This window comes from Phyllostomus hastatus, unplaced genomic scaffold (genome assembly GCF_019186645.2).
Source record: "Phyllostomus hastatus isolate PE091 unplaced genomic scaffold, TTU_PhHast_1.1 phas_contig_40, whole genome shotgun sequence".
NCBI lineage: Eukaryota > Metazoa > Chordata > Mammalia > Chiroptera > Phyllostomidae > Phyllostomus > Phyllostomus hastatus.
The window spans coordinates 54,119,605-54,223,858 of NW_025333872.1; the positions used below are offsets into that span (position 1 = coordinate 54,119,605).

Consider the following 104,254-nt stretch of genomic DNA (forward strand, 5'->3'; position numbering starts at 1 on the left):
AAAGCCATAATTTAATGTTTTAATAAATAGTAATACATGGAAATACATACAAAATATGAATTATTACATAAATCTAAATGGAAAAATAAACCTGTTTAAAGTGATTGGATAAAAATAAATAAAATCCACTTACAAGTTGCTTTAGAAAGAAGCCTGTGACATAATGACAACAAATAGTGAAATTACATGCATGAAAAACATATATACAGTGCAGGTAACCAAAAGAAAGCTAATGTTACTGTATTAATATAGACTTTAAGGCAAAAGGGACTGAGATAAGCTACATAATGAGAAAAGGTTAATTTGCCAGATATAAAAATTCTAAACTAAATTCTAAATAATATAGCTTAAAACTATATGAAGCAAATCTTTTAAAAGAATTACAAGAAGAAATACATACACATACCAGAGGAGATGAAGATTTTAACACACCGTAGTGGTTGATAGCTCCAAACTCAAGCAGAAAATTATCAGTAAGGATATAAAAGATTTGAACAGCACAGTTAATAAGCTTTACCTAGTGTATACACATATATAACATTGTACTCAAAGAGTGGGGAAGTATGTCAAGCAGAGACAGTAATTTACAAGAACTAAATACATTCTGGGCCATAAAACAAGATTCACCTGATTTTAAATGATTGATATCATACAGATTTTGTTCTTTGCCATATGTTCATTGAAGAATGAAGCACAAATGGCCAAAAATTATAAAAATGATGCCTGACTTTTTAGTAATAAAGAAAATGAAAGTCAGAATCACACTGAGATACAATTTCACACAAACCATATTGGTGAGATTTTTGAAATCTGACAGGCATAAGTGTTGACAAGAATCTAGAGTGACCACATTTCTTACAGTCCCACTGCCTGAGGGAATCCTAATCAGTATCTGCACTTTGGAAAACAATCAGGATCATCTAGCACAGTTGGAGGTGTGCATTCCCTGTGACCCAGCAATTGCACTGGAGAAATTTTGGCACATATGACGATGAATGAGAATATTCATAGCAGCACTGCTTTAATGAGAAAAACTGTAAACAATCCAAATGTCTACCCTAAACAAAGCCACAATAAACAAATAATAAAGTTCCCCTATGGACATGTGTCAAATTCCTCTGAGAAATATGAAGCATGGGCTGACTGAGTCATAGGTACACATTTAATTTTACTAAGGCTTTCCAGAATTATTTCCAGGATAACTCTACCAGTTAGAAGGGCTCAAGAGTTCTCACATCCTAACTAAAGTGTGGTATTTTCTGATTTTTAATATTTGCTATTCTGATGTGGACCAAATTTTTATTTTAATTTGTCTCTTTTGTTGTGTATATCTTCATATACTTTTTAGCCAGACAGACTAAACTAACCATATCCTTTGCCCATTTTTCTACTGGGATTCCTGTCTTTTTCTTGCTGAAATGCAGGCATTGTGTTGCATATTCTCTATGTCAATCCCTGGTTAGGCATTTTGGATAACTGTTCCTAATCTGTAACCTGTCTGTTAGTTTCCTCTATGCTGTCCTTCAAATCAAGAACTTCTTAATTTTGTAGTAAGCAATTTTTCACCTTAAAGTTTGTGCTTCTTGGGTCCTATTCAAGTTTTCCCTCACCTCACTCTCAGGCCATAAGTCCTTTAAAAAGTTTTAACATTTCATCTGAAAATGTTGTTTTACAGTCTTTTGAGAGATTATTTCTTAGATACTTTATAGCTTTAGCAGCTATCATAGATAGTACCTGATGTCCAATTAAATTTTTGCTTGGTTAATACCAATAAAGAAAAATGCTATCACTCTTATCTCCCAGTAGTTCTAATGGTTGTTCTGTTAAATCCACTCATTTCTTATTTACATAACCATAATATCTGAAAGGATTTGCAATTTTATTTCTTTCTCTCCAATCCCAGTTAAGTCTTCTTTTCTGTCCCACCCTTGGCCAAACCTTAAGTAGCGATGAATATTCTTGTCTTGGGGCAGACCTTACAGGGAATGCACATTTCCCCACAAACACGATATTTGCTGTAGAATTATTGGTGTATTATTTTTATCAAGTCAAGGAAGCTCTTTAAAATTTTGAATTTTCACTGGTGATCAGAAAGCTCACGGAATTGGTTGATTTTGGGTGCAATTTAGATGAAAGGATGCAGGTTACCATAAAAGAGATGCAGGAAGATACGCAGAGGAGAGCCAATAGTGAAAGGAAGGAATCTGAGTCTTAAAAGAATACAGTGGACCAGAAGGAAGATAGAATCAACCAAGCAAGAAAGCATGATGAAATAAGAATTCAAAAAATCGAGGAAAAGCTGAAGAGATCCAGGACACCTTTAAATGTTCCAACATCCGAATTATAGGGGTACCAGAATGGGAAGGGGGAAAGCAACAAATTGAGCACGTATTTGAACAAATAATAAAGGAGAACTTCCCCAATCTGGCAAAGGGAACAGTCTTCCAAGAAATCCAAGAAGCTCAGAGAGCCCCAAAGAAGTTGGACCCAAGAAGAAACACACCAAGGCACATCATAATTACATTAGCCAAGGTAAAAACGAAGGAGAGAATCCTAGAAGCAGCAAGAGATAAGGGGACAGTAACCAATAAAGGAGTTCCCATCAGACTGTCAGCTGATTTCTCCAAAAGAGACCTTACAGGCAAGAAGGGGCTGGAAAGAAATATTCCAAGTCATGAAAGACAAGGACCTACATCCCAGATTGCTCTATCCAGCAAAGCTCTCATTTAGAACGGAAGGGAAGATAAAGTGCTTTTCAGATAAGGTCAAGTTAAAGGAGTTCATCATCACCAAGCCCTTATTTTATGAAATGCTAAAGGGACTTATCTAAGAAAAGAAGATAAAGAAAAGACATGTATAGTAAAAGGACAGCAAACTCACAATTATTAACAACCACACCTAAAGCAAAACGAAAAGAAACTAAGTAAACAACTAGAACAGAAACAGAACCACAGAAATGGAGGGCACATGGAGGGCTAGCAGCAGGGGGGTGGGAGGAGGAGAGAGGGGGAAAAGTTATAGAGAATAAGTAGATAGAATGTAGGTTGAAAATAGATAGGGGGAGGGCAAGAATAGTACGGGAAATGTAGAAGCTAAAGAACTCATAAGTATGACACATGAACATGAACTAAAGGGGGGGAATGTGAGTGGGAGAGGGGGTACAGGGTGGAGGGGAGAGAAGGGGGGAAATGGGACAACTGTAATAGCATAATCAATAAAATATATTTTTAAAAATTTTTGAATTTTATGACAGTTTTTATCATCAATAGGAGTTGAATTTTATCAGGGTTTTATTTCTACCTTTACTGATATAATCATGATTTTTTCTTATTCCAATAATGTTCTGTCTACAATTGTTAAGGTAAAAAATGTGTGTAGTTTTAAGACATTAAGTTTGTGGTAATTTGTTACAGCAGCAAAAAAAAGAAACTAACAGAGTATGTAATAATTTTACATCTTCTTTATAAACTGTAACATGCAGAGGTTAAGAAACTTGTCCAACATCACGCAGCTGAGGAGTCTGGCTCCTAGCTACAAACCTGTGTGTGTGGTTTCCAGATCTCTTCATAGGCAATTGCAAAGGCTTTACCCCACCCACACACCCAAGGTGCCATACACACACAGGCAACACACTGCAGTCTCTAAAGCAGTTGCAATCAACAGTTCAGGCTTCCCTGGCCAGTTACGCTCTGAATATTTGCATTCCCAGCCCCGATGCTTTCATCCCTAGGTCTCTTTAGGTGAGGCTTTGGGCAGAGATCTTCAAGCATCTCTGCTGAGACCTCCTCATGAGGGGAAGATGGAGAAAACTTGAAAATAGTTTGTCTCACTCTGACTTTTTCTGTTGGGGACTGCCCTGCCTGGTTTCAGAAGCTGTAACCGCCCCCATGGCTAAGGCTGACTGGGCGACCTTTGGACCAGAAGCCACTAAGAAGACAAAGCTTATCTTCCTGGCAGGGGCGCCACTTCTGCTCCTTTTTCTTCACCCTGCCTGGCCCCCAATGCTTCATCGGTTAGCCAATGACAGGTAAGAGTCCCCAAGGGGGAACAACCTAAGACAGGCACAATCACATGGAGGCCCTCAGGGGAGCTATGGAGAAAGGGGGTGATGGGCCCTCACCCCTCGACTTTGACAAAGCCTGAGTCCTCATTCTGTCTGCAAGAAGTCTCCTAATCTCTTGGCTGCCTTACTTCCCCAGCCTGACTTAAGCCTGAAATAATGACAGAGGGCGGTGCAGCCCAGTGTTGGAAAGGGTGGGTTCCCTGGGCAATCAGGCCTAGGAAAGAATATGTAAAATCCTGTGAAACCTGTTTTGTTTAGAAAGCTCTCAATTAAATAAGGGTCTTAGCAATAAGTGAGTTTGTTCCTCAAAGTTTTATAGCTCTTTAGCTATCTGACCCTAACTCAAAATAGACCCTCAGAGTTCTGTTATCTATTGTTTGATCCTTACTACCTGACAATGATTAAAGAGCTTTACCTGTATTCCTGTGCAAACAAAGCCAATAAAAGCCCATTGAGGAAAAGGCTGTTGGCCCTTCTCCTTTGAGAGATCGGCCACCTTTCCTCCCCATGCAGATCATGTCTTGGTAGACTTATTCTCATCCATGGCGGCTGGGGCGGGGGGGGGGGAGACCTGCAGGCGGAGCCCCCCCCACATTTTTCCAGTTCATTTCCATTCCTAACCCAACTCCTTTACCCTTCCGCACAACTGTGGAGGTCCTAGAAACGCTGGAACCTTTAGTTGGCAGTTTCCTGAACACTGAGACAATCCCCACATCTCTGCTGATATACCTGATCCTGGATCAGTGCACCTTCCATGGGGAAATGGAACAGGGGCAGTCGGTACTCTCTCCTATTTCAGACTATTCACTTATAGCATCACCACAGGTGACTAAAGGCTTCTTTCATTTTTCGCTTGTTGCATTAGTCAACTTCTCCAACACCTGACACACCTGATAGCTCAACTTGTTTTCTCCCAGCTCAGCTGAGCTCCTGACAGCTAATAGTGGAAAAGCTGGAAATCAAACCCAGGCAGGCTAATTCTATATCTGCACTCCAACCACAATGCTTTCCTGCCTTTTTCTGTGGTACACCATGGCAGTCCAAGGACGGCAACCAGGTCAGACCAGATCAGGGCAGCAGAAGCAGACGAAGACGTATTAGACAAGTGAACTCGGCAGGAGCCTGGATGTAGAAGATGAGAGAATGGAAGTATAAAGGATGACTTCTGGTTTGCATCTTAGAACAACAAGGTAGATAGATGGTGGTCCTCACTTACTGAGATGGGAAATTGGGAAGGGTGACAGGTGGCAGGAAGACCATGGGGAAACAAGAGATCCTCTCTGGACATATGTATGGTTTGAGATTCTTAATAACCATCCAAACCACATAAAGAATTTTGGAATATGAGAATAGCCATTTTACTTTTTTCTGTATTCCTAGATATTAGAAAAAGAGAAATACTATATAATACTGTACAGATACAACTTAAGCACTTCTACCCACTCCTACAATAAACTTTTCAAAAAGAATCAGATATTGCCACTCTTCTGAGAAAATTGGAGAGCTTCCATCAAATATGGCTGGTATGTGAACAGTCTCCAAATGGAAACTATCAGAATTCTCAAGCAATGACCAGAACTAGGACTAAGCAAGCTAATAACTCAGTCATTTTTAACCTTTTCATTTATTTGTTCAATCAACAGGTTGGCCAACTTACTAGTTTTGAAATCTAGAGGACAATTTAATAATTCAATTAGGCCAAATATTGGAAGCAGCATTGGACACACAATTTCCATTAAAACTGTCTTCCTCATATCCTAATGCATTTCTATAGCTGGCTTTCATCCTTAATCATTTGCTACACTGCACAATTTTAAAACCCGCTTCAAATATGCCTTCCATTTAACTAACTGAATTTTCTTTCCTTTGCAGGTAGGGGCTGGGTCACAGTCCCTAAACCTGTGTTGAATACATAAAAGGTATTTAAGGGAATTTGTTGAATTGATTTGAAGACTTCTCCACTAACTGTATATCCAGCACCACATAGGACTACTTCCCCGCTGCACTTCATTCACGTGATTGAAGCTAGAAACTTGAGACTTGATCCACTCACAGAAGTATACGATAATAGTCATATTGTTTATGGTTTTAATGGTTTTGCAACTTTGATGCACAACATATTTCCAACCAAGCACCAAGCATGCTTAAAATTGAACATTTTTATAAAGACAATAAAAGTTAATGACTACCCATGATCTATGATCTGACAATGCATCTGTTCTTTTTCATTTTGAGATGATAAAATACCCACCCCAGCTTACTGTTGCACAGTGGGAAAGAGAAATCCAGTCCTATTAATCACGCTTAACTATCAGTTTATTAAGTTATAGTTTCCCAAAAGGCTTATCTTACATGACTGTTAATAGGCTGCAGGTGTTTTTCTGAGAGTCTTTTTATAATGCAGTTATGTCATAAAGAGACAGCATGGCGTAAAAGAAAACCTAGTGGACTAAGAATCAGAAAATCTAGGTTCTAAATTCTAGTTTAGTTAAGGAGCCCTGAACCTTAAGGAAGGTATTGCGCCTCACTGGTCTCCAGTTTTCTGATCTGTAAAATGAAAGGACGATCACAAATTAGATATATAAATATGTGCCATGCTGCAGCAGAACAATAGGCAGTTATCCATAGCCTAGGACCTAAGAATTTCACAAAGGACATTTTAAGAGAAATCTGGCCACATTAAATTAGCTTAAACCAAACTGTAAAATTGGGATTTCTGTTACTATTGTTAACCTTAAATGTAAATTCTGTTGACGAACAACTGTGGAAGTGCACAAGAGCAGAGCAGCACATTTCACATGAAAAAAAATCCTGACTACTGGTTTATACTGATACGCCTAAGTTGTGAAAATAACCAAAATTTCAGTATTAGCTAAACACTCGCTCACAGAGATAGCTGTTATACTTGCATTGTCCAAAGGACAAAAGGTTGCACTCCAAAAGCTTGTATGTCCATTTTGGGGAAACTTTATGGAGTCGGTGTGTTTCTAGTTTCACCATAAGCGCATAAGCAACCCTTGATGTAGCTAAACTATGTAACATACATGTTTCAGTTCTGGGTTCTGAGAAGGGGGCTTGTATCACATAACAAACCCCATTCTCCTCCCCCGTTCCTACCCCGTTCTTGGGAAAACTGGTTAATGAAAGTAACCAATTATTAAAACTAATTTACTCTTGCCACACCCTTCTACCTCCCCTTTCTAACCCTTCTCCACCTTAACAGTGCACACAGCCCTGGTGGTGCTGCTGGCACCAGCCTACGCAGCCCCACCTACCAAAAAGGGTCCCATGCTCCCACGGCCCTTTCTGAGCCGCCCAACAGCAGTCCCACAACCACAGGGCAGCTGGTGAACATTTGGACAAATACCCTGGAAAACGTAGCCACTCCTTGACTACAGTGTTAAAAGAGGCCACCTGTTGTTTACAAAAGCAAAAATATTAGAAATCTAAGTGTTAAAAAAGTTTTGGACAACAGTGTGCTGATTACTGGTGGGAGGTGGGTATAAGGGGACTAAATGGTAACGGAAAAAATACAATGCAGATTAAATTTTTTAAAAATTTTAGAGGCACAGTCAAGTAAATTATGATATATACACACAACAGACTATGCCACCATTTAAACAAATATTTACAAACAAGGTGTAATGATGTGGGAAATGTTTGAAAGATAACACTGAATAAGGAAGGTACCAAATGCTATGTTCTTTACAAACTCAACTATGGAGAAAATGCATTGAGAAAGACTAGAAGGAAAGGTATTGCTGGTGAGTAGAATTAGAACTTACTGCTTTTTTCTAGTTAGTACACAAATTCATGCTTACCACATTTTCCCATATTAAATAAGTACTTCTGTTATTTGGGGAGAAAAAGGAAAATTGGGAGAAAGTATAAATTCAAATAAATCTCTAATTAGAATTTTAGAGCCATAAACAGTGCTAAGTATCAGGCAATGTGGAAATGGACATTTGTGGGCAAGGGAGCATTCCTTTGTTCACTTTGTTTGCAACGAAATTTAACTGGGGACTGACTTTTCACCTCATTATAAAATAAGACCTGTAAGTATGAAAATATTCCTCATCAACACTGCTACTGCATTTTATAGATTCAATATTATTTATGGCTGATCCTTGTTTCCCTTGAGTAAAGATACTGGGTGTTCCTTTATACAATAGAGGATAACACAAACTTGTGATTTTGACGAACGGATACAGCTTATATAGTGAAAAAAACTTTATCCCATTTTATACTTTCTGAGATGCAGCAATGGTCTGTGGCCAAAAAATTTTTCTTGAATACAACCCTATGTATTTTGTATTTATACACTAATCACTCTACCACACCTTATTTCACCTAACACATCTCAGAAATATTTGCATATCAGCACATATAGATCCACACCATTCTTATAAATGCTAACTAATATTCGATTGCATGGATGTAACACAATTTATTGGTTACCCCTCACTGATAGACATTGAAATTATTTCCAGTTTTTCTCTATGACAAAGATGGCTGCAGTGACATTCTTGTACAGATGTCTCTATGTACATGAATTAAGTATGCCATTGGGTAAAGTCTTGGAAGTAGAATTGTTGAGTCAGAGCATACGTACATTTTTAAAATATGACACTGCCAAACTGCCTTCCAAAGTATTTGTACCAATTAACACTCCAAGGGAACATTTCTGATCAACAAAGATTTTAAAAAGCAAACTCCAATGCCATCAATGCCAGAAAGGTAACGTAAATTCGTGGGGCAGGCTAGGGTGAGAAGATGGCAAACTGAAGGGCGCAGTCCGTCATTGAAAGAAGCAGCTTCTACTCAAGCCCAGCCCACTGAAAACACCTTCTCAGAACACTATGCTCAGTGTTGTTAGATTGTTTGATTTCTCAAAAGCCAAACTCTGGACTTCTGCATAAAACCTCCAGATTTTTAAATTGACAGCTCATTAAAATTTCAGACTTGGCGTAACTTAACAAAAAAGCCATGTGTGGAAAGGGAGTGCTGGTACACAACCTTGGGCGCTGCCTGGTAAAATCTGAAAGCAGCCCATATACCCAAAGGGCCAGCCAGGGCAGACGAGAACAGGGGCAGACCCTCCAGACTAGACTGATAGGTGGCAATTTTAACCAGCACCTACTTATGAGGCTTGTCATGGGCAGCTGCGAGGTAAGTAGATCTTTGCATCCACCTGCCAAATCCTGCAAGTTTAGAGAGCCTGTAACCCAGCTCAATTACATATACCTTATAGATGCTCTTTACACAGTGCTCTCTCTCAAGGCTGTGTCCTTGCAAATGGCTCACAATGTGGGAATGGTGGGTAGAATGTGCATTCTAAGAACAGGGAAGGGGGTGAGGAGCCTCTGACTGCACAGGTCCAACTCTAAGGCCAACTGGTGGTGGAGCCCTCTTTTTTACCTCCTCCAACAGGGAATAATCTGTTGGACTCCACCTTGTAAACCTGTGCTTTAAAATTTCCTGCCCCCCCCCCCCCGCCACACTAATAAAGACTGCCATGGCAACAGGCTGGATTCAACACACTGTTTTAAAACTGGGATTTCCTTAGATTACATTTTATTTTGTTGAAGAACCAGAAAATGGACTTAATTAACTACGCGGTCATTATCCACTCAAACTATTTGGGTGACTTAATAACCTCTTGCCCCTCTTGCCCGGAGGTTTTCATTAATCAGTTTTCTACAATACGCTCCAGTGACTTATATTTTTATTCCTTTTAGAGCGTTATGTTTCTGTTTTCTTCCTTATGTGGAACTACCACGTATTTTAAGACTTAAGTCATTTTCCTCTTAGTATAATCTTCTTTTCCCCCGAAGGGAAAGTAAAGCTCTAATCATTTTTCTATGCTATCTTCCATTCAATATATCCATCTACTTATAGAAGAAATTGTGGAATAAATTAGAAAGACTTGCTACCTCTTGTTTAATTAGTACTCTTAATCCATGTAAAATCTTTTCATATTAACTACATTCCTATAGTTTAAAAAATAAATGCAATGTAAAAGAGTAACCCCTGAAATTACTACATCTGTATCAAAAAATATTCATATTCATGGATAAAGTACCATGAGATTTTTAATGTTTAATTATTTCTTACACATAAATACTTGCAAAAGGGCCAATCTGACAAAGCAAGTGGATTGTTATTTATAGACAGAAGTTAATGTTTGTAAACATGAAAATTATAAGCAATGTAATATTAAAGTCATTTATTAATACTTATTTAAAAAGACAGAAGTCAATGACCTCTACAATTAAATTTTGAAAACCAAAATTTAAAAATTATTAGTTTCATTTACTATAAATAAAACATACCACTCTTAATTTTAGAGCTAAAAATAATTTTTAAAGAATTCCCACTTTTTAAATGTAATCTGTTGAGATGTTTTCTTTTTTCTTTTTTTATTTATTTTTAATTGAATTTATTGGAGTGAGATTGGTTAATAAAATTCTATAGGTTTCAGGTATATAATTTTATAATACATCAACCCCCAGTCAAATCTCCTTTCATCAGCATTTATACCCCATACTATCTTTTACCTCTCCCCACCTGCCTTTCTCTCTGGAAATCACCATGCTGTTGTCTGTATCTAAGAACTTTTTTTCCCTTAATCCCTAATGAACACAATAAACTAACAAACAAAACAGAAACAGACTCACAGAGAGAGAACAGACTGACAGCTGTCAGAGGGGAGGGAGGTTGTGGGGCAGAATGAAAAAAGTGAAGGGATTAAGGAGATATCTTTGTAATATAAAAAAAACCCACAATAATAATAAGACCAAAAAAACACATATCAGAGAAGCTTTATAACTTAGCAAAGCTTTCAATATATATATATCTATATACATATATACAGTATATATTTGTCTGCACTGATGTATACATTGTCTGTATTTGTCAGTGACAAACTTACTGGCTGCTCAAGTGAAAAAATAAAGCACGGATATGCCATTAGATAGTCTACTTCTAGTCCCTGCCCCGCCCCCCCCCACCCATGCAAGGTCCTTAACATTACAAATTCCTCCTTTGGTATTTCCAAATATGTGCATATTCCTACTTCCCACCTAAAAGGTATGCTTGAACTACCCAAGTGAGTCTTTTCAAAATAAAAACTGATTAGATCACCCTAAATTTAAAAATTAATGCTCAGTTTTAGGCATATGTTACTGGAACTCAACCTCTTAATCATAAAAAGCAATTTAAGAAAAAATTACATATTTAAATTGTAATCTGCACATCAGATTACTTCTTTAAATGTGTCATCAAAACTCACAGATAAAATAAAAATATGATAAAATACATTTTACTTTTACCTAAAATATAAATTAAGGCATAAGAAAAACTTTGAGACTGTAATATATATGGAAAACTGAACATGAAGGAAGCAAATAATTCATAGTATAAGCTTTAATATATAAATTAGATATCATTTCATCAGCTGTGTTAGTCACATTAGTTTAAACTTTACATTATATATTAAAAAATAAAAAGCTAAAAAACATCATTGCAATATAGATTCAATATGGGAAAATACATATTTTGTAGCTTTATACACAATCTAAATCAATCCATTCTATTCAATAGTGTTCCAAAATATAAACAGCACTTTACATGCAAAAGAACATACCAGTTTGGAAGTCCTAATATATTTTAATATACATGAAAATAAAGAGAAAACATCCTTTCAACAAGACAGTAGTAACATAGCAGAGGTGGAATGTAAAATAAAATTTTGCCCTAACACAATCTTGGATAAGATTAAAGAAATATCAGTAAGGGCAGTTTCTACAACTTTCAATTAGCATTTTTAAAAACGAACACTACTGTGATTTTCTAATTGTATCACCAACTGAGAAAACATACAAGGGAAAAGGGGGGAGGACAAAACCTGATCCTTTATGAATTTTAAACATCAGCCCTGCCTACGGCTGCATTTAGGCTGCTTTTCCGCTGACAGTTCCCTAAATTACCCCTGCCACTCTGAATTGTCAGTAGTCAGATGAGCTTTCCAGACTTCGTTACGCCATTGTGTAACCATAGCTGCCACAATGCAGTGCCACCAGAAGTCTGTCCTTGAGTATTTCTTTACTTGGGTATTCAGGTAACTTGAGCATGTTGATGCTTTAAAAGAAAAATACACCACCATTAAATAGGAAATCTATGAAATTTCTAATTGTTTTGTCTAGCAGTGACAACTTCAAAAATTAACATAAAGTCATCCATTCAAATTTGCATTCAAATGGGAAAACCCTGAAGTAGTATTTAAAAAGAACAAAAACTAAAATTCTGCTGCACTGCAGTTTCCTTTAGCATGCAAATGCAGTAAAAGAAAGTAAGTTCCTTTTGGCCAAAAATATATAAGAGTGATTTAGTTTGAAATAATGGTGTAACTCAGTGATACTATAACAATTTAACTTTAGTGACAGTTGAGCTACATTCAATTAAACTATAGGTAGTTTCCTCAAACATATTCCCTACCAAAACAGGGGGAAGCAAGGAACTATGCAGCTGTTTATTCATCAGTGATTCTAAAATACTGACAGCGATCACTGTTGACATTTTCCTCTCCTTGCACCAATATAATCGTTAGACTTTTGATCATTCAAAATTAATCAAAATTTAAAATGCATTTAAATAAAAAAAATTAACATACCATGTGCTTGAAGTCGGTAGAAGATTTGAAGTATATGGAACAGCAGCGATTGTAAAATTTTGCAATCCACTTCCACCCATGATATTAGCAAATCCACCATGTGGGACCCTGGAACTAACAGTTCATGTCTTAGTAAGTTGTAATCAAGAGAGGTAAATCTTTGTCATAGATGTATTTTAAATTATAAGTTAGGGTAAGAATGTATTCAACTCTAGATCACTGACAAAATAACATTTTTGAATCTACAACACACTCTAACTCATTATTAAAAGTCACCCTGGGGCCAGTTACCAAGCTTCATGGAGCTTTCTATAAGCTATACCCCTCCACATCTCTATAAGCTATACTATGCTTTCAATTGGCCACAGAACATGGCTCTACTATTGCATTCACCATACTGAATATGCAATGATTTCGTGTCTCTCCCTTCTAAACTGGGACAGATTTGTGGGCCCAAGTATGTTATATTTGTATTTGCATCCCTGGGGTTAGCAAAACAACTAGCATCTAATAGACATTCATTAAATATTTGCTGAATAAATGAATGTTTGCTTGATTAAGGCAACAAAGGCCTTTACATGTAACCCAAATAATTTCCCTGTTTGAAAAGTATCTAGAGTCAAAGGGATTTTGTTTTGTTTTTCACATTGAAAAAACTAGAAAATTCTTTGCATTTCTCTTCCCTGAGATTCACAATATCAATATAAATTTTTTTAAATGTTACTCAACATAATGAAACCACAGAAAGGCCAACACAATAAATACATAAACACCACTAGGAAATTTAGTCTTGGGTACATGGCTGTGAAAGATGTAATTATAACTTCTGAAATTCTACTGTTTCAATTTGAAAAAAATTAGTATTTCAAATTAGCCTCTGCATATCCATCATGATTAAACAAACTGATCCTGGAATACATTTTTTTTGTTTTTAAAATGAGATGCTGTAGTGCTTTTTGGATAAATTAGAATGATGGTAAACATTTAACATACAGGTATTAAAGGCATCCTCAAAAGCAGTAGACTCTCTTAATAGTAAAACTGTCTTCCAACATGATTCATAGTACAAAGCATAATTCAGTTCATTTTAAAAAAACCACTGAAATCTGAATAACCAGACCAATCATGAAAAAGAACAAGCTCGTAGGGCTCATAGTTTCTGATTTCAAAACTTAAACTACAAAGCTACAATGATCAAAACTGTGGTACTAGCCCTGGCTGGTGTAGCTCAGTGGATTGAGCGCAGGCTGCGAACCAGAGTGTTGCAGGTTCGATTCCCAGTCAGGGTACATATCTGGGTTGCAGGCCATGACCCCCAGCAACCACACATTGATGTTTCTCTCTCTCTCTCTCTTTCCCCCTCCCTTCCCTCTCTAAAAAATAAATAAAATCTTAAAAAAAAAAAAAAAGACATCCTTTAAAAAAAAAAAACTGGTACTGGCATAAAGACATATAGACCAATGGAACAGAACAGAGAAACCAAAAATAAACTCACATATATGGTCAAATGATTTTCAAGGAGTATGCTAATAAGCACATTTAATGGGGGAAAGTCAGTCTTTCAATGAACTGCAGTGGGAAAACTCGATATCCACCACAAAAAAATAAATAAATAAACGTGGACCTTACCTAATAACACCATTTACAAAAATTAACTCAAAATAAATCAAAGACCTACACTTCAGAGACATAAATACAAAATTCTTTTAAGAAGATATAGGGCACAGGTGGCAAACACAAGGCCTGCAGGCCGATCCGACCCTCCACCTTGTTGTATCCAGCCTGGTACCTTGTTTCTACCCAGTGGCAGTGCCAAGCTCCTTGCCCCTAGTTAAGGAGTAGTTACATTTACACAGTCCTAAAATTACATTCAGCCCTTTGAAGGCAACCTCAAGGCTGATGTGGCCACCGATGAAAATGAGTTTGACACCCCTGATATAAGGGAAAAGCTTCATGACACTGGATTTAGCAATGATTTCTTGCATATGACACCAAAAGCACAAAAGACAGAATAGATAAACTGGACTTCATCAAAATTAAAAACTTATACACCAAAGGATACCAGGAACAGAGGGAAAAAGTAACACACAAAATGGGTAAAAATATTTTCAAATCCTAAATCATAAGGAATTGATATCCAAAAATATACAGAATTCCAGCTCAAACAACAACAACAAAATACAATAAAAACTAGGGAAAGGACTTGAATAGATACTTCTCAAAAAAAGATACACAATGGTCTATAAAGATGAAAAGATGCTAAATCAAATCATTTGTCATAGGGAAATGCAAATCAAAACCACAATGAGATAACCACTTCAGGCACATTAGGATTACTATTAATAAAACAAAAGACAAAAATCCACCAATCATCTCCCCAAAAAAGAAAGAAAACAACAATAGAAAGGAAATACAGAAAGTGGAACTCATGTGCATTGTTGGTCAGGATGTAAAGTGGTACAGCCACTGTGGAAAACCACCTGGCAGTCTCTCAAACAAACGGAACACAGAATTATAGTGTATGTCCCAAAGAACTAAAAGCAGAGAATCAAAGAGATATGTGAACATCCATGTTCATCACAGCACCACTCACAACAGCAAAAAGGTGGAAGCAACCCAAGTGACCATCCATGGATGGAGAGATAAGCAAAAGGTGGTGTATGCACACAATGGAATACTATTTAGCCTTTAAAAGGAAGACAATTCTGGCATTTGCAACAATATGCATGAACCTTGAGAACATCATGATAAGTGAAGTAAGCCCATCAGAAAATGACAAATAATTCCACTTACATGAAGTTCCTAGTCAAATTCATAGAGAGAGACAGAAGAATGGTGGTAGGCAGGGGCTGCAGGAGAAGGGATGGACAGCTAGTGTTTAATGGGGACTGTTTCAACTGAGGAAGATAACAACGTTTGGGAGTTGGATGGTGGTGATGGCTGCACAATGTAAATGCACTTACTGTCACAGAACTGTTTCCAAAGGTAAATGTTATGTATTTTACAGTTCATACTATAAAAGTTGTTGAAAATGAACCAAAACTTTCTACTTGAAATCACGGATATGTATACATTCACAGGAACAAACACAGCAATCTACTATAAATGAATCTCTAAAGATGGCAGGCAGTTTTCTCTTCTAGCTGGGAAACAGTTTGGTTGCTATTAAATGTTTTCTTGACTAAATGCCCAAGCTTACCTTAGAGTCTAAGTGAATACTGAAGGTATGTCTGAATCTTACTAATAAAATGCTAATGCATGAGCAATCCCTACTTAGGGCAAAATAATATCTAAAGATCTGAATATGTAAATTGAAATAAAATTCTACACTAGTTAATCTATGCATATTAACCTTTGCCTAAAAAAATCACAAAGGCACCCCAAAATGAAAAAGGACAAAAAAACCAAGGTGTTCTCAATTGCTTATAGAGGCAGCATTTAAAAACAAGGGCACCACTTTATCAGGACAGGCTGAGACGATGGGCCTTGACACTGCTTCTTACACAAATTATAACAAAGTATTTCAATATCAGGATAATCAGTCTAATGTCTTCATATAGCTAAATTTTGAAAAGCTTAAAAAAAAGATTTCCCAATTTTAATATCTGAATTGAAATTATTCTGTAAACTGACATTCACAAACTGTCCCTGAAACCATACTCCTCCTTTTCTAAACTACAAATATGACTGGGCTCCATACTTGAATAATCCATGATCCTTATGCTAAGACCATAGCTCATCAAACTTAACCATGTATGAGAAAAATAGTCTGGCTGAATATTATGAAACCTGGGTTATACAAGGTAAAATTACAGTTGATAAAAATAATACACAACTACACTGTTGGTGGGAAGGCAGACTGGTGCAGCCACTGTGGAAAACAGTATAGAATTTCCTCAAAAAACTAAAAATGGAACTGCCTTTTGACCTGGCAATTACACTGCTGGGATTATACCCTAAGAATCCTGAAACACCAATTCAAAAGAACCTATGCACCCCCAAGTTCATAGTAGAACCATTTACAATAGCCAAATGCTAGAAACAGCTTAAGTGCCCATCAGAGTGGATAAAAAAACTGTGGTACATTTACACGATTGAATACTGTGCAGCGGAAAGAAGGAAGGAGCTCCTACCCTTTGTGACAGCATGGATGGAACCGGAGAGCATTATGCTAAGTGAAGTAAGCCAGGCAGTGAAAAACAAATACTATGTGATCTCACCTATAAGTGGAACCTAATCGACAAAACAAAGAAGCAAGCAAAATAGAACCAGAGACATGGAAATAAAGAACAAATTGATAGTAACCAGAGGGGAGGGGTAAGGGGGATACTGGGGGAAAGAAGTGGAAGGGTCCAGTCAACAGACATGTATAAAGGACCCATGGACAAAGACAAGGAGGGGGGTGAGGGGCGGTGGCAGAGGATAGCATATGGGAGGTGGGGGGTGGGTAGGGCAGGGGAGAGTAATGGGGGAAAAATTGGGAAAACTGTACTTGAACAACAATAAAAAAACTTCTTTTTAAATAACGTACAATTGTCCCTTGATATCTGCAAGGGATTGGTTCCTGTATCCCCTGATGTTACCAAAATCCACTAATGCCCAAGTCCCTTATTTAAATTGATGTAGTATTTGTATATAAACTACACACATCTTCCCATATACTTTGAATCTCTAGATTGCTCATAACACCTAATACAATGTAAATGCTAAATAAAGTTATACTGTACTGTTGAGGAAATAATGACAAAAAAAAGTCCATACATCTTCAGTACAGACACAACCAGCAGCCACCGTAGCCTAATTACATAGAACATATCAGCAACAATGTAACATTTTTTCAAGAATTTTCCATCCAAAGAGGTTTGAATCTATAGATAAAATCAAGTAAAACTTTCATTATTCTTAAGGGAATATGAAACAAAAGAGTAACACATTTAAGACAGTCTTATAGACCACGAAAATATTGTCACTACCATAAAAATATTTAGAAATTATTTTTATACTTATTCTATAATTGAACACATTTAACTTTTTAGTAAGACTGCACTAACTTATACTAATACATGGAGAAAGAAATTTCAGTATCTAAATTTAAACCAATGGATAACCAGAGTTTTCCAAAAACTGCTAAAGAAAAGAAAAACACACACTTTAGGTTTAGAATGGCAAACGCTATACCTGGAGTAATGACTGCTGGGAGGTCTCATGTAGAAGGAAAGTTAAGGTTTTAAAGAACTTAAGACTACTGTTTGAATTCAAAACAAGGACTCAATGTACAGTAAGTACTGAAAGGTAGGTTCCTCAACATGAGCGAAAGCTCAGTTGCGTTGCTTCCCCTCAGATTCCTTGGCTCATACTCTGTACCCACATCCTTCCACCTCAGTTTAAATGGATTCACACTCTATACGTCCTAACCAGTCAAAGAAGCAGCAGCGTGTTTTTCAGCACTGTTAACAATGACTACAGTACTGACACAAGAGTGGCACTGTGTGTTACTAAGCCAAGTGATTTTTGATTCTACAAGAGTAGCAATTTTACAGACATTTCTGGTACCAAAGAACATGAATAATTTTTCCCCTGCATTTTAAAGACTCACACTAACTAAATCACAGGGTAAAGGGTGGGGAAATACAATGCACTAGATGGTGTTTAGGTATAAACCACTAGAAGAATAATGAAAGAGCACTACCTCAGACAATAAACCAAAGTAAGTCCAGTCAGTTTAAAATTGGAATGTAAAAACAGACCCTGTAAAAAGTTACAGAAAAAAAATGTAGGTAAACATATCTATAAAATCTTGAATACAGGAAAAGATTTATAAACACCATAAAGGAAAATATAATCAACTTGCAACATCATTTAGGACTTGTATTTTATAAATTTTATGAATTAAATTTATAATTTAAATTACATGAAACTGTAACTTAATGAAGTTAAAAGGCAAGTGATAAATTGGGAAAAAGTTCTTTATATATGTCCCTGTACTTAAAAAAAACATTTTAAACTGATTTTTTTTAAATGACAGCAGAATAATAAACAGAAAACAAAGACGGGCAATTCAAACCACTCAAAAATTTATATAAATAAAAAGTTATATGAAAATAAAAATGATTATATCTTGCATTGACAGAATAAAAGGAATAGGCCCTCTCATTCCCTGCTGATGTGAATACCAATATCTTTCTGAGGGGTAAATGAGCAATATGTGTTAAGGCTGTAAAAAATATATATAATTTTGTATCCAAAGATTTCTCTTCTATGAATTTAGCCTATGTAAATAATGTAGAATATTGACCTGACTGGTATGTAGCACAAAAATTCCTTATTTCTTCAGCATTATTCATAAATAGGAAAACTTAGCATAAAGACCAACATCAGTGAAAGAAAGTCATAAATTGAAGAGCTGGTAGCCTTTTAAAACATTAGATCTATAAATGGAATAAGTTTTAATGATATATTGCAAAATTCAAGTTATAAAACAGGGATAATGTTTTTAAAAAGTAAAAATTTAGTCTTGGCTGGGTAGTTCAGTGGGTTGGAGCATCGTCCCCTGAACCAAAAGCTTACAGGTCTGATACTCAAGCCAGGTACAGGAGGCAAACGAATTATATTTCGCTCTCATATGTCTCTCTCTCTCTCTCTCATATGTCTCTCTCTCTCTCTCTCCCCCCTCTCTCTCCCCCCTCTCTCTCTCCCCCCCTCTCTCCCCCCCTCCCTCTCTCCCCCCTCTCCCTCTCTCCCTCCTCTCTCTCTCTCTCTCTCTCTGTCTCTCTCTCTCTCCCCCTATTGAGTCAGGCAAAAAGTTCCTTAGTTTTTTTCCGTAAGATGTGTCTAGTAGCATTCAGTTGTCTTAAACTTCATTTGAAATAATTTCATTAGATTGTATTGTGACAGCTGTCATATCAGTGTGCATTTTTTAAAAAACTTATCAAAATTGATAAATTTTTGTATAGCTATCTTAATATTGAAAATGGAAGAAAATAAGCAACATTTCCGGCACATTATGCTTTATTTTTTCAAGAAGGGTAAAAACGCAACTGAAATGCAAAAAAAAAAGATTTGTGCAGTGTATGGAGAAGGTGTTGTGACTGATCAAACGTGTCAAAAGTGGTTTGCAAAATTTTGTGCTGGAGACTTCTCACTGGATGATGCTCCATGGTCAGGATGACCAGTTGAAGTTGATAGTGATCAAACTGAGACATTAACTAAGAACAATCAACACTATACCAAGCAGGAGACAGCCAACATACTCAAAATATCCACATCAATGAAGTTACTGGTGAAAATGAAAAATATGTCTTCTATTTTATGGAAAAAAGCATATGGACTTTTAGGCCAGTCCAATATCTCTTTCTCTATCTCTCCCCCCTCTTTCTCTAAAAATCAATGAACATATCTTTGGGTGAGGATTTTAAAAAAAATGTAAAACTGTATATATATGAGAAGCATTCTGGAAGAATAACCAAAATTTTAATAGTGATTATTTTCAGTGATTTTTAAAATTGGAATTGTCTAACCTTCCTACACAGAAAATACAATTTTTAATTATTTTTATTACTCAATTCTCTAGGTATTTCTTGGCATGTTGTGTGTGTGTGTGTTGTCATCTAGCAATATTAAAAATTTGGCTACTACCATTGACCAACCTTCAGAAAGATTACCAAATTATAAAATACAGTATATAGGCTAATAACCCGAGTTGCAACAGTTTATTTTTTTCATACATTAAATAAGCATTTATTTAGCATTATGTTTTATTTTAAATGCCTAAATAAATCTTTGCTTAGTATCAAAAAAGTGGGGCCCTGACCTGTGTGGCTCAGTTGGTTGGAGCTTCATCCCATACACCAAAAGGTCCCAGGTTCAATTTCCGGTCAGGGCACATGCCTAGGTGATGGATTCAGTCACTGGTGGGGTGCATACGGTAAGCACCTGATCAATGTTTCTCTCTCACATCGATGTTTCTCTACCTCTTTCTCCCTCCCTCTCTCTAAAAATCAATAAGCATATCCTTGGATAAGGATTAAAAAAAAGTAGAAAGGGAGGGAAGAAACTGACAATTCAGAGTAATAATTCATTTTGGTTGTTTATCTCTAAGCCACTAGGAATGGAATACATTAAATTCTTTTCATATTATCATAAAAACACTTCTTACCTGCCAGTAACAAACTGCAAGAGAAGAACTCTCTCCTCTGGAGTAATATCTTCTACAACTTCCCAGAACCACTAACAACAACAAAAAAGACTTAGCTCATATTTCAGAGCAATCATAGACTTAATACCAGAGAAATATGCAGCATTCATAAAGCATATTTTATTCTAAGAAACTCATTTATCAAAAATGATTTCATACAAAGCTTTCATAGGCAATTCCCATGAGAAGAATTTAGGGAAAAACTTTGTTAATTAATGTAAGTTTTCATCCAATAGTGCTGAAAAGCTTACAAAATTAAATGGCAAAACTTAACTTCATTCTAAGCTCTAGAGAAATTTTACCTGAATAACTGGATCTTCTCTTTCATAGCCACTTGTGTATTCTGTATTTTTTATCCAATCATTCACATCAATTTCTGGCATGCCAGAAAGCAGTAGCTCCTTTGGGGAAACAGAAAAATATTTCATTAATCATCTTTGGGGAAAAAAATAAACTATTACATTTAAAGAGTAAATGTGCCTTAATTAGAAACTAATTCCATGTAAAACTGATTTATTTTTGTGACAGTTTCTGCAAGTCATCAGTAACAAGTACTATTATACATGGGAGAGAATCCTTGGTAATGATAATCTCAAACACTGTAAGATGTGGAGGTGTGTCTACATTGATACAATTTAATTACAATATAAGACAATACTTTTTTTATATATAAACATTTATGCAACAACAGTCTACATGTACAATAATTTTATGAATATTATCTTTGTTTATTTTTATTTTATGAACTTGGTAAATTGTATAAAGGGACCATACTCTCAACAGGAGAGTGACAACACAGACCCAAATAAATCCTGGGTTAAGCAAAGGAAAGGATCATCAAGTAACCCTAATCATTAGGAAAAAGAAAGTAATATAATGAAAATAATTATATTTAAAAAACACACACATTCAGGCCTTTGAAGAACCATTCTGGAATAATTTAGATCCTCTAATGTCTACGTTTCCCAAGGTGAGAAAACCCCCCAAAATTTCCCTAATAACATTTAGCAGCCACCTTTTTCCCAGGAAGATCATCAAATAAACAAAATAGCAATCAGATAACTAAAAAATTAAATTAAGAATGGCAACAGTATTTAGCACTATGTTTTCCAAAAGAAAAGAAAACTTGCAAAAGAGCTTGTCCACATCTCTAAACCAGTCCATTTCTCACAGTCAGTTGAGGCAATAACTAGCTTGCACTTCACTAAAACACTGACAAGCTGGAATATCAGGATTTGTTACTATAGAGACAAATATAACATGGTTCAAAATCAGGTTCCCTACAGCAACTACTCACGATCTGTATCAGACTAGTATAGAGTGTACTTTGAAGGTTAACATCAGGTGGTGTCTGAAAACTCTTGGGTGTTGCTGAGACCTGATCGAGCAGTCTGCAAGGTATCTCTTTTCCAATTTATCTAAGGCTGGATTTTCTCCATATAGTTCAACCAAAAAGATATCACAACAGATAATGTGCAAAAGCAAATATAAGTTCCCAATTGTCTTTCATTAAGCTAGACATTAAAGAAACTTGCAAAAATGTAAAACAATGCCACTGTTCCATTATTTTTATTTCATTCTGGAAAAATGCAGTTTTCATTTTTAAAATGTTATTTATGTTAAAAGGTAATGAATTGTTTATTTGAATCAATATAGTATTTTATACTTGTATTTTAATTTCAAATACAGCAAATATCAATTAATATAACTCACATAAACAAAAAGGCTTTTGTTGTAGGGGGGTCCTAAGACCAAAAAGTTTGAGAACTGCTAGTATTTTGGTTCTTGCCATGCTACTACTACATAAAATAATTTTACTAGATAAGGCATGCTGGTTAGGGTCCATTTACCACCCACAAATACATTCTCCATTTTTCTTTGCACTGCTCTGTTCCTTGGGAGCTGATGCTGGCAAACTAGCTCTCTTGTCTGCTGGCTTGAGGTTGGGTTTCCCCACTGAGAACAGGCAAAAGTCTGGAGGTGAGAGTATTTTCTGCTCCCTCCCTGCTTTAGCACATCTCTTCAGCAGTCATGTCCCCTCATCACAGGGCTCCTCACAGTAATTCCTCCACTTGTCTCTTCGGTGCCAGAGGTGATAAAGCCTTTCCACTGTTACTAGTCTCTGGATGCCTCACCAAATCTTGTATATTCTCAACACTGCCCTCACCTCTGTAATAATTTCTGTGTCAAAATGTCTTTATTTGAACCATCTGGAGAATTCTGTTTTGTAGCTGGACCCTGATACAGACCTGTCAAAAGGGAATAAGAATGAATTTTACATGTTTCTTACAATCTGAGTTTAATCTTCTTCCCTTCTAAGCTAGAGTAAGCTTTTAATAATATTAAGATGCTCTCACTGTTAATAATTATGAATAAAAATGACTGAGGCTTTATTCTCAAGAAACTTGAACTATTTCATGAATATCATGTTATAACTTTTTATGAAGAGGATGAAAGATCTTTATTATCCTATTTAACACTTCTCTTCCCAAACAATCCTACCCTCTGAATCAGCTCAACTTAGTTTTAAAGCTAGAGTCTAAGACACACTAGGAGTCCGGACCTAACTTCTAATAAATGTGAAAGACAAAGAAATAAAGCTTTTAGAAGAAAACGAAAAATACCTTCATGACCTTGGAATAAGAAACAGTTTCTTAAACAGGACATAAAAAGCTACATCCATTACAAATAAATAAATAAACTGAACTGTGTTAAGACTGAAAAATTTTATTCCCCAGAACACTACAGTAAAAGATATTCGCAATATGTATATCTAACAAAGACCCCTATTGAATCCTACAAATCAGTAACAACCACCACAACAAAAACAGAGAACACAATAAAAAAACAAACAAATTACTTGAACAAGCACTTCAAAATCAGAGAACACAAATGGCTAATAAAACATATCAAATACACTCAACTTCATTAATCATAAGGGAAATGCAAATTAAAATCATGACGAAATACCACTACTGATCTATGAGAATGGTTAAAATGAAAAAAAGAAATTACTAAATGCTTATGAAGAATGGGAACACCCAGAGCTCTCACATCTGTTGGTGAGAGTGTAAGCTGACACACCACTTCAGAAAACTACTGGCCAGTTGTACACTAAGAGAATAAATGTACACCCTATCTGCCAGCAATTCTACTCCAAGATATATAACTGACAGAATGCATTCTTATTTCCCCCAAAGACTGTACTAGAATGTTTATAGCAGCACTATTTCAAATAGCCCAAAACTAAAAGGTACCTACCAAATGTTCATCAGGAGTAAAAACGACAAAAAGTACACTGACACAACGAACCACCATACAGCAATGAAAATGAACAAATTATACTGCATGCAACAACACTTATGATTCTCACAAACAAAACGCTGAGCTGAAGAAGTCAGATATATTCAAGGTGATTATTTCATTTATATTAAATTCAAAAACAGGCAACCTAATCTATGATATTGTAAGTTAGGAGAGTGGCTAGCCATGACTGGGAATAGTAAGTGAAAGGGGACATATGAGGGACATCTGGGGTGCTAGAATTTCAGTTTCTTGATTTAGATGCTCATTTCATGGGTGTAGGCAGCTTGTGAAAATTCATCAAACTATACATTTATGATGCATGTACTTCTCTATGTATATTGTAATTCAGTAAGTTTCACAAGACTTACCAGTGTCAGTAAATTATGAGGCAAAGTTTTTGTTAACTATTTATGTTACTATTGGTTTTTTACTCCACAGGTCCAAGAAATAAAGTAATGAATTTTCTGTTTAACAGTTCATAAGTACTCCTCCATTTTAAATGTTAAAAATAATTTTTACGGTTATGCAAAAACCAGACAAGTCTATGTTAAACAAAACCATTAATCCTAAACCTAAAAACAGAACCAAAAAACTCAAAACTAGTATTTAATGAAACTAAGTCATAAGGGACCACTAAATCAAAGAGCAAATTCCGTCCACTACTATACTAAGATACACTGTTAAGTAACAAAATGAAAAAACTGGTATATGTGTGAAAGTAAATGTACACACCATTGTACTTCTTCATATATTAAAATGAAAGGCATAGGGTAAAACTAATTTTATGAAACAGAATAAAAAACCAAAGGATACTTTCTATTAATCCAAACTTTACTATTCTAAATTATACTTTTTAAAAACTATATTTATTTTGGAGAGCAAACCCTTGTCTGAGGTATCATTGGCAAATAAGTTTTCCCATACAGTTGGTTCTTTTTATTTTAATACTGTTTTCTTTAGCTGTGCAGAAGCTTTTTATTTTGGTGAGATCCCATTTGTTTATTTTTTCCTTCATGTCCCTTACTTACTCTAGGGGACATATCAGTAAAAATGTTGCAGCATGAAATATCTGAGATTTTCCTGCCTATGTTATCTTCTAGGACTTTAATGGTGTCACGACTTATATTTAAATCTTTTATCCACCTTGAGTTTATTTTTGTGTATGGTTTAAGTTGGTGCTCGAGTTTCTTTTGTTTTGCACATAGCTGTCCAGTTCTCCCAACACCATTTGTTGAAGAGGCTATTTGTACTCCATTTTATGTTGCTGCCCCATTTGTCAAATATTAATTCACCATAGAAACTTGGGTTTATTTCTGGGCTCTCTGTTCTGTTCCACTGTCCATGTGCCTGTTTTTATGCCAGTACCAGGCTGTTTTGATTACAGTGACCTTGTTATACAGTTTGGTATCAGGTATTGTGATCCCTCCTACTTTGCTCTTCTTTCTCAAAATTGCAGCAATATTCGGGGGTCATTTATGGTTCCATATAAATTTTTGAAGTGTTTGTTCTATGTCTGTGAAATATGCCATTGGTACCTTAATAGGTATTGAACTGAATGTGTAAATTGCTTTGGGTAGTATGGACATTTTGATGATGTTAATTCTTCCAATCCATGAACACGGTATACGTTTCCATTTGTTTGTGTCTTCCTGGATTTCTTTCTTCAGTGTTGTGTAGTTTTTTTGCATACAGGTCTTTTACCTCCTTGGTTATGTTTATTCCTAGGTATTTTATTTTTCTTTTTGCTATATCAAATGGGATTTTTTTCTTGATTTCTGCTTCTGCTGTTTCATTGTTGGTATACAAAAATGCCTTTGACATGACTCCTCTCTAAGAAGACAAATAACCCAATTAAAAAATGGGCAAAGGACCTGAACAGATACTTCTCCAAGGAGGATACACAGAGGATCCAGAAACACATGAAAAGATATTCAATATCGCTAGCTATCAGAGAGATGCAAATTAAAACCACAATGAGATACCACTTCACACCAGTCAGAATGGCCATCATAAACACAGCACAAACAACAAGTGTTGGAGAGGTTGTGGAGACAAGGGGACCCCTGGGGCACTGTTGGTGGGATTGCAGACTGGTACAACCACTATGGAAAACAGTTTAGAACTTTCTAAGAAAACTCAAAATGGATCTGCCTTTTAACCCAGCAATTCCACTGCTGGGACTATATCCTAAGAACCCTGAAACACCAATCCAAAAGCACCTATGCACCCCAATATTCATAGCAGCACAATTTACAATAGCCAAGTATTGGAAGCAACCTAGGTGCCCATCAGTAAATGAATGGATCAAAAAACTGTGGTACTTTTACACAATGGAATTCTATGTAGCAGAAAGAAAGAAGGAGCTCCTACCCTTTGCAACAGCATGGATGGAACTGGAAAGCAATAAGCTAAGTGAAATAAGCCAGGTGGTAAAAGACAAACACCATACGATCTCACCTTTAACAGGAACCTAAACAACAAAACAAACAAGCAAAATATAACCAAAGACACTGAAATAGAGAACAGGCTAACAGTGACCAGAGCAGAGAGGGGAGAGAACTTCAAGGGAAAAGGGGAAGGGTTTGCAGGAACAAGTATAAAGGACACATGGAAAATAACAATGGTGGGGGTGGAAATGGGAGGGAGGTTGGGAGGACTGGGGAGGGTGAGCTGGGATGGGAGTAAAAGACAGAAAACTATACTTGAACGACAATTAAAATAAAATAAAAAATAAAAATTTTAAATTAAAAAATAAAAACTATACTGTATTTAAAATACTACTGTGTTTTATTAAGGAGTTAGAAACTCATAGGGTTTAAAAAAATTATTACCAAAAATAAAAGAGAAAAAGGAAATAAGGGAAAATGCAAACATAGATTATATAAAACTAGAAATCCCACCAGATCACAGTAAAAGGCAGGCAAATTAACGAAGTATAACAAAATATTCATTAGGGACCGGAGCCCAGCAAAACAGTGGACTCCACAGAGGTCTGAAATGAAAGATTATAAAATTATGTATGTGATGAAATAAGAAGCTGGAAAAGATGACCCAAATACAACAAGGAAAACCCTATTAATCAATTCTTCTTTTCAAAAGTCCAAGAAGTTTGTATCAATATCCTCTTTACCACAGATAGCCAAATAAAAAATTCAGAAATAATGGAAATTTTGCTTTTGGAAGACTGGCTTTCAGCATCTCCCATGTACAGTGCTTCAGAAGTAACACTCCACTTTTGTTTGTCACCACTGCACTCCCTTTCGCGTTAAGGAACTGCTAACCTGGTGACTAAGTTTAAAAGAGGAACAAACACAAGTGTTGCAACAAGTTTCTAAACATGAACACTAAACCATAAATCTTACACATTATCCCATTCATCATAGTATTCCAAAACTATTTCTGAATTACATCATCTGGAATTTTGTACTACTGTGTAACGACAAAGGAGCTGACGTTCTTCCTTACCAACTCAAATTCATCAAACAGTTGTATGAGGGAAGGTGGAATGAACATATGAAAGCCCTGTAAAAAGGCATTGATCTGAGGTTGAATGGCTCTTGTCATTCGAAGTTCAGTAACAAGCTGGACATACTCCGCCTATTAAAAAAAAAAAAACAGCTTCTGTGATGACTTTTAATTTCACGTACTTAAGATAATGTTGATATAATCATTTCTCACTTAAGAGGTGAAGTTTAGAATTAATTTGGCAAGAATATCCATTCCCTAAACTGTTTAGGCCAAACTCCTAATCGCCCATGATTTCTCTTACATCCTGTATCAGCAAGTGCTACCAGATCTACTTCCAAAAAATTATCCTCAGTCTGGCCTTACCTCATCACTTCCACTTTTAACACCCTGGTCCAAGTCATCATCATCTCACCTAAATCACTGCAACATCTGGTGTCCCTGTTTCCATTTTAACTCTGTACTGCTCTTTCTCCACACCACAGAGTGATTTTTTAAATATAATTTAGATCACATAACTTTCCCGCTCAAAACCCTACACTACCTTCCCATGACACTTAGAATAAAATCCGAATTCCCTTCCTAGCCTCTCTGCCTTGCTTTCTCACTCATTTCCTTCCATTCTCCCCTTGCTCACTAACTGTATTGCCCAAGCACAAGCTTGTTCAGGCCTCAGTGTCTTTATACATCCTGATGCCTCTGACTGAAAAGTCTCATTAGGATGTCATCTCTCTGCAGGGAGGGTCCCTGTCTGGTTTACCAGCATACATCCTCAGCTCCTAAAAACAGTGATGACCACTTTGTAAGTGTTCAAAAACTGTGTGGTAAATGCATACATTCAACAAGTTCATTTAATACATACTTAGAACTTGATAAAATGGCTCGTTTAACTGTAGCTGATTTGATTCTGAGTTAAGGTAAGCTACTTTTACTCTTTTTATTTTAAAATACATCATCATCGTCATAGGAAATAGTGTCACTGAAAAATTTGACTGGTAATAAAAAACACATTTTGGCTCAGACCAGAATAAATTATCATATATATTCTATCAATTATTATCATTTATCTACTTTAAATTACATCTAAGTGAAACTTTGTGACTTAAAAACAGTATGTCGTATGTAATTCTCACTTCCCAGGAACAAATGCTCTAAACATAAAGGGGACAAAGCCTGTTTTAGGACCTTCCCTTTACTTTTATTTACTTACTTATTTAATCATTGGCACTTACCTGATGCTATGTTCCCCACCTCCCAAAAACCCACAGGTGCTGAGCCAGCAAGTTAGATTTGACTTCTGGCTATGAATTCTCCTTATATCCCAGAGCTACAGAAGTGTCACAGTGAATTCCTCACAGCTCTCCCCAAACCCCATGTGGCTCCTTGTACAAGCTGGCACAGGGAAAGCTACTATCCCTGTCATTGAATCTATTCCTATCCCCAAATCCTACTCCCTACCACCCAAAGGCTTTTCTCCACCGTATAGGAATTAATCAGTGACTACAAGTTACATACAGACAGTTACTAGATGGGGACAGAAATGGGTGCCCAACAATCAAATAGAAACATAAAGCTAAAATTCCAGGGTCCAATGAGGAAATAATATATAATAACACACTTCTAAGTGATAACCAGCAGTGATTTCCACATTAGTACATGATTATACTGAAATTTATGTGTGCTCTGAAACTGCTTACTGAACACTACAATTCTTTTTGCCCCAATCAACCATTAATTATATGTTTAAGGTGCTATATAAGATATTATTTTTCCTTAACAAAAATAGCTTTTTCTCAAGAGGTTTTGCTTTTATAATCTTAAGGCACTATTCAATAGTCATTGCTCAAGACCTTAATAAATTATGAAGTATGAAAGTAAAAGATTTTAAATTGAAGAACACTTAACCTATTTTAATTTGCCATTGCAGTCTATCTTATTAGACTAGTACAAATTCTCTTTTTTGTCAGTTAATTACTATTTTTTACTCATACATTTGATTTTCAGAAATTAACTTTCACAAGTATACTAATCTTTGCTCACGTTCCCTTCTCTTCCATCGAACATTATTTTCCACATTTACTTCTGTAACTCTGGTTCACAGTTATTGGAAATCAGTTAGTAAAAATCAATTCTTTCAGATACCAGTGTCCATATTAAGTTAATTTAAATGTGAATGGATCTTGGTCTAAATTATTTCTCAGTAAAGCAATAAAACCCTAGCCATCATAAATAGCCCTGAGAGTAGTAAAATAAGAGTTTTCAGGTAGTGAAAAATAACTGTGTTTAACAGTTAAAATCTACAGAAAACAGAAAAAAATCTAAATCCAAAAGCTTCTAAAATAATGTTGCTCTGCCTCCTTATACAGTACATCCTCAAACAGAAAAACACACATGAACATTTTCTTGACAATACTGTATAATCAGTACTACGAAAGGCCACTATTATTATGCACTAACATTTTGACTGTTCACAAAGCGCTATGGAGATGCACTGGCTGCATTCCCTCTGCCTACGCAAGCAGTCAGTGTCTCACCTCCACACGTATGCCCTGCACATCTACATCAAAAATCTTACATGCCTTAAACAGTGGATATACAGATGATAATCAGTCTACAAAACACTGGCATAAAGAACTGTACAATCAAACATTAAATATGAACCAAACCTAAAATCTCACTCTTTTCTAAGGTATTAAAAGAGATGATATAGCCCTGGCTGGCGTAGCTCAGTGGATTGAGCGCAGGCTGAGAACCAAAGTGTCGCAGGTTCAATTCCCAGTCAGGGCACGGCCCTCAGCAACTGCACATTGTTGTTTCTCTCTCTCTCTCTCTTTCTCCCTCCCTTCCCTCTCTAAAAAAGTAAATAAATAAAATCTTTAAAAAAAGAGAGAGAGATGATATAACTTAAGGGAGGTGGGGTAGTATCTTTCATCCCCTAACACATGGATATTTGCTCCTACCTGAGTTTTGTTGTTAATTCTTTGAGGGCATAAAATAATACCAGATGCCACAGACTTAAGTTGAAGAATTAACTATATACAAAATTCTGAGTTAGTACTTGTACTGAATAGTTATGTCAACATATATAGTTTTCGACTTAGAAAGCCTCAGTGTGGAGATAAGAATAACAGCAAAAACCTAGCAACTCTTTTAGCTGAACTTCTGAGCCTCATAACTGATACAACAAAGGCAAAAAAAAAGTAACTAAGAAGGAAAAAATAACATTAAGATTAATGAGATGCAACTTCTGACACTATGCTCCAGATAAATTACAGGTTTAGTTATAGAAATGTTTTAAAATATTAAAACATTTTCTGAATGTGTATAATGACTAATATCACTACTCAGAAATGTTCCTTAAAATTCCAACTTATTTGGACCTAAATTATGTCTTTTGATGAAGGACAGTGGTGATGTTGAAAACTTGACACATCTTTTGAAGCTATTTTTCTTCTTTTTCATTCTTTGTAGAAAAATATCTAACTAAACCATATTTATATAAATAATAAATTCTTATAGTAAAAACAAGATGTCCCTTTCCCCTCCTCTAAGTATACCGATAAACTTGTCTATATTTATAAAACTGTCTGGAGTTTTTTTTAGCAATTTATAGTTTAAATAGCATTAATTTTGACATAATTCAGTGAACTGTTTGAATATAAATTTTTGGTAATAAAAGCTTCCTTCCTTGGTTTATCAACTTAATTGTTACTGCTCTGTTATGGAACAATTATCACTGAAAACTTCTGTCCCTAGAACTCAAAAGAATAACAGGTTTCTTTTGTAGGGATAAGTAGATAAAAAAAAAAGAAGACATGTTCTTACAATATAGTATTTTTCAATAATTTTTTCTTGATGAGTATATTCTTATTTTCAAGGTCACAGATTAGTTACAAACATTAATAGTCTGGTAAAAATCATATTACTTTAGTTTCCTTGAAGAAAATTTAGTTATTGAAAATAGTGATTCTTCAGATAACCATTTCATGGATTTGGTAAAATTTTAGAATATACTTACTAAAATGCAAAGAAAAGTATGTTCTCTTTTTAGACAGAGAGATATTAAAGATAATTTAAAAGCATAAATGCACATATCTCCATGAAAAAAAAAAGATAATTTAAAATCCAATATAATAATGCACACACTCAATATGGAGAAGCTCCGAGCTAAACTGTTTTAAAAGTTTTCCAAGTAATGAAAAGATTTCTTATAGTACACTTTTCTGTAGATAAAATAAGGAATCCACCACTATATATACAAACTTATATTTTGTGCCTCTATGTGCACCAGAAGTGTTTGTGTGTGAAATAAATCAAATGAATGTAGCAATAAAATACAAGGTATTAACCATATAAAAATGAAGTGGAGGAAAACATGCTAAATATTTATTTGCAACCTTGTTCATATTCATTGACTTAGTAAATAAGAGGCCTAGCAGTTACACAATCATACAGACCTTGATTTAAACTGAGGATCCACCACTTACTAATCTTGAGCCCTTAAGACAGTTATTTAACTTCTAAAGAAATACATAGTGTCACTCTAGTCAATGTGGCTCAGTTGGTTGGAGCGTAGACCCATTACTGAAGGGTTGAGTGTCGGACTCCCAGTCAGGGAATATGCCTAGGTTGCGGTTCGATCCCCAGTCCGGACGCATGCAGGAGGCAGCTGGTCAGTGTTTCTCTCTTACATCAATGTTTCTCTCCCTCCCTTCCTCTCTCCCTTCCTCTCTCTCTAAAAAGCAATGGAAAAATGTCCTCGGGTGAGGAAAAAAACAAGAAATATATAGTGTCATAGTTACAAACTCAGGCTTGAAATTTATAGTCTGCCTGTGTTCAAATACTAGCTCCAACACTTACTAATCATGTGATTTGGAGGAAAGCTACTTAAATTCTTTATGCTTCAGTTTCTTGACTTGTAGGAAAAAATATCTACACTTCACATAAAGTATCTTGAACAGTGCCTAACACATTATAAGCACTTAAATGTCAGATGCTTTTAATATTAAAGTTGTTTCCACAATCAATAAGTAGAAATAACTATCTCAAAAGCCTGTTATAATAAATGAGAAACACACAAAAAACACATCTTAAGTACATGAAATACATACATAGTACTCAATAGACAGTAGCGGTTATCATCACCAGAAACCAGACTGATGGTAATGAGACTGATGAAGAGCAGGATGGCAACACCAGCCATCGTTCTGGGGGCCAATCCACAGTCATCTTCGAGTTGTTCTTTTCACCTTCCCAAACAACCAATTACTAAGGTCTATAAATTCTGTATCCTTGAAAGCTATCTCACTTTCTCCATCCCCGCTGTCACTGTCTTATAAAATCCCCCCTGCTTGCTCCACAGACCAATGCCACAACATCCTATCAGCTGACCTGACTCCAGTATTGTCCCATTTCAATCCATTCCCCACACTCCGAGCTGAGTTTACGTTTTCCTTAAAAAACAGAAATTCAATCATGTCACTCCCCTCTATGGCATCTGCAATCACCCCAACAGCCTTCAATAATTTTCTAATTTCTAATTGTGAATTAAAGTCTTTCAGATTTGGCCATTTTCTACCTCCCTCACCTCATCTTTTTCCACTCACTCACCTTGCAATCTAAGCAGATCCACAAGAGAAGAGAAGAGATCCACAAGAGAAGAGAAGAGATCCACAAGTCTCTTCTCTCTGTGTTTCCCCAAACATATGCTCAATCACCCCTGTGACTTCCTGTAAGCACAGAACACTTCCTTCTACCCGTCCTTACTCCTAACTGACCACTTAGTGATTCTCCTCTGTTCAATTTCCATGCCACCTCCTCCATTCCCTGATATCCTGTCTCATCCCACCCCCATGTTTCCCCTCCCAGCCAGAATGAACTTGATGATTAGTATTGTAAAAGTGTTGCTAACACTTAAATGCAAGTAGTTTACTCTTCATTTCTAGCTGTTAGCTATAACTGAAGATTTAAGGGGGGAAAAAAGTCACTTTTAACTCCAGATTTCTACAATTTCAGTTTTTCATCAAGAATTTAAAAGTGAAATTAAAAGTAAAAAAGTGAAAGCAAAACAAAATAAAGATTAAAAAAATACTTAAATGTAAATATTTAGCTCCTGGTAATTCAGCCATTTTCAAAAATGAAGCCAAGGTTTTTTTGTCAGATTTTAAAACAAATCATTGACACATACAAAATTAAATTTAGAAAAGCAATATACTTCAAATGTAAAACCAATATATTGTCTTCTGCCTTACATCACTTATATTTTTTAATGTACTGCTTTTTAAACAAAGGTATTTTCATCTGTTTGGTTTCACTCTGTAATTACCAAAGCCTTTCAATAAAACTGAGGAATAAATGCCTCCCCCATGTGGAGATCAGCTTACATAGGCTTTCTCTTACTAACTAGCTTGGCAAGTAATTTAAGCTTCAAAATGCCTATAAATTTTGAAGTTGAACTCCAAACGTGACAATTATCATTTGATACCTATAAAGGTAAGTAGATAAAAGGCTGACCCTAAAGTAACAAAAGTTCATGACAAAAATGTATGTTAAAAAAAACACCTCTAAAGGACATGGTTTGAAACTTTTATTTGTAAATTAAATACTTTAACAATTTTAAAGTATTGTGAGTGATAAATTTAAGCTGTTGGTATGTTTCTAAAGATTTGAGTATTTAACAATCCGGATGTTTATTAAATGACATTAAATGTTTAAGCATCAACAATTAGATATAAAATCAAACTTGGCTCTTACTGATAATATTAGAAAATGAAGAAGTTCAATTTATTATGAAAAATGTTTATATCAGAAAAATGAAAGCTGAGAAGAATTAATATATTAGTGATTGAGATCCTGCTTTTACTTGTTACTAAAACTATTGAAAAAGATTAGCCTGTAATCAACCAAGCAATTAGTTAAGATAGCTAAATAAAAATGTATTAAACTTAGAAACTAAAGTTTCAAGCTCTTTAATATTACAAAAGTATTCTAGTTTCAGACTAGAATCAAGATGAAGTGTATGCCTTCAATGTGAGTATATTCTCATTTGTTATTATTTTTTCTGTATCTTCCTTCTTTCTAGATTTCAATAAAAGACTAACTGTAAAAGAATAAAATATGAATTTTTAAAAATCTAAACAAATATCACATCATAGTGGAAAGGAAGCTCTCCAGTAGGAGGAATAGGTATGAATACCTATCGTGCAATTGTTACTTGGGGCTTTCCACCGTGTTACCTAAAGCATATCTGAGAGGAGTGACAAAGCCACTCATCAGACACAGCGTTTCACAGACAGGAATCACGTTTGAGGTTTCCTCACGAAAAGCAATCCCTTGTTTATAAGGAAGGAGGAGTCTATGACTTCACTGCCCTTAATTGAGTATACATCTCCAGAGTAAAATAAAGTAACATATCACTATAAGGTTGGGCAATCTAAAAATTAGAAGAATTTGAAAATATTTTTATTCACTAGCAAGCTAATATAGATTTTAAAAATTAATTTAAGTACTTTACTGTTTTAATTTGTAGAGCATAATATGCTTCATTATATTAAAAGTCAAGTAAGGTCTTCCTCAACATGATCAATTTTATAAATAGTACACGGAACATTAGATTTGCAACGAGGAGACCTGGGTTTTGGTGCTTGCTTTAGGCTTCAGTATCCTCACGTGTAAAATGAGAGGGTAGACTAAAACATTTCCAAGTATAAATGTGGAAAAACTTGTTCCTGATTTTATGTGCCAAAGATAAACTTCATGCTTGTTTATATGTACAGTATCTAAGTTTCAAAAAGTAAAATATGTAGCTTAATCTAGGTCTCCAATACCCTGTAAACATCTGAAATTAAAAGCCTATTTTATCAAAAAAAACTATCCAATAACAAAATAATGTTTGTAATGTGCTTTTAGGTTTATATAATGTTAGTAAAAATTCTCTGTAGGAGGCATTATCATCTCAGTTTTACAGACTAGAAAACTGAGGCTCAGCGAGTTTAGCTAAAACAATGGCCAATTCTTTTGGCCTAAAAAAAAAAAAAAATCAGTATTTTACTAAATTGCTAGTCTAAAAAGGTTCCAGGAACATTATTTTTTATAGTTAGATGATTCTGAAGCTGTCTTGGAACTACAATCCAACTAAAGGAAAGAAAAAAGGTTTTAATTTTATTAACCATAAGTCTGATATGTGATGGTTTAGTTAATTTAAATATTTTATCTTTTATAAAATGTTATTAAACTCTAACAGTAAAAGCTTTTTTAGTTAGTGCCAGGAGACTTTAGAATATCAGAGTCAAATTACAAACAATGGCTAAGGTAAAAATTCAAATACTTACTTTGTTATTTTGTGTCACCAGAATACTTTCACCCCCAGGTTTCAAAGGCACCTCTTCCATTGCTCCAAAAACATCAGTCTCAACAGAAAAAGTTAGTTCTAGACCTAGATCACTAATATCATTATCTAAAATCCACTGTAAATTTTTGGCATATTCTGGATCAATAGATGCCACATCTTGGTAATTTACAGGAATACCTATAAATGTAAACATACAGCAGTCATATTTTAATGTTTTTGCCTTTCCTTATCTGTTTAATGGTAAAATACTGCCCTCTACAGATACTGTGCAAAACTGCAAAATATAATCAAATTCACAGCATGATTTAAATGGATGCTAATTCCTGAATCTGAAGGTCTGTCAATTTAAGATTACATTTCTTCCACATTTTTACAATGGAATCTTTCTTTGAAATAGCTACTCAAGAAATTATAAACTTCAAAAAGTACCAATTCTCTTATTATATTCGTATCAATATGCATTCTTAGCATAAATACACACACACTAAAATAAAAAAAAATTGTAGCAAAAGAGTAGATTTCCCACCCTCCTCAGGCCCCCATTTAAATGCCTTACATATACAGATAGTTTCTAATGAAAATAATAATGATCTTGTCCAAAATGCCATTACTTACCAAATTAGATTTCCCTAAAAACTTTAAGAAAAACACTTTAAGTAAATGTCTATGGAAATAATCTTACAGCCATACCAAGAATGTGCTTGTAGAATGATCTTGTGAAGTAAATGTTGACTAGCTGCCTGTGGTTCAATGCTAATCCCAAGATCTGTCCAGCAAACCGGAAATAGTTCAGGTGATCGGGATTTACATAGGAGTTGCTATTAGGCTGAAAAGTTGTTCCTATTAAAATACAAAATAATTTACTTAAAAAACCTATAAGCAGAAGAGAGATCATTTTAATGCAGATAAATCAGTTCATACAAAACTTCAGCAAAACTGAAGCTACCTATAAACTTCCACAGGAATGCTCTTTGTGGACTATATAATTGGCAGTGGAACTTGAGGTACAAAAGATGACCATTAACTCACACACGTGTCACAGCAAGTCTTTGTACAGAGAAAATTTTAGAATACTTTTAACTGTACTTTTAACTGTTGTAATTGGAAGATTTGTCAGAGAGGCCCCGGAAATAATATATTAAAAGATCTCTCTCTCTCTCTCACACACACACACACACACACACTCTCACACACACGCAGTGCTGTCATAAGCAGTATGGGGAAATAGCTACTGGGCTGTGAATTCAGGCATTCTACTGTCCTTCAGGCCCAGAACAGTAAATATTTACTACTTTTTGCTTCTTACAGAACAGAGCACTACAAGAGAATATCTAAAAATTTTAAATGTACAACTGTTCTTAAGTGACAGATCAAATCAATGAACTTGATACCGTTTAACAATTATCAGAAAATCACCAAAGTCCACAAGTCAACCAATTCATCCTCATGGCAAATAATCAATTAAGTACAATACCACTGAGGTGTAAAAGTAAAAATGGCAAGGGCAATAGTTATCAATTACTGTCACAATCTACAGCAATGGAGTATATGACTCCACTTATATGAAAAAAGTCTGGAAACAGATAGTGGTGATGGTTATACAACATTGTAAATGTAGTTACTGCCACTGAATTATAACACTTTAATATGGTTAAAATGGTCAATTTTACTTTATCACAATAAAAACATCTCAAAGAGCTCTGGCTGGTGTGGCTCAATGGATTGAGCACCCACCTGAAAACTAAAAGGTCACCAGTTCGATTCCCAGTCAGGGCACATGCCCAGGTTGCAAGACAGGTCCCCAGTTGGGGGCTTGCAAGAAGCAATCAATCAACATCTTTCACACTGATGTTCTATCTCTTTCTCCCTTCCCCTGTCTCTAAAAATAAGTAAAATCTTTAAAAAATTAAAAAATAACAAAGTCTCAAAGAAATCTAGTGCAATGGATAAATCTAATACCAAAATCTCAACTTTAAATAACCCTCCCTCCCTCCCTACTCTTTTGTGATAATCACTAACTTCTCTCATCATTCAACAAATATTTATTGAGTTCATGCTACTTACTACTCTTCTAGGCACCCGGGCTAAAAGAAAGAATAACTGATAAATCTAATGAAATGGCATCCAAGAAAAATAAAGGAAAAATAAAGAAGTACTGGAGAGTGAAATGTTTGGTCATTTAGTATATATATTTTGACAATAATTCCCTTTATTCTTCATTGGTCTTTGATTTATTAGAATCGGCACTGGACTAAATTGCCATGACAAATTTACTTAGATATAAGGTACAAATTTGGAAGCTTATGGATGAATGATTTAGAAGAGCCACATAAAGCTATTTATTCACCTTTTGAGAATCATTCCCAGTCATAATGTAAGACTGGATATTAAAAGTCAAAGCAAAGTTCTGTGAGATGAAGAAAAACTTCAAAGATAAACCTACCATAATTTCAAAAAATATAGTATTCTGAGAATAATCACAAATATCTTTTACCTATTAAAAATAGTGAGTGCTTAGGGTAACTGATGAACCAGCAAAGACTTTTGATAACTCAACTTTACCCCCAGGGCTGTGTATAATTCCTTCCCTAAGTACTTCTGGGAAGCCTGGGTTAGTAAAAAGAATAGATATGGAGACATAAAAAAAATGAAACAAATAGGAAAAATATTCAGGGAACAAATAATAGTTTTTAACTTGAAAACTAGTAAAAACAATATAAATTTTATGTTATGTTTTAAGTGCAAAATAAGAGTAACTGTAATATTCCCAGCTATTTTCATCACTTCAGAAAAACTGTATTTCACAGAACAGTAACAATAACATCTAATAGTTATGTCCGCTTTCTATGTGCCAGGTACTAGGCCAATCATTTTTTACACAACAGCCAATTGATTCTCACTCACTACATTATAAAACATTGGTCGTCACCATTTCAAATCAGCAAATTGAGATCCAGAAAGGTTACATTTACTGACCCAAGATCATAGCATGAGGAGAGGCAGAGCCATCATTCACATCAGTGTAACAACAAAGGCCAAACAGCCACTATACTACATCACTTCTCAAATGTATCTTAATTTAGAGAAATTATTATAGAAGTTAGATCTAATTAAACATTTCCCACATTTAGAAACTGTTAGTTCTTAAATGTAATTCTCTTCATGTCAACTACACATAAGAATGATTTCATGTAGATCAGGGGTGTCAAAGTCATTTGCACCAGGGGCCACATGAGCCTCAAGGTTGTCTTCAAAGAGCTGAACGTAATTTTAGGACTAAAATAAATGTAACAACTCCTTAACTAGGGGGCAAGGAGCTGGGCACTGCTGCCAGTGAGAAACAAGGCACCGGGCCAGATAAAACAAAGTGGAGGGCCGGACTCGGCCCTCAGGTCTTATGTTTGCCATCAGTGACCTAGATTTTAATGTGTTAATACTATGACCCTAAAGAAAATACTCACATAGCTTACACACAGGACAACTCACAATCTTTATAGTCTATGTGCTTCAGTATATGCTTTGCTATAAATTTGTAGCATAAGGAAGTACCTCATCTAATGACTTTACATCAAATCTGTTTTTCAGGTATGGAATTAACTAGACTCAGAATAAAGGGCTGTAAAGAAAAGAAAGAAATCTAAAATACAATGTTTTAATGCTAAATCTTACATCAAAAACTAGGCCTAACTAACTAAACTCAGTGTCCCATCAATCTTGTCAAATTCAACAAATCCATTTCATAGCAAAGAGTTAAAGGTAACAGGGTGTAAGCTGGCAGTCCCATATTCCTAAATAATTTCAAATATACCAGGCATATCTGAGGAGCCCGTCACACAGATAAACATCCACAGCTACCTAGCATCACTGCAGCCCACCCCTGCTTGCCTCTCCCAGAATCGTTCTTCTTATTCAAAGGAGATTTGCTGCTCATTTGGTTGGATGCAATCAGGAACTACAATTAATGAAGCACTCTTATTCTTATTTTAAAAATTTAAACACTGGGAAAGAAAACATTTTCAGGAAATAAAAGCAACGGTACACAGCATTTAGAAACTGAAATCCTACCTTCCCTTGGATGTCTCTATTAAGTTACAAAACTCTCCACTATACCTCACACCAATAAGGCAGTATTAACCAATTCCATTTAGCCTACAATATAAAATTACAATTCTGTAGGTCAACAGCACCATTTCAACAGAGGTTTTCATCTGTAATATATGGTTAAATTAGAGCTTTTAAAAAACAATGTAATCTTAATTGTATTTCTTTTCCATTACCATTTAGTCCCCTTATACTTCCCTCCCCCCAGCAGTAAGAGCTTTTTAGTTGTAAGGTCTTGATATTTCAAAAAGACTGAAAACTAAGTTACTATTCATAAACAGACTTTAAGTTAAGATTTGACACCATATCTCTAGACTGTCTTTTTATGAACAATAAATTTTGAGACCTGGAAGCTCAAATAGGCCTAGCAAATTTTAATTTCTCCAAATAAGGCTTTACATTATTTTTAAGTCCATCTACTATCACTATTTCACTAAAGGAAATTTTAATTCAAGAAAGGTAGACTAAAGGACAATCCTTAAAGTAAATAAATTTAGTTTTAGTTTACAAATGACTAATGAAAAGTTTCTTGGGTACCAGCACTAGTATCCAAGACAAGCATCTGAGAATCAAGTGTTTAAAGGAAAGTCTGGTAGACTGAGTCAGTCTCCACTCATAATTGTGTTAACGTAGACAAACATTCTGAATTTCAGTTGTCTCTTCTATCAAATGGGAATACTCCACCTATTTCATAGGGCTACTATGAGAATCAATGAATAAAATACACTGAAGTAGTATGAAAATGTGAGAAGCCACAGAAAAAGTCATCTAAACTGTACAACTTACCGTCAGCTGACTGGGTAAACAGTGCATAATCAGGATTGACTATCTCATTAGACAGAATATCAAACCACTCACGCACAACACCTTGACCCTGAGTTCAAGAAAATAAAATTAAGTATCAAAGGAAGTATATAAAATGGGGACATTTTTTATAAATAATAAAATTAAAATCATATTAAATTTCTTCCATTATTGATTAAATATCAAATTTTATTCAGGTGCATTCCAACCTTTTACATGCAGTGATATTCACAGCACTTATCTCATACCCACCATGCCTTCTTCTCCATGGAACCGCACAGCAATTCCCTGCTTTAGCTTTGCACAGTTTGCTTTTGACACAACTTCACAGCTACTCCTAAAAATAGAATCTAAATATGTAGCATTGATTAATTTCACATATTAAAACTTACAATAATTAGTATTTTGTGCCTCACATACACGTCCATTTTCTCTGTTACACATACCTCTGTGGACCAGCAGGATATCACTTTCATTCACTGGCCTGTGCACCATGTCTGAATCTGGTTGTCCTGAGTGCAAATGCTCGTAGAACCACTCACAGCGATCTTTAAATGGCTACCCCAACAAATAACGGTATAATATGTTAGCAGTATTCCAGTCACCTCTTAAATTTACTAACTAGCATGCTAAATGCCCCTTCTACAAATAATCACCCTCAGACATTTGTTTATAATAAGAGGTTCTAGATAATGTCCTGCCATTTCAGCAACTACTCACAAAAAGGCAGAGCTCAGCTGAAATACTTTGACTATCTAGGGAGTGTGTTTTTTAAAATTCCCTACATTTTCAACAGAGAAGACTTTATAAATTAAAAGGTTATATCCAAGAACTTAATGTCATATGTATAGTTAAACACACTTACTCTCAATTTCTTTTGACCCTAACAAGGCTTATAAAAATAAAACTTTTTTCAGAAAAATTATGTCACATGTTCCATTTAATTTTTCATGAAAATAACCTTTTCACCTAAATTTACTTAGTTTTATCTTTTGAATATATGCAGCAACCAAAACAGAATTTGTAAGCTTCTTCTTTCCTTCCTCCTTCCCTTCTTCCACCCTAAGAATTAAAGAATAAGATCTCTTAAGCAGAAATGTCTCTACATATTGTTAATTTGCCAGATATGCAAATGCAGGTGATTTGCAATTTTTTTATGATTATTCAGAAAGAACTGCTGAATACCCAGCATGTGCCAACACTGCAGGTAACCTAAGAGCTGTAAACATCTCAATTTGCTAAAAACTGTTTAATACAGTTAAAGAGATGAGACTAGCATGAGAATAATACCATACATAAACAATATTAAGTTCTACACAATGAAGTGCAAATTACAGTATATTAAGAATTTAGAGGAATTAAGAATACTCTCAGAACTTGAGTTTTTCCACCTGTAAAATAGGGAAAATACTTCTAGGGCTTTTGAGAATTAAGTAAAACAATGCAAATATAGAGCATAATAATTATAATAATAAATTAGCTAATGTTTATTAAAGCACCTATAAGCCAGGTACCATTCGAAGCACTTTATATGCATTTTCACATATCCTTACAACATTCTGAGGAAAGAGACTCTTATTACACCCATTTCACAGAAGAAAAAATGTAACACCACGGTTAACTTTTAGAAATACTCAACACCCAGAATGCTCAATAAAGAGGTATTGCTCTTATTATCACTCATAACGATGTTAAAATTATTGTGAATACATATTTAAAATGACAGTAAACATCCTTGCCATTATCAGATATTAAATATTAAACTACTGATATATCCTTTATCTGTAAAATGTGAACCAAGAAATAAAAGTGGCAATTTTTAAAAGTAATTCAAAAGGAACATTAAACGGTACAAAATGCTAGTAAAAGCTAGTAAGATGTGTGTAAGATCAAAACATCCACATACATATACACACACCTGAAGCCAAAAGGCAGATTTTTATGTGTAAACTTTCTGAGCACCTGCACTTCCATAAAATAATTCACAAAACAAGACTGTTACAGCAATACAAAATGTTTCTCCCTTTAACTAGAGGCCACCTGAAAACCACCAACAGAACAAGAAGTCAATCCCTAAGAAGATACTCTAATTGGTATTTTTGTTTTTAATTGGTATTTTTTTCCTTTGGAACAGCCTCCGAGTTACAAAAAAATTTTCTTCTTTCCCTTTCTTTCTTTTTCTTTCTTTCTCTCTCTCTCTCTCTCTCTCTCTCTCTCTCTCTCTCTCTCTCTCTCTTTATTTATTTATTTATTTATTTATTTTGAGAGAGAGGGGGAGGGAGGGAGAAAGAAGAGAAATATCAATGTGTGGTTGCCAGTCACTTGGCCCCCACTGGGAACCTGTCCCACAACCCAGGCATGTGCCCTGGCTGGGAGTCGAACTGGCGACCCTTTGGTTTGCAGCCCACACTCAATCCACTGAACTACACCAGCCAGGGTGTAGATTTCTAAATATAGTAGAATACAAAGTATTTCTTCTCCCTGGCGTTAATGTAAGTTGCCAACAAGATGTCCAGTTATCCCTAAACCTTCAGTGTGTAGTTCCTACAAATAAGAGAATTCTTCTACATAACCAGAAAACAACCATCAAAGTCAGAAAATTAACACGGATGCATTACTATACCTAATCCTTAGACCCAATGCAAGTTTTGCCAGTTTCCTAACAATGTCCTTTATTTATAGCACAATGACTCGTGAATTGTATTTAGTTGTCTGTCTCATTTTGGTACGAGTTCTTCAGTGTTTTCTTAATTTTCATGACCTCAATATTTTTAAAGATTGCAGGTCAGTGTTTTGTTAGAATGTCCCAATTGGAGTTAAGTCTGATGTTTTCTCCTGATTAAATTTAGTGTGTGCATCTTTGGCAGGAATATTAAAGAAGCGATACCATATTCTTTCTCCATGCATCTTATCAGCTGGCATGCCGATATTGTCTGCTTTGATCACTGCCAAATGTATCCACTTTAAAGTTCTTTTGCTTCTAAATCTTTGTAATCAGTAAGTATTCCACACAGAGATAGTTTGAAATAATAAATATATAACACACATCATCAAACTTTCCATTTATTCATTATTTTCAATATAGACTCATAATTTAATTTCATTTATAGTATTTTATCATTATTATTTATTTTGAGGTGAGATTGTTTCAGATTTGTCTAGTGGACTCATTCAAACTGGTTCTGGGTCATTTTTAGTATAACATAATTATTTAAACAACTTTCCTGCACAATAAGAAGGCCAGGCTCATCTGTACTTTCCCTGACCTGGCCCTACAGTTAGCCATTTCTCCAGTGAGTCGGGTTTTTTGAGAATGCTATTTAAAGACCAAGAACTGAGTGCCAAGATTGCTATACCTATCTACATTAAAAAGTAAGTTCACACTGCTATCTCCAATTACAATCCAACAATGCATGGTTCATTCTATGTTCCTCTGTCTTATAACTCCTTTCTCCAACAATGAGAAACAGCTTCCGTAATCTTTACTTATTTGATCAACCTGTATATAACCATTGTATATACCTGTATATATCCCATGAGTGCTAGCATGAATGCTTCATTGCATGGATACCCTCCACCATACTTGGGCTTTGTCAACCTACTCTGAGCAACTGTCACTACCCGCCTCATGGGACATCCTCCACATGCCACCTCAACTCACACTGTCTGTGCTGAGCCCCTCTTCTACAGACACCCTCCTTTCCACGCCCAAGCTCCAAACCCCACAATGGAACAACATAATGCTTGTGGATACTTCCCTCACCCTGGTCAAAAAGGTACATATGGTGGAGAGCTGATGCAGATGCTTTTGGACTGAATTTTTTGGGAAGGGAAGAGAAAAAGGAAGTGAAAAGCAGAGCCAGTATTAAAAAAAAGCAAACTATCCCTTTCAAAAACTGAGCTTCTTTCACCCATAATCTCATTTGCACTAGAATGAAGTCACAATGTAGGTTAAAAAAATAAACTTGAGAACCAGACAAACTTTTAAATTCTGGTTCTCCCACTTAGTAGCTGAATGACTTAACTTACTTAACCTCTTCAGCTTCAGTAACAGTATCCAGTTCACATGATTTCTGTGGCAATAAAATAATCCACATAAAGCATTCAATAAATGTAACTTATTATTAGTATGTTCTCTTTTACATTATAATGATGAAATAGATGTCAAAGGGTACCTATGTACTTGTGTATAGTTTTATAAGATTAGTTCTTAGCTTTCTTTAACTGCTGAAAGAATCAGTGTCCCTAAAGACATTTTAAAGCTTACATTTTAAATACTTACAGTATTTATCCTATGACTACTATCCAAACCATAGCCTACAGTCTATCCTACACTTCTGACAACAGTTTCCTAGAATTTTGCCAGGATCATGTCATTCTCCTAAAGCAGAGTGAGCAGTGGCTCCTGTCACCCTGGCAAACAAAGATTCTTTAATCTGGCAATCAAGGCTTAAGGCACAATGACCCAAATCTGCCTTTCCAGAATTATATCACATTCTTCACTTACTCAAAATTTCTGCTTCAACCACTGTAGTTTTATACACTTTTCTACCTACATGTTCATATCTTGGCTAGAATGTTCATCTTCCCCATTTACTCTCATCAACATTTTGCATGTTTTTCAAGGTCCAGTGTAAAATCTACCTCCTCTTTGAAATTTCCCTTGACTATAGCACCCAGAAACAAGTGCTTTATCCTATAAACTTCTACAGAGCTAGGTAATATTATAATTACTATCTTATAGGTACATTAATCATCTCCCCTGCTAGACTGAATTAAGATCCTGTTGGAAAAAGGATATATTTCTTCTACCTCTAAAACAACTGCCATAAATTGAACAGATAATGCCAGTCACTGCTTAAAACTTACTCTTTACAAGAGTTTTACAAGGTTTATCTCTATTTTACAAAAGAAACCAAAACTCAAGGATGCTGGAAATATGCTCAAAGTCACATAGTTGTTAAGTAGAAAGTTTTTCCTAACATGTTTCATGCAAAATGAAATATGTGGAATGAACCCTGGCAGGGGGAAGGTTCTCAGGTCAAAGTTTAGAGGGCTAACAAAGTTTAATCACTGTATTTAGAAAAGGGCTTCTCAAAATCTTTAACAAGGTACTGATAAACTTTATAAATCTCCAACAGGGCATATTTCCCAAGTGTATTTAGGGGTAAAATCCTTGTCTCAAGGACCACTCATTCCAGGAGATGTGGCAACGTGTTCTGTTGTCCTTGAACAGCCTTTGTACATAGCAGGACCTCAATACACACTTCTTGAAGAAAAAAATTACTCCTCATACTAAAGTAACATGCTAACATAACTCTATATTCTAAAAGAATAAAGTAATTTCACTCTTATTATAGCAGGAAGTGTTGTGTATAATAATTACTTCATTAAACAGTACTCAAATTTAGAAAGTTTTCCTTAGACAGACTAGAAATAAGATTAAGAGAAATTTCTACCTGTGCTTTTATGATGTGCATGAATCTTGACATCAACTCAGGACATTCAAGGAGGAAGTGAAAGTGATCAAATATAATTTTGGGATTTCTAAAAGAAAAACACACTTTGTTTAAGTGGACAGGAAGGATTAAGTGGCATTAACTGAAATACATAGACACTAAAACAGGAGAAGAATACACCTACTATACTTTCACTCATCATGAAGCATTTTTTGAATAGTTTAACAGAAGTAACATTTTTTTCTGTTGAGATGAAAACTATAAGAAAAAACTATAAGGGCAGTCTATGAATCTAAGAAAGCCTTACCTGTTAACAAAGCATTTTAAGACTTCATCGTGTTTGCATACAAATTCAATGAAACGGGGTGAAGTCATTCTGTGAAGGATAAAAAAAAATCAGAATTATAGACAAAAGTTGGTGATATAGCAAATTTGAAAACTCTGTATTGAACTGGACTGGCTCCTAGGCAAAAAAATATTGGGGTTTGGATCATTTTTACAAATTTAAGAAATTAAGCATTCCTGGTCAATCTATAAGATGAAAAAATACATAAGTTTCATTAACAGATAATATTGATATAAACAAATGACATTTTGAAAAACTTAAAATGTTAAGCATCTCTGGTCTATACATTTCAAATACATAATAAAGTGATCCTTACACAAAGTGGCATTCACCATTCTACATGCTAATAACTTACACAATGTTTAGCAAATGTTTTGAACTAATTTTAGATCAGTACAATGACTATCCTAACAAGATCAGAATAGAACCTAAAAAGCAACAAATTACTATTTGTATTTACTGAAATTACAAAAAAGAAGCATTTTTTCATCTATCAGAGAAATAATAAGCATGCAGTGTAAGCCTTCACAGTTGGGTTTTTCTCTTTTTTATAATACAAGTGCCTGATTTAAGTTTTGGTTGCCCAGGCTTCTGCTTCAAAGAGGCATACACTTCAAAGATGGCTATCTTTAATAAACACATTGCCAGCCACCCAACTAGATAAGAGCCAGGCCACCTCCCCCTACTGAGGCTCCCTTGTTTTAGAGATCTTGATTGATTTCAATAACTGACCACTTATGCTACTTGTTTTTTCCCTCTTCCCACACTTTAAATTCCCACTCTTATGTTTTAAATTCACCAATAAAGGGTGAGCACCAGAAACCGCCCCCCATCTTCGACCCCCCAAAAAGCAGGATGCCTGGCCCATGCCCACACCATGTGAGCGCTAGCTGTCTCAGGGGCCATGCTCTCACTCTTGCTCTCTCCCAGCGACCTCGCTGTGTGGCCCCAGGTGTGCCATGTAATTTCCAGACCTTGTAAGTAATAAACCTTTTTTTTTTTTTTTCAAAGTTTCCTGATGGTTATTGCTGAAGGGCGCCTTGCAATCATAATAAGAACCACAAGGGCTGGTCTAGCCACAAGATTGGTTATTGATAGGCTGAGACCTGCACACAAAACAAAGCAGAAACCTTCTTACCCTGGAGGCATCTGACAAGAACAGCACATGTAAAAAGCTTGAATGACAGCACTTAGCCGGTTAGCTGTCATAGAAATAACATCCTGACAGTCTGCACTGGCTTCCTGTTTCCCTCCTGGAGCATCTGGTTTAGATTCCCTGGTGCCAGTGGATAGATTTTCATAGCTCCCAGGTCCTGGAGGTTGAAATGGAGGAATGGAAGTACCATCTTGATCTTGGCCTTTTTGTTTTAGTAAAATAGAAGTGATATCCGTTGAGTCCTTTTTGTTTTTCATCAGTTCTGTAGCTATTAAAACTAGCCATTCATCTAATGAGTGCCAAAGCAACTCAAGGGGCTAAGAGAAAAAGAAAAGATTTTTTTAAATATCATTCTGAAACTCCAGCCAAATAAATAATAAAAGAGAAAATTTACTCTACATGCTTCTATTTTCCCAAGTTAATGTGACAGCAGTGACTATAGGTAATTAACAAAAAGATATGAATGCCATATAAATGACAATTTATTCATTTATAATGAAAACTTAATTTGTATTTATGCATTCCTTGGAATAAAAAGGAAAAACTAAAACCTAACAAAAAATGTATGAGCAATTTTCTTTTAAACATTTTCAAATATTTCATTTTAAACCATTTATTATACACACATATATATAATCCCCTTAACCTTTAGTGTATTAAAGTGCAAACAATTTTCAATTATAGGTCTTTTTTTCAATTAAAAAAATGAGAATTATTAGGGTTTTCCTAAAGAGTCTAATAAACAGCTTAGTTTACTGTACTCTTTTCTTTACATCTAATTTCCTAAAATTTTGAAAATTTATGACAAGAAAATTTAATTATGATATGACATTTAAATATACATACACATATACACATACATGCACATATAGGTATACACATGCTCACCAACACACATACAAAATCATCTCTATTAAACGGTAACTATAAAATACTGACTAGCAAATTCTCAATTCCAAGTAGAGATTAACAGCTTAAAAAAAAAAAGATGGGGAGTAATTAAATTGTTTATTTCTACACTATATAAAATATCCCTTTTGACAGGAATAAAATGTCTTTGGTAAATTAACAGCAAGTAACATTTTATTTTTTAAATATTATGTAACCTCAAATGCTACAACAGGACTAAGTACTATAGACGATGAAACATATACATCATCTCTAACAATGAGCATTTTTACGCAAGCAGAAATATAAATGCCCAGCTATTATTAAATGATCTGCTACTGGAAATCTAATGTACAGCAGCATGACTATAGTTATCAATACTACATCATATAATTGAAAGTTGCTGTGACAGTAAAGCTTTAACGTTCTTACCATAACAAAAACAAAATAGTAATTATGTGAGGTGAAGGATGTATTAACTAACCTTATTGTAGTAAACATTTTGCAATAAACATTTTGCAATATATACATGTTGCAAATATATACTTTTTTATATAAAAAAGTAATATATACTTTTATCTTAAAGTTATACAATATTTATGTCAATTAAATAAGAACCCACTAGAACATTTTTATTTCCTAAATAAAAGTGAACAACTGGCAAGGGGTAATGGTTAAATGGTCCTTCATTCCTACACTATTTTAAATGTTCCTATTGAGAATGATTAACTTTCTGCAAATGAATATAAAAGTTAGCCTTACTTTTTTATTCTTATATGATCACAGAATGCTACAAACTAGATCATGTACTTTGGAAAGACCTACCCTTACATTACTTCAACTAGAAAAAATAATCTTACTTTTAAAGACCACTATGAGAAGAGATTATACAACCATATTTGGAACCTTAGACAGTGTTTACATAACCTATTTTGCCAGAAAATTCATTCCAATTATCTAACAAATCCCTCTGCTACATTTTTAGCCCTTCTTCTGGTGTCCACAACATTCTCTTTCTGAGAATATTTGGCTTAATAAGTTTACAAACAATTAAATCACTCCTGAGTCTTCACTTAAAACATTAAACTAAAAAGCAGAAAACAAAACAAAATGAAAACCCCACTACCATCACCAAAAACCTAATGCACTCACTCAACAAATGTTTAATTAGCACATACTAGGTAAGCAGGTAAGCAAAGACAGAAACTAATTATACCTTTTCTGAGACTGAAATTAGTGCCTCTCCACCACAAGACGATTTTTTCCATGATTAGGCAGAGAGCATGGAAGATTCAGGGTTCCTGAGCTGCTTGTAGGAGGGGGCAAAACAACTGGCTACTATGAACATTGAGATGATACCTTCACTGAAAATGTGTTAATTCTAATCATGACTCAAGTTTGAGCTGACAGTTGCATTTCATGAGCAAAACATTAAACCTGCTGTAAAAGATGAAAAAGAACTTTTTATATCAGCAAAACTATTCAGCTTTCCATGAGAAAATCAAATTCCAAAATAGAAAGAACAGGTGGTAGTGATGTAATCCTGCTTGATACTAAAGAAAAAAGGAATAACTGGTCTCCAAATGAGAAGGGCTAAAACCTAGAAAATCAACACACTGGATGGAAATGAGCCTAAGGCAGGAACTGATACCTGCTCCTCGTGCAGACTAGAGAACTGGGCATGAACCTGTTAACAATCTTGTTTCTCAAAACTGACAATGGGCAAAACTGAAAGGCAAATTTTGAATAATCCAGAAATATCTAAAAATAAACTAGCCCTGACTGGTGTGGCTCAGTGGATTGAGTGCTGGCCTGCAAACCAAAGAGTCACTAGTTCGATTCCCAGTCAGGGCACATGCCTGGGTTGCGGGCCAGGTCCCCAGCAAGAGATGTGCAAGAGACAACCACACATTGATGTTTTTATCCCTCTTTCTCCCTTTCTTCCTCTTTGTCTAAAAAAAAAAAAAGTAAATAAAAGTAAAAATAAACTAGAAAGTTTTCAATACAGGAACACAGCACAAATTTAAAAGAGAATTAGCAAAAAAAGAGAAGTAGTAAGTCATTCCTTCTTAAGCCCTTAGGCATCCCTTAGGCCCTTCTTTTCTCTCTTTCCCACCTTTTTTCCTTCACTCACACAGGCAGTAAAACAAAATCCCAACCTTGAGGTATTTTTACCTAGGGAGTTGTCCCTTTGAAGATCTGTTCAGAAAATTCATTCCTCAACAACCAAAAAGATACTGTGACAATAACTTAAATTTTTAATTGTGATAAGCAGCCACAGACAAAAATTATTATAATAAATTTTTAAAAATAAAACTAAATCATTGCAAACCATATCTATGATGCTTTCTATATCCACAAATAATAAAACCATTAGGTAAGACACAAAGCACTGCACATATCAACTGCTACTGAAAAAATGAGTCAATGACAATGGAAAACATGAGCTGACTTCTTACCACTGTGAAAATACTACTTCATTTCATATTATTTAGTGATTTCACCACAGAATTAAATTCTACCTATAGCAACAATGATGACAATCACAGACAATTTTCAAAACATTTCAAGCTATATTTCAAAGCGGTAACATATAATCCCAAGCCTGTTGAAAACTTAAAGGTTTTTCAAGATCTATGTGCCAAACTGAGCACAAATTTGACGAGAAGCATTACAAACTTAAGTTCATTAACAGAATCTTGAAATCCTGTTTAACTATTCTCAACTTGATAATGTCAAATGCCACAACCAAAAACCTAAGATCTTATAGTTACAAGTTTCTCAATCTTCCTTGGCTTCCAAATTTTCCCAATAATACTTCAATAAAACTGTTAATAGTCATAGCTTACTATTCATAAAAACAGCACATCAAGATTCAGGAATCCTCAATTGTCTTTCCCATGCTCACCCTGCTTCGAAACCTGAACTATCTCCATCTCCTTCAGGTTCTCAGAAGTTCCCAAGGCACTAGATAAAAATCTCTTAACATTGAAAAAAAGCTAGGTGTTCAGATTAATTTATTTAATTTTTTATAAAGATTTTTTTTAATTTTTTAAGGATTTTACTCATTTATTTTTTAGAGAAGGAAGGGAGGGAGAAAGAGAGAGAAACATCAATGTGCGGTTGCTGGGGGCCATGGCCTACAACCCAGGCATGTGGCCCTGACTGGGAATCGAACCTGTGATGCTTTGGTTCGCAGCCCGAGCTCAATCCACTGAGCTACGCCAGCCAGGTTTTTTTTAAAGATTTTATTTATTTACTTTTAGACAGAGGGGAAGGGAGAGAGAAAGAGAAGGAGAGAAAGATCAATGTGTGGTTGCCTCTTGCACACCTCAGGCATGTGCCCTGACTGGGAATCGAACCGGTGACCTTTTGGTTCACAGGCCAGTGCTCAATCCACCGAAACACACCAGCCAGGGCTGTTCCGATTAATTTAAAGAACTCCTAAGATAAATGAGAAAACTAATAACAGGATGTTAGATAATTTCACCTACTAAAAACACATGGCCTATAAACCTACTCATATTAATGGAAAACCCATTAGTTCATCTTAACAGAGTGACATGTTGGAGTACCTAGTTAATGAAATGAAAAGTAGAGATTAATTGCTACCTTAAACAAAATGTGGTAAAAATTAAAACGATATTTCCAATCTAACATCACTATAACTCAGCAATATGTTTAATATTTTCACAACTGGGATCGTCCCACAATGAACAGAAGACCTTATATACACATATGACAATGTAATTTCTATTTTTATCCTGTAAGTGGGAAGGCAGATCATTCTGCCATCCTCTAAAGACTCCACACTTAATTCATAAAATTAGATAGGAAGAGACTAATAAATCCCTTAAGAACAAAACTGTTTTAAAAAATTAGCTAAGTTTTTTAATAAAAATGTTTTAAAGTGACAGATCAAAATTTAAGAGAAAATAAGTGCTGAGAGGCAAAAGCAGTTGTCAATAACAGAAAAAAATAATGCCTTAAAAAAGAAATAAAAATACTAACAAATGAAATAAAAGTATATATACAAATGATATGTGACAATCAAAATAGAGTCTGAATCCCATAAAAGAAAACCTAAAAGCAAAACAGTGATATTCTTTTCTACTCAGTCATATCTGTATTGACTGGGTAGGTAGGAAACTAACATAAGCATTAAATGGATATAGAGAGGCTACTTAGCACATACTTATTTTCTGACATCATTAGTAAAGAGGTGGCACATTTTAGCAAAATTTTAACAAAAAAAAAAAGAATATAAATAATGGTGACCACACCTATACCTGATTTGATTTTTTTGTTAATCATTATAAATAAGTAGAAAGGATGAGTAGAAAAACCAAATCGGGGTAGATTGAGTAACTAACAGTAGGAGCCACACCACAACATGTTAAGAACTCCTCTGTGTAATGTGAATGTTTGAACAATGAAACTCATTTAAAACAACACAGAAAAAACAATGGATCAATAATTTAGATTAGAAGTTTACAAAGACTGTAAGTTATCATTCCTAACTAATGTTCAAGGAAGTGGTATGTGAAAAGCCAAAATTTGAAATACAAGAAGATGCATATCTTCCTTCTTCCAGGAGATGGCACAATAGGGGAAGAGAAAAGAAGGGAGGAAAAAAAAAAAAAAGACTGAAAAGTCTTTCCTACATTGATGACAGAAAGAGAAAACTCAAACAGATGCAGGGATTCTTATACATAGCTTCCAAAAGTGTATCATACCTATTCTAAGCATAAAGAATCTACTAGTGTTGAAATGCTTGCAAACCATTTATTTATTAAGTGTCTCCCAAAAATTTTCCATGTAAGAATCATTTAACATAGCTCATTAATTTAACTTTAATTTTTTACAGACAGTAAAGCTGTCTGTCAATCATAACTAGTTTAGGAGGAAGTGGCACATAAAAGCAATTATATCACTTTTTGGATAGATAACCTGTATTAATACTCAAAAGACTATTTAAAGAAATGTCTTTATGAACCCAAAAGCAAATTTTATACTATAAAAATTTCTTTAATTACCTTTAAAAAAATAACATGGAAAAAAATTATTAAATTACACATTTGTCCCAAATCTGAGTTATATGAAAATATAATGCTATAAAAAAGCATTAGTAATAGAATTACAGCCACATCCATTTTGTTTACTTTATAAAATTATAATTTAGCATGAATAGCAACCCTGCCTTGGGTTTTATATGGAATTATTATTCCAGGGATTCCATCCACAAATATGCTTGTATACGAGAAGCAAAATACATATCTCAATGATTTTTCCTTGAAGTGATACCAGGAGTTAACTGTTGGTAAACCCATTATCTGAAAGTAACCTTATTTTAAAAATATATACATGGATACACACAAAATATATACATGATAATAAATCTAAATAAAACTGAGTATTTTCTTTCCTTCTAAATAAGTATTTTTTAAAAAGCATGGCAGCTGCATATTGCCACCTTAAAAACCTATAAGCCAATAAAAAGTAAATTTAGATTTAAACATTAAATATCTTACCATCAGAATAAAACACTAATGGAATTAAAATTTTACTTGAAAGAGAAATATAAAAGCTCACCAATTAGGACTTGCTGTTGATTAAACAGAGATGAAAGGAGGAAGGTGTGTGCCTAACTTTGAAAGTGATATGGGTATGAACCGAACTTACGTCCTGTGTATGAGGTTTCTGATTAATGAATGCATGCTTTGTCAAATTCATCTCTTTTACGTCTATCTTCATAACAACGTCATATACTTTTCTGACCTTGAACACCTGGCTTCTTGGAGTTTTATTCCCGTTGTAGCCCATGTCGATTCCATTACTGGGAGAGGATGGACCAATTCGAAAGACATGACAAAATATCCTCACAATCCTTAAAAGGCTTTTCATTTGAGCATCATAATTACTAGACAGGCTGAAAATAAAAATATGAACAGATTAGATGTAATAAAGCAAATTATATCTTAAAATACTTTATTTTAAAACATTTCATCAACTGTCCACCTGTTTTATAATATAACAAGTAAAATTCCTTTCCCATTGTGATAGAGAACACTACATTTTAACAGGAAGTTATCAAACATATAAGGTCTGTCCAGAAAAAGTCCAGCCATTATTAATATAATGAGAACAGTTCACTCCACATCAATGTAACCTGGCAGCCAAGGCAAGTGGACTGTAATGCACATGTGTGAACAATGACTACTTTACTGTACTAGTCAGTGGGGGCAGTAGGTGCCACTGAGTGAGCATGTGTACTATGTGGCCATCGCATTCAAAATGAATGAGCAGTAAAGCAACAAATCTGCATCAAATTTTGCAGAATTAAGCTTGAACATTTCTCCACGGAAACTATTCAGATAACTCAGAAGGCTGCAACTATGGGCAACTGGTGATTGGCAGCTTCATCACAACAACATGCCCGTTCATGCCTGTGCAGAGTTTTTTTGGTGAAACATCAAATCACCCAGGTGACTCAGCCCCGCTACAGCCTTTTCCCAAAACTAAAATCACCTTTCAAAGGGAAGCAATTTCAGATCAGTGATGAGATTCAGGAAAATACAACAGGGCAGCTGATGGCAATTGGGAGACTGTGTGAAGTGCCAAAGTACCTACTTTGAAGGGGAATTAGGTGTCATTGTTCTATATACAATGTTTCTGGTATCTTCTTCAATAAATATCTCTATTTTTCATAATATGTGGCTGGATAACTTCTGGAAAGACCTTGTATATTACTTGGATTACATATAAATAAATTACCAATTTTAAGACACCAGAATGTAACCAATGACCAAAGCATAAAATATGAAGAAAATCACCATTGTAGAAAGTAGGTTTCTTGAGATGCCAGCTACAAGGCAGTCTTCAACTTTCACTTCCAAAAGTTTATTCGCATATTAAACTGATTCTTTAGAACTCTGAGAACATTTCACAGAGAAACAATGGTAGAAATGATGGCCTTATGTTCTTAGGCCAACCCATAGTTCAATTGTACAGGCTGATGTGCCCACTATTCAATCCATAACTTCAGTTCCTCTCCCCACCCCAGAATAATAACCAATTTTTCACATATAGAACATTCACAAATTGAATAGCCTTAAAGTTACTACCTCTATTAGGGTGGTTCTCTATATAATGGGTTGTCTTATGAGTCTACATAAATATAAGAAACATATCACACTATTAAAAAAAAGATTCAAATCCAATCAACACTAATCCATATTGACTATAATATAAACTTTCTTTGACAAATCACAAAGCCCTTCAGAATCCCACAGTGCCTGGGGATTGGTCATCATCATAAATATCAATCATTACTCTTCCACAGAGAAACTATAGAGGACAGGCTAAATTTGTATTGGATCTAATGTTTGATATTTTTAAACATTTTATTGGTGGTGTTGTTTAGGGAGTGGTTTTATTTCAAAATCTCTAACATCAGTTATCTTCTGTTACAAAGGCTGCACAAAATCAGAGTAAAGAGTAGCATACACTTTTGGGCAGAATGGTATGATTTTTTATTTTATTTTATTTTAGTCATTGTTCAAGTACAGTTTTCTGCCTTTTATTCCCATTCCAGCCCACCCACCCACCCCTCCCCACCTGCCTCCCATTTCCACCCCCCCCCCCCTAGTTTTTGTCCATTTGTCCTTTAAATTTGTTCCTGTAAATCCTTCCCATTTTCCCCTGAAATTCCCTCTTCTCTCCCCTCTGGTCACTGTCAGACTGTCCTCTATTTCAGTGTCTTTGACTATATTTTGCTTGTTTGTTTGTTTTGTTGTTTAGGATCCTGTTAAAGGTGAGATCATATGGTATTTGTCTTTCACTGCCTGGCTTATTTCACTTGGCACATTGCTTTCCAGCTCCATCCATGCTGTTGCAAAGGGTAGAAGCTCCTTCTTTCTTTCTGCTGCATAGAATTCCATTGTGTAAATGTACCATAGTTTTTTGATCCATTCATTTACTGATAGGCACCTAGGTTGCTTCCAGCACTTAGCTATCGTAAATTGTGCTGCTATGAACATTGGGGTGCAAAGGTTCTTTTGGATTGGTGTTTCAGGGTTCTTAGGATATAGTCCCAGCAGTGAAATTGCTGGGTCAAAAGGTAGATCCATTTTTAGTTTTCTCAGGAAGTTCCACATTGTTTTCCATAGTGGTTGTACCAGTCTGCAGTCCCACCAACAGTGCACCAGGGTCCCCTTTTCTCCACAACCTCTCCAACACTTGTTGTTTGTTGCAATGTTTATGATGGCCATTCTGACCAGTGTAAAGTGGTATCTCATTGTAGTTTTAATTTGCATCTCTCTGATAGCTAGCAATATGGAACACCTTTTCCTATGTCTCTGGAATGGTATGATTATCTTTGTACAAATTTAGTTATCAAAGTGTATCCTCTCTTCCCCTTAGTGTACTTTATCCAGGTCATTAAAATTTTCCTCTATGATACTTTAGGTATCTTTTAACATTAAAAAAAAACAACCCAAGGATTAGTAATATAGAAATAGCAAATACCTACTTCTAAGTATTTCCGTTTGGTGAGTGACAAATTAGAAGTTATTTCCTAGCCCTGGCTGGCGTAGCTCAGTGGATTGAGTGCAGGATGCCAACCAAAGTGTCGCAGGTTCAATTCTCAGTCAGGGTACATGCCTATGTTGCAGGCCACGGCCCCCAGCAACCGCACATTGATGTTTCTTTCTCTCTCTCTCCCTCCCTTCCCTCTCTAAAAATAAATAAATAAAATCTTAAAAAAAAAAACCATGGTAAATAATGTCCCTGGAACTTTGCCATTGTAGTCTTTTATTAAAAAAAAAAGAAGTTATTTCCTATCCCTCTAAATTGACATGGCAGTCAAAATTTCCTGTCATTTTCATGTCAATATTCATGTTGTTTTTAACTCTAAGAATTGTTAAATTGTAAAAAACTGCCAATAAAAATGAGCTGTCAGTTTTAAGTGTTAGTGAAATATTACTGCTACTGACTGGGACATCTACAGCACATTAGGAAAATTTTTTGTTTTAGTAACTTTAAATAAAGTGTGTACAGAATCATTAGTTTTGGTTGAACTAATTTTTACATATTTGACTTTACTAAATATTTTTTAATTTTATATCATAAAACTGTTCAGACATAATAGAAAGGTTGTCTGGTTGACACTATTTCCTTTTTCTATTGTGTTGCAGATCTTCAAAAAATTAAGTACAATGACTCAAATTCTTCTCCACAAGAAAGGTGTGATTTGATTTTCCCCTGCAAAGTTACAACATACATAAATATTTTTTTAAGTACCTGATCTGGAGTTACCTTACAGTAAGAAATATTTCCTTACAATAGAATTTTAAAATCATCAGCTATTAATAGAGCCTAATAATTTTATATTACTTTACCCAGTTTAAGCTTCAAGCCGATGGGTTGGTTTAAAAAAAAAAAACCAATGTCATTTTTCACTTTCCAACCAGTGAAATATCTCTTTTGTATTATGCAAAAAGATTATAAAAATTCAAACCTTACCATATCCTTCCCAGTTGATCATAAAATAATTTCTTTCCAAGCTACCAGGTCTGAATACAAAAGTTCAAAAATCAGTTTCCTAGTGCAAAACCCTGTCAATGTACCTCTCATTTGGTTTTTACATGAGAGTGCACCTCCATTCAATCAGTGTCTTACTTAGCAAAGGCTACAACTTCTCTGTTCATTTGCATATTGTCAACTATCTTTACCTTCAATTTTAAATCTACAGAAAGAAAACTCAATGAAAATGTGCAAAAATGCCCTCAATAAATATTTATTATCTTTATCAAATATTCCTAGATTCAGTTACACAAAAGGCTATTCATTTTTTCCAACAGTGTGCTAAATACCATCTCAATTGTCACTAAATTAATATATATAAATCAGTTTTTTTCTTAATTAAAATTTCTGTTAAAGCAAATGGCCAAAACTACATCACATTGTGGTTTGAGAAACATAAAATGATTCACAAATAAATGAACAAAAGAAAGACAATCTGCAAAAATACCATTAAACATAATACTAAATGACAACTGTAATTTAAAAATTTAAAAAATAAGTTTAAATACCATTAAACATAATTTGGAAGGCTGAAATAATTTGTATTTGAGAATCTCTTAAGAATCTATCTTGGCAGCTGTCAGATAACAGAAAATATATCTAATGGTCTCTGCTCCTAGTTCCTGGCACAGAGCTCCTAAAACCCTTATAATTTTCTGAAGTGATTAGAGTACTAGGAGCATCTTTTGTTCTAATATTTGGTCTTTGGTGTCAATTTGTAACACAGAGTCCTAAATCCCTTGGAATTTCCTGGGTGATAGCAGTGTCTCTTGTTCTTCTGAGGTAATTCTGGGTAGGCTCCGAGATGGAGGCTGGTTACCAAAAAGACCAAGCTATGATTGAAGGTTAGAACTTTCAGACACATCCCCCATTCTCTAGCAGGAAGAGAGGGGCTGGAAATGGTGTTAATGATCAACATGCCTACACGATAAAGCCTCCATAAAGAGCCCAAAAATATAGGACTCAGGGAGCTTCTGGGCTGGTGAACACATCCACGAACCAGGATGGTGATGTATCCCAACTCTGTGGGGAAAAAAGCTCTCCAGGACCATCCCAGACCTTGCCCAAAGTATCTCTATCTGGCTCTTCTTCAGTATCCTTTATCATACCCTTTAATAAATTGGTAACTATGTTCCCCTGAATTTTGTGAGCTATTCCAGGAAATAATCAAATCCGAGGGGGAAGAGGTTATCAGAACCTCCACTCTATAGTCAAGTCGGACAGAAGTTATGGGTAATCTGGATACCTACTACTTTGGGATTGACATCTGAAGGGGGGAGAGTCTCGTAGGACTAAGCCCTTAATCTGTGGGATCTGATGCTATCTTCATGTAGAGAGTGTCTGAATTAATTTAAATTGTAAGACACCCAGATGGTGTTGGAAATTGCTCGATATAGGGAATAAAAGTCCACGTATCTGGTGTCAGAGTGTTGTTTGAGTGTGGTAGTGATATGAGAGTAAAGGACAAACACAGAAAACTGCGTTTTTTCAAAACAGTAACAATATAATAAATTCTAACAATACTAAAAACCAATACTCACTATTGATCCCAACAAAGTGGTTTATACAGGCCAAAGAAGGCCATAATAACAGATTCTGGAACAGTAGCACGGTAGTGGCAAGACAGTACAGTTTAGCAAAATAACTTTAAGACCTGTACTGGCTATAGATTCCTTTTTCCTAATCTGTTTCTCCTGTTCCACTCATCTCCTATGCTGCTTTTTTTTTCTTCTGTTAAAATGTATTTTTTAATTATATTTTATTCATTATGCTATTAGTTATCCCAACTTTTCTCCTTTGCCCCCCTCAACCCAGCACTCCCCAGATAATCCCCCACCATTGTTCATGATCATGTGACAAGCATGTACGCTCTCTGGCTACTCCCTTTCATATACTGTACTTTACATCCCCATAGCTATTCTGTAACTACCTATTAGTACTTCTTAATCCCCTCACACCTTTACCTATTCCCCCATACCACCTCTCCCATCTGGCAAACATCAAAACACTCTCTGTACCTATGATTCTGTCTCTGTTCTTGTTTGCTTAGTTTGGTTTTTAAGTTCAACTATTGATAGATAAGTATTTTTTGCCATTTTATTGTTCATAGTTTTGATCTCTTTTTCTTAAAGAAGTTCATTTAACATTTTATGTAACAATGGTTTGGTGATGGTGAATTCCTTTAGTTTTTTCTTGTCTGGGAAGCTCTTTATCTGCCCTTTGATTCTGAATGATACCTTTGCTGGTTAGAGCAAGCTTGGCTGTACGTCCCTACTCTTCATGACTTTGAGTATTTCTTGCCAATCCCTTCTAGCCTGAAAAGTTTCTTTGGAGAAATAGGCTGATAGTTTTATGGGAACTCCCCTGTAGGTAACTAACTGCTTACCTCTTGATGCTTTTAAGATTCTCTTTTTAGCCCTGGCTGGTGTGGCTCAGTGGATTGAGTGCCGGCCTGGGAACCAAAAGGTCACCAGTTCGATTCCTAGTCAGGGCACATGCCTGGGTTGCAGGCCAGGTTCCCAGTAGGGGGCGCACAAGAGGCAACCACACATTGATGTGTCTCTCTTTCTCCTTCCCTTCCTCTCTCTCTAAAAATAAATAAATAAAAATCTTTTTAAAAAATAAGTTTTAGGCAGATGGTAAAGGGCAACTTGGAAAAGTTATTATACTTGCCGAGGCACACAATAAATAGTAATGTCTGGCTTTACACCTGAGTGTGGTATAAATGCTTTCATTTAGTATGTCTAAATCTCAGAAAGTCCACATTAAATAAATGGATTAGTGGAAATAACTAAATAAAAAGTGTGCATTATTTTGAGGTGGAATTCAACGACTCTTACAGAGTCTAAAGTAGTCTCAGTCTATATGTGGATTAATAGAAATAACTAAATAAAAGGAAAGCATTATGTCAAGGTGGAATTCAATGACTCTTAGAGTCGAAAGTAGTTTTCAGTAGTAGTTTTAAAACTACTGACAAAATATTTAAATGGCTAAAAGAATAAAAGAAGGTGACATTGGCACCATGAAGTATAAAGGACTTGGCAAAGACTCTTCTAAGTAAATGATACAGAATGTAATTCTGGTCTGAAGTATATGAAAAGTCTGAAGGTAGACAGGAAAAAAAAGGGCTAACATAATAGATTTGATAGTGTGGCTGTTTTATACAACAGAAACAGCACAAAGTTAGAAGGAAGAAGTCCAGTCGCAACTCACAGAAGTAAGAGAAGACCATGATCTATTAATACTGTCAATGTATTAAGAACAGAAATAAAAAGACTATTACAAGATGGAAAAAATCCAAATTAAAAGTGGGCCAAATCTGAAGCTACAAAGTAACACATTAACCATTTCTAAATGGCTGTTTATTCCTAATTGAAGTGACTAACCACATACAAAGAAACATAGTTGCAAGGAGATGTAATATATTAATGCAAATATTATAAAGGCATTAACTGCATGGACTTAGAGATGAGCTATTAAAACCATGTAATTTTTTGAAAGAATAAAAAAATTGAAAAGAGGGAGAGCTCAAGGAGAAAATTTTATTATGAATCATTAGGGGTTACTGATAGATAGAACTAATAAGCAGCTTATACCCAGTTCTGTACATTAGTGACCAAGATTCCTAAACTAATATCTTGACTCCTCTTTAGACATATTTTACTTACATGATTGTTCCAAATAATCATTTTATAAACTTCTAGACACATATGCCCAAACTAGTCTCTAGTTTTAGCCTCTTTAGGGAAACTAAAGTCTCCTCACCTGAGGAACAAATGTGATTGTACTGATCCTTTAAAACAAAAATACAATGACGTGTTGGCAAATTTTTAGAATCTCTTACCACTGGCAAAAGGTATACAACAAAATAAACTCTTCCCAGAAAAGCCTAAAAGAGACAAAGCTAAGAGATACTGCTACCTGTTGATCTGTTTATATTTTAAAACACTTACCTAAGCAGTTTATGACCATTTGTTGTGGCAACTTCAGCAAGGCTTGTTAAAATCTTCAAGTACTGGCTTTCACTTTGCTGAGACAAATGTTCTAGAACTTGCCGTAACTAAATATTTTACAAATTAAAAATGTGATTATAAAATAATCCATTAAACTTTATCAAAAAATTAAGTACCAATAAGTATCCCAAAGCCAATTAGATGAAATCAAACCCTTTACAGTCATTTTGCCTTGCATAAATTCAAAACCTAATATAGAGAATAAAATGATATATAATCTTTGTTCAAAGTCACCAAGGAAGCAAAAAAATATATAATTAAAACAGATATCACCAAGATTATTTATAGAAATTTAATTCTAAAATTTAAGGAAAATTTAAATGCTATTATTCTAAATACAGAATGCAGTAAACTAGTGAGTATTGATCATAACATGATATCTGTTAAGAAAGACCAGACACCCAGAAAAAAGAAGACTGATAGGGACAAGTATTAGCACAAAGTTTATTAATTATTATATAATTCATAACTTATCCTATAATGCAAATAAGCAAATTTAGCATTATATTATTATAAATAGTAAGTCATAATAAATTTATTGTATTATAAATATTTGTACTGTTATAGTATATTTATAAATATTATACTATTATTATAGTATTACAAATGTTGCAATACTTACAATAAAATTAATTATAAATATCACAATATGTATAATAATAAAATGAAGAACACATTTGTAAGCTGACATATCTGCTAAGCATGCATAAAGCTTGTTCTTTTATAAGCTGCTAGCACAATTACATTACCATGTTTTCTCGGAGATCTTCATTTTGTGTCATTTGAATAATCGTCTGGAAAAGCCTAGGGTGATACTGAATTAATACTTCACAGGTCTCTCCATATCCACCCTAATAAAAAATATTTAAAATTATCTAGGTTTAAAAATGAAGTTCCTAAAGGAAAACTTGTAGGCCCCACAGGTCAGGCGTGTAGTCCCACAATAGTGCCCCCACTTTGGAAGTCAATCAACAATCCAGGCCACCCATACTTCTGACTAACCAGAAGAAAGTCAGGAGTTCCCACAACCCCTCCTTGAGTTTGATAATTTGCTAGAGGAGCTCACAGAACTCAGGGAATCCCTTTACTACTACCTGTTCATTATAAAGGATGCAACTCTGGAACAGCCAATGGAAAGGATTCTTAGGCAACATATGTAGGAAGGAGCACAGAGCTTTGTGCCCTCTCTGAGCATGCCACCCTCCAAGCACTTTGACATACCCACCAACCCAGAACTGAGAAACTCACTTTTTTGGACTTTTAAGGAAGCTCCGTGATATAAGCATGATTGGTTAAATTATTGGTCATCAGTGACTGAACTCAAGCTGGAGCCTCTTCCCCCAGGAGTAGGGGAAGAGGGTGCCCTCTTAACCACAGGGTTGGCTCCTCTGGCAAGCAGCCCACATCTTGAAGCTATCTGGGGGCTTTCAGCCACTAGTCATCTCATTAATATACAAAAGGATAGTCTTACACTCTGGAGATTCCAAGGGTCTTAGAAGTTCTTGTGTCATAAACTGGGATAAAAACCAATACATATTTCTTAGATCACAGTTCTTTTGAAGAACATATTCCTCATAGAATAAAAATCTTTGAACCCACCCTCTCACTTGAAAAGAAAAGTGATTTTACCAGTCTGTTTCTATGATAAAGTAAGGGCCTAAGAAAATATTTAACAACATACCTGTACACATAAATCCAGAGGGGTTATTCCATTTTTATCTGGCAGATATTTGGCTCCTCGTAATAGAAGAATCTGTGCTGTGTCTCTCTGACCATGACTGTACAGAAATAGAACAAAATTGAAAATACAATCATTTTAATTTCAAGTTCTTCTCTAAGAATGGACAGTTAATATGAAATGAACAGAGGATGAACAATTTTTAAAAAGTGAGGGGAAGATCTGAACTACATTTTCAACAATCAGGAAAACATTCTCAATGTTAAGTCATACTTTCACTGTGTAGATAAGAAAATGACTTACTAAATCTTAGACTTGAACTTGGAACACATACAATAAATCATAACATTTTTTAAGTAAGTAGCTGCTACTTAGGCTTATGCTTTATTTTTTTTCTTCCAGTCACTTTTTTCTTAGCTCTAACCAGAGCTTCTTCCTACCACACAAATCCGAAAGACCTCATTACTCAAAATAAGAGTATATTTTGTGGCACTTTAATACTTGGAAAAAAATTAAAATGAAAAGAAATATCAAAGTAAGAGAATGGGGGAAGGGTTAGGGTTGGTTAGCCAAAAATACCATCTAGCTTCCAATCTTCATTTTATCAACCCACTCTGTCTGACTTCTGCTGACAACTATTCAACCTGACCTAGAATGGATAACTCTTTATCCACATGCCCCATTCTCTCCAGTTACTACTCTCTTTCTAATAGGAGCAAAATTAGAAACTACAATATTTTCAGCTAGAAGGCAGTTTATTTGGGGGTAACTTCAATGAGATAATCTGATCTTAGATACAGGAAATAGAAAACAAATTTACAGTTCAGGGACATTAAAGCTTTCAGCTAATTTTATGAAATGCCCAAGGAAGTCATACAGTTTGAAAGAGTATCTGATAAAAAATTTTATTTTGTAGATGAGAAAAGTTACTACCTCAAACACGGGTAAAACTAGAACTCAGATCTCTGGTCTTCTAGGCCAATAGTCTTTGCACAATACCATTACCTAAAAAGAAATGCCATTTCACAAAAAGAAAGACTACACAGATTTCTCTGAACCTTAGAAAAAAACTATTTATTCCTTTTTTACAAAATGACACTGTGTAAAGTATAATTTATAACCAACTGGTATTAAAGATTAAAAAAACAGGATCCTACTATAAATCTGGTGGCAGATAATAATAGTTATATCACTCTCTTGATATTTTATTGTAATACTGATTACCCTCCTTAATACAAGTAGTAATAGGCCCAAACTAACTTAAGAACAATATCTAAAACACTAAGCTGTACACACAAAACACAAAATAATTTTTTAAATGAACTATATCTAATTTACTCCAGAAAAAGCAAATTAAAAAACCATGTTTTTAATATATTCACATGTGCAATCTTTCCAATTGAACTGTAAACTTTTTGACAATACACTTGTTCCATAGCACTAAACATGGTAGTTGGTTTAGAACACATACTCAATACAACTGGTGAAATATATTACAAGTTTTAACTTTAGATACCATTCACAAATGGCATTTAAATAGAAGCTGTATTACAGAAAATTACAAGAGATTTCAATCTTAATTTATTTGAGGATCTATAGATGACTAGCATAATGTTTAGTTCTTTGTACAAAGCCTGATTTAATCGTAACATTGTTATAAAATAAGCATTCACTCCATTTTTCAGTTGAGAAAACCATAACCAAAGAATATAATGGAGTTGCTCAGTCAAAAGTTACATAGCACAGCAGAATTTAAACCTAGATCAGTCTGATGTCAAAGTCTTTCATTTATATTATATTGTTCTACCAAGATGAATAAACATATGGTTTACCCTCAAGCAATAAACAATTTAGTAGTCATGAAAGTATGATATCAGGTGCAAAGGGAAATATGCTTTGAGAACAATCCGGGGGTATCACACACTATGCACACAGATCACCATATACAAATGAGACACTGTTCAATATATGTGGTTTTTAGAAAGTCTCAAAGTAGGACTTCCGGCCAAGATGGAGGCATAGGTAGACACATTATGCCTCCTCGCACAACTAAAAGGAGGACAACAATAATTTAAAAACAAAAAACAACCAGAACTGACAGAAAATGGAACTGTATGGAATTCTGACAACCAAGGAGTTAAAGAAGACACATTCATCCAGACTGGTAGGAGGGGCGGAGACAGGCAGCTGGGTGGAGAGGACTCGCAGCAAGGTGGCAGGCAGCTGGCAAACCGGGTGGTCCCACACTGGCGTGCAGATAAACCGGGAGGAACAACTGGGGAGCGAGACAGACCTGGCCACCCAGGGCCCCAGTGCAGAGAAATAAAGCCTCAAATCTGACTGAAAACACCTGTGGGGGTTGAGGCACCAGAGGAAGAAACTCTCAGCCTCACAGGAGATCTGTTGAAGAGACCCACAGGGTCCTAGACCGTACACAACCCCACTCACCCAGGAATCAGCACCAGAAGGGCCCAATTTGCTTGTAGGTAGTAGAGGAAGTGACTGAAAATTGGCAGAGAGCGGAGCAAGTGGCATTGTTCCCTCTTGGACCCCTCCCCCACATACAGTGTCACAACACAGTGACCTGCATTACCCCGCCCTGGTGAATGCCTAAGGCTCTGCCTTTTATATGTAACAGGCACACTGAGACAAAAAAGGAATGGCCCAAATAAAAGAAGAGATCAAAGCTCCAGAAAAAATACAACTAAGTGATGAAGAGATAGCCAACCTATCAGATGTACAGTTCAAAACACTGGTTATCAGGATGCTCCAGGAATTCACTGGGTACTTCAACAGCATAAAAAAGACCCAGACAGCAATGAAGGTTGCATTATGTGAAATAAAGAAAAATCTACAGGGAACCAACAGTGACAGGAAGGAAACCAGGACTCAAATCAATGGTTTGGACCAAAAGGAAGAAAGAAACATTCAGCCAGAACAGAATGAAGGAACAAGAATTCAAAAAATTGAGGAGAGAATTAGGAACCTCCAGGAAAATTTGAAGTGTTCCAACATCCAAATCATAGGGGTGCCAGAGGAGAAGAGGATGAGCAAGAAATTGAAAACTTATTTGAACAAATAATGAAAGAGAACTTCCCCAATCTGGCAAAGGAAATAGACTTTCAGGAAGTCCAGGAAGCCCAGAGAGTCCCAAAGAAGTTGGACCCAAAGAGCAACACACCTAGGCATATCATAATTACATCAGACAAGATCAAAGATAAGAAGAGAATCTTAAAAGCAGCAAGAGAAAAGGAGAGAGTTACATACAAAGAAGTTCCCATAAGATTATCAGCTGATTTCTTGAAAGAAATCTTGCAGGCAAGAAGGGGCTGGAAAGAAGTATTTAAAGTCATGAAAGGCAAGGACCTACAACTTATTTTTTTATATTGATTGAGATATACCCCCTTCAAGAATATGCCAATGTACTTTTGGGAAACTAAGAAGTTAGCAAAGATTCAACTATTAAGAAACCTGTAGTACATCTAAAACACTTCTGAATTCTCAAGCACTTTCAGTCTTCTAACTTCAGGCTCGTTCAGTGATACAATTTGAAAACTTGTCTAAAGTGCACATAGTATATACACTCCAATATTTTTAGGAAACAAAAGCTTATGAAACAAAAACACCATATTTTTCCAATGGTCCTTCCCTATTCTATACGTTTACAGTTTTGAGTCTATGGGCTGTTTAAACCCAATTTATTTAATTCTGTTGCCTCACAAGGCAGATAAAAGCATTTCCACTTCATAAAGAAACAATGCTTCAGAGGTCAAGAAACCTGACTAAATGTTCAAAGCTTTGGGCTGCTTTCAAAACTTAAGCACTTTCTCCTATACATCTCAATACCTTTTGAATTTAATTCAAAATAAAAAAAGTTTTGATAGTTGATTCTTAAATAAGATACACGATAATACACCTAGTAATACATCTTAACCAGTAAAATCTTGCATTAAATTTAACTTTTTAATCCTCAAGCCCTATAATTTGTCTGCAGGGTCAAGCACTTTTAATTCCCACATTCCTTTCCCTTTTGTTTATCAGAGACCACATACAGATAATAACCATATCTTTAATGTATAAGAATACCTAGAAAACACAAATATTATTAAAAGACTGCTTATAAATGAACCATATTCCATATCTATTATCCTACTCTAATATGATGAATTTATTTTCCAGTTTCAATTTTCATCAGATTTGCTTAATGGTGTTTGTTCAAAGAGACCCAATGTTGCTAGATTAAAACTTAATGATGGGGGCCCTAGCCAAGTAGCTCAGTTTGTTACAGCATTATCCCAATACACCAAGGTTGCGGGTATAATCCCTGGTCAGGGCACATACAAGAATCAACCAATGAATACATAAGTAAGTGGAATAACAAATCAATGGTTTTCTCTTTCTCTAAAATCAATTTTTTAAAAAACTTAATGATGGGAATATAATACTAACAGAAAATACTTCTAAAACTTTTTTTACCATATCCCTATGCTTACACTAACTATATGAATATACCAGTACTATACAGTACTGATATACTTGTATTTTTCTATTAGATATGGCATTATTTTATAAAAGATATTTCTCAAACATGTAATTATAGTGACTGATTCATTCAAAAACATTTATTAAGCATTTCAGCAGAAAGCACTGTACTGCACATTGACTGTGGTGAATAAAATTTGGTCTAGTAGGGGAGACATACTATAAACAAATAAATAAACAATTACAAAATATAAAATACTGTGAAGGAATTGCTCATAATGCTTTAGTAGAAAATCTGGGAAGAGGCCCTGGCTGGTGTGGCTCAGTGGATTGAGAGCCTGCCTGGGAACCAAAGGGTTGCCAGTTTGATTCCCAGTCAGGGCACAAGCCTGGGTTTTGGGCCAGGTCCCCAGCTGGGAGCCCACGAGACCACACATTGATGTTTCTGTCCCTCTCTTTCTCCCTCCCATCCCCTCTCTCTAAAAATAAATAAAGAAAATCTTTAAAACAATAAAAAAGAAAATTTGGGGAGAGGCAAGGAGTCAGCCACATAAACAGCCTAGGGAAGCATATTTTGGGCAAAACAAACAGCATGTAGAAAAGAAAAGCCTGATGGAAAGAGTTGGCTGTGTCTGGGGAACTCAAAGAACACCAATGTGGCTGAAGAACAGTGAGTCAAGCCAGAGTTCAACCACACAGGTCTCACAGGTGAATGCAGAGTTTGGATTTTATTTTAAATGCAACAAAGAGGCACGGAAAAGTTTTAAATACACGGTTTAAAGACAAGGGAACAAGACCGATTCATTTCTTTAAAAGATCACTTTGGCAGCCGAGGAAAGAACAGATGGAAGGGAAGCAGAGGAATCAGGAAGACCAATTAAGAGACTACTGCAGTACTCTAGAGAGAGGTAACAACTTTAACCAAAGAGGTTTCAGTGAGTCAGAGAGAATGAAGAGATTCAAAATGTATTCTGAAAGTGGAATTTATAGAACTGACTAATAATTTCCAAGTTAAGGGACAGAGGAATAGAAAGAGAAAAAACAATGATCTAGTTTCTGGTTTAAACTGGAAGGATACAGGCTCCAATGGCTGAGCTGGGAAAAACTGAAGGAGGTTTAAAAAGGAAAATCAGAAAGCTGTGTTTTGGACACGTTAACATCAATATTCCAAGAGACTTGCAAGCGATGGTATAAATCAGACAGGTGGGCATTCAAATCTGAAGCTTCAAAGGAAGGTCTTATCTAGAGATAACCCCTCAGGATGGGATATAATTTCACACAATCAAATATTATTATTCATAAATTCAGGATACTATGGAAAAAACTAGTTATCTAGCCAAGCAACCAAATAATAATTTTAGAAACTGACTGAATTCAGATAAGATCTAAAGTTTAGAGCTCCAAAGTCCTTGTACTCTAATTCAAGGTTGTCCAATGATGATTTGCATCAGTGTAATCAAAGTAACATCAGAATTCCTAAAGAGAAGCTAAACAAGAAGAAAAGTAGGTGCTGTGTTTTTTGGACCATAACATGCATCTAGGTTTTAGAGGAAAATAGGAAAAAAAAAATTTGGAGCAAAAAATGTGGTAAAATATTTAATAATATAAATAGCATAATATTTCACCAATGTGAATGTAAATAGAACTCAACAGCAGCATTAGCAACCATTATTCCTCGCAAATGGGGGGTGGGGGGTGCGTCTTATAGTCTGAAAAATATAGTGTTTCAGTCTAAAACAAATCTCCAATAAAATGATATAAAACAGGAAAAAGGACCAAGAAAAAGAACAGCTTTCAGAAAAGCTCTTCTTATAATATTTGGATTTAAAAATATTAGAGCTTTTTAGAAAAGCTCTAATATTATGAACTGTTGCTAATTGCAAACAATTTTAACATAACATTGTATGCGTGTGTGTGTGTGTGTGTGTGTATCTATGTGTGGGAGGGTGTATGTTTATAAGTATTATATTGTTATCTCCACAAGGACTGGGCTGTATTTATTACTGTATCTCTAATGCCTATAATAATGGAAAACAGTGAGTGCTAGCTAAATGTCTGCATATTGCATAAATGAATCAATGAACAAAATGTATGCCTTAAGAAAATGAACCAGGACCAAGTGCAAAACTAACTTAATACGTAATTTAATGTTTTTTTTTAAGTTACAAATCCAGAGAAAGCAAAGACATGGCTCTAGACCAAGACATACTTTAATATCTTATCTCACTGGAACTGATCTGGTACTTAAGTTAAACTATGGAAATTATTGTATTATGTGTTCTCTTATTACTTAATAAGTAATTAATCTAAAATTAAATATTCAAATCAAAAGTTCCATTTATACCATATAAAGACAATATAATAGAAAATACTTTTCCTCACGCAGTTAACAACCATAATGCCATATCTTAAAAGACAGCTCAGTATTAATGAGAAAACAAGAGAGCCTTAGAAAATATACAGAAATGTTTGTGCCTGGAAATACAGTACATACACAACATTCTTTAATGACAGCATCTGGAAATATAAAATATCATACCTGCAAGCAAAGTACAATGGAGTGGCTCCTGATACATTTGGCCTGTTAATATCAGCACCACTGTCTAACAAGCATTGCACTGTCTGGGGAGAAAAGAAACAATTAAAAATAAAGCCAGAAAAGTCAAACAAAGACAAAATTATCACAATTTTTATCCATATAAAGAAAGTTCTTGCCACAACTTGAAGCTGTAAGGAATGAGTAGGAACATGACAATTATAATGGCTGAACAAATTCAGTTTTTGGTAAGCTCTCTTGAGTCTCTCAGGCCCTATACAATATATAAGGAATTATCAATGTAATATAAACTGTGTTAACCTGGGAAGGCTCTAGAAAGTTGGCACACAGAGCTATCACGGACGTTAAATTTGGCTAGTACATGCCTGGCCAGGTGCCTCACTTTGTTGGAACATTGTCCTACCCACCGAAAGATTGCAGATCTCATTTCTGGTCAGTCAGGGTGAGTACAGGAGGCAACTGATCGATGTTTCTCTCTTACATTGATGTTTCTCTCCACCCCACCTCCCAATTCAATAAACATATCCTCAGGTGAGAATTTTTTTTTAAAGTAATCTTAATTTTAAAAAACATTGGCACCCTGGCTTGTGTGGCTCAGTGAATTGAGCACCAGCCTACCAACCAAAGGGACAATGGTTCGATTCCCAGTCAGGACACATGCCTGGGTTGTAGGCCAGGTCCCCAGTCAGGTGAACATAAGAGGGAACCACACATTGATGTTTTTCTCTTTCTCCCTTCCTTCCCCTCTCTCTAAAAATAAATAAATAAAATCTTAAAAAAAAAAGTTAAAAAATTTGGCTGGCACAAATGAAAAACTAAATTTTATTTTATATTTAATCTAAGTTTAAACAGCTATTCACAGCTAGTAAATTTAACGGTACTGTTCTAAATATTTGAATTTAAAATACAAATTTTGCCTCTAAAAAGAAAAAATATGTACCACAGCTATAACTCTCTCAAAGTCAAAGAAAAAATATGTACCACAGCTATAACTCTCTCAAAGTCAAAGAACATAATTATTAAAGTACAAAATGTTAAAAAGTTAAGAATACTTTTGCTATAACAGCAGCCAATACTGACTCAGTTTTTCTGACCATCATTCCTGTTTTCTCATGTCCCCTAAGCTTTCCTTCTGCAACCGTCAATTACTAACAAAAAGTAAGCTAATCTAAAATCTTAAGAATACATATCTGATGATTAAGGGTTGAGCAAGGCTTGCCTGAAAACCTAAGAAGGAGGATCTTTTCTGGTTTTATTCCTATGACCCTAATTTTAATTTCTCCTGAAAAAGAAAATGTGTAAAAACATAGTTTTGGGAATCAGGCTGTTTAGTATTATTTCTGGATTGAACACACATGTTCATTTTTCTTGCTGTTCTAGAACTTGGTGCAATGGCAATAAAATAATCATGCTATAAAAACCCACAAGGAAGAACAGGAAAGAATACAACAGCATACTAGGTAAGTAAATCAGTTTGGGAATTGGCAAGCAAGTAGAGAAACAGAAACTGACGTAGCAGATCAAAGAAAATTAAAGTCTAAGTGCCTATAAACAGGGATTCCAACAACAAATCATCGATGCTTACTACAGAACACAAAAAATACAGTAGCCGATACTACCAAGTACATTGGAAGATAGGAACAGTTACATATAGCTAAAAACAGGAGTAGTTGAAAACCTATAAAAGAAACAATTGGATCTTCTCCCAGAACCCCTCTTTCCCAACCCATACAGTTAGCTACTAATGTACCTTACACTGTCTCAGGAAGGAGGTTTATTCTTTGGACAAAGTGAACAGGAAGGGTCTAGGCTGGCAGACAAGAAATACACCTGACTCAGCAGTAAACAACATTTACCTAACTATATATACAACTAATATTATCTAAGCAAAACTTGTGGTATAATTAATTTTAGAAATGGGGGAAGAGAGTATGGGAAGAGGATTTAAATTAGTTAAATCCTCACACACCATAACAAGAACTGATTTGCTGCTATCTAAAAGTTATGAACTGAGAAAAAGCAGCAGAAGCATGTTATTTGGAAATAGATACAAGAAAAGCAAGAAGAATTGAATATTGTTGCCTGGTGATCATGACTTGACAAAGAAGAATGATGGTTTAAGGGGCTATTATTTTTTATTACAAAGGTTTTAATAAAAATATTTTAAGATACACTATTCATATATTTCTTCTATTCCAAGAGAAATTCTAAGATCTATATAATCTATGTAATAGAAAGAATCAAACAATGAATATATAAATAACTGGAACAGTAAGTCAATGTCTGTCTCTCTCCCCCTCTCCCTCCCTCCCATCTAAAATCAATTTTTATAAAAAACAGGGACACTCAGAAATAGAACGAGAATGCCAGAAATAAATTGGTTGAAATGATACAGCATTTAACTAGTCCATTCCTTCCATCATTCAACAAAAATTTCAATGTCTATTATGAGCTAGGGACTACTCTAGATGCTTACAGCAATTAACAAAAGGGACAAAACTCTCTGCCTTTATGAAGCTTACATTCTAGTGGGAAAGGAATACCAAGAGACAAAAGAAATAAAGTATCTAGTGCACTAGATGGTAATAAAGTCTATCCAGAAAAAATGATAGAATTTGAATGACAGATTTGAATTCAATTTGTTTTAGCATATTTCTCTCCTCTAAACTCCTATACAAAATACTTGTGAAAACTGCATTATGTCTTATTTTATGGCTTTTCATTTACTTGCAAAAATCAAGCTCTGCAGCTTACAATTTAGTAAATATAAATGTAAAAGTATACCAACATAAATAATTGTGGCTGATAGCTGATTACTTCTTTTTTCCAAGTTATCACAACACAATTTTAAGAACAACAGTGAACTGATATCATTTTATATGCCTCATTTAGATCACCAAAATATGATTTTAAAATAATTCAGAATTTGAAATTCCCTCCTCCCCTTAAAATATAATTATCCTCATATTTCTAGATAATCTACAATGGGGGATGGGGGTCTTCTTCCTTATGGAATAAGAAAGTGCCAGGAAGGAAACTTGAAGAAAAAGCATTGAAAGGGGATTTTCATATAGGCTGGAAAAAATCCTTAAGAAACAACGCATTTTCATCAGATTTCATGACCTTTCAAATGATAAAACAATATCTTGAGTAGAAAACTAATGTGCAAAGCTGATGTTTGGGTCAATCACAAAAGTCATTTAATTGAAGGCAGTGACTAACAAAGACCACCTGTGCCCAATACACTGATAAATTACAAAGTAAGAAATCCAAGGCAGCTCCACTTTATCAATGCCAAGTCTCTAAACAATGCTGATCAAAGTAAAAAGGAATAGATATTCAATATTAAAACTACAGGTAAAAATCTATTATTATGTTATCATATGCTAAAAGACCAAACAACAAAAAAATTTGTTTTAATTTTTTTAAAAGTAATTCTGTTTATTAATCAATGTCACCCCAATAAATTTAATTAAATTTTAAAAGTTCTGCTCTGATGACATGATTTAATGGCAATGCACAAATAAGCACTAAGAAAAATGGCCAACTCAGTAATCAGTGACTGGTTTGCATGTCTTCTCTAAAAATCTGTCCACATAAAACTATAGAGACTTTGAACTCTTATGTAATATCTAGCAAAAAAAATCAATATTATCTATTCATATGAGAAAAAACAGAGTAAGAGAACTTTCTATTTTTTCCCACATTTCCCAAAAGTGATAAATGAGAAATCTAACATTAGAATAAATAAAATTACTCAAAACCTAAAAATACAAAAAATATATAATGTTAGTCTATCTTTTCTGCCTCGAGGCTGATCCATCAATGTTTTCACAAAGCTTTAAATGTATGTCTGTCCTATAATCTCTGGATGAAAAGCTTGGAAGCTGACTAAAGATATCAAGAGAGCTGACTGAACATAGGTGAGTGACCACTGTTCCTTAACAAGCCTACGAATTTCAGCGAAAAAAAAAATGTAGTCAGTTCTATCAAAGATAGTCTATAATACCAGTGTCAAAGGACTGCTTTTACATTTCAGGAACTTAAATCTACTCTACGCAGGGTTCAGCTATCATTTTATATGTTTGCAAAGCTTCATATTCAGTATATAAATTTAGCAATATAAAATTTATTCTGATAAAAATAAAATTTATTTATAAGCAAATTGAAATTTGTCCATAAAATAATTCTGCTGTGTACTCTAACTTACATAAATTAAGACTGAACCACCTCATAGTTCTCTAGGGTTTCTCAATCCAAGTTATTCCAGAGAAACATTAAGCAACTATTTGTGGCAATTCAACACATTAATAAATTTTAACTAATTACAACGAAAAAAGTTACCAAAAAGTAAGTTCAATTTATGGCCAAAAAAATCAGAGTCAATTACACATATGCAGAATAATGTTAAGTTTCACTACTCTTTCTAAAAATGTGTTTAAAACTCAAACAACACATTAGGCCTAACTTACTGCACAAGAGTAAACGAATTAAGGATCCAGATAATCCTCTCTATATTGCCTTGTAGAATCACATTATCCATATTAATAATGACTGTTAACAGCACTCATACTATTATTGCTTTTAAGTGTCTTCCAACATGTTTACAACATTTTTCCTAATTATGTAATCAGTAAAGAATATATACCTTAGGAGGCACATAAGCCAGGGAAAGAAAAAGTTGTCAAAGATTATATAATAAGCCAGCTGAATAATCAAACTCTGAAATGACTTGTTAAAATTAATATCCAAAAACAAGTCATAATTTTAATATTGTACAGCTAATAACAACTGACCTAAGGACAGTTATAAAGAATTACATTATTAAGGAGTTATGATCTTTTCTTTCACCTGATCATTTACAAATAGGAATAGTTTAAAATCACAGTGCTATTATGTTGCATCTATATGAAATCATAACAACTTCTTAGTTACAACAAAAATGAGCATACCAAATCTTTTAACTTTAAAAAACAGTAATGTAAATCTGGAAAACATTTCTTGTCATTAGAGCAAAAATATAGTATTCAATTACAAATTCATTATTTTTTTCAATTACAGGGAGTAGGCTCTAATTCTAATTTCACTCCTAACAGTGTGATCATGGATGAGTCATCTGATTTCCAATTCTGTAACGCTGAATGCTCCACCTCTAAAAATCTACACTTAGTTATTAGGAGTGTCAATTCAAAGCAAAAAAATACTTTTAATATAGTGGTTAAAACATAATTTCAGTTGCAAGTGACAAAACCACAATTTTAAATAAATAAAGTAGGTGGAGGAGGGATTATCACGCATCCTTGAGACTTTCCCTAACATTAGACAGTATATTTCAGAGAATTTCTTTATCATAGCTGTCTCTTTAATTTGAAAAGCAATGATATTTTTATAAATGTTTTCTAAATAGTTTTCTTTCCCTCTTTGAAGTTTTATATTACATTTTTTAAAAATTACATAAGCAATATGCAAGCTTTTCAGCTTAAATATAAACTAAAAACTTGAAAACCATGTCTACACCGACACCAGTTTTGAATACCTTTTAATGATTTTATGCAAGAACTGGCTACTTTAAGATCATGGAAAGGCCATTTTCACTTGCCACTAAAATAAGTCACTATGATACCTGACAAAATATTTTAGATGCAGTACTCAGCTTATGAAAAGATATACAAAGGGTTAAAAAAATCAATAATCCCTATCCTACAACAAATTATCATATCTCATAACCCAATAAATCATATCTAACTAAAGATAAAAGGGTATGCTTATCTACTGACATCTGAAACAGCCCAGAAATACATGAATAATTATGAAACACATGTAACATCAGCACCTATCAACACAGATTTTTAGAGGTACAATTCACAGATACAATTTAAAGGTACAAATTTTTGAAAATTCCTTTTTGCCCTAATTGAAGGATTAAAGATGAATAAAATGATTTAGAAAATGGTCAGTTTTAAACATTATCTGTATATGATCCTTGCAGATAACTATAATTGAACAACTATGACAGAATGGAATGTCACTCACTAATACAATCAACCCCAAGTCAACATGGTTTTTTGTACACTTCCTCCTCTACTATATCTGCAAAATCTCACCCTGTAAAACTCATCACCACAGTGAAGTCAGGCTCCCTATAAATCTTCTGAGAATACAATTCTTCAAAGGCATTTGGCTATGAGGAATTCTCCCTTACTTTACCACACCTGCTTTAGGTTGCAAACCATATGGAATATATTATACTTATACTAACTACCTTTCAATAACTTCAGAAGGCAATTCTAAATTTCTAATGCAGCCTGTAATGCACATGTTTTGAAATAAGAGTTCCTATGTAATTCTTGCTTCTTCACTGATTCAAGGCAACTAAAATTAGCTTTTGTAGATCACTTCTAATCTGAATTCCAACTTTTCCTACACCAGTTTCTGGGCACACAGGTAGGTTTTGCAATCTTAGTAAATGACACTCCACTTACTGTTATAGCAAAACAGTGTTTTTATCAAAGCAAGTGCTTTTCTGTCCTGTGAGAGCTAACAGGAGAACTGACTCTCTAATAAGCATGAGCTGCTTAAAAACCTGGGCCACTCAAAATTAAAATATTTCAGGTAGACTTTTTTTCATATGGAATACTTTTAAAATATAATAGTGTAGACTCTAAGAAAGTAAAAAATAATGAGAAGGAATATACCTTGAAAACATTGGGTTAGTTTTCAGATGATAAAAAACAAAAAACTTAAAATGAACAGTGATGTTCAGAAGAAATTCCCAGAAGAAAAAAAAACAATCCCATATCCTTTTTATTCAACTCTTATTAAACATAAGACAATGTCAACCTTGGCCTCACTATCTTAAAGAAGTAAAATATTCTGTGAATTGAGGTCATACATAAAGCATCTAATCATGTAGGATCCTACATTCTGAACCCATAGGAAAAAAGTGTTTGCAGAGATGGATATCCAAGATTTCACTAAGAATTCTCTCAACAAAAAGGTAACACTCAGATAGTATACAAAAAATAAATTTAAAAAAATTATGTATCTTTGTAGTTGGTGGTGGTGGCTTTTTGTTTTGGGTTGGTCTTTGCTGTTAACGTTATGATTAGAAAGTAAATAAATAAAATCTATTATGAACAATAGTAAATGTGAAAAAAAATGAAAGTAACCAGGAAATCACAGGAAATTATAGCAAAGCAGAAATTCATCTAAAATCTTATGTTTACAACTTTTATATAAAGTAGCAAAGTCTCCTAATGAGAGAGAAAACTAGAAGCAATTTTAAAAGCCAAATGTTTGTACATGGGAATAAGAGAAAAGTATGGTTATAGAACAAATGCATAATTTCAGAAATCTAAAGTCAGAAAGAAAACTACGGTCACTCTAGTCCTTGTATCATATTCCAAAGCAGCAAATAGGATAATACAAGTTAACTATTTAAGAAATGCTGGTATTCACTTTTTTTACTATTTAATTCCAATAACTGAGGCTTAGAAGTAAAAAATAAAATATGAACTAGTTGATAAAACTGAGAAGAAAACATAATTGTTAAAGTTATATATGAACATACTACATTAAAATTTTAATATATTCAGCTATTAAAAATCTACAAATCAGAAATAAAACTGAAATCCAAGTTATAAATATTTTAAACAGATTTAAAGCACTATTTTCTATTCCTTTTTTCTACATAAAATATATAAATCAGAAGACTATGATAAAGAAAATGTAATAACAAGATTTTGCTATAATGCTTCATGTTCCCAGTTATGCACAGTAAAAATCTTCTCACAGATTCAAACTTTTAAAAAATAAACACATGCAACTTAAAATTCTCACAGCTGAATTTACCGTCTTGTGACCATTCTGGCAGGCCACATGCAGTGCTGTCTGCCCCATGGCATCCTCAACATCAACATCACTGACGTGTTGTACAAGGTCATGGAGTAGCTCCGTCCGCCCATTCACAGCCAGCCAGTGTATCTGTGCAGCCATTCAGTTACTTAACATTTATGCAAGAGTTTTTCATATAAAAACAACAGATAAATAATGCTATTATTTCCCAAACTGTGAGCATAATATACACACTGAAGACTAAAATTAAAAATGTAAGTCTATATTTTTTCCAGAATTTTTATATGGGAAAAGATGCATCAAGATGTATGTTAGTTATATCACCATGTATTTCAAAATCAAGCACTTTATGGTTCAAATCCTGGACTCGATGCATATCTTATCTCTTGAAAAAAGGTAGTGAATATTTTTCTCTTCCCAGAAGCAAACATGAGTTAAAAAGTAATTAATAAAGTAGGTATCATATTCTTTACTTTTTGTACTTTACAATTAACACATGTACAAGTAATAAAACATATAGGGAGGATAAAAAACTACCAAACACCAATAAGTCTATCACTCAAAGATAATCAATGTTAAAATTTTGGACTATGTAAACCATGTATTTTTATTTGACTTTTTTCCAATTAAAAAATATATCATGATGATTAAGGACATGCACTCAGTGACAAGACATACGATGTCTACGGGCAAGAGGAGTGGACTACCTCAAGACACAAGGTACCTTCAGTGAGGACAGCAAAGGGTGTCCACAGAAACCAGCCATCTGGCTGATACAGATTGTTTTGTCTGATGTTGTGAACCGGCCTATCTCCACTAGTCCTGTATACTGTCCAAAGCAATTTTTTTCTATGAACAACCCTTGTTAAACAAATCAAAATACTTAAAATCTCAGCAGAGGGAACTTAAAACCACTTTGTGGAAACATCAACCTGGGCAGCAAGAGAAAAACAGACATGTAAAATTTTGTTGTTTCCAGTCTGTATATGAAAAAATAAATCAAAAGGAAAAAAGTAACTAAATATATTAGTTGATCCTTCAACATAAGCCTCACCTTTCATTTTAAAGGTTTCCATGGAATTTAGTTATTTTATCTTTCAGCCATATGCTAACTTTTTTTCTCTTGCCAACATGTGTAAAAAGGGAAGTCAATTAAAACTGCAAAAAATGTGGTATTCCTCCGTAACTGAAGTCATAAAATGTTCTGTGGTGCTAATCAAAGTTTCCTCTTGCTGATACTGAATAAATTTTTGAAAAATATATATATCTGTATCACAAAAACTTGTTTTAAAATGGCAGCTTGAACACATGCATCAGATCTATTTCTTCCCCAAACACCACTGAAATGACAGTAAAGAGTACTTCATCTTAAAGGATAAACTCAATATGGTAAAGAAAAGAATACAACAGCAACCAATTTTAGAAACTGGAAGCTTTTGACTTATCAAAACCAAAAGCTGAATCCTGCAGTAGTGAAAGCCAAGGATGGTGATTCCTAAAACAGAACTCCCCAAAGACCTAAGAATCATCAGTTATCACCTCCTGAAACAGAAGTGAATGTGGGACTAAAACCAGATCAGCTGACAGATTTGATAAGATTTAGATCCTTAGGTCCCCAACCCTTCCCTACTCTGCATAGCTAAGAAATGTCCCTCCTTAATCTGAGAGAACACAAGAGGCTTAAAAATAAAAATGTCTACATAAAAGACACTGAGACAAGAACAACACACTGAAAAAGGAAGATGATGTGCAAGTTTACACACTGAATACTGAAATCCCAAAACATTCTCCTATACCCAGCATCCAGAAGGCTAACCAGTTCAAGAGTAAATGCCTAAGAAAAATTACATCAGAGAGAATCCTAAAGGCAGATCACCCTACACTGAAGCCCACAGTGCACAAACCTCAGTCATTCAGAGCTTTCAAATAGCTTTTTCCTGTCCCACCAAACACCTGACAATTGCAGCTAATCTAAAAGATAAAATACAAAATAAACTAAAAGCAAAAAGTACAGAAGAAAAGGTACCATGAATATGCAAGAAAAAAACCTTGAAAAGGAAAAACTACATTTAATATTCTCAGAGACAGAACATGGTGACTACATCCTTAAAACAAGAACATGATAAAAAAAATTTTTAAGTGGACAGTTCCAAAAAAACTCTCAAAAATTAATAATGTGATTAGAGACATGCAAACTCAAAAGATTTAGCAGATAATATTGAAAAAGTCTCCCAGAAAGCATAAAAAGACAGAGAAAAGGAAAAACAAGAGAAAAGGTAAGAAGACTAAAACGCTAGGCCAAGAGATCTAATATTCAAACAATAGGAATTCAAAAAGGAGAGAGCAGGGAAAACAGGGGAGAGGAAATCATCAAAGAAATCATTTATGAAAATTTCTCATGAGCTCCCATTACATGAGTTTCCAGGTTGACAAAATGTCAGTATTATCCAGCCAAATGGATAAAATTAATCCAGACCAGGACATATAATTATGAAATTTTAGCACTCTAAAAACAAAGTAAATTCTAAGTTTCTAGAGAGAGAAAAAAAAAACAGGTTTCATAAAAAGAATCATAATCAAAATCACACCAAACTTCAAAGCCAAAAGCCAGAAGAAGAAAAAGCAATGCTTTTAAAATCCTAAGGGAAAACATTGTCAAGACTAGAATTCATTGTCACTTCAAATGTCAGACAAACTCAAAGATTCAAGTAATATTCAGTCATGCTAAGTACCAACAAATTTGCCTCCTATACATTCTTTCTCAGTTAATTACTAGAAATTGTACTCCAGCAAAGTGACAGAATAGTTACTAGAAAATACAGATATAGAACCTATATAATAAAGAACCCCAAAACCCAAGAGAAAGGCAAAAGGAATCTCTAGGACGATGGTGACATTCCAAAAAGTGTGAAGTAGGCTTAGAAATCAACCAATCTGGCCTAGAGAGAACAGCAGTCTCCATGAGACTCCTTCAAAACTAATCAAGGTACTGGCCCTAACCGGGGTGGCTCAATGGGATAAGCATCTTTGGAAAGGTCACCCCATGGCACTCAGGGTCAGGGCACTTGCCTGGGTTGCAGGCCTGGTCCCCTGAGGGCATGTGAGAGGCAAACAATTGATGTTTCTCTCCCACATCAATGCTTCTATTTCTCTTTCCCCCTCCTTTCCCTTCTCTCTAAAAATAAATAAATAAAATCTTTAAAAAAGAGAGAAGGAAAAAGGTGCTGAATACATATTATGAGGGTACAAAGCTTAGGCAAAGTTTGCTAACAAAGTAATAAGTACTTAGAAAACTTGAAAAAAAATTTAAGCTACAATAAGGCAAGAAACAGAAATAAAAGGCATACAGATTGGAACTGAAAACTATCTCTGTTTGCATATAACAAAAAATCCCATGGAATGTACAAAATCTCCTAGAAATCATAAGTGAGGTTAGCAAGTTCACGACCAAAACTCAAAAAGCAAACACATTTCTACCTACTATAGAAATGATGCAGAAAACATGCAAAAACCAAAATTAAAATCATAATACCATTTACAACTGCTCCAAAGAAAATGAAATACTTAGATATACACTTAAAAGATGTACAAGATCTAAATTGCTAAAGAGTACAAAATGCTGAGGACAGAAATCTAAGACCTAACTAAATAGCAAGATCTACTGAGTTTATAGATTGGAAGATTCAACACAGTAAAGATGTCAACTCTCCCCAAGTTTAATGCAGTTTCAATAAAAATCCCAGTTAGAATTTTTTGTCATAGACAAGCTTATTCTAAAATGTACATGAAAAGACAAAGGAATCAGAATAGCTACCATAATCTTACCAAAATAAAAAGTAGGAGGAATTACTCTACCTGATATTAAGGCTTACTGCATAGCTACAATAACCAAGACAGTGTAGTATTAGCAAAAGGACAGACACACAGATCAGTGGAACAGAACTGAGGACCCGGAAGTGAGGCTACACAAATATGCCCAACAGGTTTTTGAGAAAGATGCAAAACCACTTTCATGCAGGACGGGTAGCCTTTTCAACTAACAATGTTAGAGTAATTGGACTTCGTAGGCACAAAAAATGAACCCTGACTTAAGTGTCACATCTTATACTGATATGAGTTCGAAACAGATCATAAGACTCAGATGTAAAATGTACAATTATAAAACTTTTTGAAAAACGATAGGAGAAAATCTTCAGGATCTACAGCTAGATGGAGTTCTTTTCCATAAAAGGAAAAACTGTATATTGGACTTCATCCAAATTTAAAACTTTTGCACTATAAAAAAAAAACCCTGTCAAGTTTGAAAAGGCAAACTAAAGATTTGGAGAAAATATCTGTAAAGGACTAATCTTTGACAAAGAACTGCTATCTTCAATATATAAAGAATTGCCACAACTCAACAGTTAAAAAATCCAATTATATATAAATGGGACAAATGACATGAACTATCATTTTACATAAAAGGATGAAAAAATGGTAAAAAAAAGTACAGGAAAACATGCTTAACATTAGCAATTAGGCAAATGCAAGTTAAAACCACAATAGGTATCACTATATACCTACAGTAATAATAACTAAAAAACAGTAACAACACCAAATGCTGGTGAGGATGCCAAAAAACGAGATTCCTAGTGGGGCTTTAAAATGATACAGCCACTCTGGAAAAGTTAGGCAGCTCGTTTGAAAATTAAACATAAAACTGTCATACAACCCAGCAACTGCATTTCTGGGCATTTATTCCAGAGAAATGAACATTTTTATATTCACACAAAAGCCTGTACACTAGTGTTTGTGTTTATAGCAGCTTTATTCACAATGGCTCCAAACAGGAAAGAACTCAGATGTCCTTCAATAGGTGATGGTTAAACAAACAGTGGTATACTGTTTGTATACTAGTCCTTATATACAAGGAATACTAGTCAGTAAAGTAAAAGAACGAAGTATTTATACGCACAAAAATCTGAATCAATCTCCAGGGAATCTAATGAGCACACAACAGCCAATCCCAAAAGGTTCTATGCGGTATGATTACATTTTTATAATATTCTTGAACTGAAGCAGATTAGTGGTTGCCAGGGATTGGACATGGAATTAAGGGGAAGAAAGGTGTGGTTAGAAAAGAAAAACAGCACACCACTGTAGAATTAGAAACGTCTGGAATATTGACTATGGTAATAGACACATGGACCTACACAGGTAATAAAACTGTATACAACTTAATATACATACATACAAGTAAAACTGTATACAAGTAAACAAGTAAAACTAGGGAAATGAGTAAGATTGAATCAATGTCAATATCCTGGTCATGATATTATATTATACTATGGTTCTGTAAAATGTGATCATTGAGAAACTGGGTAAAATGTAAAGGTGATTTTTTCTGTATCATATATTACAATTGCATATGAATCTACAACTATCTCCATTTTTTACGTGTGATTATTAACTACATGGAAAACAAAATGCATTGTAAGAAAAGTAACTATAGAAAACAACTTAGCCTAACTATGAATAGTTTCAATAAAGTCAAAAATTAAAACACTGAAAAATGATGTCACTAAAATTATGACTATATTTGTAAAGTTATGAGGGAAATGTGCTTGTACATGATGGAATATAAGGAAGAGAGAATGAAAAAAGAGAGCAATAATCTTATCTTCCAGAAAGTCAATAGCTGATGCCTATTGAATTGAAAAACTCAAAAAGGAGAAATATTAGCATGTTATTCAGGTACAGGAAAACGAAGTTTTTAAATCCATTAAAAATATTTGAAAGGAGTTGACTATGAAAGGAGAATTTTGAGGGTTGGAAGATCAAGAGAATGTTTTATTTTGTTGGGGAACAAGGGTATCATAAGGTATTTGTATATTTGTTTGAGGTAAAATGACATACAGCATGTCACACAATTCACCTACTTAAAGTATACAATCCATTGGTTTTTACAATACTCAGAGTTGTACAATCATCAACAAAAACATGTACCCATTAGTAGTCACTGCCCATTTCCTGAGACAGATAAAATACAGACATAGATATAAATATGCAGATAGATAAAAGTACACCTTAACTTTGTCACCTGCATGAAATCAGTCACCACTGACTTCAGTATTTCTTACTGATGTTCTTTTTGCTTTGTTCTCACAGAACTTTCTCTTAGAGGCAGTGAGTTCTTTGATAGTAGCTGGGAGATGGTATTAGTCACAATCCAAATAGATATTCCATCACTCCTATTGCATAATTTTATAATTGTGCTGAATTCAGAACAAAGCATCTTTTCAGCATCCCAGCTTCCTTTATCCAATGGGGTCAATGAGCCCAACTGTCTAATTAATTCCACCACAGTGGTCTGGGGCAAGGCAGGAACATCCTTGGCAGTCAGAACAGTACCCAAGAAAAGCAAGCACACCACCCAATCAGGGCCACAGGAGAGAACACTGAGGCTGATCCCAGGCAGAAAGAGAGTAGACACTGTTTTTCTATAACAAGCCTTGTAGAACCAAATGACTCTTTAAATATATGCATAAATAATTTTTAAATAAAAATTTGACTTTTAAAAGTTTTCTACTTCACTTCCCTTAAAGTTCAAGAAGGGAAGAAATTAGCAGATAAAAACTTAAGTGATAAAACAATTATATTAATATTGGACATCTTATCTTGCCTATATCAGATAGTGCCCTAAGGATAGATCTGTATCAGTTCCATAGTTTTATAACCCTCTGTGATATCTAGCATATCACTAAGCAACAGGAAGATATTCAAAATACTTTTTCTTTATAAAGTAGATGGTGTTATATATATATATATATGTATATATATATATATATATGTATATATATATATATATATGTATATATATATGTATATATATAATGGTATCTGAATTACCACAGGAATTGTGGATTCTACACAATCATGACTGAGCTTATTCTTTAATAAGTCATGAAAAGAAGGATACAAATCTTAAGGACACTTTTTTTTTTTAATGCTCTAGTGCACCTGCTAAGTTCCCCCACTACCAAAAAAAATTTTTTTAATAAGAAAGGTCTAGAAAACTGACATGGAAAGTAAATACTTAATATTCTCCTTTATTCAAAATTACAAGATTCAAAATCTACAAATATTACCAAAGGAAGGTAAAAACTTTTTTTCTGCTTTACTGAGATATGACTGAAGAATAAAATCATAAAATATTTAAAGTATACAATGTGATGATTGGATATACATTGTGAAAGGATTCCCACCATCCAGTTAACTAACAGATCATCATATATACCTTACAAATAGTCCGGTTAAATTTAATAAATAAAACTTAACCTCTTCTGTCATGACTTCGGAATAATTTCTCAGTAATCACAAAATTCCGTTTTATCTCTACTTCTAAAATGAATAATACTTCATTAAATACTGACAATGTAATGAAAATTTTTTATTTCAACAATCTCTTCAGAAATATCCCATACCATTTCCCTATAATATCTGTGTAGGTAAAAAATTAAAAATAAACTTTTTTGGAAAAAAAGTAACATGGCAAAATCAATAAAAATATTACTTTTAATAAAACACATTCTTCTGAAATAATATAGGCCAAAATATTAGCAGTGATTATCTCTGAGTGCAGGAAATACAGGTGAGTGGTCATTCCCTTTGTTACTTTTTTTTCCCCTTTCTGCCTAGCAACACAATTTTCCTATAATGTACACATGAGAAGAATTTAAAAGGACATAATGAGAAACAATTCTCCTATAATGAACTCATCATACACCTTAGGGGAGATACTCCTACAAAGTCCTTTAAAAGTCGATGACAAAAGCTGAGAAAATGAGACCTCAAAACAAATGAAATGTCACAAACTGAAATAGGAGGAAAAAGGAGAAATTTAGTAAACCATGGCTTTTCTTAATAAATATAGCTGAGAATTATATCTCAAGTCATTCCGGATCTTCTTAACTATCACAAATAAGTAACTTGCAGAAACATGGGTATTATTCATTCCATTACTATCACTTTGAATATTATTTTCTAAAACATACTTTAAGAATCTCATGAAATTCTTAGCACTTACTGCTGTAAGGCCTTCATTATTACAAATGTTGACATCAGCACTGTATTCTAATAATTTACTCATGCATTTCTTCTGCCTGAAAAGAGACAGTCATAAATAACTGATAAAATGACAATTATTTTGCTGAAATATTAACTATACTCAATACTTTTTAATGACAAGTACCAATCTATATCTGCAATATTTAAATAAACACTATGACATGTGAAGTAATATACAAAATGGTTTCTATGACTCAAAGATAATAAGATAAAGAAAAAGCACAATAGTATTTTTATGTCATTGGGACAAATTCATCATTTGAAATGCCAAGATTTGCTCTGGCCAGTGTGGCTCAGTGGACTGAGCGCCAGCCTACAAACTGAAAGGTCACAGGTTCAATTCCCGGTCAGGGCACATGCCTGGATTGCGGGCTAGGTCACTGGGGTCATTGGGGACATGTGAGAGACAACTGATCGATGTATCTCTCACACCTTAATGTTTCTCTCCCTCTCTTTCTTCTTCCCTTCCCCTCTCTCTAAAAATAAAAATTAAAAAAAAAAAAAAGCCAAACCCTGGCTGGTGTGGCTCAGGAATTGAGCACCGGCCTGCAAACCAAGGTGTGGAAGGTTTGATTCTTGATAAGGGCACATGCGTGGCTTGTGGGCTGGGTCCCCAGTGGGGGACATACAAGAGGCAACCACACATTGATGTTTCTCTCCCTCCCTTCCCCTCTGTCTAAAAATAAAGAAATAAAATCTAAAAAAAAAAAAAATACCCTAACATGAATCATAGGAACATATATACAAAATTAATACAATGTATCCTCCTACCCACTCAATTTTTTCAAATTATGTTTAGTGGAAAAATACACATAACATAAAATTTAGCACCTTTATTTTATTGATTTTTAGAGAGAAAGAAACATTGATTTCTTGTTCCATTTATTCATGCTTTCATTGGTTGATTCTCTTTGTTTAAGATTTTATTTATTTTTATAGAGAGGGGAAAGGAAGGAGAAAGAAAGGGAGAGAAACGTCAATGTGCGGTTGCCTCTCATGTGCCCCCACCAGGAACCAGGCCCACAACCCAAGCATGTGCCCCAACAGGGAATGAATCAGCAACTCTTTGGTTCACAGTCCAGCACTCAGTCCACTGAGCCACATCAGCCAGGGCTCATTGGTTGATTCTTATATATGCCCTGACCACAGATTGGACCCACAACTTTGGCACCCAGCACTAATGGGTAATGCTAAAGCAGGGCACCTGACAATGATAGCTGAGGGAACAAAACAAAAAACCCCAAGAAACAAGCCCTGGCTGGCGTAGCTCAGTGGATTGAGCACGGGCTGGGAACCAAAGTGTCCCAGGTTCGATTCCCAGCAGGGTACATTCCTGGGTTGCAGGCCATAACCCCCAGCAAACGCACATTGATGTTTCTCTCTCTCTCTCTCTCTCTCTCTCTCTCTCTCTCTCTCTCTCTCTCTCGCCCCCCCTCTAAAAATAAATAAATAAAATCTTAAAAAAAAAAAAACAAGAAACAAATGGACCAGCAAAAGAGGCAAAATTCCCGTATGACTTATGCTTCAGTCTACACAAATATGAACTCATAAAAAAATTAAAGTAAAAAGCTATTTCTGAAAACATAAGAAGCTACAGGAAATAACAGGTACTCAAATGGCTTAGCAAACATTTACTGAGCACCTCTAAGTTGTACAAGACACCCATTCAATAAACACACCCATGTGTCCTTCTTGAGACAGAGTACTGAGATTATTTTTCTATGCATAACTTTTTCAAAGACCTTTGTCACTATCCTACCAACACTTGGAATGAGGTATCTAGATCTGAGATTAATTCAGCAAGGAAATTAATAATTTACTCTATGACATTGGGGTGAAACCCTAAAACATACCTAATGTGGCCAATTATTATAAAAACAATTTTTTAATCAGCTGCTGTTACCAATTAGCAAAGTGCATAACTAAACCAGTGCATATGCTAAATCAGGAAATGGGGAAGACCAGACAGGGTCAAAGGACTACTATGCCTTTCCCAGTCCAATTTACACATCACTAAGGTTCTTATGTTTTTTGGTTTTACTTTAATCCTTGTATACAAATTTGTCTTCGACTTATACAGTAGAAAATTTTAGCCCCATATCCGTATCTAGAATCTTAGTTCAAACAGAAAACAAAAATATTTTCAAGAGTAATCAAAAGAAGAGACACATAGAAACAACCTTGCATAAAGAAGTTTTATAGCATCAAAAAAATGTTTCTCAAACTCAGAATAAAAAACTACTTATTTTCATTTTGAACATAAACATTTTTGTCTGGTTTCTTGGTCCAACAGAATTTTAAGAAGTAAAAACACAGTGATAAAGGCAGACATGGAGATGTAACATCTAATATTTTTGACAAAAAAGAAGAGAGAAATCATAAAAAGTATATTAGGATTTAAAATAGCATACCATAACATAATGATGTTCATAATGATGACCAGAGTTATCAGGAAAAGGCAAAAATATATTTACATTTTGGAAATACTACTTTCTTTCATAATGGGGAAAAACTGATTTAATTAAAAAATTAAAAGGAGGGCTAACAAGCACATTATTTATTGAGAAATATTTTGTCACAACTAAAATGAGAAGTAGTTTTGGCACTGAAAGGAGTAAGCTACCTTTATGAAGAGAGCTTATTCTATCTAGTACAGCTCATTCTCAAATAATTACTATACATAAACAGGATATAATATTTACTCTGTATTTAGTTCCATTAATAAAACTAACTAAGTAAGCAATTGGGAAAATATGCCATGGAGTAAGATGTGGATAAAGATTAGCAAGAAAAAAACACCAAAACTTAGATGAAAATTATGTTTTTCAGAAAATTAAATGTCATTATAATACAAGTAAAAATGAACTTCAAATATATTTTCAAAAACAAAGATATCAGCAATTAATTTCATAAATTATTAAATATGATAGTTACTTAAAAATTGAATATGACCCAAGACCCTCTTTCCAAGAATGATATTAGGGAAAAAAATTAAATCAAGATAAAGTGCCCTGAATACTGATAATACAACTTAATCTACTTAAGGAAACAAATATTTACCCATTTCTAGCTGCCAAATGAAGAGGAGTACAGCCTGAAATATCTTGGTAGTTAGGATTTGCTCCTTTCTTTAATAGCAGAACCAAGCATTCCACAGATCCACAACTAAAACAGTATTAAAAACAGGTCAGATACATTCCACAAACAGCCAAGTTGACATAGCTTAATTAAAGAACAACAATCTCTATTAAATACACTATTTTAAAGCCCATATTAACCTAAAGTTGAAGTTAACTTCTGTCACAAATAAAAAATGTCCTCTACTTTAAGATACTATAAAGCAAATGACCATGTGCAGTTAGCATATAAAATCTCATACTGGTTGATTAAAAAAAATTTTTTTGATGAATGAACCCTCTTAAATACATCTAGGAAAGACAATCCCTGTGCCTAAACTACTCTGATCTGACCTAGAACAAGCTAAGACAGGAGATACAAGACTTGAGTCCAATGCAAGGTGAACAATTCATATAGAAAAAAAATGCCAGCATAGCACACTATGCCCTAACCATATACAGAACTACTTAGCAGTCCTTGTCTCCTCCCGTAACTACTGTGGGCCAACACTGACTCAAAGCAGCCTACTACTGATCATTACTCTAGACCAGAGTTTAATCCAAAATCTCTTTGACCTTACTTTGCGGCAATGTGAAGCAAGCTTCTTTTCACACGTCCAAATGCATAGTTAACATCAAACTTCGAATTTGATAGTAGTTCAGAAACAGATCTGACACAAAAGAAAATTAAAGTGTTGATATGTTTTAAAAAAGAGTTTTAAAAAACACATAGCTAAACTTAGTAGCTCTTTAGTTACTCTTACCAATTAATTTACCAATTAATTATTCAAAAGATTCTGTCTGGCATAAGCTAAAAAAACAGGTATTGTTCTTTAAGTGAAGCATGGCAGCCAGCACAGTATCATCCAAACCCCAACTGCCCTGACCGATAAATTAGAGCCGAAGATTTCCTCGTCTGCACCATGTCACCTGCTCTGAGGATACCAAAGTAGGCTCCAGCTCCCCGTAGATTCTTGAGGAACAAAGGGAGTAAGGCTGGCTGCTTCCCTTGCAGAAAGCTGAGCCCAGCTATATTAATCTTGACCAAATAAAAAAAAATCAGAGACAAAAAAAGTTTTAATTATTATCAGACAGGAATTTTAAAGCAAAAAACTTATTTCAAAATAGTTTCTCTTCACTTTCTTCTTATTTGCACCAAACTACCCAATGGCTAACCACAGCACAGCTGTCTACTAGAAATGTATACATTTCACCCCATAATCACATAATTGTATCTTTTTACTTTATTTTTATGATCAACACAATTATAGATGTCCCCCTTTTCCCCTCTTTGCCCACCTTCACCCAGCCCCAACCAACCAAATACTTGACTTAATATCTATATATTTTAAAAAAATCTCTTGCCATAGGAGGTTGAAAAATCTTGTTTCCTAATTCACATACAGAAAATTATAATAGGTTAAATAACATGCCCCCAGACAACATCTATGTCCAAAATGTCCAACATGTGTGTATGTACATGCAACACTCAGATAAACTTACATTTCTCAAAAAAGTATAAATTTGTGAAATAGGAACTCACCTGTGTTGATCAGCCATAACCATTGGCATTAATGTATAAACAGCAGTTTCATTATCTGATAAAAAAAAAAAGAATTCCTTTATCTCTTACTTCTTCCAAAGGGCAATACCTAAGACTATTTTAGAGTTTTCTTAACTCCACGTAAAAAGTAGAAGGGGTGAAAGAAGGTTAAGAACAGTGCAAAATATCAGAAATATTATGAAATTTGCAATAATGCAGAATTTCTTATCCCCTCTAATACATATCCCCTCTACAACACCATAAAACTGCTTAGCTTTTAGATCTGAGGGGAAAATTAGAGCCCTAATATTTTCTGCAGCTTTAACAACTAAAATTTCTTTTAGTTCCAAAAAGGTGGTTATTGACTTTGTGTTTTATCATAGTTACATGTACTTTGGGGGATAAGTGTATATGGCCCTGGCTGGTGTGGCTCAGTGGATTGAATACTGGCCTGTGAACCAAAAGGTCACCTGTTCAATTCCCAGTCAGAGCACATGCCTGGGTTGCAGGCCAGGTCCCTAGCTGAGGGCGTGTGAGAGGCAACCACACATCAATGTTTCTCTCCATCTCTTTCTCCCTCTTTGCCCATCTCTCTAGAAGTAAATAAATAACATCCTGTAAAAAATAAGTACATATGGATATTAAAGCTATATAAACTAACAATATTTTTAAAATTTAATATACAGCACTGGCTGGTATGGCTCAGTGGATTGAGCACCAGCCTGCAAACCAAAGGGTCACTGGTTGAGCAGGGCACATGCCTGGGTTGAGGGCCAGGTCCCCAGTTGGGGTGGGAAGTGCACATGGGATGCAACCACACATTGGTGTTTCTCTCCCTTTCTCTCTCCCTTCCCTTCTCTCTAAAAATAAATAAATAAATCTTTTTAAAAAGTTTAAAAACTAAAATTAAATTAAAAATACATAGTACTTGTTTCTTGCCAATATTATAACAAAAAATATTTTAGAAGTAGCCCTGGCTGGCGTAGCTCAGTGGATTGAGCACGGGCTGGGAACCAAAGTGTCCCAGGTTCGATTCCCAGCCAGGGTACATTCCTGGGTTGCAGGCCATAACCCCCAGCAACCGCACATTGATGTTTCTCTCTCTCTCTCTCTCTCTCTCTCTCTCTCTCTCTCTCTCTCTCCCTTCCCTCCCTAAAAATAAAATAAATAAATAAAAATCTTTAAAATATATATATATATATATATATTTTAGAAGCTTTTATAAAACAGCATTAAAGTTTTAGTTTTACTTACAAATTTTAACTACTCACACATTTTCATTTATATTTCATAGCATAAATTCATACCAACATGATACAAAAGAGAAAGTTATATGTCAATAACATCTATAATGCCATATCATACTTATGTAAGTTTCAGTTAGTGTTTTAATTTATTGTTATGTATTACTAACAGTCATTTCTCAGTTCAATGCATTTTAGAGGTTTATGTTTTTTTAAGTACGTTATTTACAAACAAATAACCCTGACAACTCCCACTTAGCCCTTAAAAACTTTATTTTTTAATCCTCAATTGAGGGTATGCTCATTGATTTTAGAGAGAGAGAAAAGGAGGGGAGAGGAGAGGGAAGGGAAGGAAAGAGAAAGGAAGGGAAGGAGAGAAGGGAGATGAGAAAGAAACCTCAACTGGTTGCCTCTCGTAGGTCCCCTGATGGTGGATTGAATCTGTAACCTTTTGGTACACGGGAGTGACACTCTTACCAAATGAACCACCAGGTCAGGGCCAGCCATTAAAAAGTTAATACCAAAGCTAACATTAATGAGTTAAATTTTGAGGAAAAGAATAAATATATAGTATAGAAGTATCTCCCCAAAATATTAATGACAGAGGAAAATATCTAAATTTATGGTGGAGACCCAGAGGATATCACCTAATCAAGTGATACAGGGTAGTAACATCACCAGAAATAATACACATTGATATCAGATAGCCCCTGATACGATCCATTGAGAAGGGCAACATCACTTTTGCAATATTCTTGCCAAAAATGCATAACTTTAATCATAAGAAAGAAAACACCAAACTCAAATTAAGGGGAATTCCACAAAATATCTAAACAGTACTCTTACAAATTCTCAAGGCTATTAAGCCCTAGCCAGACTGCTCAGTTGGTTGGAGTGTCATCCTGTACAACAAAAAGTTGAGGGTTCAACTCCCAGTCGGGGCACATACCTAGGTTGCAGGTTTGATCCCCAGTCAGGGCACACAAGAGAAGTAACTGGTTGAGAAATAATTGATCACTGTTTCTCTCTCACGCTGATGTTTCTCTCTCCCTTCCTCTTTCTCTGAAACCAATAAAAATATATCCTCAGGTGAGGATTTTTTTTTAAAGTCTCAAGGCCATTAAATATAAGGGAAAAGTGAAGAATTATCAGTTTAGGGCCTGGCTGGCATAGCTCAGTGGATTGAGCTCGGGCTGCGAACCAAAGCACCACAGGTTCGATTCCCAGTCAGAGCACATGCTTGGGTTGCAGGCCACAGCCCCCAACAACCACACATTGATGTTTCTCTCTCTCTCTCTCCCTCCCTTCCCTCTCTAAAAATAAATAAATAAAATTTAAAAAAAAAAGAATTATCAGTTTAGGGGAGGCTAAAGAAACATGAAAACTAAATGCAATACGGTATCCTGAATGAGCTCATAAAGTAGAAAAAGGGCATTTGTGAGAAAACTTGTTAAATTCTAATAACTCTCTAATGTAGTTAATGGTATTATAGCAACATTAATTCCTAAATTTTCATAACTGTAGTACAGTTGTAGAAGATGTGAACTTCAGGGGACATTAGCTTTACAGGAACTCTGCACTATTTATGCAACTTTTCTTTAAGTCTAAAATCAGTTAAAACAAAACATTAAAAATAAAAACAACAGCCCTGGCTGGCATAGCTCAGTGGCTTGAGCTCGGGCTGAGAACCAAGCATCGCAGGCTCGATTTCCAATCAGGGCACATGCCTAGGTTGCAGACCATGGCCCCCAGCAACCACACCACTGATGTTTCTCTCTCTCTTTCTCTCTCTCTCTCTCTCTCTCTCTCTCTCTCTCTCTCTCTCTCCCTTCCTTCCCTCTCTAAAAATAAATAAAATCTTTAAAACAAACAAACACATAAATAAATAAAAACAAAGGAGAAGGAGCAGCTGCAGCTCCAGGTAGAAGAGACAGGAAACCAAATCAGAACAGGAGCTGGCTGGGCACTATGGGTGGAATCACCAAGATCCACGTTCTGCAGCAGTAGGCCGGTGATGCAGAGGTGAGAGTCAAGCACCTCCAGCCGGAAGTGGAGGGAGGAAGGAGGGCCCAGGGACAGGCTAAGGCTGAGATAGCACCCCTGAAGCATATCCAGCTGGTTGAAGTGGAGGTGGACTGCACTCAGAGGCACCTGGCCACTACCCTGCAAAAGCTGGAGGAAGCTGAGAAAGCTGCTGATGAGAACGAGAAAGCTATGAAGGTTATTGAAAACTGAGCTTTAAAAGATGAACATGGAACTTCTGGAAATCCAACTCAAAGAAGCTAAGCACACTGCAGAAGGGGCAGATAGGAAGTATGAAGAGGTGGCTCATAAGTTGATGATTACTGAGGGAGACTTAGAATGCACAGAGGAATGAGCTGAGCTGGCAGGGTCCGGTTGCCGAGGTGGATGAGATCAGACTGATCGCCCAGAACCAAAAGTACTGCTAAAGAAAAGTACTCTCAAAAAGAAGACAAATATGAGAAAGAGATCAAGACTCTTACTGATAAGTCCAAAGAAGCAGAGACCCAAGCTGAGTTTGTAGAGAGATCATCAGTAGCCAAGGTGGAAAAGACAACTGATGATTTGGAAGATAAACTGAAATGCACCAAAGAGGAACACCTCTGTACAAAAGGATGCTGTACCAAACTCTGCTAGATCAGAATGAGATATGACACCCGTCTCACCCAGCCGCTGCACCCTGACCCTGACTCCGCCTGAGGCCCGCCTACCAGAAGCTGACCTTTAAACTGAGGGCTGATCCTTAACTGAAAGGTTGCTTTCTCCTTTCATTTCATCCCCTACCCCCAACCCCTACCCCAAAGTCTTTTTTGCTAAACTGCCTCTGCCTCTCCCCCAGAGATTCTGGTTGGACTACAAGCTGAGTACCTTTGGAAACAACATTTAAGGGAATGTGAGCACATTACAGTGTCTTTAAAGTATGTGGTGATACACACATTTTGTAACTACCTTTTTTGTTGTTGTAGCAACCATTTTTAAAGCATTTCAAGTAATTCCACAGTTCTCAAGTAGCAGTCTAATCCCTTTCTCCCTTTTAAAAGATAACTTTTTAGCTTAATCCGTATTGCCCTCTCCACAGAAGAGGGGAAAAGGTATGGGCCTACATTACTGAGAGCCAAACAGAACCCAGAGAAAGCCTTCACTAGGTGGAATCATTGCTTTGTACAGAGTACCAATCAAACCAGAAAGGTTGTTCCAGGAGTTAGCCAAAAAAAGTGATGTTCTGGTGAGACCTCTCTGATACCAGATCCTGACCCATTTCTACCCTTCTCAATGGTTCACAAAATGGATTGTGTGCCCCTTATGTTGAAGCAATCAGTTATTTGCTCTCATGCCTCCTCAAAAGAAAATGATGTTTTTGCCACTGATTAAACCATATGAAACTCATCTCATCTCACTCTGCTAGGACTGAAGCTGCTATCTCTAAAACTGCCCTCTCATTGTGCTTTGTACCAGTTAGTGCTGGAGAAATCTTGAATAGTTTATGTTCAAATTGTTTATAATTTTTATATTATTTTGAAACTTTGCTTCTTTGGGGTTAGGGTGCACTGGCCACCCCATCTGATTATGAAAGCTCTCTACAATCTGGGCTTGGCAGTATGCCAATCTTTAAAAGTTTCTTTCCTTAGCCAGTACCCCCCTTTTTGGTAAGGTCCCCCCTTTTGTGAGTTCTGTTAGGTGTGCATCCTGTAGTTTATTGGCTTAAAATGTACTCTCCTTTGGTGTGGTATCTTTGGGGACCAACTGGGAGAAAGAGAAACCAACAGTGCAACTATTTTGATACTGAAAATTGACAAATGTTTTCAAAATACACATTCAGTCCCTCAAAAACAACAACAAAAGAGGGAAACTTGTTATCATTAAAAGAAACTCACTGCTAATCAACACTCACAAGTTTAGTATGCAAATACAACTCCTTTGCTATAAAAATAAAATACCAAAGAATCCTAGTAATTAAGTCAACATGTTTTAAGCTATTATCTTAAAAGCATGTTCTAAACACTTCACATGAATCATTTCTTTTATCCTCGCAAGCCCCCATCATGTAGGTAATATTATTATCCCCATTTTATAAATGAGAAAACTGAAGCACTAAACAAGCTGGCTGATAGTGACGTTAAATGATTCCACAGCCCCATAATAAAAATCTTACAGTGTACCAGTATGCAGTACAGACAGTAACCAAAGATCTAAAATATGAAACTTATTCTTCACATAATTGCAATACATTATAATGTTTTGTTATCTTCTATACAGTTTTTGTTGTTGTTGTTATTATTGTTGTTATTTTAGTGTTGAATGTAACTACTAAATTGTTCCCATCATCTAAAACTAAATCACCACCAGGAATTGAAAAACATTAACTAAGCTTCCCTGGGCATGGTAACATTTTTCTTCTTGATTTTTTTTAAATTAAATTGATTGGGATGACATTGGTTAATAAAATTATATAGGTTTCAAGTGTACAAGTCTATGATTCATCATCCAAAGTCAAATCTCCAAGTGCACAATTCTATGATACCACCCAAGGTCAAATCTTCTGTCACCACACATTTGACCCCCTTTACCCTTTACTGCTACATCCCCTACTCTCCCCTTCCTTCTGGTAAATACCATACTGTTGCCTGTGTCTATGAGTTATTTTTCTTGTTTGTTCATTTGTTGCTTTCCATTTTACATCCCACATATGAGTGTGATATCATACGGTTCTTGACTTTTTCTGTCTAACTTATTTCAGTTAGCATATTTTCAAGATCCATCCATACTGTCACAAATGACAGTATTTCACCTTTTCTTATGGCTGAGTAGTATTTCATTGTATCTGTGTACATCTTGGTTATCCAATCTATCCAGGGACACTTTTGTTGTTTCCATGTCTTGGTCACTGAATAATACTGCAATGAACATAGGCATGCCTATACCTATGTGAATAAATGTCTTCAAATTTTTCAGGTAGATACCCAGAAGAAGGGTTGCTGGGTCATAAGGCAACTATATCCTTAATTTTTTGAAGAATCTCCATACTGTTTTTAATTTTGACTGTACTAATTTAAATTCTCACCAGCAATGAGTGAGGGTTCCTTTTTCTCCACAACCTCTCCAACAGCTGTTATTCCTTGTCTTGCTGATAATGGCCATGTTAACAAGTGTGAGGTAGCATCTCATTGTAGTTTTGATTTGCATTTCCCTAACAGCTAGTGAAGTTGAGTATCTTTTCATGTATCTATTGGACACTTGTATGTCTTCTTGGGAAAAGTGTCTGTTCAGGTCCTCTGTCTATTTTTTATTTGGATTGTTTCTTCATTTGTTTTTCTTTCCTTTTGATGTTGAGTTATATGAGTTCTTTATATATTTTGGATATTAACCCCTTGTGGGGGATGATGTTTGCAAATATCTTCTCCCATTCCATTGGCTACCTTTTTGTTTTGTTGGCGGTTTCTTTTGCTTTGCAGAAGCCTTCAGTTTTATATAGTCCCATTAATTTATCTTTGCTTTCACTAACACTCTGTATCTCATATAATACATTCCAATAAAACTCTGAACTTCTAAACCATGACAATTTCAATGAAGTAACTCCACAATCAACAGTTATAAACAGGAAATACTTTTATTTGTGAATTGAAACTTATAAATCAAGATAGTACATAATTTTTAGTGAGCATAAGTGAGCATCATAAGGTTCACACAGGTTTTATTTATCAAGTGTTTATTTAGATAATATTTAGATGTAGATCTTTTTAAGTCAAATCTAACTTTGTTAAAATATAGCTCACACACATTAAAAGGTAGGAAGAAATAAGGAGAATCACAGTGATAGAGCTAGAAAGAGACTATCCAATAAATACTTTACTAAAAACAGAATATAACTTGTCAAGTGCTTCTTTCTCTATGCTCATAAACACACTGAGTACTAGACATATAACTTAAGTGTTCAGTGATAAGAGAAGTTTAATCTCTCACTTAACCAGATATGTTGGCCATTTTCATTAATGAAGTTTCACAACTCAACAACTAAAAGGAAAACCTTAAGAAAACATTTATATGTTATATATGTAACTACTCATCAAATCATAATATGGGAGTGATTGTTTTAAAATACTGATAGCTATCCTAATCATCATTCAAATATAGGTTAAAATAGGCTCAAGTCCTATTATTTTATTATACAAGCTACATTCACTGCAATGCAATAGGTAAGACCTTTTCCACATAAGCAAACAATATAAATCAACTTTTAAAGGCCATTGAGAATCCACATCCCTAAAGTAAGTTCTTTCCTGTCACTTCCTCTCTTATGAGAATATTCCTATGTCAGCCCGCACAGGACAGGACCCAACAACTTCCACCACCTCCATTACTTAGTAACAATACTCAGGTTTTCATCAAACGAAGGAAATATAAATGTGTCATCTCAGTATCCAATTCAGGAAATCAAGTATCTACAGGTTAATCCTATGTGACAATTTTAGAGTAAAGATGATTAAAAACTTTCCAATCTTAATGAATTCCAGTTAGATGCTTATTAACCAATGAATTCTAGCAAAGCAAAATAAATATCTCATTAGTTCCTAAATTTAGAGAGATCTTAGAAGTCCTGTTCGCTCTTCAAAATGCAAACAGAACCTGGAATTTTATTAGAATGGGATACATAAACACACACACACAAAAGAGCCAATCTCACAGAATTCAGAGTCATCAGAAATTAAGGACAAAAATAAATTAAAGGAACAAGATGAGCACAGACTCATTAAACCAAAGAAAAACAAATGTAAGCAAAATGCCACTTTTGCTGAACAACATAGGGAAAAGTTTTATTTTTAGTTACTCTAGTTTCTAGGGCCTCTCAATGTGTTGAGTGGAACCTTCCAAAGAGTAAGTTAAGAAGCGGATACTCACAATTTTAAAAATGTTGATATAATTAGATCTATAATTCTTGTATGTATTAATCCTAAGAAAATATTTATGGAGACAGACAAAGACTTTAAAAAGTACCAGCTTCACCTCATAAAATCTATCTTAACAAAATTAGACTCTATATTTGTTACATATATCCTATGAAATCCTACAAAGTCATTTAACATATTTAAAGATACCAAAAAAAGTGGTTTCTAAAAGCAGATATGCAGTAATTTTGTAGAGAAAGAAAAACAATAGAAGGAACTGAAGAAAATATTAAGTTTGTTTATTACTAGGTAAATAACAGAATTTTTAATCTTTCTTTTCAAAATTTTTACAATGAAAGTACATTACTACTTTTAAAACCCAGAAACATTAATCAAATTCTAAATCACATTTATATTAAAAACTTTGGGATTTAAATTAGGCAATACAAATTACTGTCAATAAACCTACACATGCAGTCTTCATCTACCTATATCAATAACATGACTGAAAAAGGAGTGAGAGCAGATCTTAAGAAATAAACTCAAAGGTGGAAGTTTGAAAGAAAACAGAAAAAGTTGAAGCTGGAGTTCTAGTTACTACATATCAGGATTATCTTGAGTCAACTACCTCATACTAGCAAAGAATCAAATACAAAATTATTGAGTAACAGAGGCCACAAATCATCCCTATTCTGAATCGTAAGTAGAGACTAGAGAAAACTTTTTCAAGAAAATTATCACTAAAATATCCATACCCGCATTTCTTTGATGACTCCCTCCGAAGGTCTCCATCCCTAATTTACAGATCACTTTTCTAGCAGCAATTCAAATAAAGTTTTGAAAAAATGAAATAAGATAAAGTAATGCAATGCATTTAAAAAATTAGCCACCATAATTGCCTAACCCTTTCCTCACATACATAAACGAAGCCTGAGAGGCTGACTGCCATCTCCCACTGCCACTAAAATGTCTGAATTCATGAGGCTGCAAACAAAACAGCTTACTTTCTCACCTCTGTTATTAGTAGTATTTCACCTGTCCTGAAGGAACCCTGCCAGGCACACCGAACTAAAATTCCTGAACTGCGGGGATCACGCCCTGTTCCTTTGTAGAAGCTCCCCCGCCCCCACCCACGTCTGACAAAATAATGAAAGCAGGCAAGCACATTAAAGAAAAGTGTATATACGAGTCTGTAAACACACAGTATTTTAAGCATACAAGTTTGCCATTTGACACCCTCTTATTTATCTATTGTGAAAATACAATAGAGCTCTGCGCCAAGGTACCCCCCACCGCCCCTCCGCGACCGGTTACGAACCCGGCCAGGGCGAAGCTCGCCTGAGCTCCGCCTCTCGTCGCCTCCATGCCCCGCAACTGTGGGTGAGCTAGGGAAGCTCACCTGAGCTCAGCCTCCCGTCTCTCCCACCCATTCATCCACACCTGGGGAGCGAACAAACATCACCTAAACTGCGCCTCCTGTCGCCTCCCTCACCTTCCACAAAACCGGTCCCTAGTGCCAAAAAAGGTTGGGGACTCCTGCTCTACTATTTGTGTGTGTGTGGGGGGGGGGGCTGCTTAATCTCCACCCCACCCTCCCGCAGCCTAAAGTACATATTATTATTTCTGGAGCATCTTCCCAGCCCCAGCAAGCAGCAACTGTAAAATGGCCCACAACTGTGATGTTTCCGGATCCCGAGTTTCCGCCACCTGTCCGGAGAGATTTCAGTCTATTCTGCTTCTTCCACCGACAAAACCCACACTGCTCTGGCCACTCCTGCAAATTCCCACCTGCGGAAGCGGGAGCAGAGGACGAGGGCTCGGGAAAGTGAATGTGGGCATTTTGTCAGCTTTCTGTTACTTTTCCCACCGAACTCAGGGGGCCCGAACTCCACCCCCGCGCCATTCCCCCCGATCCCAGCTCCGGGCCGCACGGCCCCGCTCACCGTCGGGCAGCTCCACGGTGCGAGCTCGACGCAGCGAGCGAGTCAGGCGGTTGAGTTGCTCCATCGCTCTCTCCATCCTCGGCGTGCCCCCGCGCCACACTAGCCGCGCTGGCGGCCTCCGCGCCCGGCGCCCTACATTCCGCCCTGACGTATCCTGCGGTCGGAAGTGCCGGCTGGCCCGGCCAGCGCCTGAGGCTTCGAGGACTGCTCAGTGTCTCGTTCTCTGTCTGGGTTTAGGAGATTGCCAAACAGACCACCGAAAGAACACCCGCCACCTTTGCCTCTCGCGCTCTTCCGGCGCCGCGGCTCCTCCCTCTTGACCTCGCACGGCCTTCTGGGAATCGTAGTCCCGAGCCCGCCTATCCTAGCGGAGCCACGCGAGTTCTACACCGGTATTAACTCTCACTTTCGCAGTGCCCAAGCCCGGGTAGGGCAGTGTGTGAGGAAAACAATGCCAACTCTGGGCGTACCCTCAAATTCCTGGAGAGACTTTTTGGGTGTCAACACGCCCTGTCTTGTGGTCTTCCAGAGTTGAGCGGGAGCCCTTGACTTTCAATTCTATCACTCTCCTGTATAGCAGATTGGGGATTTGCACAGTTCTTAAAAACCATCATCCTGGTTTTGGTGCATTTGTTTTTCAGCTACATAAATTGTTGAAATATTATACTATTTTCATATAGCAAATTTAAAGAATAATAAAGTCAAACAAATGCAAATGCAGAATACACATTTTTCTCCATTGCGAGTGACTTAACTGTAGCTTAATTATTTGTCTCTCCTGCTGGGTGACTTCATAAGGATAGGACCCCACTCTGGCTTGTCTTGTGCCTTGTATTTTGGTGCTTAGCACAGCACCTGACGCAAAGTTGAAACTTTTGGGGAAGATCTGAGTGATGAATATTTTAATTTACTCAGTACAATGCTGAAGTGTCAAGGTGATAACAGATACCAGTGGGAAATCTAAAAACTCTGACTTTTTAAGTCTAAAACAACTTCAAAATACAAACAAAATGTGAAAGAAAATTAGTGAGGGAGATCATATTTGCCACCTCTACTCAAAAGTTGAGCACAAGCCAATATAAAAAGAGAAATTAGAGCAGCTGACACATGAAAGAATTAATCCACGCAGGTGAATATGAACCTGGCTAACAGCACTGACAATGAAAAAGTAAGGGGAGAATTTTCCTTTCTTGGATATAACCAATGCCAAGATGATGCCAGAGTAAAAGAGAAAGAAAGAACGTGGATTTTTACATCTTATTCCTCAGAAAAGCAAAGTTATTTTTCCAATGAATGGGCACAATAATGCTGATAATGTATGTTGGCTAGTCCAGAAAGAAAGATAGTCTCACCTACCCATCCAGGAAATTCAGGGGCAGATAGTGGCTGGCATGGATTTTCCATGCCCATGCCATCCTAAATCAGTCCCAATCTGCAGCTATTGGTCACTTGTGCCAGTGGTGCAACAGGCTCAGGATAGATACTCTAACCAGCGGGTTTAGATGAGACCCAAACCAGTCTGGCAATGAGGTGGAGAGGTCAAAGCTTCCAAGGAATGCCAAATGCTATGGCTCAATGTAGATCATGCACAACCCTTGGTGTCTAAGACTAAGATGAAATAATATGGGCATAGTGTGGAAAATGTTTACCTTTCCAGACAACATATAAGCTTAATATATGGGACAAAATTAATCCTGAGAAAATCTAACTGCAGTAATTTTTTTCTATTTTTCTTGAGTCCTGAGATAAAACACTCCAAATACTGAAGACATACACATTAAAAATTCATATCTCTATGAATTCAAAGCACTATAGATATCAATTCTCTTCCCTGCACATCAACCATGGGAAGTACATGCCAACTGCAGTTCTTCCCATGGATATAAATTGCAAGACACCAGAACTTCTCAGGAGTAGATTATTGCAAGCCTACATGAAATTCAGGGTTGAAATGTATTAATTTTGGGGAGAGATGTAAATTATGGGATTTCCATAAATTATAAAAATTGTGATTGGGTAAAGTAGGAGCTTTTGGCTACAACTAAAATAATTTTGACATTTCAAACTTTCATATATGCTAACATTGAAAGTAGTGCTATGTTTTCTAAAGTGAGGCCTTGGAATATAGAGACAGACAACATCAAAAATGAGATGCAGACTGAGAATTTTTTAAAATTTTAAACTGTTAAAGCATTTGTAGAAGTCTCTGATTTCCATAATAAATGACTGAAATCAGTGATTAGTCCTATGAAAGAGTTTCCTAAATTGTGCAGGAAGTTTAATGACCTTAGTGATCACCTGAGGGAGCTGAAAGATCATGATTCCTACCTAAAATAACAGTGTTAAGGAAACTAGTATCATTGAACTTGTGTATATTTAAAACCATTTTTATTTGTATTGATTTTTGCCCACTTCAGTAAAATTCTGC

General features: G+C 35.1%; 1 protein-coding gene and 1 pseudogene across 4 annotated transcripts; one reads left to right on the top strand and one right to left on the bottom strand.

Moving 5' to 3' along the window:
• Window positions 1-11,090: 11,090 nt before the first annotated feature.
• On the bottom strand, window positions 11,091-102,122 carry HACE1 (HECT domain and ankyrin repeat containing E3 ubiquitin protein ligase 1). Of its 4 annotated transcripts, XM_045843399.1 has the most exons (25): window positions 101,827-102,122; window positions 93,928-94,040; window positions 91,735-91,789; window positions 90,773-90,862; window positions 90,136-90,240; window positions 87,035-87,110; window positions 78,967-79,098; window positions 71,098-71,180; window positions 64,080-64,176; window positions 63,148-63,249; window positions 62,339-62,445; window positions 54,486-54,732; window positions 47,898-48,232; window positions 46,721-46,789; window positions 46,414-46,501; window positions 41,401-41,512; window positions 41,207-41,304; window positions 40,937-41,024; window positions 36,740-36,889; window positions 36,030-36,226; window positions 27,700-27,831; window positions 21,231-21,329; window positions 20,890-20,960; window positions 12,735-12,848; window positions 11,091-12,202 (listed from the first exon to the last, which is right to left on the bottom strand). In XM_045843399.1, exons 3-25 carry the CDS (start codon window positions 91,761-91,763, stop codon window positions 12,100-12,102), a joined length of 2,724 nt encoding a protein of 907 aa, XP_045699355.1. In that variant the 5' UTR covers window positions 91,764-91,789; window positions 93,928-94,040; window positions 101,827-102,122; the 3' UTR covers window positions 11,091-12,099. The 4 variants fall into 4 exon arrangements, with proteins under 4 accessions (XP_045699355.1, XP_045699354.1, XP_045699353.1 ...); XM_045843398.1 differs by lacking the exon at window positions 93,928-94,040 and having other exon boundaries at window positions 54,582-54,732; XM_045843397.1 differs by lacking the exon at window positions 93,928-94,040.
• LOC123821414 lies at window positions 93,086-95,653 on the top strand (annotated as a pseudogene).
• Window positions 102,123-104,254: the final 2,132 nt, after the last annotated feature.

Coding starts and splice junctions, on each gene's coding strand:
- HACE1 (XM_045843397.1), bottom strand. CDS start 101,902: ATGGAGAGAGCGATGGAGCAACTCAACCGCCTGACTCGCTCGCTGCGT. Junction 64,177..71,097: donor CCATTGTACTTTGCTTGCAG/GTATGATATTTT, acceptor ATTTCTGTACAG/TCATGGTCAGAGAGACACAG. Junction 46,502..46,720: donor TTAAAATGCTTTGTTAACAG/GTAAGGCTTTCT, acceptor TTTTTCTTTTAG/AAATCCCAAAATTATATTTG.